At 42.0% G+C, this 144179-nt stretch overlaps 1 protein-coding gene and 2 pseudogenes across 1 annotated transcript; 2 read left to right on the top strand and 1 right to left on the bottom strand.

Annotated features, from left to right (window-relative positions):
- The window catches only part of LOC147001835 (zinc finger BED domain-containing protein 4-like), an 8814-nt pseudogene extending 6538 nt beyond the window's left edge, over nt 1-2276 (top strand).
- Nucleotides 2277-2377: 101 nt separating this feature from the next.
- LOC110287826 (angiogenin-4) lies at nt 2378-2812 on the bottom strand. Its single transcript, XM_021154346.2, has one exon. It carries the CDS (start codon nt 2810-2812, stop codon nt 2378-2380), a length of 435 nt encoding a protein of 144 aa, XP_021010005.1.
- Nucleotides 2813-32323: 29511 nt separating this feature from the next.
- On the top strand, nt 32324-105570 carry LOC115030327 (uncharacterized; annotated as a pseudogene).
- Nucleotides 105571-144179: the final 38609 nt, after the last annotated feature.

The following is a 144179-nucleotide window of genomic DNA, read 5'->3' as shown; positions in this document are numbered from 1 at the left end:
TATTGTATGAGGTGCAATGTGTGCTTTGAGATTTACTAAAGTTTCTTTAATGAATGTGGCTGCCTTTGTATTTGGAGCATAGATATTCAGGATTGATAGTTCCTCTTGGAGGATTTTACCTTTGATGAGTATGAAGTGTCCCTCCCTGTCTTTTTTAATGACTTTGGGTTGGAAGTCAATCTTATCAGATATTAGAATGGCTACTCCAGCTTGTTTCTTCATGCCATTTGCTTGGAAAATTGTTTTCCAGCCTTTCATTCTGAGATAGTGTCTATCCTTTTCTCTGAGATGAGTTTCCTGTAAGCAGCAAAATGTTGGGTCTTGTTTGTGTAGCCAGTTTGTTAGTCTATGTCTTTTTATCGGGGAGTTGAGTCCATTGATATTAAGAGATATTAAGGAAAAGTAATTGTTGTTTCCTGTTATTTTTGTTGTTAAAGTTGGCATTTTGTTCTTGTGGCTGTCTTCTTTTAGGTTTGTTGAGGGATTACCTTCTTGTTGTTTCTAGGGCGTGGTTCCTGTCCTTGTATTGTTTTTTTTCTGTTATTATCCTTTGAAGGGCTGGATTCGTGGAGAGATAATGTGTGAATTTGGTTTTGTTGTGGAATACTTTGGTTTCTCCATCTATGTTAATTGAGAGTTTGGCTGGGTATAGTAGCCTGGGCTGGAGTTTGTGTTCTTTTAGTGTCTGTATAACATCCGTCCAGGATCTTCTGGCTTTCATAGTCTCTGGTGAGAAATCTGGTGTAATTCTGATAGGCTTGCCTTTATATGTTACTTGGCCTTTTTCTCTTACTGCTTTTAGTATTCTATCTTTATTTAGAGCATTTGTTGTTCTGATTATTATGTGTCGGGAGGTATTTCTTTTCTGGTCCAGTCTATTTGGAGTTCTGTAGGCTTCTTGTATGTTCATGGGCATCTCTTTCTTTAGATTTGGGAAATTTTCTTTTATAATTTTGTTGAAGATATTTGCTGGTCCTTTGAGTTGAAAATCTTCATTCTCATCCACTCCTATTATCCGTAGGTTTTGTCTTCTCATTGTGTCCTGTATTTATTGGATGTTTTGAGTTAGGATCTTTTTGCGTTTTACATTTTCCTTGATTGTTGTGCCGATGTTCTCTATGGAATCTTCTGCACCTGAGATTCTCTCTTCCATCTCTTGTATTCTGTTGCTGATGCTCCTATCTATGGTTCCAGATTTCTTTCCTAGAGTTTCTATCTCCAGTGTTGCCCCATTTTGGGTTTTCTTTATTGTGTCTACTTCCCTTTTTAGGTCTAGTATGGTTTTGTTCATTTCCATCATCTGTTTGGATGTGTTTTCCTGTTTTTCTTTAAGGACTTCTACCTGTTTGTGTTATCCTGTTTTTCTTTAAGGACTTGTAACTCTTTAGCCATGTTCTCCTGTAATTCTTTAAGTGAGTTATTAAAGTCCTTCTTGATGTCCTCTACCATCATCATGAGATATGCTTTTAGATCCGTGTCTAGCTTTTCCGGTGTTTTGGGGTGCTCTGGACTGGGCGAAGTGGGGGTGCTGGGTTCTGATGATGGTGAGTGGTCTTGGTTTCTGTTAGTAAGATTATTACGTTTACCTTTCACCATCTGGTAATCTCTGGGGTTAGTTGTTGTCATTGTCACTGTTTAAAGATTGGAGCAGACTCTATGTTCCACTCACCCGAAGTCTCAAAAACCTGTGGCGGGTGTTGTGGGTAGCTGGCGGGTGTCAGCCGACCCTGCCCTCTAGCTATCCCGGTTCTGGTCAGGCCGGAAGAGGCCTGTGGCCCTACTCAGGCCGGTTTTCTGCTTCCCTAACTAATGCAGTCTCAGGTCCCGCGCGCAATTGGATTGGAGCAGAAGCTGTGTTCCACTCACCAGAAGTCTCAGAATCCTGTGGCGGGGGTCGTGGGTAGCTGGCGGGTGTCAGCCGACCCTGCGCTCTAGCTACCCCGGTGCTGGTCAGGCCGGAAGAGCTCCAAAGGGCTTCTTTAGTGACCTATTACTTAATAGACAACTTGGCTCTTTTGAAAATTCCCTGTACTGTCTGAAAATCAATTTAGCATCCACAGCACCATAAAAAGATGAAATCTACCTTCCACTGACTAGCAGGTAACGAAGAATATCTCTCTGTGTTCCAGCCCCTTTCCCCTGAGGTACAACAAGGAGAGAAAACCAGAAAAGCTAAAGTTACTGGGAACTAGTGATCTTCCAGACTGACTCTTAGTGGTTTTTGAGATATCTTTATTTCTGTGCATTATAAATCAGGAGAAGTATATTTCAGATAATTCATTTTCTGGTCCGTGACAGTGAAAGCTGAACCAGTGATCATGGCTGTGAGGGGAGATAAAAAGAAAAGAGACCTAGGTCTGTGCCAGGGGCCTGCTGTCTACGGACTGATAATAGACTCATCAAAGTGGACAGGCCAGCCATCTTCACAGGCTATAACAATATATCTGAAATCTTTAAAGGCTCGGTACCGGCATGGACGCTTGGGAGACCCTCCTGAGTGCCTGCAAGTGGTGATCTGGAAGGGAGAATTGCTTATTCTGAAGTTTTCTCCATAAGGGCTTCCATCCTCTCCACAGATGGCCTTGATGTTGTTCTTGGTGTCATGGATAAAGGTGTTGACTTCTTTGCAAGGCGAAATTAGCTTTCTTTCCTTCATCATACTTTCGCAGTACCTGTGATCCCGGCCCTTTGGCTTGGCATCATAGTGCTGTTTCAGGAATGTTTCGTACATTTCGTTCTGAGCCAGAGTTGGAGGAATCACAACCAGACCCAGCACGAAGACCAACAACAAAGGACGTGGGCTCATTGTCATCTCTTCCAACAGTGATTCCTGCCAAGGGCAAAAAAGCAGGAGTGGTCAGGCCATAGAATTACATTCTAACTGAGACTAAGTGGGTGGAGACTTTTCTTTTTGAAAAAACATGATAAAGCCGTGTCCTCAGCTACCTAATTTCATCTTGGCCTTGGCCTTCCTAACTGACTCAATGGCACAGTCATATTCCTCTATACCTTAGGTTCACTATCATCCATAGTATAACAGAACCTATTTATATTAGGGTAATATTTGTTATCAAGTTAAGTAATAGGTGATGCCAGTGATCTCCAGGTGGGGCAGTCTCTGAACTTTGTCTCTGTAACTCCTTCCATGGGTATTTTGTTCCTCCTTTTAAGAAGGATCTAAGTATCCACATTTTGATCTTTTTTCTTCTTGAGTTTCATGTGTTTTGCACATTTTATCTTGGGTATTTTGAGTTTCTGGGCTAATATCCAGTTATTACTGAGTGCAAATAATATGTGTTCTTTTGTGATTGGGTTGCCTCACTCTAGATGATATCCATCAGATCCATCCATTTGTCTAAGAATTTCATTCATTTATTGTTTTTAATAGCTAAGTAGTACTCCATTGTATAAATGTACGACATTTTCTGTATCCATTCCTCTGTTGTGAGACATCTGGGTTCTTTCCCGATTCTGACTTTATAAATAAGGCTGCTATGAACATAGTGGGGTATTACAAGTGTCCTTATTACAAGATGGAGCATCTTCTTGGTATATGCCCAGAAGTGGTATTGCTGGATCTTCTCTTATGGACTTTAAAAATGTTATTTCTTAGGAAATTTGGAGGTAGAAACACGAGGATCCCTACCAGGCAGCATTGTAATTGGTGAAGTTCAGGTCCCAGAAAACATGGTACATGGTACACGGGGTCTGAGAAACACATACACACAAACCTGCACCTCCACACAGAACCCCATCATATCAGATGACCATGAGTGCCCCCACATTTAGCAGGAAAAATCAACTTTTATGTTTTGATTTTTTTGTTTTGTTTTACTTTGAGATAGGGTCTTGCTGTGTAGCCCAGGCTGGGCCCAAACTCTTGATCTTCCTTAAGAACTACCACACCCAGTTTATGTGGTTCTAGGGAGGTGGAGCCAGAAGAATTGGAATTCAAGGTCATCTTGGGCTCTATAGCCAGTTCAAGGACAGCCTGGGATGCAGGAGACCTTGTCTGTAAATACATAAATGCAAGGAATGTTGCTTCTTTCAGCCAGCCTAAGGGAATGTTAGTTAAAGAGAAAATCAGCTCCAAGTAAGTTTTATTTTGTTTTTACCCTGCATTTTGTTTCTCAGCTGCATTAAGTTAACCATTAATTTTATTTTGTGTTTCCCTCATGCGTAGGTCTGAACACTTTTACTTTTACTGTGTGTGTGTGAGCATGTACACGTATGTGCATGTGCGGGTGTGCACGTGCATGTGTGTTTGGGTGTATGTGCATGTGTGAGTGTGTGTGTGCATGCTTGTATGTGATGTGTGTAGAAGGTTGAGGTCCTGGACCTCAGCCTATAATCTGGTCAGTAGTAAAGGATCAGGAGTATAGCTTGGAATCTAGGAGGTCAGGGATCTAAGGCTCTACTGAGCATGTGTAAGATGGGTGATGGAGTGGGAAGTGAACTGCCCTTCTAATTAGCATCTCACACTAGCCCACCGTTTCTGTTTCATGATAACCACAGACTCAGTATAAGGCTATAAAGAACACCAAATTCTTGGTCATTTTACAGCACTGAAATAACAAACTTCCATAAAGCATAGAAGATTATGATATGTAACAGAATCAAATGTGTGTGTGTTTTTTTTGTTTGTCTTTTCGTTTATTGAGAAGAGATGGTGCACATGTGCAGAAGGCACAGCCACCCCTAAAGAGTTACCAGGATTTACGTGTGGCGATTGCTTCACCAGAGCTGCAGGGAGCCATGACACCCACTTGCTGAGCTTCTTATGTTGTCTTGGGACACTCTTTCCTGGATGTAATTTCTCTTTTAAAATGAGGAAGATCTGGGTGTGATGCTGCTTGCATGCCTGCAATCTCAGAGCAGGCAAGGAGGACTGGGGCATGTTTTGGGACTAGCCTGGCTACCTCCAACCTAAACAAACAAAATAACAAGAGCTGGTAATACTCAAAAGGATCAGCAGGTGGCAGCAGTGGATAGGGATGTTGTCATTCAGTAGCAGAACTGTTGGCTCTTGTGAAGATGCCAACCTATACTTAAAACCCAGATTGTGGGGAATGGGAATTGGTAGGCTCACTCAGAGTTCCTAAACTTGCCAGGCTCTGGGTATTTAGGACACCAAAGCAAAAGCAATAATGTGGAGGATCCAAATGCTACGGATACCATAAATCAGTTACCAGCTATCGGGGTTCGTGACTGCTTTTTCCAAACATACCATGTGATCTTAGGGAAACAACCTTTTACCTATCCATACTTCCTGCAGCTCTATAATCTACAGCTGAGAGGGATCTGTATTCTTTACCTTGAATCATAGTGCTGGTTTCACAACAGACTCTCAATATCTTTCTGGTAGTTACCTTCCTTTTTCTCTTTAGACCTATGCGTTACCATCCATAAATGAGAGGGTTCCAACTTTGAAAATCTATGGTTCTTATTAAGCTAATGGATTCTTTACCCGTTTCATCTAGCAACACTTTGATTGCAGCGGCAAATTTATATAATCTCGGTTGATGGTAGAAGGTAGCAACTGATAGATATCAGTGATGGGGTGACTTTGGTCCAGTTTCACAGAAACACATCTTCCCTGAAGGATCTCTGCGTAAGCCAAGGCTCGGTACCATGAATACTACACAGGGGTTTTCATCCTAAAAGGGTACTTGCTATTTAGGCTTTGTAAACTCTCAGGCCTATGTGGGCAGAAAAGGAGTTACTTGTTTCTAATTTGCAGAAATTCCACATTAATTTTTATCAACTCACCCAATGCAGTCTCTCATTATGGTTTCTCTAAAACACCCAGGGAGTAACTTCCAGCAGAACACCTCAACCACCAGTGTCTCCTGTCCACCCCCTTGAAACTGTCTCACTGTGTGTTTAACTCTAACACTCCCCTCAAAGCCAGGCAAGGTATAATTGTGAGAAAACAGGCGAGAGTGTTATTGTTAGGGAGTGCAGGTGTAAATCTGCCATGGCCAGAGGTGCTGAACCTTAGTCACATACACAACAATGACTGTCTTTCGTATTTCTGCAGTGGATTAATTCCAACTCTTGTGCAGACTCAGTTTACCCATTCTTATCCCAGTAGCGCTCACAGGAATCAACCTCCTCTGTTTCTCTGGGTTGGCAGTGCTTTGTAGCCTAGACATGTAGCAAACTACCTGCAGCTGGGGTCCGATGTGATAAACACCCTTTTCCTAGGTACACTCTTGCTACTTTGTGTATTCTCTGTGTATCCTCTCAACAGTCTAGCATGATGGAATACCTGATGCCTGGTCTTCCTCCCCCTCTTTCCTCCTTTCTTCCCTCAACCTACCATCTTATGATCTTGGTTCATGTTTTACTTTGTTTTTAAAGAGCATCCATAATTTTTTTTCTCTTTTTCTTTTTTTCTTTTTTCTTTTTAAGGAAAGAAGTGAGGAGAAAGTACTGCTGAAAACAATTCCTGGCTTGGGGTTTTCTTTTTCTTTTTGGAGGCAGGGTTTCTCTGTGTAGCCCTGGATGTACTGGAACTCACTCTGTAGACCAGGCTTGCCTTGACCTCAGAGATCTGCCTGCCTCTACCACCCCAGTGCTGAGATTAAAGATGTGGACCACCATCACCAGACTTGGGGTTTTTCTTATTGTTCCTGCGAAGCCACATGCTTGTTATGGAAGGAAACACGGCAGCTCACATGCCCTTCTGCCAATGGCTTCCTAAGCCTCTGGGGGCTTTTAATCACAATTGAGGAAACCCTCCTATATCTCCATCTCCTTGCTCGAAATCCCATTAATTTCTTCCCAGATACAAACCACACCAAAGGAACCTGTTTTCATTTTAAATTTTGACTCTCGCTTGTTTTCTTTTTAATTCGAGAGTTTGGGTCCAGAAAGTGTAAAGGGGGGTTAATCCGTTTCACTAAAATAGATGAACTGCTAGAAAGAGCACAGAGGAAAAGAAGCAGAGAGTTGAGCACCCACAGGGAAGAATCTTACCAAAGCTGGCCAGCTTTCCTCCAACTGGGGATGAGTCTAGCCGGGTGCTCCGGGAGACAGGGTCCTGCAGTGTGAAGCTAGAGCTCCTCACAGGCTGGTAATATATAGTGCTCATGTGACAGGGTGGGGAAACCTATGTAAACATCTCTACTTTGGCAGACACTTGTAAACCAAGGACACTAATCACGGACAAACAATGAGTCTCTCACCTTCCCATGAGCATGCCTGGGTCATAGAAACCACATGGTGGACCACACTTTTTTTTTTCAGGGAAGAGAATGAGTACTTCCCGAGTTCCTCTTCCCTCCATCCATCTGCAGGAAAAAAATATGGCTACTCAAACTCCTGTTCTTTAAAGCACAGTTGTAAAACCAGCTGTCTACATCTAAGCATTATGGGGACCATGTACAGAAGGAATTATGCATGTCTGCTCTGCTTATGGGGAAACACCAACATCGAACAGTAGACAAGCTATGGGGTGAGACTTAGAATTCCCAGACACCACACAGCAGGGTAGTGAAGAAGTCTAAGAGAATTGTTCTGACATTTACATCTTCAGGGCTGGACAGATAGCTCAGTGGTTGCAAGCACTTACTCAGGCTCAGTTCTCAGACCAACATGGCAGTTCACAACCATCTGTAGTGATGCCGTGGTCTGGCCTCCCCAGGCATTGCATATGTGTGGTACACAGGCATACATGCAGATAAATACATGCATACATTTTTGAGATTGTTATACATTTATCTTATATCTAGGGCATGATTGCATTATTTTAGCTCTTTGTCAATTTCTAGATTTTCCTTCATCATTTTATAGATATTTGCATGTGATTTTGTGAGACCCGGACTTAGAGTGTTTCTCCCTGGGAGGTAAAGCCCGTGAATGTTCCCCCAAGCCTGTTCCCCCCCCAACCTCTCTCCCCCCCCCCATCTCTGGGGATACAGCCAGAAAGAAGCTCTTTGTTCTCTATAGCCAGCAAAAAGCCTTTTTTTGTTGTTGTTGTTGTTTCTGTGCCTTAGAACCAGAGATGTGATAATTGTAAAAAGACCTTACCAGGCACTTGCCTGGCTCCCTGTGCCACTTGCCTGGGTCCCTGTGCCAAGGACATGGAGATAAAAATTCACAAAGAAGAGCTATAACGCACTCCCCACTCCTCATGCCTTGTAATTTTACCAAGGGCACCTGGCAGAGAAGAGCTGTAGCCCAACTCCTCCCAACTCTCTTCCCAACTATTCCCAACTCCTCCCAATTCCTCAGCTAGCTGTTAAAACCCCCCTACTGTTACTGCTCAGGGTCGAACTCCCCTGCCCTGCACAGCTGAAGGAGTTTGCCCTCAGCTAGCTGATAATAAAGCCTCTTGCAGTTTGCATTAGGTGTGGTTTTCTCTCGAGTTATTGGACTGCTGGACACCTCATCCCGGGACTTGAGCAGATTTTAAAAAATTCCCCATTTCTGTTTCAATATGTTCCAAGTCGGGCAAATGCATTTAAAAAAGAGCCCTGATTTTTTGTCAGGGCTTACAATTTAAGCTGTACTAATTTCTAAAAGCAAAAGAGGAAGGAAAAAAAAAAGACCTACAGGTTGTCAGAGGAGTAAAGGTGGAGGCAGGGGCAAAGCATCTCTCACTCTGTGAGAACCATGCTGGGGATGTTTGAGGTGAGTCTGGGCACATGAACTAGAGCATCAGCTGACTTGCTGTAGCAGGAGGAGGAATACAGCACTCTAGTATCTTTGGACCCCCTCAGCAAGGCTGGTCCTCTGTGTGGCAGGAATAGGGAACCCTCAGAAAGTGCAAAAATGTAAGCTTTGGGGTACTGACTTGCAGGCATGCTCACACCTGGAGTTGGGAACACTTGGGGAAGACTACTCTGATATAAAGGATGCAATATATAGATGGGATAGATCTGGATTTACTTCTGTTTGGTGTAACTGAATAAATGGGCTGTCAACATTCCTTTGGGTTCGTTAACCTCAATGTCTCTCCATAGGGTGGATCCTTTCCAGAGAAGAATATTTACTTACTCATTTCTATATTCTCAGTGACTGACACATGAGTCCTCATCAACTGATCTAGAGCTTCTAACCACGAAAAACATTCTGGGCTTCTCTTTAAAGGTTCAGAGATGCAAGATTTGGTAGCAGTTATTAAATAAACTTGATTGCTAAGTTTATAGGAGATATGGGAGCTGGCTGATACTTCTTCTGGGGTATGATGAGGTTATCAGGGTGTTCCAATGCACCCAAAAGTGTTCTACTCTTGCCTGCAAAAAGTTCTGAAATCAGCTGATTTGCCTTCACCAATGAGCTTTTGTTCCTGACCACAGAGTAGACTCTAGGAGTGTAACATCTTTAAAAAACAAACCCTGAATTCCAGCACGTGGGAGGCAGAGGCAGGTGGATCTCTGTGAGTTTGAGGTCAGCCTGGTCTACAGAGCTAGTTATAGGACTGCCAGGGCTGTGGAGAGAAATCCTGTCTAAACAAACAAAATCAAACAAACAAGCAAAAGCTGCCCAGAATGTTCACAAGCTGATGGATACACTTCCTAAGAACTGGGCCTGACAGCTTGAGGAGGAAGAGTGGCTGGCATGAGGACTTGGAAAAGGCCCAAACCTCAACACTTTCCAGCTTTGTTGAGGCACAGCCCAGCTTGAAGGTCCCCTTTGTCCTTGTCTGCTCCCTCTCCCTCCTGCACTCAACCAAACTGTGAGCTGAAAGGAAATGAGGCTGGGGATGTGATAAGATGACTCAGCTGTTATAGCCTGGCTTGGGGTACTAGAGTCCCCTGAAAGGGAGACGTAGCCACATCCTGACCAGGCATCCATTAGACAAGTGCCAAATATTGTTTTGACAAATGCCAGCATTTAAACTGTTTCAGAAGTGTAGAGAAGGATAGCACTCAGGATCTTTAGGATGAGGCCACTCTACTGGTATCCAACCTGTCACCGAAATGCTCAGTGTGCAAGCACACAGATATGGAAGGACAGTGTTCCAGAGTCATCAACCTTTCATTGATAGGAGAGCAGGCAGGCCATTGTAAACCCAGATGGCCTCATCAATCCCCAGGGGGAATATCAGCCAACTCCCAACTCAGGGGTTTAGAACCTGTTCACATCCGTGACAAAAAATCAGGGCTCTTTTTAAAATGCATTTGCCCAACTTGGAACATATTGAAACAGAAATGGGGAATTATTAAAAATTTGTAATTTATTAAGGTGCCAGGAAAAACAGTGTGTGTGTGTGTGTGTGTGTGTGTGTGTGTGTGTGTTTTCCAGGGCTCAGATCTAGGACCTCACATATGATACATAGACTACCATTGAGCCACATTCCCCGGCCTGAATGTTGTATCTCTGTCAGAAATTTTAATTCATATAAAACAACTGCCAATTTAAAAAAAGTATTTATTAAAATGTTTAACCTCATGAAAGCCATCCTCCTTTCCTGGAATTTTGTCTGTCTCTTCTCCAAGCCAGTAATATCCATGAGACATGAGACATGAAATTCTTCTTCTAATAATACTATTGTTGGCACCTCCCCCCCCCCCTTTATACACAGTGTGTATGTTTGATTCTGGCCTTAGGGCTCATTATAGAGTAGAAGGCATGGGGACACTGTGAGATTCCTTTACACTGCTAACATACTACTCAGTAACAGAAGTAACAACTAGAAAAGCAAAGCTCACAGGAGGACCCTGCTGAGGAGTGGGGGCTCCCCTGGGTCAGGGAGAATGGGAACAAAGAACTGGTGACATCCTTACATTTCCAAACAGGATACAAATTAAACATTTACTTCCCAACATACTGGGCTCTGCTTGCAGGCACTCTGAGAGTAACTGCTTACAGATACTGCTCTATACTCAGATGTGCACACAATGGAAGATCTCAAAACTTGTTTTACCAGCCTGCATGGGTACACTTTTTAATCCATGCTTGAATGCCTCCAGTGGACAGCTCCATGGTGTTTTGTGGGGTGCAGAAAGAACAAGGGTGAGGGGGAAACTCACACCCCGACAGGCTAAGCCATTGTCGAACTGATGACTCCCCCAGGCCTGATCTCGGACGGTTGCTAGTTCACTTTTCCTAATCACCCAGGTTAAACTAAACTTCAACTCCACATTCTCTGAATCATGTGACTAAGGTCCCACCGCCCCATGAGATCAAACTGAGAAGATCTCTCAACCTCCACTGTAAGGAAGAGGGAAATGAAGAACAAAGAAAGGGACATTAATTGACCAAAAAGCAGTTGGTGTCCCTGTAAATGGAAGCTTTCCAATGCATGACACAACTTTAATATCCCATTGGAATGATTTCTAGAAAAATCAAAACTCATGTTTAAAGCAGGATTGAAAAATTACTTAACACTGATTATTTCCATAAATCTTCAAAACATGTGACCTCTCCCTTTTATCATCATATTGTTCCTTGAATGGAAACTGCTGCGACTAGCAATCTAACTGGCTCAGAGCTGGGTGGTGCTTGCTCTTTGAATAGCTGAGGCAGCTTTTTTGGAGTTGGTAAGGGGATGTTGAGACTGGTATGCTACCTGAGGTTTCTAACTATTACATGTATGGATGGGCTATGAGATTCCTGTCATCAGAGACTGAAGGACTGGCCCCCTGGGGATGTCCCAATATAGGACAGGATTTCTATCTATCCTCTGTCTGAAACAAAGATGTTCCATCATTGTGCTCACATGGCAACAATTTGGTTCCAATCACGCACATCAAGTATGGTGTGGCAGGGGAGGTAGAGTTCCACAGTATCCACCTGAAGTTACATACACGAGTCACTCTGCAGAATCCTGAGTGCAAAAAAGAGCTACAGGACCCTTCACAGACACAACCAACCCAGAGCCCTGTCTGCATGGGAGGTCTCTCTGCAGTTCCTTTGTACTTGCAGAAACCTGATCATAAGGTTCAAGATCAGGTTTGTTAAATAAATAGCCTTCCAAAGAGATATGTACAAGGTCATATAACATAAAGGAGAAAGCCTTAGAGCCCCTGTACCAAATATATCTTGAGCTTTTGTATAGAAATCAGTTAAATTAACTAGCATCCTGCTATAGATCAACTTTCCAATGCTTGATTAATACCTGAGACAAATAGATGGTTTGAAAGAAACAGAGATTCATTTGATTCTATTGTCAAGAATACCAACCTGTCAGTTGGCTTTCTTGGTTGGGGGTCTGTGGTATAAAAAGTCTATGATGGGTGGCATGTGCTAAAGCAATGCTGCTCAAGGTCATGGCAGAAGAAAGGAAGACAGGAAAGGCCACAGCATCCTCGCTTCTTCCTGCTGAGTCTTACTTCCTAAAACTGAGCTTCCACTCACAGCAGCACAGGCTGCTTACAGTAAACCTGGCTCATAAGCTGGATCTGGAAGTGCAAGTCTGGGACCCTATAACTTCAAGACTGAGGCAGAAGGACAGAAAAATTGAATCCAATCTGGGTTTCTCAGCAAGTTGAAACCAAACCCAGGCTCTAGAGTGACACCCTGACCCAACATTTCTTAGCACTCCCTCCCCCCCAAAATAGTCCCTATAAAATGGATTACTGTGACAATTTTATATATACTGAACACTGTCTTTTCCATATACAATTGGAGCACTTGGCAAGGGTGTGTCAAATACTACACTGGCACTGGGCATCTGTCTGTCAGCATAGTCATTGCAAGAGGATCCCAGGGTTGAAGAAATTCCAAGTATTGGACATAGTCTCTCACCAATGCAATTGTCACAAATACATCTATCATTTGGGACAGCAAAATAGCTTATAGGTCAAGTGCAGAAGTATTTCTTGAGACAATACCTTATGATATTCATCAAGTTTGGAAAGAAAAACCAAAGGATTTACTACAGGGATATAACCCTGGCTGTACTTCACAGCAGAATTGTGAGCAGGTCTGGAGATGCATCAGTGGATTGGAATGCAAGGGAGGTTTTGTTAACAAAAAATTTAGAGAGGCATTTAATCTGTTGAATCCAAAACTCTTCATCTATCTGATGCTGCAAATGTAGCTCTGTGACAGAGTGCACAAGGCTCCAGGTTCAAATCCCAGCACAAAGAAAAACAAATAAAAATGTTATTCCGACATCTTAGATATAGTGGTGTTCTCTTGAGGGTCCATGTGTAAAACTAGACTTTTAGTACTAGCTCTGGAACAAATTGAGCTAGATGCAAATGTACAAAGGAATCTTTTACAGGAATCAACCAGAAAATTACTATGCAGTATACCCTGAGTACAGATTTTTGTTATTGTTTCTAAATGCAATTTTTAAAGTTTGTCTTTTAATTTTCACATGTGTCTGCACTTACATGCATGTATAGGTCCTAAAAAACCCAAACACATGTCTGATTCCCATGGAGCTGGAGTTATCTGCAGTTGTGGCCCCTGGGTGTCAAACTGGGATCCTCTGGAAGGGAAGGAATCTGGAAGAGGGGAGGTTCTCTTAAGCACGGACATTTCACCGATCCCTAAGACTTATTTTCACCTATGTGTCTCTGTGTGTCTGTGCACATGTGTATGAACATGCTAACAAATGCTATTAGAAGATATCAGATGCCCTGGGATGTAGTTTCAGGCAGTGGTAAACCATCTATCATAGATACAGAAATGAAACATGGGTCCTCAGAAAGAGCATCAAGTGCTCTTAACCACTGAGCTATCTCTGCACACACCAACATCATAAATTTTTAAAAATGAAAGACAGAATATAAATGTCCCTTATGATTCTGGCTTTCTAAAGCTTTGTTTCTAAGTGTGTAGCCAGGCTAATAGAAAACTTGATTTGACCATTCAGATCAGTGCCAGCAGCAGATCACCTTAGGCGCAGAGTCAGCGGACAAGCCTAAGGTCCCTAGAGGACTCTTAATGTGATCTTAGAACCACTGAACAGACAGCTCCACGCTCCTCAAAGGAGACACCACTTCCAGGCACTGTTAACACACCCAGGATCTTTGATCACAGGATCCCAGGATAACAGGAGCTTGGTCACACCAGTATTTCAGGGTCTCAGAGGAACTTGGCTGCTAAGAACTCTGACACACCCAGAATCTCAGGTTCACCGGATTCCACAAGCAAAGGAACACAGAGAAAGCTGGACTCTGAGGAGACATGAATCAACTGGGATTATAGGAAGGATAGGTTCCAATCAGATAAATTGAGGACAGTAAATACTTGAGATAATCAGATGGCAGGAGGCAAGCATAAGAACAGAAGCAACAGAAACCAAGGTTACTTGGCATCATCAGAACCAAACTCTCCCACCATAGCAAGTCCTGGATACACCATCACACCAGAAAAGCAAGATATGGATGTAAAGTCACTTCTTAGGATGATGAAGGAGGACTTTAAGAATGAAATACAGGAAAACACTGGTAAACAGCTAAAAGCCTTACAGAGGAAACACAAAAGTGCCTTAGAGAGTTACAGGAAAACACTACCAAACAGGTGATGGAATTGAACAAAACCATCCAGGATCTAAAAATGGAAGTAGACACAATAAAGAAAACCCAAAGGGAGACAACTTTGGAGATAGAAACCCTAGGAAAGAAATCATGAACCATAGATATGAGCATTACCAACAGAATATAAGACATGGATAAGAGAAGCTCAGGTGCAGAAGATTCCATAGGGAACATGGACACAATAATCAAAGAAACTGGAAAATGCAAAAAGATCCTAACTCAAAACATCCAGGAAATCCAGGACACAATGAGAAGACCAAACCTAGGGATAATAGGAGTAGATTAGAATGAAGATTTTCAACTCAAAGGACCAGCAAACATCTTCAACAAAATTATAGAAGAAAAATTCCCAAATCTAAAGAAAGAAATGCCCATGAACATACAAGAAGCCTAGAGAACTCCAAATAGACTGGACCAGAAAAGAAATTCATCCCGACACATAATAATCAGAACAACAAACGCACTAAGTAAAGATAGAATATTAAAAGCAGTAAGGGAAAAAGGTCAAGTAACATATAAAGGCAGGCCTATCAGAATTACACCAGACTTTTCACCAGAGACTATGAAAGCCAGAAGAGCCTGGACAGATGTTATACAGACCCTAAGAGAACACAAATGCCAGCCCAGGTACTATACCCAGCCAAACTCTCAATTACCATAGATGGAGAAACCAAAGTATTCCACGACAAAACCAAATTCACACATTATCTTTCCACGAATCCAGCCCTTCAAAGGATAATAACAGAAAAAAACCAATACAAGGATGGCAACTACGCTCTAGGAAAAGCAAGAAATTAATCATTAAAAAAACCTAAAATAAGACAGCCACAAGAACAAAATGCCAAGTCTAACAAAAATAATAGGAAGCAACAATTACTTTTCCTTAATATCTCTTAATATCAATGGACTCAACTCCCCGATAAAAATACATAGACTAACAGACTGGCTACACAAACAGGACCCAAAATTTTGCTGTTTACAGGAAACCCATCTCAGGGAAAAAGAAAGACACTACCTCAGAGTGAAAGGCTGGAAAACAATTTTCCAAGCAAACGGTCTGAAGAAACAAGCTGGAGTAGTCTATCTAATATCGAATAAAATCCACTTCCAACCCAACATTATAAAAAAAGACAAGCGGAGGAACTTCATACTCAATAAACTGAAAATCTTCCAAGAGGAACTCTCAATTCTGAATATCTATGCTCCAAATGCAAGGGCAGCCACATTCATTTAAGAAACTTTAGTAAAGCTCAAAGCACACATTGTACCTCACACAATAATAGTGGGAGACTTCAACACCCCACTCTCATTACGGACAGATCCTGGAAACAGAAACTAAAGAGAGGTACGTAGACACTAAGAGAAATTATGAAACAAATGATTTAACAGATATCTTTAGAACATTTTATCGTAAACAAAAGGATATTCCTTCTTCTCAGCACCTCACGGGACCTTCTCCAAAATTGGCCATATAATTGGTCACAAAACAGGCCTCAACAGATAAAAAAATTGAAATTGTCCCATGCATCCTATCAGATCACCATGGGCAAAAGCTGATCTTCAATAACAACATTAATAATAGAAAGCCAACATTCACATGGAAACTGAACAACACTCTCCTCAATGATACCTTGGTCAAGGAAGAAATAAAGAAAGAAATTAAAGACTTTTTAGAGTTTAATGAAAACAAAGCGACATACCTAAACTTATGGGACATAATGAAAGCATTCTTAGAGGAAAACTCATAGCTCTGAGTGCCTCCAAAAAGAAACTAGAGAGTGCACACACTAGCAGCTTGAAAATACACCTAAAAGCTCTAGAACAAAAGGAAGCAAATTCACCCAAGAGGAGTAAACACAGGATAATCAAACTCAGGGACGAAATCAACCAAGTGGAAACAAGAATAACTATTCAAATAATCAACCAAAGGAGGAGCTGGTTCTTTGAGGAGATCAACAAGATAGATAAACCCTTAGACAGAGTATCTTCAGGGTACAGGGAAAGCATCCTAATTAACAAAATCAGAAATGAAAAGGGAGACATAACAACAGAGCCTGAAGAAATCCAAAACACCATCAGATCCTTCTATAAAAGGCTATACTCAACAAAACTGGAGAACCTGGATGAAATGGACAAACTTCTAGACAGATTCCAGGTACCAACATTAAATCGGGATCAGATTAATGACCTAAAAAGTCCCATATCCCCTAAAGAAATAGAAGCAGTCATTAATAGCCTCCCAACCGAAAAAACCCCAGGACCCGATGGGTTTAGTGCAGAGTTCTATCAGACCTTCAAAGAAGATCTAATTCCAGTTCTTCACAAACTATTCTACAAAATAGAAACAGAAGGTACCCTACCCAATCCATTCTATGAAGCCACAATTACTCTGATACCTAAACCACAGAAAGACCCAACAAAGATAGAGAACTTCAGACCAATTTCCCTTATGAATATCGCTGCAAAAATACTCAATAAAGTTCTTGCTAACTGAATCCAAGAACACATCAAAAACAATCATCCATCCTGACCAAGTTGGTTTCATTCCAGGATGCAGGGATGGTTTAATATATGGAAATCCATGAATGTAATCCACTATATAAACAATCTCAAAGACAAAAACCACATGATCATCTCGTTAGATGCTGAGAAAGCATTTGACAAAATCCAACACCCATTCATGATAAAACTTGTGGAAAGATCAGGAAATCAAGGCCCATACCTAAACATAATAATAGCAATCTACAGCAAACCAGTAGCCAACATCAAAGTAACTGGTGAGAAGCTAGAATCAATCCCACTAAAATCAGGGACTAGACAAGGCTGCCCACTTTTTCGCTATCTATTCAACATAATAATTGAAGTGCTAGCCAGAGCAATTCGAAAACAAAAGGAGGTCAAGTGCATACAAATTGAAAAGGAAGAAGTCAAAATCTCGCTATTTGCAGATGATATGATGTGTATATAAGTGACCCTAAAAATTCCACCAGAGAACTCTTAAACCTGATAAACAGCTTCAGTGACGTAGCTGGATATAAAATTAACACAAACAAGTCAATGGCCTTTCTCTACACAAAGGATAAACAGGCTGAGAAAGAAATTAGGGAAACAACACCCTTCACAATGGTCACAAATAATATAAAATACCTCCATGTGACTCTAACTAAGGAAGTGAAAGATCTGTATGACAAGAACTTCAAGTCTCTGAAGAAGGAAATTAAAGAAGATCTCAGAAGATGGAAAATCTCTCATGCTCATGGATTGCCAAGATCAATATAGTAAAAATCGCTATCTTGCCAAAAGCAAACTACAGATTCAATGCAATGCCCATCAAAATTCCAACTCAATTCTTCAACGAATTAGAAAGGGCAATTTGCAAATTCATCTGGAATAACAAAAAAATTAGGATAGGAAAAACTCTTCTCAATGATAAAAGAACTTCTGGTGGAATCACCATGCCTGACCTAAAGCTGTACTACAGAGCAATTATGATAAAAACTGTGTGGTAATAGTATAGCTACAGACAGGTAGACCAATTGAATAGATTTGAAGACCCAGAAATGAACCCATACACCTATGGTCACTTGATCTTTGACAAGGGCGCTAAAAGGATCCAGTGGACCACTTGAATGGGCCTTGGAGATTGACTATAAACTATATGAGTCACCAGCTGTTCCAAACAAGACCTAGATGTCTGGCTGAAAGAGTTTCCCCAAGGCTTGGACAGAAACTAGAGACTTGGGGTTGGCAAAACATTGATGCCCTATATTTGTGGAGCTCAAGCTGAGAACAGACTCAGTATGTGTTCTGCCAATATCTCATGTCCCAAGAGACACAGAAGAGGATCATTCCCCATATTCAGAAACTGTTCTGCCAATATCTCATGTCCCAAGAGACACAGAAGAGGATCATTCCCCATATTCAGAAACTGTTGGCCTTGGGAGTCCTTAGGCCCTGCCAGTCAGCATGGACCACTCCACCATTGCCTGTAAAGAAGCCAAAGTCCAATGGTTATCACCCCATCCAAGACCTACAGGGAATTAACTACAGGGTCATGGACATACACCCCATGGTGCCTAATGCTTATACCCTATTGAGCTCTTTACCTCCAGATCAAAAATGATATTCTGTTCTAGACCTAAAGGATGCTTTCTTCAGCTCACCCTTGGCTCCCAAAAGTTAGAAATATTTTGCCTTTAAATGACATGATCTTAAAAGAGACATTAATGGGCAACTCACCTAGACCCACCTGCCTCAAGGCTGCAAAACTTCACCCACTATTTTTGATAGAGCTTTACATGAGGACCTGGGTGAGTAGAGAGTCAATAACCCAGATATAAACCTTGTGCAGTACATAGATGACCTTTAATTACAGCAGAAACCAAAGAGGGATACAAAAAAGGGACCCATAATCTCCTCCAGGTTCTGGGGTATATGATATTTTGGGCATCTCCCAAAAAGACACATATCTCCAAGACTGGGGTCCCCAATCTCAGCTATATTCTTAAAGAGGGCCAGCAGTAACTTTGGCAAAAAAAAAAAAAAAAAAAAAAAGATTATTCTCAACATACCCATCCCTCAGAGCCCAAGACAGGTAAGAGAGTTATTGTGGCTTTCACAAACTGGATTCCAGCTGTTGCTGAAATAACCAAACCTTTATATGAGCAACCAGAAAAGCCAAAAAATTTGTTTAAACTCAAGATCATTAAAGTGCTTTTTAAGAAAATAAAGCAGGAAGGGGTCTGTAACCCTATAGGAAGAACAGCAATATGAACTAACCAGTACCCCCATGAGCTCCTGTCTCTAGTTTCATATGTAGCAGAAGATGGCCTAGTCATCCATCAGTGGGAGGAGAGGCCCTTGGTCTTGTGAAGATTCTATGCCCCAGTATAGGGGAATGTCAGGGCCAGGAAGCGGGAGTGGGTGGGTTGGGAGCAGGGAAGGGGGGGTATAGGGGAGTTTTGGGATAGCATTTGAAATGTAAATGAAGAAAATATCTAATAAAAACCCAAGGAGCTAAAGGGATCTGCAACCCTATTGTTGGAACAACATGATGTACTAACCAGAACCCCGGAGCTCTTGTCTCTAGCTGCATATGTATCGAAAGATGGCCTAGTCGGCCATCACTGGAAAGAGAGGCCCATTGGACTTGCGAACTTTATATGCCCCAATATAGGGGAATGCCAGGGCCAAAAGAATGGGAATGGGTGGGTAGGGAAGTGGGGGGCGCTATGGGGGACTTTTGGGATAGCATTGGAAATGTAACTGAGGAAAATATGTAATAAAAATATTAAAAATTAAAAAAATGTTTAAAGAAAAGAAAAGAAAAAAGATAAGAAATGAAAAGAAAAGAAAGCAGGCCCTGCTGTCAGCTCCTGCTTTGGGGCTACCAGACATCACTAAACCATTTTACTTATACTTTGACAAACAAAAAGAAATAGCCAAAGAGGTCGTAACTCAAACTTTAGGGCCGTAGAAATGGCCTGTGACGTATTTGTCAAAAAAAATTAGACCCAGTCACAACAAAATGGCTACCTTGCCTGCATATCATTGTGGTTACAATGGCTACAACATTACTGGTTAAGGATGCAGATAAATTGGCTTTGGAACAAAATGTGTTCATGACTAACCCCTGTGCAACCAAAGGGGTATTCAAACAGCAGCCTGACAGGTGGTTCAATCATGGTCACATGACCCATTATCAGACCTTACAGGTTAACCCTGGCCAAGTTACTTTCTAGCCAGCTGCTTCCTTAAATCCTATGACCCTTCTCCTTGACCCTGATCTAGACCATCCACTTCACAAATACAGCGAAATGCTGGCCCAAGTACACAGTACTCAATCTGACTTAAAGGTCTCCTCTCCGCCAGGAGCAGAGCAGACTTCACAGACAGAAGCAGTTTCATTGGGGGGGGGGGGGGCAGAGAAAAGCAGGAACAACAGTATCCCTGGAAACAGAGGCAATTTGGGCCCAATCTCTTCCCCACCCCCCCTGTCCCCCAAGTAACTCAGCTCGAAGGGCTAAACTGATAACACTATCCCAGGCCCTTATCATGGGGAATGTGCTGGCTGTCAACATCCATATGGACAGCTGATATACATTTACAACTGCTCACATACATTGAGCCATACACCAAGAAAGAGGGCTTCTACTGAAGAAGGAAAAACTATCAAAAACAAAGATGAAATCCTGCAATTACTCAAAGCCCTCTGGCTGCCAAAGAGAGTGGTGATCATACACTGTCCAGGCCACTAGAAAAAAAAATGAAAGTGGTCAGAGAAAACAACATAGTTTTGATTTGCATTTCCCTGATGATTAAGGATGTTGAACATTTTTCAGGTGCTTCTCTGCCATTTGGTATTCCTCAGGTGAGAATTCTTTGTTCAGTTCTGAGCCCCATTTTTTAATGGGGTTATTTGACTTTCTGGAGTCCACCTTCTTGAGTTCTTTATATATATTGGATATTAGTCCCTTATCTGATTTAGGATAGGTGAAGATCCTTTCCCAACCTGTTGGTGGTTTTTTTGTCTTATTGATGGTGTCTTTTGCCTTGCAGAAGCTTTGCAGTTTCATGAGGTCCCACTTGTCAATTCTCGATCTTACAGCACAAGCCATTGCTGTTCTATTCAAGAATTTTTCCCCTGTGCCCATATCTTCAAGGCTTTTCCCCACTTTCTCTTCTATAAGTTTCAGTGTCTCTGGTTTTATGTGAAGTTCCTTGATCCACTTAGACTTGACCTTAGTACAAGGAGATAGGAATGGATTGATTCGCATTCTTCTACATGTTAACAACCAGTTGTGCCAGCACCATTTGTTGAAAATGCTGTCTTTCTTCCACTGGATGTTTTTAGCTCCCTTGTCGAAGATCAAGTGACCGTAGGTGTGTGGGTTCATTTCTGGGTCTTCAATTCTATTCCATTGGTCTATTTGTCTGTCACTATACCAGTACCATGCAGTTTTTAATCACAATTGCTTTGTAGTAAAGCTGAGATTCCACCTCACACCAGTCAGAATGGCTAAGATCAAAAATTCAGGTGACAGCAGATGCTGGCGAGGATGTGGAGAAAGAGGAACACTCCTCCATTGTTGGTGGGATTGCAAGATTGTACAACCACTCTGGAAATCAGTCTGGTGGTTCCTCAGAAAACTGGACATAGTACTACCGGAGGATCCAGCAATACCTCTCCTGGGCATATATCCAGAAGATGTCCCAACCAGTAAGAAGGACACATGCTCCACTATGTTCATAGCAGCCCTATTTATAATAGCCAGAAGCTGGAAAGGACCCAGATGCCCCTCAACAGAGGAATGGATACAGAAATTATGGTACATTTACACAATGGAGTACTACTCAGCTATTAAAAAGAATGAATTTATGAAATTCGTAGCCAAATGGATGGACCTGGAGGGCATCATCTTGAGTGAGGTAACACAATCACAAAGGAACTCACACAATATGTATTCACTGATAAGTGGATATTAGCCCAAAACTTAGGATACCCAAGATATAAGATACAATTTGCTAAACACATGAAACTCAAGAATAATGAAGACAAAAGTGTGGACAATATGCCCCTTCTTAGAATTGGGAACAAAACACCCATGGAAGGAGTTACAGAGACAAAGTTTCGAGCTGTGATGAAAGGATGGACCATCTAGAGACTGCCATATCCAGGGATCCATCCCATAATCAGCTTCCAAATGCTGACACCATTGCATACACTAGCAAGATTTTGGTGAAAGGACCCAAATATAGCTGTCTCTTGTGAGACTATGCTGGGGCCTAGCAAACACAGGAGTGGATGCTCACAGTCAGCTATTGGATGTATCACAGGGCTCCCAATGGAGAAGCTAGAGTAAGTACCCAAGGAGCTAAAGGGATCTGCAACCCTATAGTTGGAACAACATGATGAACTAACTAGTACCCCGGAGCTCTTGTCTCTAGCTGCATATGTATCGAAAGATGGCCCAGTCGGCCATCACTGGAAAGAGAGGCCCATTGGACTTGCAAACTTTATATGCCCCAATATAGGGGAATGCCAGTGCCAAAAGAATGGGAATGGGTGGGTAGGGAAGTGGGGGGCGGTATGGGGGACTTTTGGGATAGCATTGGAAATGTAATTGAGGAAAATATGCAATAAAAAATATTAAAAATTAAAAAAAATACACGAAAGTTTAAAAGCAAAAAAAAAAAAAAAAAAAAGAAAACAACATAGTTGCCAAAGCTGCCAAAAAGGTGGCCCTAAAAGAAACAGCTGCCTCCAAGTTGTCTGTGACCCTACCAAAACCGCCCAACCCCAACCTGCCAGAATGCCCAGCCTATTCGGAAGAAGAGATCAAACGGGCCACGAAGCAGCCCATGAGCCTGTGTTCAGAAGACTGGTGACAGATGGCAAATGGTAAGCTAATATTACCCACCTCCCTAACAAGATCTACCCTCAGGAAATTCCATAGAGTCACTCACATGGGGTGAGACAGATGGCTGACACAGTGAGACAATCTAAAGTCACTTTCAGAGACATGCAAATACTATCAAGAACATAGTGTCAAGCTACAAAGCTTGCAAATTAAGCAATGCCCACAACACTGCCAAACATCCAGGCTCTCTGTTATGAGATAAGAGACTGGGGGCCTACTGGAAAGATGATTTTACAGAAATCAAACCAGAAAGTACAGCTACAAGTACTTAGTGGTGTTTGTGGACACTGTGACCAGATGGACAGAAACATTTACAATGAAGGCTAAAATCACAAAAGTAGTGGCTAACAAGTGGCTAATTGGTACCCTACCCAGATACAGATTCCCTCATATGACAGTGTCAGAAAATGGACCAACATTTGTGTCCAAGTAAGCCAGGACATAGCTAGATTTCTTGGGGCAGATTGAAAATTACATTGTACATACTGACCCCAAAGTTCAGGCCAGGTAAAACAGATAAATGAAATCTTAAAAGAGACCTTGTCCAAATTAGCCACAAAAACTGCTTGAGACTGGGTGGTGCTCCTTTCCTCTGCCTTATATTGGGTGAAAAACTCTCCTTGCCAGATGAGAATAAACCCCTTTAAAATGATAGATATTGTCCCCATTTCTATCATGCCTAACCTTCAGTCAACAGCTATTACAAAATTAGAATATGATAAATTAATTACTAAGGTCAAAACAACCCAATGGGCTCAAAAACTGGTTTGGCCTAAACTGCATACCCTCTATGAAACAGGCCCCGTTCCAGAACCACACAAGTTTCAGCATAAAGACTGGTTCCATGTAAAGAGGCTTCTCTATATGCAAGAGCCCTGATAGAGAACACCCTACATCCTCTTGTTGACCACAGCAACTGCTATTAAAGTAGAAGGAATTCCTGCCGAGGTACACTACACTCACATGAGACCAGGTAATGAGACCTCTCCCCAGAAAAAGATAACCAGACTTCACCATTGCCACTAAAATAGAAAGTTCAAAGGGAAACCAATCCTTTCAAGCTAAAATTAACTCAGTCTCAACCTTACTGTTTCTACTAACTGTATGTACTGCTGCCCCCAACCCATGCCTCCATTCAGAGACCAGAAACCCACACCAGCCTTTTGACCTGACCTAGACAATCAAAAATCCTGAGATTGGTTAGCATGCCCAACTGGCCAGTACAAAGAAGCCACAGGAGACTCCCTGGTTCCCAGACTTGACCTTTGATCTGGGCCAGCTGGCTGATAACTCATGACCTGACACTTGAGGGACCTTATGAAATACATACCCCAAGTTTATGTGGGAGACATTTTATATGTGTCCCAGGGCTGGGGGCATTGTCACATGTGGGGGGCAAAAACAATTCTATTGTGTCTCTTGGGACTGTAAAACAAAGTCACAGAAAACATGGGATAAAAGATATCAAATAAAGACCTTATCACAGTTGCCTTACAATGAGATGTTTCCACAGTTTTACTTAAGTTCACCAACAGGGGGAGACAAACAAAAGGATGGGAAGCTGAAAAGTCGTGGGTTATCCAGCTTTATGTTATCAGAGGGAGCAACCCTACACTCCTTTTTACAGTTAGACTCTTGGTAAAACCAACTGAAAATCCCCTGCCAATAACTTTAGGACCCAATCAGTTTCTGGCTAACCCAAAGTGCAGAAAAAAACCTGTGCTAACACCATTCCTCAGACTGTCGGATACTGTTCTCTCAGTCTTTCCCCCAACCCTCCACAGCTCCAGAATCTTTACTAAAATGCACAAAACTGGTAGATGCCCTCTGGTCAATGAAGTTCAAATTCTTTCCAATTCTAAACATTTCCCAGACAGAGGTAACCACCTCCTGTTGGTTATGTTTTTATAAAGGTATGAGATGAATATCCAGATATGATGAGTCTAAAAAGGACACTACATACAGGAGATCCCAGGAAGGCCTGGACTTAACTCCACAGTCAATATCATGACAGGGCACCTGCCTAGGGATGGTTCCCGTGTCACATCAATACCTCTACAATTGAACAATACCTAGTGTTTTTAGTGCAAATAGTTTACCCCCCTAAACAAACAAAGCACGGTGGTCTTGTTTGATGAAACTGACTCCATGCATACACAGAGATGGGCCCTTAATTCCTCTAGCACAAAAGAGTTCTATATTCTAGTCCAGTTAGCACCCCACATAACATATAATTCAGAAGAAGTAGTGCTAAAAAGCCTAATGAGACATATTAGAAGAGAACTCATGACACAAAAAAGAACCTATTTCCCTTCTCCCTGATTCTAGCTATAATTCTAGGAACAGGGCTACCGAGAGTGTGTACTGAGATAGCCGCACTGATGTTACAAGGAAAGAATTGGAACCGTTTGAAAGCAGTCAGAGACAAAAACATTCAACACCTAGAAAAATCCATCTCACACCTAGAGCACAATGTAGATTCTCTGGCTGAGGTGGTGCTACAGAACAGGTGAGGTTTAGACGTATTGTTCCTACAATGGGGAGGATTATGGACTACTTTATGTAAAGAATGCTGTTTCTATGTCAACCATTCTGGAGTTATTAGAGAGTCACTGGCTAAAGTTAGAAAAAACATAGATTCCAAAGAGAACGAGAGAACTCCAAAAGGTGGTGTCATTTGCTGTGTGATTCTTCCCTCTGGCTAACTACCCTCATCTCTGCAATCACAGGACCCTGGTTATTATTTTACTGTCACTCTCTTTTGGGCCATACATAATTAAAAATTTTTTTTATTAGGTATTTTCCTCATATACATTTCCAATGCTATCCCATACCCCCCCCCCCCACTCCCCTACCCGCCCTCTCCCACTTCTAGGTCCTGGTGTTCCCCTGTACTGAAGCATCTAAAGTTTGCAAGACCAATGGGCCTCTATTTCCAATGATGGCTGACTAGGCCATCTTCTGATACATATGCAGGTAGAGACACGAGCTCTGGGGGGTACTGGTTAGTTCATATTGTTGTTCCACCTATAGGGTTGCAGACTCCTTTAGCTCCTTAGGTACTTTCTCTAGCTCATCCATTGGGGGCCCTGTGATCCATCCAATAGGTGACTGTGAGCATCCACTTCTGTGTTTGCTAGGCCCCGGAGTAGTCTCACAAGAGACAGCTATATCTGGGTACTTTCAGCAAAATCTTGCTAATGCATGCAATGGTGTTGGCGTTTGGATGGGCCATACATAATTAATAAGCTCTTACAGTATATAAAGCAGAGATTCAGCACCATTCATCTGTTGGTGATGAGGTAACAATATCAACCAGAAAGCATAGACAATATAGGCCAAGATAGGCCTCTAAAGTCATTAGCAGAGGGGGCAGTGAAGAGGTGCAGGCCACATGTTTCTGTGCTTTCTCAACACTCACAGGGCTTCCCCTACCACCCTGCTCTTTCTCACCACTCTCGTGGAGCTTCCCCTCCCCTCCCTGGATTTCAGACATGGGCTGGACTGGGGCAAAAATATTACTGTCCCATTTTCATGGTACTACTTCCAATGGAAAGACTTCCTCACTGCCCCGAGCAGCAGAAGCAGGCTTGAGAATAGACAAACAGCAACATCCCTCAGACATCCCCCGACCCCGGGGTCAATGAGGCTGGCACATTCGCTGACAGATGGCTAGTACTTCCCAGTCCAGTTGAGGCCTGTCCTTTGAAGAAGCAAAGACCACAGAAAATTGCATCACATTTGAGCCATAAAGAGAGGGCAATTAAACATGCCCAGACATCTGTGACCAGTTTGTGAAAACACAGTTGTTCCTGGTAGAACCGTAAACATACTTCCCAGGAAAGCAAAGTACCCCCCGCCCCCTCCCCCAGTGGGGTGATTCTGCCCTGCTGCCTGGACAAACAATATCATTTTTGAAGGATAACTTCCCTTGTCACCTCCCCGTGTCATCTCAAAGATGGAGAATCCCTGTTTATGCCTATATAAAAATGCCAAGCCCATAGATATGGACTTGCACTCCTGTCTTGCTCAGTCGGAAGGTTAACAATGCAAGTCTGATGCAAATGAAAAGGCTCCTTTGTTTCACTACATTGAGTCAGCAGTTCTTAGAGTTCTTCTGGGAATCCTGTGACATGTGTATAACAAGTTACATGGGAGCAAAACACAGACTGGTAAGACACGGACTGTCCAGGCCTGGGACAGGAAGGGCAGGTGATGGGGCAGTGTACAGGGGAAGTTGCACCATGGACTTACAGTGACAGCAGAGGATTTTCAGGAAGGGAAAACCCAGATAGGGAAAACTGAGGTAGGATGGGAATAAGTCATTTCTATTCTGTCCTCACAGGAAACATGGGTTTCAAGCTGCTTGAATCCCAACTTTGTCTCCTGCAGCTAGGAGTTGTCCTATCGCTTGCCTCATGCCAGCCACCAACCCCTTCCTAGTTGTTTGAAATCCGGCATATCTATAATAGCACCTATACCTGATGTGATGGTGCAATGCGAGTCATTAACAGGTATACAGGAAACTGTAAGTACATGAATACTTTTCTTCATACAATTTTTCCTGATGTTGTTGGTGATGTGGCAAGCCAAGTGCCATCTGCAGAGATGGGATAAGTAGAAATTGTTATAATAGTTCATCATCACGTACCTGTAACTATCTCCACCCACACAACTCCAGCAGGAAATTATAAGAAATGTAGATACCAAACAATAGGAGCAAGAAGTTGCCTGCAACTCATACAGTCCCACGAATCCAGTGGTTCTGATTCACTTGCATGGGACACTTTAGTTCCAGCATCAGCAGTTTGTACCTTTGCTCATCTGCTACTGCCAAGATCATAGTAGTGAAGAACCAATTCCTCTGTCTGCACTGCATATCAGCACATGTTCTCATGAAACCTGTCTCTCAATCCATTTACTTCAACTGAACAGATATTTTCTAATCAATAAACACCTTTGCATACTCATCTAGATCTCTGGAATCTCACTGTCTGCCCTGGTGGGGAGATAGGAAGGTGATAAACACACACACACACACACACACACACACACACACACACACACACACATAGAATTGTGTGTGTATGTGCATGTATGTTGAAGCCAAATACCAATTGAGGCATCTACCTGCAAGCAAGTGAATCTGAGAAGATATGGGCATCTTTCCAGAATGTTCCCTCAGGACATCTTCCCTGAAGTTTCTCTGTGGGAAAGAAGTGGCTGGCAGAGGAGACCAGGGAATTGGGATCTCTCAGTGAGGCTATCCCTTGCCCTCTCCCTGCACAGTTGTCCTTAGAGGTCAATTGTGAGATCATTCAACACAAACCAGCAAGGACAGGTTCCAAGTTAGTGGAACTGGATTCCACATAGAAAAGAGATCAATAATGAGAAGTCCTGCCCTGACTGCTGTGGACAGAACTGTAGTCAGGAATCAGTTTCAGATGGGAGGGTGCCATCTCTTTAAGGACATGGGCAACTCCAGCATCACCAGATGTGGTCGTGAGTCTTCCTGCAGTGTCAGATGCAGAATGGAGCAGAGGGGTGACATCCTCAGGTCCACACCTCTGACTGTCAGTCTGGATCCCCAGTTTCCAATTTGCTGTTCCTTCCTGGGCTCCCACATGCAATACATGGCCTCTCCTGCCCACTGGGCAGTGGTGGTACTTCCTGCTCACAGTCAGGGCTGCACAGAAGCCACTCCTCTAGAACAGCAAGTGGATTTCTTGTCGAATCTTCCACTCTGGGTTGGTGTGGAATCTTGCTGAGTCTGGCATGGCCTTGGTGTGGACAGAATGAAAGGGTTCCTTTCCCTGATACAGGACCAGCAGATGTGGACTGCCATGGCATAAGGCTTGTTTGTATAATAATGTACATATTTTCATGTTCCTTCAAGCAATGTCCTCCCTGTTGACCTTAATGCCTACATTAGGATCCGAGGTAGCATGAGTCCAGGCGTCAAAGGTTTGGCCAATGTCTTAGCAGAATGGTCCAGTCCTGGGACCTTCAGTACATCCTTACAGTCTGTGGAAAAGAATTTTAAAAGATGAGTATGAAAATGTATAATTTCTCAACTATGTGAAAATTAAGGATGCAATATGTATTATATGAGGGGCTTCATGAATGTGAAGGAATAAAGGCAGGTACACTATCTATAAGCCAGCTTGTCAGAAAGACACAAAGGCAGGCACATTCCTGAGTTGAAGGTCAGCCTGGCACATAGTAAGACTAAGCACAGTTGGGGTAAAAATGATGATTTTAGGACTAGAAATTTCAGGTCCCGCCCAGCTAGTTTACCATCTCTGCTCGAGAGAGGCAGGAAGATCTCTGAGTTCTTTTGCAATTGTAAAAGGAACTATGTTCTTGCTGTTTCCTAAAAATTAAGGGCTTATGGGATGCTGACTCAAAGTGTAATCAAAAGGTAACCTCAAGAGCTATCTAGAGATTTCCAGAGAAATCAGATGTGCCACAGGTGTTGGGGGTGGGATCAGAACAGAGGGAAAGCAGGCTGGAAAACTGTCTCCAGCAGAACACAGGCCACCAGCACAGACCAAGGATTTGACTTCAAGTGGTTTGTTTTTGGTGCTCTCAGAAACCCCTTCTCTCAGAAAATACTCACTGACCTGAGGCTAGTCCTTGGCAGAATATGCACTTTTCTTAGGAACTTCAGGGCTACACAGAGAAAACCTGTCTCAAAAACAAAACAAAACAAAACAAAACAAAACAAAACAAAACAAAACAAAACAACAACAACAAAAAACCCCCAAAACAAAACAAAACAAAAAAACAAAAACAAAAACAAAACAAAACAAAAAAAGAATTACAAAAAACCACAACCAAACACGTGATCAAATTGATCAAAATCATCCAAGATCTAAACATGGAAGTAGAAACAATGAAGACAATGCTGGAGATAGAAACCCTAGGAAAGAATTCAAGAACCATAGATGTGAACATCAACAACAAAATACAAGAGTTGGAAGAGAAAATCTCAGGTGCAGAAGATTCCATGGGGAACATGGACACAACAGAAAAGAAAACGCAAAATGCAAAAAGGTCCTAACTCAAAACATCCAGGAAATCCAGGAACAATGAGAAGACCAAACCTACGGATAACAGGAGTAGATACAAATGAAGATTTTCAACTTAAAGGGCCAGCAAATATCTTCAACACAATTATAGAAGGAAACTGCCCATACCTAAAGAAAGAGATGCCTGTGAACATACAAGATGCCTAAAAAAATCCAAATAGAATGGATCAGAAAATAAATTCCTCCCGACTCTTAATAAACAGAACAACAAATGCACTAAATAAAGATAGAATATTAAAAGCAGTAAGGGAAAAATGTCAAGTAACATATAAAGGCAGGTCTATTAGAATTACTCCAGACTTCTAACCAGAGACTATGAAAGCCAGAAAATCGTGGACAGTTGTTATACAGACACTAAGAGAACACAAATACCAGCCCAGGCTACTATACTCAGCAAAACTCTCAATTACCATCGATGACAAAACCAAAGTATTCCATAAAAAAACCAAATCCAAACAATATCTTTCCACGAATCTAGCCCTTCAAAGGGTAATAAAGGGAAAACACCAACACAAAGATGGAAACTACACCCTAGAAAAAGCAAGAAAGTAATCCTTCAAGGAACATAAAAGAAGACAGCCACAAGAACAGTATCCCAACTTTAAAAACAAAAATAACAGGAAGCAACAATTACTTTTCTTTGATTTCTCTTAATATCTATGGGCTCAATTCCCCAGTAAAAAGACATAGACTAATAGACTGGATACACAAACAGTACGAAACATTTTGCTGCATACAGGAAACCCACCTCAGGGACAAAGACAGACACTACCTCAGAGTAAAAGGCTAGAAAACAATTTTCCAAACAAATGGTCAGAAGAAACAAGCTGGAGTAGCCATTCTAATATCAAATACTATTGACTTCCAAACAAAGTTATCAAAAAAGACAAGGAAGGGCACTTAATACTCATCAAACATAAAATCTAGTAAGATGAACTCTCAATTCTGAATATCTATGCTTCAAATGCAAGGGCAGCCACATTCATTAAAGGAACTTTAGTAAAGCTCAAAGCACACATTTTACCTCAAACAACAATAGTGGGATACTTCAACACCCCACTCTCACCAATGGACAGACCCTGGAAACAGAAACAAAGCAGAGACACATGGACACTAACAGAAGTTATGAAACAAATAGATTTAACAGATATCTACAGAACATTTTATCCTAAAGCAAAAGGATATACCTTCCTCTCAGCACCTTGTAACTCTTCCAAAATTGAGCATATAATTGATCACAAACCAGGCCTAACAGACACAAAAATATCGAAATTATCCCATGCATCCTATCTCATCACCATGGACTAAGGCTGATCTTCAATAACAACATAAATAATAGAAAGCCAACATTAACATGGACACTGAAGAACACTCTACTCAATGATACCTTCATCAGGAAGAAATAAAAAAGAAATTAAAAACTTTTTAGAGTTTAATGAAAATGAAGCCACAACATAACCAAACTTCTGAGACACGGTGAAAGCATTTCTAAGAGGAAAACTCATAGCTCTGAGTGCTTCCAAAAAGAAACTAGAGAGAGCACACACAAGCAGCTTGACAACACACCTAAAAGCTCTAGAACGAAAGGAAGCAAATTCACCCAAGAGGAGTAGAAGGCAGGAAATAATGAAACTCAGGGGAGAAATCAACCAAGTGGAAACAAGAAGAACTATTCAAAGAATCAAGCAAACGAGGAGCTGGTTCTTTGAGAAAATCAACCAAATGGATAATTTTAGCCAGACTCACTAGAGGGCACAGGGACAACATCCTATTTAACAAAACCACATTTTCTCCCATGAGTGGAGTGTGTCATCTCTTGAATTCATTATAAGAAGTCTTGACAGTTGACTTGACAGATAAGTGCTGTGTGTTCTATGGTCATCCTCTTTTGTACTTTCCCTTGAGGTGCTTGGAGTCTGATTGGGTCTGTCAACAGCTGGAAGGGCCTGGTCACAATGGCTGCTATTCTGTGTGAGAATGCAATGTCTACAGGCCATTACTGCTTTACTCTAGTTTTGTTCATTGTACTCTGAGACTATGGAGCCTACCTGGATTTATTTGGCATTTTACGTTTGATTGTTTGTGAAGGAGCTCTTGAAGGTCAGCTATCTCCATTTCATCCCCTGGCTCTGCTGTCCTCTGCCCAAGATAATAAGTTTAATCAGTACCAATAGGACCCAGTTGGAAGAAGCAAGGATGTGGCATACACTTGGCTTTTGTAGTCCAGATACAGCCTTTTTGCACATGATACTTGATTGCTTAGTTCAGATGAATATTTGCCCTTTGGGCCATGCTCTACCACAGGATGAACATTGAATTCACCATCATTAAATCACAACATGAGAAGACAATGTTGGATATGGAAAAAATGACGCAGTCAATACGTGATACCATTGAGAAGTACAAGGGATTCATAGAAGATAATGATTCCTACAGGTAAGTCCCAGACACAGCTGAGACCCAGCACTAGGCAGGGGATGCTTGTGGCCTTCTAGGACTTTGAACAAAAGAAAGAGCTCTAGTTCTATACTATCTGTTTCTTAATAGGAGCCCTCCCTTGAGACAAGGGTCTTGGATTTGTACCTCTTGGACTCATTTTTCCTAAGTGTGAAGATTGTCCAAGACAGTCAGCCTTTATTCTTCCAAATTGAGGATCCTCTGTATAGAACCAATTTCCACCATGCTGGGAATCTCAAGCAACCCTGACCACCTAGGTTTATGACAGCAGATTAAAAGATCTGAGATACATGACAAAACTGGAAAGGTTTTATACCTTTTCGATCTCCTCTCCTCCCTCAGAGGGGATTTGTCCTCTCCCTACTGATGGTTTTCTGGTAGTACAGACATATAAGCACCCACGGGGAACATTTCCTCTTCTGTGATGTACATGGGATACTCTTGGTGTCAGGGTTTTCAGAAGTCCTTTGGTTCTTGTGGCATGTGGCTGGTCTCTGGATTTCACCTGCCTCTATTTTTTACTGATGGGTATATTGTGGACTCTAGTCTGGGGCTATCTGCGGATCAGGGCCCTTGCAAGGATCATAGTACTTGGAGGAGTGGCAGTCAAATGGAAGCTTGCTGGTAATCACCTTTTTTTGTTTGTTTGTTTGTTTGTTTTTGTGTGGCTCAGATTCAGGCACACCTACCTCCTGAAAGAATGCAATCAGTTGAAGGAAAAAGTGAGGATGTTGCTGAATGCGAACAGAAAGCTGCTGGTAGAGCAGGCTGACCAGGAAGCATCCTATGGTGAAGAAAAGAGGTTCTGTGATGAGACCAGCAAGAACATACATCCCAAGGGCTAAGCAGTAGCAGGTAACATGATGTGTATCAGAGGGAGTTTGCCCTCATGGCTAACCATAAACATAGACAATCCAATGTAACAGTCCACCAACTTATCCAGGCACTCACCTATGTCTCCTCCAAGTGTTTATGTGATCATCTAAAAGGCTTTCTGTGGAGGTAGCTGTTTTTAAGAAACTGCATGTTTAGCAAGCAAATAGTTGTGCTCTGCTAGAATCTGCAGTTTACTAAGGGAGATTAGTTGATTACACATCACAGCTCTATATGACATTAAGTTTGAAGGGTGCTGGGCTGGAGCCTTACTTTAGAATAGTAGAGAGCTTTGAAGGAAGAAGTAAAGGCCTGAAGCTCATTTGCTCTATGGGGATCAGGTGGGACTCCAGGTAGGAAGTAGATTGCAGAGATGATAGCTTAGTGGAACTGACAAATAAGTGGATTTCATTGTTGCCTTTTGGAAGTTTTTGTCCCCCACCCCAACCGTTTCCCCTGTAGATCTTGATTCACACTGAGTGAGCCTGAGTAGCAGCTTGTCAGTCCTATTTTCTTTGAGTGCTGTTGGAGTTTTCATTCCTGGGACTTGTGGTCTGGAGCTGGCTGGATGAGCAGGGATGTAGGAAAGGCTTCTCACAATCTCAGGTTTGGTGTGAGAGTTTTGAGGCTTCTCGAAAAAATGTCTCCCTATGTACCCCTCATTCTGACCAAGAAGAAAGTTCTCTAGAGCTTTCAATTTCTCTAGTAAGACTACCAGAGTTGTGTTTCTCAGTTGAAATATCTGCTCTGCATAGTCTAAATTATTTTTTCCTCTAGCATGTCAGATTCTTCATTGTTTTTTGCTCCCTTACGATTGTGTGTGTGTGTGTGTGTGTGTGTGTGTGTGTATGTGTGTGTTTATGGACGCTTATGCCAATCTGTACCTTTGTGGGTATTTTGTAAGGCCAGTTAAGGACATCTAATTTTGTCTAGTCCTTCTCTAACTTAGTTCTTTGGGTGTAGGTCTCACAATAAACCTGATATTTCCTGTTCTTCTATGTCCAGTAGACTTTCATCTCCTGTCCACTACCAGGTGGAGATCTGTCTCTTATTTATATCAACAAATCGTTAAGTAATACTACTATTTTTAAAATTAGTTAGAGTTATTTCCTGGGGGATTCTGGCTTGTCTTATTGGCTTAACCATGGGCATATGTAGAAGCCTACAGTACATCATTCTGCTGACGGTGTTTTGCTAACTATATTTTGGGCATGTCTTTGTTTCAGGATAGATTCTCACTCAGAGTTGTGCAGAGTGCTGCATTTCAGAAATGTCACAGCAGGTCATTTAACTAGATTTCTTCTGACTGAATTTGAGGATGATTTAATATCACATAATAAGTAATGTGTTGAAAAGTTCCTGAGTAATGACCAAAAGTCACAGTCTTCCTCGGATGCTTAAAAGGACTCAGTGTAGGTTTAGTGAGAGGACATTGATGAGTCAAAATGTGGCTTACTGGAGGCTATAGGTAAAAATCTCTTTCTTGGTAATTTAGTGCTGTGTTGTCCTGGATATCTGTGTAGTGGGTGTAATGTCCTTGTAGCACAAGCAAGTATTTGCATAGAAAAACTTCCTGAAGAAGAGATAACTAAAGCCCCCTTGAGTCTAAGAGCGTTGTACACATCATAGGTCCCACTACATGCTCATACAACAGAGAATGTGCTAGATAAGAGCAAGAATTTCATTGATGTATGTGTTTTTGTGTTAGTCTTTGTGTGGTATGTGGTATGTGGTGTGTGTGTTGGTGTGTGTGTGTGTATACCAGCTGTGACTCAGTGTGTTTATGCTAAGTTGTGTGTTTGTGTAATGCAAAATGCCTTTGCAAGTGTTTGTGGTATGGATGCTTGAATATACAACTGTGTTTGTGTGTGTATATGTGTTTGTGTGTGTGTGTTTGTGTAGACATGCAACCGTGTCTGTGTCTAGAGGCCAAGCATGATGAGTAAAGCCCCAGAGATTTCAGATTGCACCCATGAAAAGTCAAATACAGCAGAACAATTAATATGCAACTCTACCTAGCTCCCGAGAAAGAAAAGGACACAAAATCGCATGTAAAGTCAGACTTTCAACTGGCTAGGAGCCATATTACTGATCCTCATTGAAATCCTTTGGAGAAAATCAACGGAATATGGTACATAGTGTTGAGGAGGAGGTTGGTGTATAAAATCCATGTTATGTCCCTTTTTTGTTGTGGAAAAATTATGAAGGCCCACTTGAATATCAGGTGGCTCACTGTGTCTTGTCAGCATTCCAGATTGTTTTCCTCATTGCCTGCTACCATTGCCTTTCCAGGTACCTCTACTCAGTAAAACTTTGCCTTATCAGGCCTGGATTCTAATCATTGAGAGACTGAGTTGCATGTAGCTGTACCTGCATCCAGAAGAATTTCCATAGCTGTGGTGCAAAACAGGGCTGTTTCAGGAGCCCCTTGAGGGTCATGATAATCTAAAGTACTCACACTATGTTATCTGTGTAGCATTCTGCAATTGCTGTTATTCAAAAATCTTTTTCTCAGAGTTAAAATCAGCCTAAATGGGGGTTGGGAGAAATGAGGACCATCAGACAGTTCTGGTAGTATAAAATCAGGTAGATGTTTGAGAAGCAAGATTCAGAAAGTAGAAAAGAAGTCCCCTTTTACCCAGTGATTCCAGAACAAGGAGTAGATATCCACAGAGTCTCTAGGGCACATGAGGTCTGTAGTGGTCCTCAGAGTAGTCCAGAAGAAGATGATATCCTGATGTCCATCAGCTAAAGAGTGAAAATATACCATGTGATGCAGCGCTTTCATGAAATATTGCTCAGTGATAGATAATCCATGCAAGTATTTGACCTTCAACTAGTTAGCCTCATCTTACTCAAAATATCCCTGACATAGTCACATTATTGGGTGAAAATTGTTCCATTGGATCTCATTTATAATGACTTCCTATTTTTCTGGGATCGTACCTTTGGACACCAAGTCAGTCAGGGAATGACAAAGGGAGCCTCTAATGGAAGGAACTGTTTACTTTGGGACAAGACTGAAACAGTGAAGGTGAGGCTAGTTCACCACCACCATGTGATCCTTTGCTGGCAGAGATGCCTATTCTACACAGCTTTTGGAACTTGCTAAGACAGATTGGATACTATGCCAAGATCCCTGATTCTGAGTCTGGTTCATGAGGGGAAAGCATATCACTGACTGAGCTGTGTATATGCTTTGCCCATTACGTACCTATCACATTCAAGATTTGATTTTTATGACTCCAAAATATCCTGGGAGATTTTTATAATAGCATTAACTGGGAAACTAAACAGGTTACTGAGGTATACTGTGCTTGTGTTGTGTGAACACAAATAATTTGCATATTTGACAGAGTGCCCCACAAGAGTCTCAGATGTACAGGTGTGTTGTTATGTTCCTCCATGACTATCACTTTTAAAATTCAGTTCCTAGCCTTGGGAATATTTTCAGTTAGCACATTCTTTCTGATTTTAGGACACATGCAGTGCCTGTTGATTTCATGTGATATGTTTTCACTGGTTATTTCCAGATATAGGAGTTGAAGAGTGGATCCCTGTCAGGGTCATTCACTACAGAAATCATCATAACCTTCAATTTAATTCTAGGCAGGTTCCCCATAAGCCATCCACATGGTTTTTTAGCCTGTTCACATCTCTCTTGAACTCAGATTCAGGCATTGCTACAATATTATTATTCAATATCTTATGCCTGGACTATTGAAGTAATATAGTGCTTTTCTTTTAAACTCCAGTACAGTGTGTAGTTCACAGTTAAGTTTCTAGCAGCTTTTAAAAGCTGAGAAATAATTCCAAGCCCAGGTGCTCTATGACACTTGGGGTGTCCCGAACTATTGTTCTCGCCGGCAAGAACACACTCAGACAACCGGATTCTTCTGCAGCAAGCTTTATTGCTTCTTAAGGAGCGAAGAACCAGACCCCGGAAAATGCTGCTGCTTATATAGCCCTCAGTGTGGTGTTTTAGCACCTGATGTGGCATGTCAGCTCCTGATTTGTTGCTCGCCCATCACCTCATTACTACGCCCCGAGATGGGCAGTGACTAGGGATGAGTTCACTCTTGCACTTGCACACAAGGCTTGTTTACTAGTTAGGCACAGCGGAAGCCAGCACCATCTTATAATGGCGATTGCTCACGGCATGGCTTTTCACATCTCCCCCTTTTTGTTTTATTAAAATGAGGCTGGACTAGGTCTGTGTAATTATGTCCATCTGCTGTGGCTCCTGTCTTAGGTCGTTCCTCTAATGTCACAGCCTTTCCTGTCATAGGGTAACCCTATTGCCACCAGGCCCCGTGTCTTAGGTTGATCTGTGCATGAGGAAAGTTGCCCGTCCCTGGATACCGCAGTGCTATGTGACAGTAACTACTAAATGTCCTAGGGTGAACTCTACAAAAGAGGCCAGCCGAAAAATGACAAATGCCTACTAATTCTTGAGCATAGATAGCCAAATTTCAGGGGAGGCCCCTTGCTCTATGGCATCAAGTGCTTGAGCTATCACGACCTTGTCATATGTTTGTTGGGCTCTGAGCTTGCAAACCAACCAGAATATGAAGACAAGTCCACAGCTGATGGCAGTACCAAATAAACCTACCCCCACCCATTCCTTAAAATAAGAAAATGCAGATGAAATCCAGAAGGAGAGGCCCTCTGTAAATGACAGGTCCACTCGCGTTGAGTTGATCTTTAAAACTGCCACCGTCAGGGCCTTAAGAGTCTCATCATACCCCTCGGACCAATTTCTTGCAAGATACAAGGAGAGCTGTCTAGACAGATTAGCTGCATGAGTAAAATTTTCATATTGGACACTGGTAATACTCAGAGTGCCCAATTTTCTTTCACAACCCAACTGGGCCAACTGGTATAGGACGCCTATCTGTTCCTCAACCAGATCAAGGCGCTGATTCAAAATTATCAGCCCTCCCTTCAACTGGGCACTAGCAGAAGTTTGGACATTGATGGCATCAGTCAGATTGACTGAAAGCTGATTAAATTTTGTGCCTGCTTGGACCGTCCTAGTCATAGCATACCCTGCAGCTGTAGCAGCAGCTGCACTGGCTGAAATTGCTATGATCACGGCAGCAGTAATGCCAAAATCTCTTTTTTGTCGAAACAGGGATAAGGTGGAGGGTGTTTCCACCGGAACAGGGATCCAACGTGGGATCCGGGCCAGCATGGCGCGGGTGTCCTTTGTTACATCCCAACATTGAGAAATCCAACAGGAATTATTTACACAGCTTTCAAATGAATCATTAGACAAAATAAACAAAAAGGGAGGATAGACACATACTGGAGTGGATATATAGCTGGTTGGATTAATCTGTGTCTTATTTAAACCAGAGATTTCTTCAATATGAATTATATATTTTTTTGTTGGTCCATATGCCCCAATCAGAGTATAATTGGAGAGACCAGTGTAAATGGCCTTTCCTACAGGCCTTTTCCTTTTAAGAAAACAAGGGGATTAAGATCTGTACAGCTTCCATTAATCCCACAAAGTAGCCATTTGTGGTAAGGGTTCATTCTTCGGTCCTGCAAGAAGAGGCCCGTTCTCATTACAAACTTTTCTTCAGGCCCAAACAACATATTGGGGGAGAAGGTAAAATACTCCACTGGAGCATAAACGCGTCCGCCATTGGCGCCTTCAAAGACTGGAAACGCTTGCTGCACTTTTCTCTGTTCCTCTTTTGGAATGAATGAGTCTGAATGATACCTCTGCACATAGGGCGGAGGTGAATGATACCTCTGCACATAGGGCAGAGGTGCACTAGGACCCAGAGGTCGAGGGCCCGGAGACCACGCAGGGAACTGACAGTTGTCTCTAGCTGCTTCTGTCTTATTCTGTGACTGATTAGCTCGTCCTTCATCTGTCTGGTATCTTTCTCCCTCATAGCGAGCCGCTTCTTCCTCTAAGTCTGTTTCCTCAGAGGAGCTCAGTTCCTTATCTGATTCTGAGCTACTAACAGCTAGTGCCTTGAACTCGTCTAATGGCGGATAGAGGCTCCTTCCCTTATGTGCCTCCCCAGCTCGATCTCTCTTCTTCTCTCCCTTTCCATCCCTTTTTCTAAGCTCTCCCAGGGCATTTTTTCCCTTATTTCTCTTTTCCTTGGGCTCAAGGCCCATGGAAAGGCCTTTATTCTTTGGTGCACCTTGTTTCGTTTCAACTCTTACTCTCTCTCCCTGCTCTGTCTCTGATAGACTGTCTTGAACCTCCTCCAGGATCTTCTGCCCTGCCTCAACCATTTGCTGACAATCCTCGTCTGTTAAGCACGATCTTACCAGATTCCACAATGGCATGGTCCCTGCTTTAAGTTTGCCATTCTGCTTTTCCCTAACTAGATCTCCTTTCAGTTTCTCCCAAGAGGTGATAGTTAATGACCCTGAGCATGCATACTACAGCGCTTCACAATCTATCTCTTTAACAAAGCCCTCTATAGTCTTAGTGGTGATTTTTAGGCCACACTGCCTCAAGACCGACTGTAAGGCGGTCACTACGGAGTGGGAAGTTCCCATACTGCTCGCTGCCCTGTTATCTAACAGTGCCTGATCGCGACTGAGAACCAGTCAGCAGTTCCAGTGGTGGAAGCAGTACATGATCAAAAGAAAAAGAACGAGCCCTGTGAAAACATACAAAAAGGCCTCTAACACTGGAGAAATTTCAAGACTGAACATACCTGACAGAGCCTTACGTGTCCTGCAGTTCTGAAGCGGCCCCGCAAACGGGGGATCTCCCTTGCACCAGTGATGGTATGCAGTTCCCGGGTTTCTCGGTGCCACTTGTCCTGAGCTATCATTCTCGCCGGCAAGAACACACTCGGACAACTGGATTCTTCTGCAGCAAGCTTTATTGCTTCTTAAGGAGCGAAGACCCAGACCCCGGAAAATGCTGCTGCTTATATAGCCCTCAGCGTGGCATTTCAGCACCTGATGTGGCATATCAGCTCCTGATTTGTTGCTTGTCCATCACCTCATTACTATGCTCCGAGATGGGCAGTGACTAGGTGTGAGTTCACTCTTGCACTTGCGCACAAGGCTTGTTTACTAGTTAGGTACAGCAGAAGCCAGCACCATCTTATAATGGCGATTGCTCACTGCACGGCTCTCCACATTGGGGATGCAGGGAATGACCTCAGCCGATGATAGGCCATAATAGATTATCCACCTGAATAGATCTAGTGTGGGACGGAAAACTGAATTGACAAATACAAATCAGGCCGTTCTTCATTCCTTCCCTAGGTGTGAAATACTCCAGCAGAAACTGGAACGGAGAGACCAGGACAAGACCTCCTTTGAAGATAACTTCTATAGGGGGATATCTGCGTGTGCGAAGCAAATATTTCATCTCATCCCCAGTAATCATGGCTATCATCTGCTGCATTTTCTTACTTTACTTTTGTTTCCTTGCAATGAATAGCTCTTAATTTCATCTGGGCTCTGGCTCAGCAAGAGTGAGAATTTAGAGGGATGCACATCAAGAGCTGCTGGGGAAACAGGAAGATTCTGAGAGTGTAAATTTTTCTTGTCCTGATAGGTCATCAAGGAAAATTACAAAATCAGTCTACAAAATTGCAAAGATTTTGAGCCAAAGCCTGTAACATATTTTCTGCTTAGTCTTGGGTGTCCATATTCTTCAAAACCCATACTCCAAAAAAGGAGACCTACTTAAATTTCTCTTGTAAAGATTGTTACCAGAAGTAACTTATTTTCTACTGTGTGCCAAGGACAGTCATGGGCTGTAAGTCTCTGCTGCAAAATGACAGCCAAAGAAGACTCTTTAGCACAATTCTAGTCTTTAGATTTTGGGTTAAGCTTTGGTTACTTTTGTTATTTGTTTTTGTTTTTTGTTTTTGTTTTTGTTTTTAAGCCTCAACTCTTACATTCTTTTTTTTTTTAAATTAGGTATTTTCCTCAATTACATTTCCAATGCTATCCAAAAAGTCCCCAATACACTACCCCCCCCCCCCAGTCCCCCATCCACCCACCCCCACCCCTTGGCCCTGGCATTCCCCTGTACTGGGGCATATAAAGTTGGCAAGTCCAATGGGCCTCTCTTTCCAGTGATGGCCGACTAGGCCATCTTTTGATACAAATGCAGCTAGAGTCAAGAGCTCTGGGGTATTGGTTAGTTCATAATAATGTTCCACCTATGGGGTTGCAGTTCCCTTTAGCTCCTTGGGTACTTTCTCTAGCTCCTCCATTGGGGGCCCTGTGATCCATCCAATAGATGACTGTGAGCATCCACTTCTGTGTTTGCTAGGCCCCGGCATTGTCTCACAAGAGACAGCTATATCTGGGTCCTTTCAGCAAAATCTTGCTAGTGTATGCAATGGTGTCAGCGTTTGGAAGCTGATTATGGGGTGGATCCCTGGATATGGCAGTTTTTAGATGGTCCATCCTTTCTTCACAGCTCCAAACTTTATCTCTGTAACTCTTTCCATGGGTGTTTTGTTCCCAATTCCAAGAAGGGGCACAGTGTCCACACTTTGGTCTTCGTTCTTCTTGAGTTTCATGTGTTTAACAAATTGTATCTTATATCTTGGGTATCCTAAGTTTTTGGGCTAATACCCACTTATCAGTGAGTACATATTGTGTGAGTTCCTTTGTGGATATGTTACCTCACTCAGGATGATGCCCTCCAGATCCATCCATTTGCCTAGGAATTTCATAAATTCATTCCTTTTAATAGCTGAGTAGTACTCCATTGTGTAAATGTACCACATTTTCTGTATCCATTCCTCTGTTGAGGGGCATCTGGGTTCTTTCCAGCTTCTGGCTATTATAAATAAGGCTGCTATGAAGTTATTTGGTTTTTTGATTCATTAGAAGTTTTATGTTCCTTTTTTTCACTGTTGTTTTGTTTTGTAATTGATTTAATATTTTGATAAGGCTATACACTGTACATATTGACTGCCAACTTTTAGTTACTATTCAGTAAATTTCTTTCATAGCCAAAGCAGATTAGAAAATGATTTGAAGTTTCTCTTTTGATCAGAGAAGCAAGTTTTGGGAGCCGCAACACCAGGTAACAGGGACAAATCATAGTGGAGAGCTCATTACTGACACTACCCACAGGAAAGTGTGCAATGCAGAGAATACTGGCATAAGACAATGAAGGTGGTGCTAAGTTAAAATCTTGCAATTGCAGTGGCTCTGAAAATGAGATAGAGCCTTCCCAGATGGTGGCTGAATTGACTCCTCCATTTCTTTACAAAAGGAAACAAGGCATTCAATTGAGTAGCTGGTGTGTACTGGAGATTCATCCTCTGCTTTGCAGGGTAGGGCTCTCATGGGAAATCCTCTACTAAAGCACTGAATGGGTCAGAGGTGCTTAACCCTTAACTCAGTACTTCTGCTAACTTTCTGATTCTGTACATTGCACAAAATAACTCTCTGTAAGAGTCCCAGTGTTTTGACTTAGTTTGACTGGCATACAGTATGACATATTCTATACTTTAATATTCAGGACTACTCTCAAATGTTGTGTGAAACTAATTTTAGAACACCAATAACTTTTATATTTCTCGGGTCCCAATGTTGTCTCTATTTCATTTTCTAATAATTTCTTCAAACTTTCTTTAAAAGTCATGCATTAATCTGGCATTACATTACACAGTTATTACATTGTTTCCAAGATGAGAACACACAGCATACACATGGGTAGTTTTGAAGTGTGCTGTACTGAGCCCTTATATCTCAATTTTTCATGGTTTAAGAATGATTACATCAAGAAACATCGAATTTCACAGACTACACCAGAGCAGAAGAAGAAAGAAATAGGAAATTCAGATAAAATAGAATAATTACATACATCAAGGGCAGCTGAAAAGCAGTCATACACAATGAATTCTATACAGTGATTGTACAGGGCTAAGGTTAAGATAACAGGGAATTACGTTTTAGTATGAAGAGCTTCCACAGGCTATTGAGATGCTTCTATCACAGCCTACAGCAGGCAATACCTTATTTCAAATGGCAGGAACCCAGGAGGAATGTGTCTCCTGCTTCTCAAGACCACAGACACCATCGTTTTTTACAAGTAGCTGCTGCAGGCTCCTGAGAGGTTTCCATTTTGACCTGTTGTGGGTAGTCCCTCTAATTGCATGCTCTCTCCATCACCCTTTAAATGTAAAAATGCAGAGACCCACAGCCAAACATTAGGCTGTGGTCAGAGAGTCTTGTGGAAATGTTGGTGGAAGGGTTGTGGGACCCAGAAGGGTTAGGAAGCCACAAGAGGACCTACAGAGTCAACTAATATGAACACTTGGGGGTTCACAGAGACTGAACCATGAGCCAACACCATGTAGGGGCTTGAACTAGGACCTTTACATATATGAAACAGATGTGCAGCTTGGTCTTCATGTGGGCAACTAACAATTGGAGTGAGTGCTGTCTCCGATTTAGACTCTGTTACCTGCCTTTAGATCTCTTTTCCCTAGCTGGGCTGCCTTGTCTGGGCTCAGTGAGAGAGGATGCACTTATTCCTAATGCAACTTGATGTGACAGGGTGGGTTGGTACCAGGGGAAAAATGAGGGTCCCTTTTTCTGGGGAGAAGGGGATAGGGAATTAGGAGGGGAAGGAGTAGGGCATTGAGTCTGATTGGGAGGAGAGGGAGGGACTGTGATCAGATGGAAATAAATAAATACGTCAATAAAAAAATGTACACCCTTTGGCTTTTGGAGACTTTCTGTTCAAGTATGTCTTTGACCATTTTCTCCATGGTCTTTCCACTCCCCTCCAGGCAATGCTCTTCTCCTTCCCTATCACTTTCTTTTTTGAGACAAAGTTTCAGTAGAACCAATTTAAGCTCCTCCTGACTTGCTTCCAAACAAATGACTCAGACTATTGTTATATCATTTGGCTTTGACAATTACTGTGAGCCGGGCGGTGGTGGTGAACACTTTTACTCCCAGGACTTGGGCGGCAGAGGCAGGAGGATTTCTGAGTTTGAGGCCAACTTGATCTACAACGTGAGTTCCAGGACAGCCAGGGACATACAGACAAACCCTGTCTTAAAAAACAAAACCAGAGACAATTACTGTGGGTGGGGTGACCGCTAATCTGCCTTTCTGACAGCTCAGCTGGCTACCTCCCCAGTGGTGCACCCCAATTACTTCCTGTTTCTCCTCCATATCCTCTCATGGTACCTCTTCTTACTGGTGCCTTTTCTCTTTTTTCTAGTTTCTCCTCTTATCTTTCACTTCTCCACTGGCAACCAGATAACTAAAAAGTCACCTATATCTAATGCCTCCAATAAATATTAGTAGCCAATTTTATTTAACCAATGGTTTTAAATTAAGCAACAATATTTGCACAAAAAATTTCTGATTTTCTCCTAGGCCCAGACCTTCCTAGGAAAAGGATTTAGCATTGCAATACATAGCAACAGATGGAAACTCAATGAAGTTCTTAGAGTAATGAAGGTGACTTAAAATTCCTTAGTTAGTCAAGGATGCTCCTGAACTCCTGATTCTGACCTCCTCTCCCAAGTGCTGGAATTTTAAGCAAAGTTGTGAGATCTCAGTAACTTCAATTTCAAGGGATATGAGGCTTTATTCTGTGTCTCCTAACACCACGTACCCACATCATGCACGGAAATACATGGTGCCAAAAAAGCCGTCCAAATGTGAGCTATGCATCTTACTGTATATGAACGGTGGGATTATTTCCTTATAATAACTACATTTAATACACTCTGTTAGGCTAGTCAGAATCCCCAAAGCAGATTATTCATTAGTCCCCTGGATGCACTTTCCTTGAGCTGAATGAAGGCCTGGGTTCCACAATTTATCTGTGAATATTTGCATTATCCCCTCCTACAAGTACAAAGTTCCCTTAACAGGTAAACATAAAACCTCTCAAACTCAGGAACTTATTTGACTTGATCCTGAATAAAAAAACAAAACAAAACAAAACAAAACAAAACAAAACAAAACAAAACAAAACCATAATCTCCACCAACTATTTAGACTGCATTGGTTTCATAGCATTCTATCTGCCTGTGCCTCTCCTGGTATTAAAGGCAAGTGCCACCATACTAGGCTAGATTATTGTGTCTTGCAAGATTGAACTAGATCGCCTTTCAGTCCACTCCAGCACCGAGATTCATTGCACGTGGAGTCTCCAGAAACCCGCAAGGTCCCCCAGAGGACCCTCCACGGGATCTTAAGACCTCTGGTGAATGAAACACAGCAACTGCTCCAATCTAATCGCGCAGGACCTGAGACTGCATTAATTAGGGAAGCAGAAAACCCGGCCTGATCAGGGTCACAAGTCCCATCCGGTCCATACCGGCACCGGGGTTCCTTACACGTGGAGTCTCTGGACACCCCCAAGGTCCTCACAAGACCCTCCACAGGATCTTAACCTCTGGTGAGTGGAACACAACTTCGGCCAGGAGGCAGGTTCGAACACCAGATATCTGGGCACCTTCTCTGCAAGAGGAGAGCTTGCCTGCAGAGAGTACTCTGACCACTGAAACTAAGGAGAGAGCTAGTCTCCCATGTCTGCTGATAGAGGCTAAGTTAATCACCTGAGGAACAAGCTCTAACCAGAGACAACTATAACAACTAGCTCCAGAGATTACCAGATGGCAAAAGGCAAAGGTAAAACTCCTACTGACAGAAATCAGGACCACTCACCATCTTCAGAACGCAGCACTCCCACCCCACCTGGTCCTGGGCACCCCAACACACCAGAAAAGCTAGACCCGGATTTAGAAGCATATCTCATGATGACGGTAGAGGACATCAAGAAGGACTTTAATAACTCACTTAAAGAAATACAGGAGAACACAGCTAAACAGGTAGAAGACATTAAAGAGGAAACACAAAAATCCCTTAAAGAATTGCAGGAAAACACGACCAAACAGGTGATGGAACTGAATAAAATCATCCAAGACCTAAAAAGGGAAGTAGACACAATAAAGAAAACCTAAAATAAGGCAACACTGGAGATTGAACACCTAGGAAAGAAATCTGGAACCATAGATGCGAGCATCAGCAACAGAATACAAGAGATGGAAGAGAGAATCTGAGGTGCAGAAGTTTCCATAGAGAACATCTGCACATCAATCAAAGAAAATACAAAACTCAAAAAGATCCTAACTGAAAACATCCAGGAAATCCAGGACACAATGAGAAGACCAAACCTACAGATAATAGGAGTTGATGAGAATGAAGATTTTCTTTTTTTTTTTTAATATTTTTATTACATATTTTCCTCAATTACATTTCCAATGCTATCCCAAAAGTCCCCCATAGCGCCCCCCACTTCCCTACCCACCCATTCCCATTCTTTTGGCCCTGGCATTCCCCTATATTGGGGCATATAAAGTTTGCAAGTCCAATGGGCCTCTCTTTCCATTGATGGCCGACTAGGCCATCTTTCGATACATATGCAGCTAGAGACAAGAGCTCCGGGGTTCTGGTTAGTACATCATGTTGTTCCAACAATAGGGTTGCAGATCCCTTTAGCTCCTTGGGTACTTTCTCTAGCTTCTCCATTGGGAGCCCTGTGATACATCCAATAGCTGACTGTGAACATCCACTCCTGTGTTTGCTAGGCCCCGGAATCGTCTCACAAGAGACAGCTATATTTGGGTCCTTTCAGCAAAATCTTGCTAGTGTATGCAATGGTGTCAGCGTTTAGAAGCTGATTATGGGATGGATCCCTGGATACGGCAGTCTCTAAATGGTCCATCCTTTCATCACAGGTACGAACTTTGGCTCTGTAACTCCTTCCCTGGGTGTTTTGTTCCCAATTCTAAGAAGGTGCACAGTGTCCACACTTTGGTCTTCATTCTTGAGTTTCATGAGTTTAGCAAATTGTATCTTATATCTTGGGTATCCTAAGTTTTGGGCTAATATCCACTTATCAGTGAATACATATTGTGTGAGTTCTTTTGTGATTGTGTTACTTCACTCAAGATGATGCCCTCCAGGTCCATCCATTTGGCTAGGAATTTCATAAATTCATTCTTTTTAATAGCTGAGTAGTACTCCATTGTGTAAATGTACCATAATTTCTGTATCCATTCCTCTGTTGAGGGACATCTGGGTTCTTTCCAGCTTCTGGCTATTATAAATAGGGCTGCTATGAACATAGTGGAGCATGTGTCCTTTTTACCGGTTGGGACATCTTCTGGATATATGCCCAGGAGAGGTATTGCTGGATCCTCTGGTAGTACTATGTCCAATTTTCTGAGGAACTGCCAGACTGATTTCCAGAGTGGTTGTACAAGCTTGCAATCCCACCAACAATGGAGGAGTGTTCCTCTTTCTCCACATTCTCGCCAGCATCTGCTGTCACCTGAATTTTTGATCTTAGCCATTCTGACTGGTGTGAGGTGGAATCTCAGGGTTGTTTTGATTTGCATTTCCCTGATGATTAAGGATGTTGAACATTTTTTCAGGTGCTTCTCTGCCATTCGGTATTCCTCAGGTGAGAATTCTTTGTTCAGTTCTGAGCCCCATTTTTTAATGGGGTTAATTGACTTTCTGGAGTCCACCTTCTTGAGTTCTTTATATATTTTGGTATTAGTCCCTTATCTGATTTAGGATAGGTGAAGATCCTTTCCCAATCTGTTGGTGGATTTTTTGTCTTATTGATGGTGTCTTTAGCCTTGCAGAAGCTTTGTAGTTTCATGAGGTCCCACTTGTCAATTCTCGATCTTACAGCACAAGCCATTACTGTTCTATTCAGGAATTTTTCCCCTGTGCCCATATCTTCAAGGCTTTTCCCCACTTTCTCCTCTATAAGTTTCAGTGTCTCTGGTTTTATGTGAAGTTCCTTGATCCACTTAGACTTGACCTTAGTACAAGGAGATAGGAATGGATCGATTCGCATTCTTCTACATGTTAACAACCAGTTGTGCCAGCACCATTTGTTGAAAATGCTGTCTTTCTTCCACTGGATGTTTTTAGCTCCCTTGTCGAAGATCAAGTGACCATAGGTGTGTGGGTTCATTTCTGGGTCTTCAATTCTATTCCATTGGTCTATTTGTCTGTCACTATACCAGTACCATGCAGTTTTTATCACAATTGCTCTGTAGTAGAGCTTTAGGTCCGGCATGGTGATTCCACCAGAGGTTCTTTTATCCTTGAGAAGAGTTTTTGCTATCCTAGGTTTTTTGTTATTCCAGATGAATTTGCAGATTGCACTTTCTAATTCGTTGAAGAATTGATTTGGAATTTTGATGGGGATTGCATTGAATCTGTAGATTGCTTTTGGCAAGATAGCCATTTTTACTATGTTGATCCTGCCAATCCATGAGCATGGGAGATCTTTCCATCTTCTGAGATCTTCTAGAATTTCTTTCTTCAGAGACTTGAAGTTTTTATTATACAGATCTTTCACTTCCTTAGTTAGAGTCACGCCAAGATATTTTATATTATTTGTGACTATTGAGAAGGGTGTTGTTTCCCTAATTTCTTTCTCAGCCTGTTTATTCTTTGTGTAGAGAAAGGCCATTGATTTGTTTGAGTTAATTTTATATCCAGCTACTTCACCGAAGCTGTTTATCAGGCTTAGGAGTTCTCTGGTGGAATTTTTAGGGTCACTTATATATACTATCATATCATCTGCAAAGAGTGATATTTTGACTTCATCTTTTCCAATTTGTATCCCTTTGATCTCCTTTTGTTGTCGAATTGCTCTGGCTAGGACTTCAAGTACAATGTTGAATAGGTATGGAGAAAGTGGACAGCCTTGTCTAGTCCCTGATTTTAGGGGGATTGCTTCAAGCTTCTCACCATTTACTTTGATGTTGGCTACTGGTTTGCTGTAGATTTATTTTATCATGTTTAGGTATGGGCCTTGAATTCCTGATCTTTCCAAGACTTTTATCATGAATGGGTGTTGGATCTTGTCAAATGCTTTTTCCGCATCTAACGAGATGACCATGTGGTTTTTGTCTTTGAGTTTGTTTATATACTGGATTACGTTGATGGATTTCCGTATATTGAACCATCCCTGCATCCCTGGGATGAAACCTACTTGGTCAGGATGGATGATTGTTTTGATGTGTTCTTGGATTCGGTTAGCAAGAACTTTAATGAGGATTTTTGCATCAATATTCATAAGGGATATTGGTCTGAAGTTTTCTATCTTTGTTGCATCTTTTTGTGGTTTAGGTATCAGAGTAATTGTGGCTTCATAGAATGAGTTGGGTAGAGTACCTTCTGTTTCTATTTTGTGGAATAGTTTGTGAAGAACTGGGATTAGATCTTCTTTGAAGGTCTGATAGAACTCTGCACTAAACCCATCTGGTCCTGGGCTTTTTTTAGTTGGGAGACTATTAATGACTGCTTCTATTTCTTTGGGGGATATAGGGCTGTTTAGATCATTAACCTGATCTTGATTCAACTTTGGTACCTGGTATCTGTCTAGGAACTTCTCCATTTCATCCAGGTTCTCCAGTTTTGTTGAGTATAGCCTTTGGTAGAAGGATCTGATGGTGTTTTGGATGTCTTCAGGATCTGTTGTTATGTCACCATGCAGTTTTTTTCACAATTGCTCTGTAGTAGAGCTTTAGGTCAGGCATGGTGATTCCACCAGAGGTACTTTTATCCTTGAGAAGAGTTTTTGCTATCCTAGGTTTTTTGTTATTCCAGATGAATTTGCAGATTGCACTTTCTAATTCGTTGAAGAATTGAGTTGGAATTTTGATGGGGATTGCATTGAACCTGTAGATTGTGTTTGGCAAGATAGCTATTTTTACATTGTTGATCCTGCCAATCTATGAGCATGGGAGATCTTTCCATCTTCTGAGATCTTTAATTTCTTTCTTTAGAGACTTGAAGTTTTTATCATACAGATCCCCAATTACTTCTTGTTTCTCTTCCATATCCTCTCATGGTACCTCTCCTCCATGTAGCCTTTTCTCTTTTTTTCTAGTTTCTCCTCTTATCTTTCACTTCTCCACCACAACCACATAACTAGAAACTCAAATATGTCCAATCCCTCCATTAAATACCAGTAGCCAATTTTATTTAACCAATGGTTTTAAATTAAGCAACAATATTTGCACAAAAAAGCTTTTGATTTTCTCCTAGGCCCAGACCTTCCTAGGAAAAGGATTTAGCATTACAATAAGTAGCAACATATGGAAACTCAATGAAGTTCTTAGAGTAATGAAGGTGACTTATAATTCCTTATGTAGTCAAGGATGCTCCTGAACTCCTGATTCTGACCTCCTCTCCCAAGTGCTGGGATTTCAAGCAAAAGTGTGAGATGTCAGTAACTCTACTTTCAAGGGATATGAAGCCTTCTTCTGTGTCTCCTGACATCATGGACCCACATCATGCATGGAAATACATGGTGCCAAAAAAACCCATTCAAATGTGGGCTCTGCATCTTACTGTACATGAACTAGTGGGACTATTTTCTTATAATAACTACGTTTAATATTCTTCTGTTAGGCTAGTCAGAATCCCCAAAGCAGATTATTCATTAGTCCCCTGGATGCACTTTCCTTGGAGCTGAATGAAGGCCTGGGCTCCACAATTTATCTGTGAATATTTGTATTACCCCCTCCTACAAGTACAAAGTCCCCTTAACAGGTAAACCTAAAACCTCCCAAGCTCAGGAACTTATTTGACTTGATACTGAATAAAAAAACAAACAAAAAACAAACAAACAAAAACCATAATCTCCACCAACTGTTTAGACTGCATTGATTTCATAGCATTCTGTCTGCCTGTGCCTCTTCTGGTATTAATGGCAAGTGCCACCATACTAGGCTAGATTATTGTGTCTTTCAAGATTGAACTAGATCACCTGGGCCACTGTAAAGTGATCTTATGGTACACATAACAGGATGTAGGACCATATCCCTGTCATGTGAGTGTCCAGAGAACAAGGTGGTACATGATTAATCTATGTGGGCTGAAAAGAGAAGGAGAATGTTTGTCAGAGCAATGAACTACAGCAAGGCTGTTTCTTCTTGACCTTGAGCCAACTCCACTGTGTATATTCAGAAGAGAAAGCAATTGTCTCAGCAGCAAATTCACAAGACAGTGACTTTGATCACTCTCCTTATGCTGCCTAGACCACAGATCCAAAGACCTTCTAATAGTGGGAATACCTTCTAGCCTGGAAAACTCTCAGATACTCTGTACTAGGCCTCTCCCTGCACCTCACATTCCACTGTCTACTCCCAGGTCAATTTAATCGTTTCAAAGCCTACTGTTGTCAGCCTGGGCATGTGCTTCCATCTTTGGGTCCTTTGTACTTTGCAACTGGTGTCTGCTTAAACCTAGGAGTGCTAGCACTGTAAATCGTTTCACTCTGTGTCACTGATAACTGCTACTTTGTCAGAGGAAGATATTAGCATATGGCAGTACAGGCAACCAGGAGCATCTGTGCATCATCCAGGCCAGCATCCTCACTAAAGCTGACTCTGACATCTAATGAGGATTCAACAGGCCACAGGGATTACTGCCAATTTCATCACAGATTTTTGTCTCTTTGAGGTAAGCAGAGGTAGACAATAAAGCAAAACCATAGCAACAAAGAAACAGCAATGAAACAACAGCATCAGCTACAGTTGGCCATGCATATATGGAAAACCATTTAGAGCAGTTTGGAACACACGATGTTCACACCTCAGTTACAAGTTCCCTGTATCCATAATCCCTAACCAATGTTTCAGGTGTTGATCTGATGCTGGCCTCCTTGGTTTCTCTAGCTTCTGGGCAACAAAAGTGAAAATAAAAAAGTACTGAATCTCTCAAGTGGAGCACAGAGTCATATAATTACATGTGTGTATCAGATGGAGAGTTCTCAGTGTAAGTGAGCAGTGGGAAACTTGAGCTGCTCTGGGTAACACCAGGCTCCCCGACCTACATGAAAGTCAGAGGACAACTGATGGAGTTTTTTCTCTCCTATGATGTGGGTCACAGGGAAGGAACTCAGGTCTCTATGCTTTTTCTCATTACCTTTATCCACTGAGCCATCTCATCTGCCAGTCACCACAGACAGAATTTAATAATCTATGTATCTGTATTTATATTCTGGGTTATACCCAAACTATGAAAACTTTCACCAGAGAATATATCTACTCAATTAAGGGCAATAAATGGAGTCTGGGAGGGATCTATGAGGTGGGTGGCAGACTTTAAAACTTCCATTGAGCCTCACAGTTTTTTGTCTCCAACAAGTCTGGATGAGATGGGATAAATTTTCCTTCTCTTTGACCTCCCCGTGCTATGATTGAACCTAATAAATGTCCATGCTCCCTGAGTTACATTCCAGGCCTGTAACTTCATTCATCTGCTACAACAGCTACAAGGCAAGTGGCAATTTGAGACACCATAGTCAGTTTGGGTGCTACAAGATTGGTCCTTGAGAGTGGCTGACAGAATGCTTTCAAGACTAGGAATATCTATCTGAAAGAGAAAAGGAAGTGTCTCACTTCACACTGCATACTCAGGACAGTCTAGTCATTTAAAGACTGATGTCAAGCTGTTATATACCTGCACAAATAGCATTAGTAGATATCAGGTTAAGCTACCAAACAGGTTGCATTTACCAAAACAGCCAAGCACTACACTGAAGACCTACAATTAAATAAGGCTCAGGATCCACCAGAGAATTGAAAGATGGACAAGAAGAGCTGTATCACGTGATAATGATCTGTGTCCTGTGTGTTTACAGGTTTCCCTTTCTGTGTCAGAGTTAGCTTAGAAAGAGAAGGTGTCCAAAGGCAGAGAGCAACTTAACACATCCCCCAATCCTTCTCAGGCTTCTGCTTAAAAGCCCTGGTTTGACAGCACCAGTTTGGGGATCCAGGGGATTAATTCCTTCACACATTAAGTCTCTGACTCACAGTTAGTCTCAGAAATGAGATCTTTTCCAGGAGACCTTCACAAGCATGAAGCATCCACTGGAAGAAGTAATTCCTCAATAAACTCTGAGATCTAGTGTGGTTAAGATCAATATCAGCCATCACTCTCCCTTCCTAGCCTTGCACAGACATGCTCTCCACCATAGGCATGTGACCTCTATTTCAGGCTCCATCCATGCAGGATAGTTTGAAGTTTCATCCCAACACTGGTTAGCTGGCCTTAAATTTTTATTTCTTCGTCCAATTCTACTCACTGAGGAACTTCTCAATTCTGCATTTCATCAAGTAGGCATTTCATGCCTAGTCTGCAGTGTTATCCTACAAGAGAGGTGACAGATCTGCTCTAACCTTGACAATTCTATGGCATTATATTGAACTCACAAGAGCTCTGGATGGGTGCCAGGTAACCTAGGAAAATTAGCATTCCATCTTCAAGCACTTGAACCTATAGATCTCCATAAACTTCTATCTTTGATTTTGGATGATCTTATTTAATTAAAAACCACACAATCTGGGAGAACATAGAAGAAATGTAGAGTAGGGGCAGGAAAGAAGGCTCTTCCATTAAGAACATTTGTTTATCCACCAGAGGATCCAGTGGGCAGCTAACAATCCTATTACTGAGTCTCTGGGTTGAATACCATGACCTCTTCTGGCCTCTGGAGGAATTGCATGCATTTGGTGTAAAGATGTGGTCCTGGGGGGATTTCTAGAGTCCCCTCTGGGCACCTCTAGAGTCCTGCCCTGCAGGCCTGGCTTGCTTGCTTTTTGCTGGTTTTGTGGTACCAGGTGCAGGTTGCAGCAGGCAAAACATACATATAAATAAAAAAAAATGAAAACGCTCCAAATTCAAACAAATAAACAAAACCCAAAAAGGCTCCAAATGTGTAGTCACACTAATATTACCTAAAAAGAAAGCCATGTCTCAACATGTCTGGGAAATCTCAACATGGGTAGAGGGAGGTAGTTTTCTGGAAAGTCAGTATTTCTGCTTTACAGTTATCACCAATGCTGTATATCAAGGAAATGAGAGGCAGATAGCTCTGGGTTTCCTGATTTCTTATGAACCCCGAATGAATATACATTTCATAACAAGCTTTAGAGCAATACAGTTGTGACTCTCATAATTTGGTCAGCATGCTTATTACAGGAACATGTGAATGCCATATACCGTGTTTTAGGGGTACCTAAATATATGACCTAAAGGATACAGTATAGATCCATTTTCTATCATGAAATGCTTATACACAGAGTTGGCCATGACATCCATGCCACCCAAAATGTACCCTTGTGAAGGACTGGCTGTCTGGGAATTCTCGATTTAGACCATGATGCCTGGAGGTTACAGAAAACCATCTCTGCCTGTGAATTCTGGACCTCCAGTAGTGTGACACCACACCTGGCTAAAAACGCTGGGCTTGAGAGTGTAGGCTTTGAACTTGTTTTCTTTTTTTTTTGTTTTGTTATTTAATTCATAAAAGTGCAGACATTTCACTCAGTATGGGTTTAAAAAGAATCTCTCTCTACTTAGCTGTATCAGTATATGCAGTGTATATGGCTTCAGCAAAATATCAAAATAGTGACCAGAAAAAAGAAAGAGAAAATAAAAATCAATTCTGCACACTAATGTAACCAAAAACGCTAATCCCCTAAGCAATCAAAACCAGAACCAACAGGGGCAGTTTCGTAGCACTGAATTACAACATGTGGTCAACTGTGAAGACAAGGTAGAAAGGCAGTTTCAGATGTAATAGCCCATCAAGACAATCGTTGCCATGTTTCTTTGGGGGCTTTGTAGTTCACACTTTGTAAGACCAAGGTTGACACATGTTACAGGATTTTGCTCAAAGTCTTTTAACTTTACTTAACTCACCTCCATTAAATATTCTTGGTGTTGGATGAGGACAAGTATTAATTTACAGTCTTAGACATTTCCTCCTGAATGCTGAGCAGCTCTGGATGTGCTTCTTCCTTCTCTGAAGCTCTGCCTGGTGCAACCTCAGCAAGAGGGGAAGCCCATACACCTCTGTGTGGAAATAAACTGCCCCTGCCGACCTGGAACATCATCTGACCTCTGTTCATGTCTTTCAACTCCTAAGAAGATGAATGTCTTCTTGATGTACAACAATAATTTTGTAGCATAAATATAATATAACATAAACAATATAGTATGGAATACAAATTCTAGCAACCTAAGTGTTCTCAATGCTTTGTCCTGGAAGCACATAGTTCCCCTCCCCCTTTTCCTGACATGTACTACACACAGCAGCACAGACATGAGTATGGTATTGCTCCCTTCTCTCTGAAATGGCTGTTGAGCCTAATGAACTTAAAGCTTTGTTCATCCCCAAGTCTACACATTTTACATTAGCTGCAAACAGTGAAGTTTCTTAGGTTCTCAGCTTGGAGCATGAGAAAAGCTCTTATTGTCCATAAACAGTTATTTCTTATAGTGACCTTGTCTGACCCTACAACTTGGAGAAATGAATGACTGCACTTATACACTACAACCAGTAGAATTCTCTGAAAAGCTCTTTTGCAACATGATTTACAGTTACACCTTTACAGATAATCTGTCTGACTCTAAAAGGTATTCTATTGGTGCCACTCTGAGGATGAAATTTCCAGGGATTGGACATGCCTCACCTGCCTCTTGCTCCAGGCCTGCTTCCCTCAGCCCCTAGCTCTCTGGCCTCACAAAAATCAATAGTCTATAATTCATTAAGGGTGTCTTGGAGTCTCCTTACAAACACAGCCAAAGGATGTCTCCCATGCCTTATATTGGGACTTTATATTTGATAGCCTATGGCTCTTGGGGAAGACTTTTTATCCCAGTAGCATAACTCTCTCTCTCTCTCTCTCTCTCTCTCTCTCTCCTTGTGACTGTGTGTGAGTGTGTATGTGTGTTATATAATTTTTATATATGTAAATTAATGTGACCCCTTAAGTCTATTTCAAACAATTTAGAGTTAGTTATTCCTACAAATTCCCTCTCCTTCTGTATTGTCCCCTTCATCCTTCTCAAATTAATCCTCTCCCTGTTTTATCCATTTTCCTTTTCATATCACCTTATCACCTGTATCTTGCTAGCCTATTCTACTCCCATGGTCTCCATTTATTTTTTTTTCCCTATGGTTACTGCAGATTAATACCAATTGAATAGTAGTGAGCTTTTTTGCAGTATTCTACTCTCCAGAACACAGCCAAAGATAGAGAAACATGAGAATTAAATGATATTACACATCAAATGGACAGATATGTGCAGAATATTCTACCCAAGAACCAAAGAATAAACATTCTACTCAACAATCCAGGGACTCGTCTCTAAAATAGACAAGTTTGTGGGCTACAAAACAAATTTGAGCAAAACCGAAATAAGTCCATATACCCTATTGCAACACAGTAAAATAACATTTAAAACCAACAGCAAACAAATCTCTAATAGGTACAAAACTCATTGTGATCCAACAACTCAGTGCTGGATAATGATATATCAAAGAAGAAATCAAAAAAGAAAAAAAAAAGTAGAAAATTTCCAGGAAAGAACAACATAACAGGAAAATGTAGCCTTGGGTGTGGGAGGTTGAAACTGGTCTTATATTTTTAAAATTTTAGTACATTTTTGTCTTTGCAAAAGCATGGCATCATATGGGCAGGCATGGTGCAGGGAGTTCTGTATCTAGAACTCCAGGAAGCAAGAATACCTGTCCTGAGCTGGTGAAATTTTAAAGCTGTTTTTAATAACAGGAATTACAGAGGGCTACATACAGAACATAGTGTTTGTGTTTCTGACAATCATGAGCCTAAGGGGCTGTCTGAGGCAGCCCTGTTCTTACGTTTCACCATACTTATGGCCCTTTGGCTTGGGACAGTCTCAACCCCAAGCAACTCAATCTTTCAAATCATAACACCCTGAACAAACTCCAAGGAAGGGAGACTGAGTGAAGCTTAGGCAAAGTTGGAAAGAAAATGCTAGCAGGCAAAGAGGAAAACAAACTAGGATGCCGAGAAGATTCAAGAATCCCCCTGGTCTTCCAGTGTGCAGTTACTATTCACCAAGTGCAGAGAAGGAACACAAAGGCTTACCCAGTCTATTTGACTCTCAGCCAAATGGGTTTAACACAGCAGGCTCATTGCTAATTCAAGGTTCCACCTTCCTTTCTTTTCTTACAAATGATTTCAATACAGATAAGCATCTTTCCCTCTACAAACCCTTCAAAATCTGACTTTACACCATGTTTGTCTCCATTTGTTCTAGTGATCTAGGTGGAGAGGCATGATGAAGAGCTGTTTCCCCAACGCAAAATGAACTGACAGAGTACTTTTCTCTTTTAAGTTGTCCTCTATTATATTGTTTAAGATATTTGCTGACCAAGTGACTATGTGAATATATAAAAAAAATACATGCATATTTGTACAGAGACACATGAATACTTGCCTTCACATATACATGCACACACACATAAAAGAAAAGAATATATGAATGAACAGTACTATATACTAGCACCTAAAACAAGCGCCTACCATTACACAAATATGAAACATAAACATGCTCACAAACACCTGGGCAAAAACACATACACACACAAACATACACAGACACACACACACACACACACACACACACACGCACACGCACACGCACACACACACACCCCAATGAAAACACTGCTATATTACAGCACATTTCCTGACAACTGAGGAAGTATTGGGACCTGAGCTGTGTAATAGATTCTTAAATTAACCCAACTTGTGCTGCCTGGGCCTGTACTGATTTCCTTGTCAGGAACTTTTTCCATGCAGATATTTGCTGCTTCTACAAGTATGATATAAAACAGACAATTGGGTACTCTGTACACACAAGTGGGTCCACAGAAGATTCAAGGTTCTAAAAAAGGGTTCCAAGAATAACCTCCAGCAAGCTCCAAGTGAAAATATATTCTGCTCTCTAAACCTAACTTGGCTACTTCTCATAAGACTCTGGTAGCACCAATAAAAATAGTTAGCCATAGATATTATCCAGTAGCTGCAATACAACACATTACAGTTCATGTGATATAATGCCAAGGCCAGGAACCAGGAGTGGGTAGGTTGGTAAGAAGGGGAGTGGAAAGGGAATTGGGGGACGGTTTTTTTTTCATGATGGGAAACCAGGAAACAGGATAATGTGAGTAAAGAAAATACCCAATTTAAAAACACAGTTGTGTGTGTGCGCACGCACACACACACACACACACACACACACACACACACACAAGTCAGTAATGTTAGCCAAAAAGAGCTTAGTGATTTAACATGCCTTGATTTTTCTGAAATGCAGCACTCTGCAAAACAATGAGGGGGAATCTGTACAGAAGCTAAGTCATGTCTATGATACACTCAGCAAAATAAAGTCAGCAAAGGGATGCAGTATAGGATTCCATGAATCCACATGGTGAAGCCAGTAAGACACTCATTAGATTCCAGGGGTTTATCTTAGTGAAATGAGGCAAAGGAGTCTAAGTTTTATTTTTAAAATGCTTACATGTTTAACTTTTTATTACTAAAGACTTTAATTAGAAAACAATAAAACTGGAGACTGTCCTTCTGTCCTAGGAGTGTTGGGCCCGAGGAGCTCGGCTCTGAGATAGCTGCCATAGAGAAGATCAGAGGACCTGGTTCCTAGATAATTCCGGAAGTGACATCCTGAGTCACCTCTCCATACAATAGAGCTGGAAGGGGTTGCTGTCAGGTGTCCAGGAACTCCTCTGCCTAGAAAGGAAAGCTAGCAGTGACCAACGGGGAGGGGGACAAGAGCGTGTGTCTGGATTGGAAGTGGCCACGAAGGTCACATCTGGCCTGGTCTCCTGACCTCCTGACCCCAGGCTCTGAGTATCTCCTGTGATCCCTGCCAGCATCCACGAGGCAGGCAAGAAAAAGAGTGCTTTGTGAAGGCCCTGCAGCAGAAGACAGACACAGAAGTGGAGCTTCACGAAGAAGCTTGATCCCAGGGCCACTGGAGTCTGAGGACCAGTGGATGGAGAGCCATGATAATCCAGGTAAGTTGGCTTCTGTGGTCCCTCAACCAACACCAATGCTCTTGCACCACGTCAGGGAACCATCTTTTCAGACTCCGGGGTGCCTGGACTCCTGCCACTTGAACTCCAAGAGACCCACACTCCCATCTTAGAATGATAGGCTGGTGTTTTAGGTTCCTAAGTGTTCTTTCAATTGGAACATCGAGATCCTTGGAGCCCCGTTTTGTTCATGTCTTCAGCTAGCTATAAGGGTGTTCCTATACCCCCCTCCTCACTCCTGCCTCAGTGCCCTAGCATTGACCAACCCTGGATCATCATGCCTGTACAGGACCAAGGGCATTCCCTTCCATTGATGTTAGATAAGGTATTTCTCTGCTTCGTATCCAGCTGGAACTATGGATACCCCGACATGTACTATATGCTTGGTGTTTAGTGCATGTGAGGTTTGAGGGGCTTGGTTTGGTTGATTTTGTCATTTTCCTTATGCGGTTGCAAGCCCCTTCTGTTCCTTCAGTCCTTGTCCTAACTTCACAATCGGGGTTCCCTTGCTCGGTCTCATGTTTGGCTGCATGCATAGAATTTCAAGAGACACCAAATACCAAAAGTTGCAGTTATGAAGTAGCATTGCAATAATTACATGATATGGGGGCAGGAGTATCACCAATACATAAGAGTACATAAAATATTTGCAGCATTAGGAAGGTTGAGAACCATTGCAGTATACTGATATACTGAATCCTCTCCTGATTACACATAATCCTAACTTGATACAAATGTTATCTATCATTGTTACACTGTGTTTAGGGAAAAGCAACAAAATTGTTCCTCCACCTGTGGGAAAAAAAGGAGGGAGATAAGAGAGAGAGACAGAGAGAGAGAGAGAGACAGAGAGAAATATACCAGGCTGCTGACAGCATCAGATTTCTTTTTTTTTTGATTTTTAATATTTTTATTACATATTTTCCTCAATTACATTTCCAATGCTATCCCAAAAGTCCCCCATAGCGCCCCCCACTTCCCTACCCACCCATTCCCATTCTTTTGGCCCTGGCATTCCCCTATATTGGGGCATATAAAGTTTGCAAGTCCAATGGGCCTCTCTTTCCAATGATGGCCGACTAGGCCATCTTTCGATACATATGCAGCTAGAGACAAGAGCTCCGGGGTTCTGGTTAGTACATCATGTTGTTCCAACTATAGGGTTGCAGATCCCTTTAGCTCCTTGGGTACTTTCTCTAGCTTCTCCATTGGGAGCCCTGTGATACATCCAATAGCTGACTGTGAACATCCACTCCTGTGTTTGCTAGGCCCCGGAATCGTCTCACAAGAGACAGCTATATTTGGGTCCTTTCAGCAAAATCTTGCTAGTGTATGCAATGGTATCAGCGTTTAGAAGCTGATTATGGGACGGATCCCTGGATACAGCAGTCTCTAAATGGTCCATCCTTTCATCACAGCTACGAACTTTGTCTCTGTAACTCCTTCCCTGGGTGTTTTGTTCCCAATTCTAAGAAGGGGCACAGTGTCCACACTTTGGTCTTCATTCTTCTTGAGTTTCATGCGTTTATCAAATTGTATCTTATATCCTGGGTATCCTAAGTTTTGGGCTAATATCCACTTATCAATGAATACATATTGTATGAGTTCTTTTGTGATTGTGTTACTTCACTCAAGATGATGCCCTCCAGGTCCATCCATTTGGCTAGGAATTTCATAAATTCATTCTTTTTAATAGCTGAGTAGTACTCCATTGTGTAAATGTACCATAATTTCTGTATCCATTCCTCTGTTGAGGGACATCTGGGTTCTTTCCAGCTTCTGGCTATTATAAATAGGGCTGCTATGAACATAGTGGAGCATGTGTCCTTTTTACCGGTTGGGACATCTTCTGGATATATGCCCAGGAGAGGTATTGCTGGATCCTCTGGTAGTACTATGTCCAATTTTCTGAGGAACCGCCAGACTGATTTCCAGAGTGGTTGTACAAGCTTGCAATCCCACCAACAATGGAGGAGTGTTCCTCTTTCTCCACATCCTCGCCAGCATCTGCTGTCACCTGAATTTTTGATCTTAGCCATTCTGACTGGTGTGAGGTGGAATCTCAGGGTTGTTTTGATTTGCATTTCCCTGATGATTAAGGATGTTGAACATTTTTTCAGGTGCTTCTCTGCCATTCGGTATTCCTCAGGTGAGAATTCTTTGTTCAGTTCTGAGCCCCATTTTTTAATGGGGTTATTTGACTTTCTGGAGTCCACCTTCTTGAGTTCTTTATATATATTGGATATTAGTCCCTTATCTGATTTAGGATAGGTGAAGATCCTTTCCCAATCTGTTGGTGGATTTTTTGTCTTATTGATGGTGTCTTTAGCCTTGCAGAAGCTTTGTAGTTTCATGAGGTCCCACTTGTCAATTCTCGATCTTACAGCACAAGCCATTACTGTTCTATTCAGGAATTTTTCCCCTGTGCCCATATCTTCAAGGCTTTTCCCCACTTTCTCCTCTATAAGTTTCAGTGTCTCTGGTTTTATGTGAAGTTCCTTGATCCACTTAGACTTGACCTTAGTACAAGGAGATAGGAATGGATCGATTCGCATTCTTCTACATGTTAACAACCAGTTGTGCAAGCACCATTTGTTGAAAATGCTGTCTTTCTTCCACTGGATGTTTTTAGCTCCCTTGTCGAAGATCAAGTGACCATAGGTGTGTGGGTTCATTTCTGGGTCTTCAATTCTATTCCATTGGTCTATTTGTCTGTCACTATACCAGTACCATGCAGTTTTTATCACAATTGCTCTGTAGTAGAGCTTTAGGTCCGGCATGGTGATTCCACCAGAGGTTCTTTTATCCTTGAGAAGAGTTTTTGCTATCCTAGGTTTTTTGTTATTCCAGATGAATTTGCAGATTGCACTTTCTAATTCGTTGAAGAATTGATTTGGAATTTTGATGGGGATTGCATTGAATCTGTAGATTGCTTTTGGCAAGATAGCCATTTTTACAATGTTGATCCTGCCAATCCATGAGCATGCGAGATCTTTCCATCTTCTGAGATCTTCTATAATTTCTTTCTTCAGAGACTTGAAGTTTTTATTATACAGATCTTTCACTTCCTTAGTTAGAGTCACGCCAAGATATTTTATATTATTTGTGACTATTGAGAAGGGTGTTGTTTCCCTAATTTCTTTCTCAGCCTGTTTATTCTTTGTGTAGAGAAAGGCCATTGATTTGTTTGAGTTAATTTTATATCCAGCTACTTCACCGAAGCTGTTTATCAGGCTTAGGAGTTCTCTGGTGGAATTTTTAGGGTCACTTATATATACTATCATATCATCTGCAAAAAGTGATATTTTGACTTCATCTTTTCCAATTTGTATCCCTTTGATCTCCTTTTGTTGTCGAATTGCTCTGGCTAGGACTTCAAGTACAATGTTGAATAGGTATGGAGAAAGTGGACAGCCTTGTCTAGTCCCTGATTTTAGAGGGATTGCTTCAAGCTTCTCACCATTTACTTTGATGTTGGCCACTGGTTTGCTGTAGATTGCTTTTATCATGTTTAGGTATGGGCCTTGAATTCCTGATCTTTCCAAGACTTTTATCATGAATGGGTGTTGGATCTTGTCAAATGCTTTTTCCGCATCTAACGAGATGACCATGTGGTTTTTGTCTTTGAGTTTGTTTATATACTGGATTACGTTGATGGATTTCCGTATATTGAACCATCCCTGCATCCCTGGGATGAAACCTACTTGGTCAGGATGAATGATTGTTTTGATGTGTTCTTGGATTCGGTTAGCAAGAACTTTATTGAGGATTTTTGCATCAATATTCATAAGGGATATTGGTCTGAAGTTTTTGATCTTTGTTGGGTCTTTTTGTGGTTTAGGTATCAGAGTAATTGTGGCTTCATAGAATGAGTTGGGTAGAGTACCTTCTGTTTCTATTTTGTGGAATAGTTTGTGAAGAACTGGGGTTAGATCTTCTTTGAAGGTCTGATAGAACTCTGCACTAAACCCATCTGTCCTGGGCTTTTTTTAGTTGGGAGACTATTAATGACTGCTTCTATTTCTTTGGGGGATATAGGGCTGTTTAGATCATTAACCTGATCTTGATTCAACTTTGGTACCTGGTATCTGTCTAGGAACTTCTCCATTTCATCCAGGTTCTCCAGTTTTGTTGAGTATAGCCTTTGGTAGAAGGATCTGATGGTGTTTTGGATGTCTTCAGGATCTGTTGTTATGTCTCCTTTTTCATTTCTTATTTTGTTAATTAGGATGCTTTCCCTGTGCCCTCTAGTGAGTCTGGCTAAGGGTTTATCTATCTTGTTGATTTTCTCAAAGAACCAGCTCCTTGATTGGTTGATTCTTTGAATAGTTTTTCTTGTTTCCACTTGGTTGATTTCACCCCTGAGTTTGATTATTTCCTGCCGTCTACTCCTCTTGGGTGAATTTGCATCCTTTTGTTCTAGTGCTTTTAGGTGTGTTGTCAAGCTGCTAATGTGTGCTCTCTCTAGTTTCCTTTTGGAGGCACTCAGAGCTATGAGTTTTCCTCTTAGAAATGCTTTCATTGCTTCCCATAAGTTTGGGTATGTTGTGGCTTCATTTTCATTGAACTCTAAAAAGTCCTTAATTTCTTTCTTTATTCCTTCCTTGACCAAGGTATCATTGAGAAGAGTGTTGTTCAGTTTCCATGTGAAGGTTGGCTTTCTATTATTTATTTTGTTATTGAAGATCAGCCTTAGTCCATGGTGATCTGATAGGATGCATGGGACAATTTCAATATTTTTATATCTGTTGAGGCCTGCTTTGTGACCAATTATGTGGTCAATTTTGGAGAAGGTACCATGAGGTGCTGAGAAGAAGGTATATCCTTTTGTTTTAGGATAGAATGTTCTGTAGATATCTGCCAGATCCATTTGATTCATAATTTCTCTTAGTTTCACTGTGTCCCTGTTTAGTTTCTGTTTCCATGATCTGTCCATTGGTGAAAGTGGTATGTTGAAGTCTCCCACTATTATTGTATGAGGTGCAATGTGTGCTTTGAGATTTACTAAAGTTTCTTTTTTTTTTTTTTTTTTTTTTTAAACTGAAAGGACTCCGTTTATTGCTGATGTAAAAGATCTCCCAAATGAAACAAACATTATTGAAAGCTTTAAGGTACAAAGTACACTAAATACCCAAGGTATGTCCACCATCTTGACATCTCTACAATGAAAGAAAAAAAGTAGTGTCTGGAAATGAAATATTTAACTTATTCTCCTGTTTATTTATCCTATTTCTAGAAACCCATTGATCTGCTGAATGCCAGTAAATTGAATTAAAAACTTGGTCCATATCATAGACCAGACCACATGTTTCCTTTGCACTTAAGATAGATATGTAACTAATACACAGTCCTTGTGATTTATAAGAGATTGTAGTAGTTCACTTTACTAGAGGACAGAGTCACCAATCCTTTTTTTTTTTTTATATATTTTTATTACATATTTTCCTCAATTACATTTCCAATACTATCCCAAAAGTCCCCCATAGCGCCCCCCACTTCCCTACCCACCCATTCCCATTCTTTTGGCCCTGGCATTCCCCTATATTGGGGCATATAAAGTTTGCAAGTCAAATGGGCCTCTCTTTCCATTGATGGCCGACTAGGCCATCTTTCCATACATATGCAGCTAGAGACAAGAGCTCCAGGGTTCTGGTTAGTACATCATGTTGTTCCAACAATAGGGTTGCAGATCCCTTTAGCTCCTTGGGTACTTTCTCTAGCTTCTCCATTGGGAGCCCTGTGATACATCCAATAGCTGACTGTGAACATCCACTCCTGTGTTTGCTAGGCCCCGGCATCGTCTCACAAGAGACAGCTATATTTGGGTCCTTTCAGCAAAATCTTGCTAGTGTATGCAATGGTGTCAGCGTTTAGAAGCTGATTATGGGACGGATCCCTGGATACAGCAGTCTCTAAATGGTCCATCCTTTCATCACAGCTACGAACTTTGTCTCTGTAACTCCTTCCCTGGGTGTTTTGTTCCCAATTCTAAGAAGGTGCACAGTGTCCACACTTTGGTCTTCATTCTTCTTGAGTTTCATGCGTTTATCAAATTGTATCTTATATCTTGGGTATCCTAAGTTTTGGGCTAATATCCACTTATCAATGAATACATATTGTGTGAGTTCTTTTGTGATTGTGTTACTTCACTCAAGATGATGCCCTCCAGGTCCATCCATTTGGCTAGGAATTTCATAAATTCATTCTTTTTAATAGCTGAGTAGTACTCCATTGTGTAAATGTACCATAATTTCTGTATCCATTCCTCTGTTGAGGGACATCTGGGTTCTTTCCAGCTTCTGGCTATTATAAATAGGGCTGCTATGAACATAGTGGAGCATGTGTCCTTTTTACCGGTTGGGACATCTTCTGGATATATGCCCAGGAGAGGTATTGCTGGATCCTCTGGTAGTACTATGTCCAATTTTCTGAGGAACCGCCAGACTGATTTCCAGAGTGGTTGTACAAGCTTGCAATCCCACCAACAATGAAGGAGTGTTCCTCTTTCTCCACATCCTCGCCAGCATCTGCTGTCACCTGAATTTTTGATCTTAGCCATTCTGACTGGTGTGAGGTGGAATCTCAGGGTTGTTTTGATTTGCATTTCCCTGATGATTAAGGATGTTGAACATTTTTTCAGGTGCTTCTCTGCCATTCGGTATTCCTCAGGTGAGAATTCTTTGTTCAGTTCTGAGCCCCATTTTTTAATGGGGTTATTTGACTTTCTGGAGTCCACCTTCTTGAGTTCTTTATATATATTGGATATTAGTCCCTTATCTGATTTAGGATAGGTGAAGATCCTTTCCCAATCTGTTGGTGGATTTTTTGTCTTATTGATGGTGTCTTTAGCCTTGCAGAAGCTTTGTAGTTTCATGAGGTCCCACTTGTCAATTCTCGATCTTACAGCACAAGCCATCACTGTTCTATTCAGGAATTTTTCCCCTGTGCCCATATCTTCAAGGCTTTTCCCCACTTTCTCCTCTATAAGTTTCAGTGTCTCTGGTTTTATGTGAAGTTCCTTGATCCACTTAGACTTGACCTTAGTACAAGGAGATAGGAATGGATCGATTCGCATTCTTCTACATGTTAACAACCAGTTGTGCAAGCACCATTTGTTGAAAATGCTGTCTTTCTTCCACTGGATGTTTTTAGCTCCCTTGTCGAAGATCAAGTGACCATAGGTGTGTGGGTTCATTTCTGGGTCTTCAATTCTATTCCATTGGTCTATTTGTCTGTCACTATACCAGTACCATGCAGTTTTTATCACAATTGCTCTGTAGTAGAGCTTTAGGTCCGGCATGGTGATTCCACCAGAGGTTCTTTTATCCTTGAGAAGAGTTTTTGCTATCCTAGGTTTTTTGTTATTCCAGATGAATTTGCAGATTGCACTTTCTAATTCGTTGAAGAATTGATTTGGAATTTTGATGGGGATTGCATTGAATCTGTAGATTGCTTTTGGCAAGATAGCCATTTTTACAATGTTGATCCTGCCAATCCATGAGCATGGGAGATCTTTCCATCTTCTGAGATCTTCTAGAATTTCTTTCTTCAGAGACTTGAAGTTTTTATTATACAGATCTTTCACTTCCTTAGTTAGAGTCACGCCAAGATATTTTATATTATTTGTGACTATTGAGAAGGGTGTTGTTTCCCTAATTTCTTTCTCAGCCTGTTTATTCTTTGTGTAGAGAAAGGCCATTGATTTGTTTGAGTTAATTTTATATCCAGCTACTTCACCGAAGCTGTTTATCAGGCTTAGGAGTTCTCTGGTGGAATTTTTAGGGTCACTTATATATACTATCATATCATCTGCAAAAAGTGATATTTTGACTTCATCTTTTCCAATTTGTATCCCTTTGATCTCCTTTTGTTGTCGAATTGCTCTGGCTAGGACTTCAAGTACAGTGTTGAATAGGTATGGAGAAAGTGGACAGCCTTGTCTAGTCCCTGATTTTAGAGGGATTGCTTCAAGCTTCTCACCATTTACTTTGATGTTGGCTACTGGTTTGCTGTAGATTGCTTTTATCATGTTTAGGTATGGGCCTTGAATTCCTGATCTTTCCAAGACTTTTATCATGAATGGGTGTTGGATCTTGTCAAATGCTTTTTCCGCATCTAAGGAGATGACCATGTGGTTTTTGTCTTTGAGTTTGTTTATATACTGGATTACGTTGATGGATTTCCATATATTGAACCATCCCTGCATCCCTGGGATGAAACCTACTTGGTCAGGATGGATGATTGTTTTGATGTGTTCTTGGATTCGGTTAGCAAGAACTTTATTGAGGATTTTTGCATCAATATTCATAAGGGATATTGGTCTGAAGTTTTCTATCTTTGTTGGGTCTTTTTGTGGTTTAGGTATCAGAGTAATTGTGGCTTCATAGAATGAGTTGGGTAGAGTACCTTCTGTTTCTATTTTGTGGAATAGTTTGTGAAGAACTGGGATTAGATCTTCTTTGAAGGTCTGATAGAACTCTGCACTAAACCCATCTGGTCCTGGGCTTTTTTTAGTTGGGAGACTATTAATGACTGCTTCTATTTCTTTGGGGGATATAGGGCTGTTTAGATCATTAACCTGATCTTGATTCAACTTTGGTACCTGGTATCTGTCTAGGAACTTCTCCATTTCATCCAGGTTCTCCAGTTTTGTTGAGTATAGCCTTTGGTAGAAGGATCTGATGGTGTTTTGGATGTCTTCAGGAACTGTTGTTATGTCTCCTTTTTCATTTCTTATTTTGTTAATTAGGATGCTTTCCCTGTGCCCTCTAGTGAGTCTGGCTAAGGGTTTATCTATCTTGTTGATTTTCTCAAAGAACCAGCTCCTTGATTGGTTGATTCTTTGAATAGTTTTTCTTGTTTCCACTTGGTTGATTTCACCCCTGAGTTTGATTATTTCCTGCCGTCTACTCCTCTTGGGTGAATTTGCTTCCTTTTGTTCTAGTGCTTTTAGGTGTGTTGTCAAGCTGCTAATGTGTGCTCTCTCTAGTTTCCTTTTGGAGGCACTCATAGCTATGAGTTTTCCTCTTAGAAATGCTTTCATTGCGTCCCATAAGTTTGGGTATGTTGTGGCTTCATTTTCATTGAACTCTAAAAAGTCCTTAATTTCTTTCTTTATTCCTTCCTTGACCAAGGTATCATTGAGAAGAGTGTTGTTCAGTTTCCACGTGAAGGTTGGCTTTCTATTATTTATTTTGTTATTGAAGATCAGCCTTAGTCCATGGTGATCTGATAGGATGCATGGGACAATTTCAATATTTTTATATCTGTTGAGGCCTGCTTTGTGACCAATTATGTGGTCAATTTTGGAGAAGGTACCATGAGGTGCTGAGAAGAAGGTATATCCTTTTGTTTTAGGATAGAATGTTCTGTAGATATCTGCCAGATCCATTTGATTCATAATTTCTCTTAGTTTCACTGTGTCCCTGTTTAGTTTCTGTTTCCATGATCTGTCCATTGGTGAAAGTGGTGTGTTGAAGTCTCCCACTATTATTGTATGAGGTGCAATGTGTGCTTTGAGATTTACTAAAGTTTCTTTAATGAATGTGGCTGCCTTTGTATTTGGAGCATAGATATTCAGGATTGATAGTTCCTCTTGGAGGATTTTACCTTTGATGAGTATGAAGTGTCCCTCCCTGTCTTTTTATAATGACTTTGGGTTGGAAGTCAATCTTATCAGATATTAGAATGGCTACTCCAGCTTGTTTCTTAATGCCATTTGCTTGGAAAATTGTTTTCCAGCCTTTCATTCTGAGGTAGTGTCTATCCTTTTCTCTGAGATGAGTTTACTGTAAGCAGCAAAATGTTGGGTCTTGTTTGTGTAGCCAGTTTGTTAGTCTATGTCTTTTTATCGGGGAGTTGAGTCCATTGATATTAAGAGATATTAAGGAAAAGTAATTGTTGTTTCCTGTTATTTTTGTTGTTAAAGTTGGCATTCTGTTCTTGTGGCTGTCTTCTTTTAGGTTTGTTGAGGGATTACCTTCTTGTTGTTTCTAGGGCGTGGTTCCTGTCCTTGTATTGGTTTTTTTCTGTTATTATCCTTTGAAGGGCTGGATTCGTGGAGAGATAATGTGTGAATTTGGTTTTGTCGTGGAATACTTTGGTTTCTCCATCTATGTTAATTGAGAGTTTGGCTGGGTATAGTAGCCTGGGCTGGAATTTGTGTTCTTTTAGTGTCTGTATAACATCCGTCCAGGATCTTCTGGCTTTCATAGTCTCTGGTGAAAAATCTGGTGTAATTCTGATAGGCTTGCCTTTATATGTTACTTGGCCTTTTTCTCTTACTGCTTTTAGTATTCTATCTTTATTTAGAGCATTTGTTGCTCTGATTATTATGTGTCGGGAGGTATTTCTTTTCTGGTCCAGTCTATTTGGAGTTCTGTAGGCTTCTTGTATGTTCATGGGCATCTCTTTCTTTAGATTTGGGAAGTTTTCTTCTATAATTTTGTTGAAGATGTTTGCTGGTCCTTTGAGTTGAAAATCTTCATTCTCATCCACTCCTATTATCCGTAGGTTTGGTCTTCTCATTGCGTCCTGTATTTCTTGGATGTTTTGAGTTAGGATCTTTTTGCATTTTACATTTTCCTTGATTGTTGTGCCGATGTTCTCTATGGAATCTTCTGCACCTGAGATTCTCTCTTCCATCTCTTGTATTCTGTTGCTGATGCTGGTATCTATGGTTCCAGATTTCTTTCCTAGGGTTTCTATCTCCAGTGTTGCCTCATTTTGGGTTTTCTTTATTGTGTCTACTTCCCTTTTTAGGTCTAGTATGGTTTTGTTCATTTCCATCATCTGTTTGGATGTGTTTTCCTGTTTTTCTGTAAGGACTTCTACCTGTTTGATTATGTTATCGTGTTTTTCTTTAAGGATTTGTAACTGTTTAGCAGTGTTCTCCTGCAATTCTTTAAGGGATTTTTGTGCTTTCTCTTTATTGTCTTCTGCCTGTTTAGCAGTGTTCTCCTGCATTTCTTTAAGTGTGTTATTAAAGTCCTTCTTGAAGTTCTCTATCATCATCAGGAGATATGCTTTTAAATCCGTGTCTAGCTTTTCCGGTGTGTTGGGGTGCCCTGGACTGGGCGAAGTGGGGGTGCTGGGTTCTGATGATGGTGAGTGGTCTTGGTTTCTGTTAGTAAGATTATTACGTTTACCTTTCGCCATCTGGTAATCTCTGGGGTTAGTTGTTATCGTTGTCACTGTTTAAAGATTGGAGCAGAAGCTGTGTTCCACTCACCAGCAGTCTCTAAATCCTGCGGCGGGGGTCGAGGGTAGCTGACGGTACCCCGGTGCTGGTCCAGCCGGAAGAGGCCTGTGGTCCTACACAGGCCGTTTTTCTGCTTCCCTAACTAATGCAGTCTGTGGTCCCGCGTGCAATTGGATTGGAGCAGAAGCTGTGTTCCACTCTCCAGAAGTCTTAAGATCCTGTGGTGGGTGTTGTGGGTAGCTGGTGAGTGTCAGCCGACCCTGCGCCCCAGCTGCCCTGGTGCTTTTCTGACCGGAAGAGGGTTGTGGCCCTATGTAGGCCGGATTTCTCTCTCCCCAACCAGAGCAGTCTCAGGTCCCGCGTGATTGGACTGGAGCAGAAGCTGTGTTCCACTCACCAGCAGTCCCAAAATCCTGCTGCGGGGGTCGTGGGTAGCTGGCGGGTGTCAGGCAACCCTGTGCTCCCGCTACCCTGGCGCTGATCCGGCCGGATGAGGCCTGTGGCCCTACTCAGGCCGGTTTCTGCTTCCCTAACTAATGCAGTCTCAGGTCCCGCGCAATTGGATTGGAGCAGAAGCTGTGTTCCACTCACCAGCAGTCCCAAAATCCTGCGGCAGGGGTCGTGGGTAGCTGGCGGGTGTCAGGCAACCCTGCGCTCCCGCTACTCCGGCGCTGATCCGGCCGGATGAGGCCTGTGGCCCTACTCAGGCCGGTTTCTGCTTCCCTAACTAATGCAGTCTCAGGTCCCGCGCAATTGGATTGGAGCAGAAGCTGTGTTCCACTCACCAGCAGTCCCAAAATCCTGCGGCGGGGGTCGTGGGTAGCTGGCAGGTGTCAGGCAACCCTGCGCTCCTGCTTCCCAGGCGCTGATCCGGCCGGATGAGGCCTGTGGCCCTACTCAGGCCGGTTTCTGCTTCCCTAACTAATGCAGTCTCAGGTCCCGCGCAATTGGATTGGAGCAGAAGCTGTGTTCCACTCACCAGCAGTCCCAAAATCCTGCGGCGGGGGTCGTGGGTAGCTGGCGGGTGTCAGGCAACCCTGCGCTCCCGCTACCCCGGCGCTGATCCGCCGGGTGAGGCCTGTGGCCCGACTCAGGCCGGTTTCTGCTTCCCTAACTAATGCAGTCTTAGGTCCCGCGCAATTGGATTGGAGCAGAAGCTGTGTTCCACTCACCAGCAGTCCCAAAATCCTGCGGCGGGGGTCGTGGGTAGCTGGCAGGTGTCAGGCAACCCTGGGCTCCTGCTACCCTGGCGCTGATCCGGCCGGATGAGGCCTGTGGCCCTACTCAGGCCGGTTTCCGCTTCCCTAACTAATGCAGTCTCAGGTCCCGCGCAATTGGATTGGAGCAGAAGCTGTTTTCTACTCACCAGCAGTCCCAAAATCCTGCAGCGGGGGTCGTGGGTAGCTGGCGGGTGTCAGGCAACCCTGCGCTGCCGCTACCCCGGCGCTGATCGGCCGGATGAGGCCTGTGGCCCTACTCAGCGAGTCACCAATCCTGATGGGCACTTTAGCCTCACGGTGGTCTAATGTCTTCCGTTTCTCAACCTTACTAAAGTTTCTTTAATGAATGTGGCTGCCTTTGTATTTGGAGCATAGATATTCAGGATTGATAGTTCCTCTTGGAGGAATTTACCTTTGATGAGTATGAAGTGTCCCTCCCTGTCTTTTTTAATGACTTTGGGTTGGAAGTCAATCTTATCAGATATTAGAATGGCTACTCCAGCTTGTTTCTTCATGCCATTTGCTTGGAAAATTGTTTTCCAGCCTTTCATTCTGAGATAGTGTCTATCCTTTTCTCTGAGATGAGTTTCCTGTAAGCAGCAAAATGTTGGGTCTTGTTTGTGTAGCCAGTTTGTTATTCTATGTCTTTTTATCGGGGAGTTGAGTCCATTGATATTAAGAGATATTAAGGAAAAGTAATTGTTGTTTCCTGTTATTTTTGTTGTTAAAGTTGGCATTTTGTTCTTGTGGCTGTCTTCTTTTAGGTTTGTTGAAGGATTACCTTCTTGTTGTTTCTAGGGCGTGGTTCCTGTCCTTGTATTGGTTTTTTTCTGTTATTATCCTTTGAAGGGCTGGATTCGTGGAGAGATAATGTGTGAATTTGGTTTTGTCGTGGAATACTTTGGTTTCTCCATCTATGTTAATTGAGAGTTTGGCTGGGTATAGTAGCCTGGGCTGGAATTTGTGTTCTTTTAGTGTCTGTATAACATCCGTCCAGGATCTTCTGGCTTTCATAGTCTCTGGTGAAAAATCTGGTGTAATTCTGATAGGCTTGCCTTTATATGTTACTTGGCCTTTTTCTCTTACTGCTTTTAGTATTCTATCTTTATTTAGAGCATTTGTTGTTCTGATTATAATGTGTCGGGAGGTATTTCTTTTCTGGTCCAGTCTATTTGGAGTTCTGTAGGCTTCTTGTATGTTCATGGGCATCTCTTTCTTTAGTTTTGGGAACTTTTCTTCTATAATTTTGTTGAAGATGTTTGCTGGTCCTTTGAGTTGAAAATCTTCATTCTCATCCACTCCTATTATCCGTAGGTTTGGTCTTCTCATTGCATCCTGTATTTCTTGGATGTTTTGAGTTAGGATCTTTTTGCATTTTATATTTTCCTTGATTGTTGTGCCGATGTTCTCTATGGAATCTTCTGCACCTGAGATTCTCTCTTCCATCTCTTGTATTCTGTTGCTGATGCTGGTATCTATGGTTCCAGATTTCTTTCCTAGGTTTTCTATCTCCAGTGTTGCCTCATTTTGGGTTTTCTTTATTGTGTCTACTTCCCTTTTTAGGTCTAGTATGGTTTTGTTCATTTCCATCATCTGTTTGGATGTGTTTTCCTGTTTTTCTGTAAGGACTTCTACCCGTTTGATTATGTTATCCTGTTTTTCTTTAAGGATTTGTAACTCTTTAGCATTGTTTTTCTGCAATTCTTTAAGGGATTTTTGTGCTTCCTCTTTATTGTCTTCTGCCTGTTTAGCAGTGTTCTCCTGTATTTCTTTAAGTGTGTTATTAAAGTCCTTCTTGAAGTCCTCTATCATCATCAGGAGATATGCTTTTAAATCCGTGTCTAGCTTTTCCGGTGTGTTGGGGTGCCCTGGACTGGGCGAAGTGGGGGTGCTGGGTTCTGATGATGGTGAGTGGTCTTGGTTTCTGTTAGTAAGATTATTACGTTTACCTTTTGCCATCTGGTAATCTCTGGGGTTAGTTGTTATCGTTGTCACTGTTTAAAGATTGGAGCAGAAGCTGTGTTCCACTCACCAGCAGTCTCTAAATCCTGCAGCGTGGGTCGTGGGTAGCTGACGGTACCCCGGTGCTGGTCCAGCCGGAAGAGGCCTGTGGTCCTACTCAGGCCGGTTTTCTGCTTCCCTAACTAATGCAGTCTCTGGTCCCGCGTGCTATTGGATTGGAGCAGAAGCTGTGTTCCACTCTCCAGAAGTCTTAAGATCCTGTGGCGGGTGTTGTGGGTAGCTGGTGAGTGTCAGCCGACCCTGCGCCCCAGCTGCCCCGGTGCTTTTCTGACTGGAAGAGGGTTGTGGCCCTATGTAGGCTGGATTTCTCTCTCCCCAACCAGAGCAGTCTCAGGTCCCGCGTGATTGGACTGGAGCAGAAGCTGTGTTCCACTCACCAGCAGTCCCAAAATCCTGCGGCGTGGGGTCGTGGGTAGCTGGCGGGTGTCAGGCAACCCTGCGCTCCCGCTACCCCGGCGCTGATCTGGCCGGATGAGGCCTGTGGCCCTACTCGGGCTGGTTTCTGCTTCCCTAACTAATGCAGTCTCAGGTCCCGCGCAATTGGATTGGAGCAGAAGCTGTGTTCCACTCACCAGCAGTCCCAAAATCCTGCGGCGGGGGTCGTGGGTAGCTGGCGGGTGTCAGGCAACCCTGCGCTCCCGCTACCCCAGCGCTGATCCGGCCGGATGAGGCCTGTGGCCCTACTCAGGCCGGTTTCTGCTTCCCTAACTAATGCAGTCTCAGGTCCTGTGCAATTGGATTGGAGCAGAAGCTGTGCTCCACTCACCAGGAGTCTTAAGATCCTGTGGTGGGTGTTGTGGGTAGCTGGCGAGTGTCAGCTGACCCTGCGCCCCAGCTGCCCCGGTGCTTTTCTGACCGGAAGAGGGTTGTGGCCCTATGTAGGCCGGATTTCTCTCTCCCCAGCCAGAGCAGTCTCAGGTCCCGCATGATTGGACTGGAGCAGAAGCTGTGTTCCACTCACCAGCAGTCCCAAAATCCTGTGGCGGGGGGTCGTGGGTAGCTGGCGGGTGTCAGGCAACCCTGTGCTCCCGCTACCCTGGTGCTGATCCGGCCGGATGAGGCCTGTGGCCCTACTCAGTCCGGTTTCTGCTTCCCTAACTAATGCAGTCTCAGGTCCCGCGCAATTGGATTGGAGCAGAAGCTGTGTTCCACTCACCAGCAGTCCCAAAATCCTGTGGCGGGGGTCGTGGGTAGCTGGCGGGTGTCAGGCAACCCTGCGCTCCCAGCATCAGATTTCTTGACATCAGCAATAGTGACTGGGTTTGGTGTCTCCAGATGGAATGGATCCCAAGTTGGGGCAGTCTCTGGATGGCCTTTCCTTCAAGCTCTGCTCCTGTTTTTATCGCTGAATTTCCTTTGAGAGAAGGAATTCTGGATTAATACTTTTGAGATGGTTGGGTGGCTACATCCTTCAAAGGTTGCCATGCTTATCTAATAAATATGGTCTGTATAGTTCATACTTCCCCTTTATTTGGTATTTAGGCTAATGTCCTCCCTAGTGAGTTCTGGGAATCACTTGGGTCCCTGGCATCTGAGACTTTATAGTGGCTACACACAGTTCCCCCTCCCCAATGGCTACAGACCTCCTTTCAAATGACTTTCCCTCTGTAGTTCTTCCCCATCTCCTCCCGTATCTGAACCAGAACCCCCTTTACCTCCTACTCTTCTCTCCCTTCCAGATCCTTCTCTCCTCCTACTTCCAAACATTCTTTTCTTCCCCCTTCTGAGTAGAACTGTAGCATTCACACTTTGGTGTGATCTTCCTTCTTCTTCGGTTTCCCATGGTCTGTTATTTTTATCATGGGCATGCCATGCATTTTTGATCAATTTCCACTTATCAATAACTACATACCATGTGTATCCTTTTGTGACTAGGATCCCACACTCAGGATGATATTTCAACTTCCAAACATTGGCCTTTGAATTTCATGAAGTAATGTTTTTAAAGCTGAGTAGTCCTTCTGTACAATGTACCATATTTTCTGTATCCATTCCTCTGTTGAGGGACATCTGGGTTGTTTTCAGCATCTGGTCATTATAAATAAGGCTGCTATGAACATAGAGGTGCATGTGTCCTTTTAATATATTGGAGAATCTTTTGAATATATGTACCATGGTGGTATAGCTGCATTTGAGGTAGAACTATTTCCAACTTTCTCAGGAATTGCCAGATTGATCTCCAAAGTGGTTTTTCCAACCTGCAGTCCCAGCAGGAATGGAGGAATGTTCTTCTTTCCTCTTGCCAGAATCACTTGTCAGCTGAGTTTTGTTCTTGGCCCATCTGAGTGATGTGAAGTGGAAACTTAGGTTCATTTTGATTTGCATTTCCCTGATGACTAAAGATGTTGAACATTTCTTTAAGTACATCTCAGCCATTCAAGATTCCTCAGTTGAGAATTTTCTGTTTAGCTCTGTACCCCATTCTTTAATAGTGTTATTAGGATCTCTGTAGTGTAACTTCTTGAGTTCTTTGTATATTTTGGATATTAGCCCTCTATCAGACGTAGGGTTGGTACAGATGTTTTCCCAATCGGTGTGTGTAATTTTGTCCTTTTGACAGCATTCTTTGACTTACAAAGCTTTTCAATTTTATGGGGTCCCATGTTTTTTATCTTATAGCATGAGCCATTGGTGTCCTGTACAAGAACATTTCCCCTTTGCCAATATGTTCGAGGTTCCCTACTGCTCTCTCTTGTATTAGATTCAGGGTATCTTGTTTTATGTGGAGGTCCTTGAGCGACTTGGACTTGAGCTTTTTACAAGGAGATAAGAATAGGTCAATTTCCATTCTTCTATATGCAGACTGAACAAGCACCAATTGTTGAAAATGCTGTCTTTTATCCACTGGATGGTTTTGGCTCCTTTGACAAAGATCAAGTGACCATATGAGTGTAGGTTCATTTCTAGGTCTTCAATTCTATTCCATCAGTCTACTTGTCTCTCTATACCAGTACCATGACATTTTTATCACTATTTCCCTGTGGTATATTTTGAGATCAGGGATGGTGATTTCCCCAGTCATTCTTTTATTGTTAAGAATAGTTTTTGCTATACTGGGGTTTATGTTATTCCAGATAAATTTGAGAATTGCTTTTTCTATCTCTGTGAAGAAATGAGTTGGAATTGTGATGGGGATTGCATTGAATCCGTAGATTGCTTTTGGCCAGATGGACCTTTCTTACTATATTAATCCTGCTCATCAATGACCATGGGAGAGCTTTTCATCTTCTATGGTCTTCTTTGATTTCTTTGTTCAGAGACTTAATATTCTTGTCATTCAGATCTTTCCCTTGATTTGTTAGAGTCATACCAGGATATTGTTTGTGACTATTGTGAAGTATGTAGTTTTTAAAAATTTCTTCCTCAGCCTAATTATCCTTTGAGTAGAGGAAATTTCCTGGATTGTTTGAGTTAATTTTATATCCATTGACTTTGCTAAAGTGGTTTATCAGCTCTAGGAGTTCTCTCCTGGATTTTTTGGGGCTCACTTATGTGTAATATCCCATACTCCTCAAATTGTAATGTCTTGATTTCCTCCCTCCCAATTTGTATCACTTTGATCTGCTTTTTGTGACTGATTGCTCTGGCTAAAAAGTCAAGGACTATGTTGAATACATAGGGGAAGAGGGGGAAGTCTTTCCTTGTCTCTGATTTTAATGGGATTGCTTGAAATTTTTCTCCATATATTTTGATGTTGGCAACTGGATTGCTCTATATTGCTCTTGTTATATTCAGATATAGACCGTGACTTTCTGATTCCTACAGTGCATTTATCTTGAAGTTGTATTGTATTTTGTCAAACACTTTTTCACCATCTGATGAGATTCCAATATATTTTGCTATTATATATAGTGGATTACATTGATGGATGTCCATATATTGAATCATTCCTGCATCCGTGGGATGATACAGCATCTAATGAGATGATCAAGTAATAATTTTTTAAATTTATTACATAGTATATTACTTTGATGAATTCCAAAACATTGAATCATTCTTACATCCTATGCATGATGTCTATTGGATCATGGTGATTGATCATTTGCATATGTTATTAGAAACAGTTTCCAAGAAGTTATTGAGTACCCTGTCTGACATCCAGACAGTGCTGGGTTGCAGGTAGTTCACAGCAGGTTTGAGCCTGCTGGCCTGCATAGAGGCCAGGGCCAGGGGTTCTCAGAACCTTGGACATACAGGCACTGCTAGAAGTCACAGAGGAGCTGAGCATGGAAGAGGCCAGCAGGTTGAGAACTAGCCCTGAAATCTGGGAATGGAGAATTCTGGATTAGCTCAGAGGTGACTAGCCCAGGTGTATTGAGGGGCCTTCTGTTGGAGACTGAGATGGCAAGGCTCTGTAGGCAAAGGCTTTTTCTCCATGTAACTCATAGTTGGATTGCTGAGAGAGACAGTCCTTGGTTCTAAACTGTTTATTGATTGTTTTTCATGGAAATGAAAGCATAACATGTCTTGAGGTTAGACTAGAAGTTAAGTACCTTCTGAGGAAGGAATGTCCAGGAAGGGAAGCTTATTGACTGAACCCTACCATCTTCTAGGTATCTCATTAGTAGGGAGAACACTATTCTGTTCTAAATGACCACAGGCCATGTTCCTATGGAGAGATTTTGGTCCCATGAAAGAGGCCTGGTAGGAAGCAGGTGACACTTTTGCCATCTACTGTGGGTCTGGGACTTCCAAGCCACTCAACTATATCAAATTCTGAACATGGTAGTGTACTGTCTCAGGTCTTAGTCTGAGTTTTATTGATATGAGGAGACACCAGGACATATGTTTAGTAGGAGGGTCGCAAAGCTCACCCTCCACACTGACACGCTGTTTCTAACAAGGCCACAACTCCTAAAAGTACCACTCCAATGATCAAGCATATTCAAGCCACCACACTCCTCTGCAATCTCCCAAGATATTTACCTCACTCTATCTTACTGTTTTCATTTTTCTCTTTCACAAATTTTGTGTTCTATTATTTTCTTTAAATATCCTCCTATAACCCAACACTATGCATTACCTTCTATGGATACTGCAGTTTAAATACACATCTCTAGACATTCAAAGTTACCATCCTCATAAGACATATCATATGGTATTTGTCTTTTTGGGTCTGGGTTATATCACTCAGAAAGATTATTCATGTCTCCATCCATTAACCTGTAAATGTCATTTATATTGTCACAGTTCATTACCATTGTGTATATGAACCATATATTCATTATCCTTTCATCAGTTATATTACATCTGGGTTGTTTTGATGTCCAGCCTATTGTGAATAAAGCAGCAAGGAACATGAGCACCTCCAGGTGTCTGTCTTAGGATAATGCCTTTGGCTATATGCCCTGGAATAGTGTCTGAGTCTGTGTTCTCTTGCTAGAAAGAGACACCAGGACCATGATAGGTCCCTTTAACAAGAGCATTTAAATGGGGGCCTGCTTACCATTTCAGAACTTTAGTACATTTTTGTCTTGACAGAATCATGCAGAGGCAGACATGGTGTTGGAGAAGTAGCTGAGAGTTCTATATCTGGATCTGAAGGAAGCAGGGATACTGGCCCTGAGCTGGGCTTTTGAAACTTCAAAGCCTACCCCCACAACAAGGCCACAGCTCCCAATACCATCAAATAGTTCTATACCCTGTTGACCAAGTATTCAAATCTATGAGCCTATGAGGGTTCTTCTCATTCAAACCACCACAAATAGTACAGCTGGTTCATATAGAAGATCTATCTCTAGCAATGTTTTCCAGAACATTTCTCCTGTTTTCATAATGACTGTACATGTGAATATATATTCTCTTATCCCACACTCATGCCAACAGTTGTGGTCATTTAGTCTACTGGTAATAGCCATTCTGACTGCAGTAAGATACAAGGTTAAAACTATTTTAATATGCATTTTTCTGATAATGAAATATATTAAACATTTAAATACATATCTATGATCCATTTCTTTCTCTTCTTTTGAAGATTCTGTTCAGTTCGACAGAACTTTAGAAGGGAGTGTGTTTGAGACTGGGACTCTCTACTTATCCCTGCTGTCCCAGAATCTAGTACATAGACCAGGCTGTCCGGAGGCTCATGCAGTTCTTCTTGCCTCTGCCTTATGACTGCTGGGATTACAGGTGTGCACTACCTTGTACAGCCATAGAACATTTTGAAAAGTTTAAATTTAAGATGTTTTAATGTTTAACAGGCAGGTTTCCTGGTGTTTAGTTTTTAACACCATCCGATTGTCTAGAAATGAACTCTCTGTCATATGTACACTTAGTAAAGATCCTCTCCCATCTTGTAGCTGACCTTTCCATTGATTAAGAGTTTCTTTTTCTTTCTTATTCACTGTTTTATTGCTAGCACACACCTTGACCAGGATAATGTATAAAGAAAATATTCAGTTGGGCCTGGCCAACAATAAGAAAGGGTGATCCAGGATTGTCTAGGTGGGGAATATGGCAGCAGGCAGGCAGGTTTGCGTACAGGCATCATGGAACTAGAGGAGTAGATGAACTTGCATCTGGTACATATAGAGGAGGCAGAGGAAAGAGTTAGATACAGACAGACAGAGGCAGAGACAGAGACAGATAGAGTGTAGACTGAGATATAGAGAAAAAGAGAGAAACATAGTGAGATCAACAGAGACAGAGAGATAGTGAGAAAGACAGGGAGAAAGACAGAGGCAGGGACTGGCATGAGCTTTTGAAACCTCAATGCCAACCTCCAGTGTCACAACTCCTCCAGCAAGGCTATATCTACTAGTCCTTCCTAAAACAGTTCTATGAAGTAGGTATCAGACCTTAAAGTATGAAATGACTTTTGAAGGTCATTTTTATCCAAATCACTTTATAATTCAGAAGATTTTAATTACTCAATATGAACATTTTTATTTCCTGGGATGTATTAGAGAAATACTGCTGTGTTTCTTATTTGATTGTCCGATGTGGTCATGCACAGGAGAGTACATTACAACTGTAGCTAAATTTATGACTATAGAGATAGAGCATGGATCATTTTTTCATCCTGACATTGGGATCCACATAGTTTGATACATTATCCACATCAAAAGGTCAATTTTCTGTGGAGTTCTGGCTGGCTGGGCACAATTTATGAAGCCTAAACAACATGATACTGAAAGAGCCCAATTCCTGCCTGAAACTTCTAGTGTTACAGGACTATGTATGAACCACACATAAATGCAGAATGCCCTTATGATAGAAATGATTAGAGATGATGTTTTCTCCATAACAATACATTAATTTTATTCAATAACATCTTAAAGTGGGGGAGTCAGTTTATACAGTATATAGACTTAGCAAAAAAGCAAATTAATTACAGGAACAAAAATATAATGAATATATAATGAAACTTCAAATGAAAACACAGGAAAACCAAAGACCCAAAGAAATCAAAACTCTAACCAAAAATGAAACCCAATAATTAAGCTAAGCATCATTCTCTTGCTGCAGATATTCAGCACAGACCCACAGCCTGTTGCTGGCCTTGGTGAAATAGTGCAAAGGCAGTCACTGATGGTAATAATCTGTTCAAGATGAATATAGGCATGCCTCTTTGGGGTGGGTGTTCTGCTCATGGACTAGTCCTTCCAAGGCTAACATGAGAGATGTTATAGATGATACCTCAAAGTTTTTCAAATTCACATGACTGATCACCATGAAATAATTCCTGATGACCCAACAGGACCTGCCACAATTGACATTGTCAGAGTTCTGCTGGATGCCCAGCAGATCTTGATGTAATTCAGCACTCCTCTGAAGCCTTCCAAACAGGCAGTCTTGCTGGACGAGAGGCTAGACAAAATAAAGGCCTCATTACCCATAGCTAACCAAAAAAGAAGAAAATGCAGCCCAAGGTTGCCATGGTTACAAGGATTAGATGCAAGGATTAGATGTGGTTAATTTGCTTTGCACACCCAGTGCTCCTGATGAACAGTTGTATAGGAGCAAGATCTTGACCTAGTCTCTGATCTGTTTGAGCTTCTGCAGAATATTTCAGACCTATGGAACGAAGAAAAAAAATCCTGGTGAGATCTTGCCATGTCAGCGTTCCAACAAACACCAGCTTTACTCAGCTGGTCAATCCAGTATGACCTTTCATCTGAGATCTTTCCTGTATCCCCATAGGAGAAGGGGCAGAGAGCACCTTGGCCTGGATGTTTTTCTCAAATATAAAAAATTGCTTGACACTGAACTGTGAACTACACACTGTGCTGGAGTTAAAGTAAAACACCACATTTCTCCAATAGTCTAAATGTTTATATTGAAAAATAAATGTGTATCAGTGTCTGAATCTAACATTGAAAGGAGGCCTTCTAAGGAGCCTAGCAAACAGTGAAGTGAAGGCTCTTATTATTTCTGTAGTGCAGAATCCTTCCTTGGCTCTCCTTGTGAACCCCTATATTTGGGAATCCCCAGAGAAACCATCTCACAGGAAATCCATGCACATTGAAAGCATACTGTAATCAGCAAGAGTGTGCTTCATGCAAATCTTTCCAAAGGTAAGCACTGAACTCTAAAGGGATATACATGAAGGAAAAAAAAAAAAGCAAAAACCAATAGCCCCGCTGTGCTTATGGCTCCTTAGGTACAACCATCCTGTGCTAGTACCTCGTCTCAGAGACAGCGAAAGGACGCTGCATCTTTTCAGCCAGACCATGACAAACCTGCACCCACATAAACACAGAGAGACAAAGATAGATAGATAGATAGATAGATAGATAGATAGATAGATAGATAGACAGAGAGAGAGACAGAGAGAAAGAGAAACAGAGAGACTGAGACAGAGACAGACAGAGAAGACATACCCACACACATACACAGACGTAGGCAGAGATACAGAGAGACGAGAGAGAGAGAGAGAGAGAGAGAGAGAGAGAGAGAGAGAGAGAGAGACAGAGAGAGAGATCCAGACACAAACATTCCTACATTTCTATAGTTTTAGTTTCTATAGTTCTAGTGAACTAGGTGGACAGGCATGATGATGGGCTGCTGTATTTGATGTTTTTCCAAGGCAATATGAACTGACTGAGTACTTTTCTCATTAAATATTTTGCCTATTAACAATTAAGATGTTTTCTGAACAAGTGAATATATGAATATATATAGATACAATTAAATACATATATGTACAGAGACACAGAAGTGCATCCCTACACACATACACACACACACACACACACGTGCACACACACACATACAAAAAGAATACATGCATACACAGTTGTTTTAAAAAAGAACTTACAAGCACCTAACATTACACAAATTCATAACACACATGGTCAAACAACCCTGGGCAAAAGCACAAACACACACACACACACACACACACACACACACACACACACTCACCCCAATGAAAACACTGCTATATTACAGCACATTTCCTGTTACTTGAGGAATTAATGATACCTAAGATGTGTTAAAGTCTCTTAGATTAACCCAGCCAGTGTGCCCTGGCCTGTATTTATTTCTTCTTCAGGAACTTTTTCCATTCAGATACTGGCCGATCCTACAAGTATGGTATAAGTTCTGCACAGACAAGCTGGTGCACACAAGATTCAAGGTCCTAAATTACAGAGTTCCAAGAACATCTTACAGCAAGCTCAAAGTTGAAATATATTCTGCTCTCTAAACCTACCTTGGCTACTTCTCAGAAGATCCTGGTAGCATCAATAAAAAGTTAGCTGCAGTTATTATCCAGGATCTTTTCATAACATTGCTGTTCATGTGATATAAAATTCATGTCTAATGTCAGTCAAAAGGAGGCTCGTGAATTGACATGCAAGGATATTATGAAATGCAGCAGTCTGAAAAACTATGAGGGGGAATCTGTACTGAAGCAAAGCCATGCCATGATTTACTAAGCAAAACAATGTCAGGTGAGGGATGCAGTGTAGGGTTCCCTGAATCCTCTTGGTGAAGATAGTAAGACACATCATGCAATTCTAGGGGGCTAATTTAGTTCAAGATAGGCAAAGATCTCTAATTGCTATGTTTAAAATACATATTTTGTATAACTTTCTGTTTCTTACTAAAGACTTTTATTATAAAGCAATGAAATTGGAGCCTGCCCTTCTGTCCTAGGAGAGGACTGGCCCAAGCCCCTCTGGGTGAATTGCCATAGAGCAGAACAGAGGACCTGGTTCCTAGATAATTTAGGAAGTGGCATCCCGAGGCACCTCTCCATATCATAGAGACTCGAGGGGTTGCTGTCAGGGTTCCAGGATCTCCTCTGCCTAGAGTGGCAAGCTAGAGGTGGCTGACTGGGATGGGGAGGAGAGGGCATGGCAGAAATCCAATTTCTTCAAAAGAGGGTAACTACACAGAAAGTCTTGGAAATGATCACAGAAGTGTAAAACTGGATGAGACATAGGGGAGAGCCTGGATAAGGTGCAGGATGGTTACATAGGCTTTGATTGTGTTTATGATTACACATTAGGGCATTCTGCCCATGATACTTCATTCATCCTACCTGCTGCTGTTTAGTATAGTGGTCTTTGATCTTCTGGCTGCCTTCTTTACATAGTATTTTTGTTGCTATGTTGCATTGTTCCAATGCAATCTGATCGCTTAGCAGCTGTCTGTTCTCACTCCTCAACATCCTGACTTTGTGCTGGATGAGCTTAGATTCAATCAGGAGGTGGCAGTTCCTGAAGCTGAACCACAAACAAAACATGGTGATTCCAGGCAGCATCCATCAGTCTTCCTCCCATTCCTCCAAGCACCATTCCTTCATCATGGGCCCTGATCCCCAGACAGCCCCAGACAAGTATCCAGATTGGCCATAGAGGGAGATCAAATCCAGAGGACTGCCACTTTCCAGAAGACCCAAGATACTTTTGAAAACCCTGACACCCTCAGGGACTCATGTATCTTTCAGAAAAGAACATGGTGTCTATATGTGCTTATGAGTCTGTGGTATTAAAAAACCACCTGTAGGTATAGGGCAAAATTCTCTAGGAGTGAAGAGACCTAAGCATCACACTATCTTTCTATGTTTCTCCTGGAAACCCCATCTATGAATCTACTTTCAGAGATCAAAAGGTCCAAGGTTGATTGATATCTCCATCATCTTAGAAACCTTTTCGATCTTGAGGATACTGAGTTGGAAAGGACAGTGACTTGAGGGGCTCCCAGACTCTTCACACTTGGTCAAAATGACTCTAAGATGTTAAAATCTTAGTGCCTTGTTTGAAGGAGTCAGGCATCCTGTTTAGCGACTAAGAGTATAGAACCTGAGCCCCATGTTAGTTCAAAGACAAGGATTGTCAGACATATCCTGGGCCTATTTCTTGGGTCATGACCCTGTTAGTCACTCACCAGTAGAACTGATTTTCTTTAGTCAACTCCTTGCACTTGGATAAGGCCTCACTGATGTCCCTGGGCATTCTCTTCAGGTCAGTCATCACCTGGTCATGTTGCATCTCAAGCATATATGTCTCAAAGTTGATCCTGTGGGAGGGCATGGCCCAAGGAACAAATTGTCCCGTGAACTAAGGATACAAGGATCATTTCAATTCAAGCTGAATCATGCACTACCCCACCCCATATATGCCACTGGACCTAGCTCCTTGTTACCTTTTCCACTTGGTGCTTATTAAAATTATTGCTCTTCATCTTGGGCCAGTAAGCCCAGGGAAGAAAAGGCAGGGTGCTGATCTGCTTCAGCTCCCTGAAGGGGTTTGAAAGAATAGACTAGCTCTCCCAGAACTTTCTAGGAATCTGTGTTACAGCCCTGGGTCCACGTTAAATCTGTATGATTCTCCTCCTGGTTTTAGACAAGGAGTTGCCAATCCTTGGTTCTATTGCTACAAAAATTCCCAAAGGACATGTTCATATCTACTGGGAAAAGCCTTTATAACAAATCAGGAGATTCCAATGTGCATTCACGGTGAGCACAGAGGTCAAGTCCTCTGCTACTCAAAATGAACCTCCCTGGCTTCCTCACTGCTATTGCCTGGAAATGGAGTCTTGCAAAACCTAAGGATATATCACATGACACAGACTCTCTAGATCTTAAGCTGCACACACAGGAACACACACACACAAGAACACACACATCCACAAACTTTCACACAAGCTCACATGCACACAGTATCTCTCTCAGTCTCTGTCTCTCTGTCAGTCTCTGTCTCTGTCTCTATCTCTTTTACACACACACACACTCACACACAGACAGACACAAGACACAAGAAACACACATACACAAGACACACACACACACACTTACAATCAGAATGCCAAATAAATAAAATGATTTGGCTATATCTGAGAGTATAATGAACAAAATTTGTGAAAAGCAGTGATGAACTGCAGCCAATCCAGTCATACTGAGAGGCAGTATGTGGGACAGGCCACTCCAGCTGTTGACAGGACCAATTGGAACCAAATTATAGCCTGGTCAATTATGGAAAGGATTGGCTGTAAATAAACATTACCTAGCAACTCCCACAAACCAACACCTGTGTAAGTTTCTTAAATGCCAGGATGAGAGCTCACACATTACTACCTTCATCCCCAGGTTGTGATTCATGCCACAGCCTCTGAATTACTTTTGGAGGAATGAAAAGTGCCTGTGACCCCATCTCACTCCTATCTGAACTTGAAGTTCTGTGTCGACAGTCCAATCAGCAAAATTGATTTGGATATGCAGACAGCCTGGAGTTGTAGCCACCTGTGGTATGAGGGAATCTGGGCTTAACAGGGATGGCCTAAGATAGTCAGCAGAGAACTGGGCATAAAGACTACCTGTCATTTAAATCCTTGTTAGTGTAATTGGCCAGGATTCCCTGAAGTTCTTCTCTGGCATTTTGTATGTTCTGGAGCTCTCTTTTGAGCTTCTCCAACCTCTGGCGTCTCTTCTCCTGCTCATTGATGTTGGGAGGTTGTGGTGATGGCTCCCCAACAGACCCTGTAGGTAGAAAAACACTAGTAACCTTGTAGAGATAATAGGGCAGGGAAAGAGAAACCATGCTTTGTGCTACACAGAAGTCCGAGGAAGAGGAAAACCTAGAGACACTGAGAATCCCTGATAGTGCATCATAGGTATCTAAAGCTGGGCTCCTCAGCTAGGTCCCTGTTCACAACCACCATCATTAAACATATGCCTGACTTCCTATTGTAATCACCCTCGCCCTGAAATGCATAAGCTGCACCAGGCAATAATAAATGGAGGACATTGTCAGCTCATATCTGACAAAAAAAGTCTGTACCTCTTAGCACACTAGCCAACACTTTTCTAGTCTTCTTCAAATGCATGATGAGAGCTCGTACACTACTACAGGAACCCCAGACTGTGAATCAGTCCACATCATGTGTGTTCAATACCAAAGTGTCTGAGACCTTAGCCCTCTCTTTTCTTGGCATCACATGTTCATGTATCCTAGAGGAAACTATATTAAGATGAAGTGCATGAACACTCTATCCTGAGAACAACACTTTTCTATTCTCACAGAGCTTGCTCTGCCTAATTTTCCATTCAGGGGGAAATTAAGATCTCTCAGCAAAGCAACTGCAGGCTTTTCAATACCAGGCTGTCTGTAAAATTAATCATCAGACACTCTTGACTCTGGTTCTACCATTGAGGAATCTGAAGTATCCAGATCATAATCCCTATTCCTGGAAGGACCAGCTGAAGCCCACATCCTCTCAGCAGCTCCCCAAACCTTGCCCAGGACTCACTGTGCCATCTCCATGACCAGTTGTTTCTTGCCCTTTCCCACCATGACGGGCGGCCAGACTCTTTCTGCCTTGGTCTGGTGTCTGTGTGTATTCTATTCTCTCTCCCAAATACCCTGAGGAGCATGGACAACATGCCTCCTTGGGAACCCATGAGGATCTGAAGGAATACCCCACAAGCCGCTCTGGTTACCACAACAGTGGTGACATCACAGAAGATTCTAGAGTTCTCTTGGATACAAGAGATTGTCTGGGAAGTGACTACTGATGATGTCACTGGGAAATTCCATGGCCTACTGGCTTACCAGCTTGCCCCATCTTGACCAGTTTCTGAGGTGCCCTTTCTTTGAGTTTCTCTTTCGCCCCTGGGGATACCTCTTGGCAACTTCTCCTTCCAAAGCTAGAGATTTCTCTCTGCTTCACTACAAGTCCAGTGCTTTGAATGGGGAGAGTTTGTTAGTGCCATGGCATGGGTTGCTCATCTTTGTTAGGATCCTTTTATGAGGGAGATTCTTCTCCAATATAAATCTACTTCTGTGGTCCATTCGTGGAACAAACAATCGATTTACCCAGGTGTCTCTGTTTCCCAGAGGCCATAAACCTACTCCTGCACCTTTACTTTTACACAAGTTGGATTATATGTTTTAGAGTGCAACTGCCTTGAGAGGAGACACTGTTTCAATATATTGAGTTATGTGATTTCACACAATCTCTGATTTACAACCCCAGTTCTTTACAATGAAAACTCCCTTGTACTTGGCAATAGAAGAAGTTAGGTACAGGGGCAACATCACATTGTAAAGTTTATGTCCCTTCTTCAAAAGCTAAAATCTTACATTCTCTCTATCTCCAAAACAACCAGACAAAATAGGCATCTGTGAACAAAGGCCAAGAGGGACATTGAATTGCTGCTTCCTGGTCCCATTAGCTCTCACTTCTCCAGTATCTACCCTTTTAAGTTCCCAGTTCCAGGCCTGAGTCTGTTGGGGTTGGAATATGATACTGTATTCATGATATACCTAAGACTCAGTTGGATGGATAGGGGATGAAAGGCCTCCGGTCCAGTGAAACCTCCATTTTAATGGATTCATAATTTCAGAAGGGGCTCTCTTTGGCATTGACATCAGTGCCTTCTGCCTTCTTGACCTGGGTGTGCTGACTGCATGGTAAAATGCCACCTAACCTCATAGGTGTAAGAATGTAGAAATCATGAAAAGTGTTTTCACATTGATTGTGTTGTCTTTGGCTACCATCTTCAGTTATGGAATATCACTACAACAAGGCCCAAAGGTGTCTGGGGAGATGGTGGGGTAGTCAGAAGTGTACTCTCTCTCTCTGGTAGTCGTATGAAGAGCCTTTATGGAGAACTGGAGAATATGGCTAATGAAAAAGAAATAGTTATATTTTGGCTAGCTGATGATATCTGAGCCTAGAAAGCTATGGGGCAGGCATTCCAATAAAATAGTATAGGGATGAATTCCTCCCTGTATTGGGTACAATAGGCCCAAAGTAAGAAGGAGGCTCAGCCACCTTTCCCTGAACTCTTCTGAGAGTTTTGTAGTGTTTCCGTTAAGGAACTCTTCTTTACTTTCATGAGTCCAGAACTCTGAGGTCTGCATGCACGATGAAGGTTCCCATCTATTCCTAAATCATTCACTGTTTATTGACAGCTTTTGGCTATGAATGCTCTGCTATAGTTTGACACAATTCAAAGGGTGTGGTATAATTGTTGGTCAAGTACCTTGAAGAGCTTTTCAGCTACTCTTTTAGTAGTTTCTGACTACTGGATAAATGCATAGAAGGTTTCAGAAAAAAAAAAGCATGGACTCTTACTCTCCCCCATCAGGACACACATCAGTGAAGTAAGTTTCCCACAATTGACCATTGTTTAGCCCCTCATATGTTCCCACTTCCAGCAGAAGTATCTGTCTTTACATGTATTTTACTATTAAGCTGACATATTGCTTGGAGGAATTGAGCCATGCTGTTAAGTCCAGTTATACCATACCTTGTTATGAGCAACTTAGAAAGTAGTGTGTATGCCATTCAGTTAGTCTGGTGAAGGTTTGTTTCCAGAAACTTGCCAGTATTTCCTGGCAGAGTCTTCCTTCCCTCTGGTCTCAACCACCAAACTTTGGTTTCAGCTATGCTTTAGATATTTTTACATCCTTTATTTCCCCTTCTTAATACTATGGATTCTCAGGTGGCAGTGGGTCACATATGTCACCTGAATGTCAGTAGATTCCACTGTTTTTTGTTTGTTTGTTTTTTGATTGGTTTGTTTCAAGACAAGATTTCTCTGTATTGCCTGGCTGTTCTGGAACTCACTCTGTAGACCAGTCTGGCCTCGAACTTAGAAATCTGCCTGCATCTGTCCCCAATTGCAGGGATTAAAGGCATGTGCCACCATGCACAGCTTACACTGATCTCAAACAATTTTTGGCATGCCAACTCAGTGCCCTGATTACTTGTAACCTCAAGGGGGTCATTAAGTTGATGTGCTTTGCCTTGAAACCAAGAGTATCATGGAGGAATTCAAAGAGTTTCCAGGAGAGCCAAGAATTCCTCTTTGTTTTTAATGTTCTTTCTGCTGGCAGTGATGAGCCCTCCTTCTCCATAGAACATAATATTCACATATTTATTAAGTAAAGCATATTGACATTCCTGGTAAGTGATAACAGGTGTTTTCTTTCACCATAGACTTGGTCTATATATCTTGGGGCCAAATAATTTCAGCTGCAATATCTCCTGAAGTCCCTGTGTACCTGGTTCCATGTTTAATTGAGGTGTTCCCATCTATGTAGAACATTCCCTCCGAATCTTTCATGGGATGCAGTGGTGTCCAATATGTCGAGACAGATCTGTTTCTTCATGTTTGTTTCCTCATACAATTATTGATGAGCTTCTGTGGGTCTTCATCTGTCAAGATGTTAGCAGACGTGATGACAGTGGGTTTTTCAAACTAGACTCCAGGATAGTCAAAGAGTAGGACTTTGACCCTTGCTTTGAACAGCCAGAATTTTGGTGTTGCTTTGAGAAGAACCTCAACTGCATGGGGTGATGTAAATATAAGATGCTGACCCAGAGAGAACTTCTCTGTTTCTTTCACTAGATAGTGGGAGCCACCTAAGCTCTAAGACAAGAGGACCAGCCTGGGGATAATGGATTCAATATATTGACAGGTCTATTAGAAACTTCTCACAGAACTAGTATAATACTTCAGGCTCACCCAAGGAGCTCTTGAGGGTCATTGCTCTTCATTTGGTTCCCAGACTCTGCTGTTCTCTGGGCAAGATAATAAGTTTACTCAGTACTAATAGGACCCTCTTTGAAGGAACAAGGATGTGACATCCAATTAGTTTGGGTAGTCCAAATACAGCCTTTTTGCACATGATACTTGATTGCTTAGTTCAGAGGATATTTGCTCTTTGGGCCATGCTCTACCGCAGGATGAACATTGAATTCACCATCATTAAATCACAAACATGAGAAGACAATATTGGATATGGAAAAAATGACCCAGTCATTAAGTGATATGATAGAGAAGTTCAAGCAACTCAAAGAAGATAACTATTCCTACAGGTGAGTCCCTGACACAGGTAAGGAGCAGCACTAGGCAGGCAATGCTTGTGGCCTTCTACGACTTTGAACTAGTTCTATACTACCTGTTTCTTTTTTTTTTAAAATTATTTATAATATGTGTAAGTACACTGTAGCTGTCTTCAGACACTCCAGAAGAGGAGGTCAGATCACATTACGGATGGTTGTGAGCCACCATGTGGTTGCTGGGAATTGAACTCAGGACCTCCGGGAGAGCAGTCAGTGCTCTTAACCTCTGAGCCATCTCTCCAGCCCCACTATCTGTTCCTTAATAGGAGCCCTCCCTTGAGGCATGGGTCTTGGATTTGTACCTCTTGGACTCAGTTTTCTTAAGTGTGAAGAGTGTCCATGACACTCCAAACTTTATTCTTCCAAATTCAGGATCCTCTGCATAGAAACCATTTCCACCATGCTGGGAATATCAAGCAACCCTGAAACTTTAGGATTCTGACAGCAGATTCAAAGTTCTGGGATCCATGACAAAAATGGAAAGAGCTTATACCTGTTGGGTCTTCTCTTCTCCCTCAGAGTGTTTTTGCCCTTTCCCTGCTGATTGTTTTCTGGTACCCAGACATATAAGCAACCATGAGGAACATTTCCTCTTCAGTGATGTACATGGAACACTATTGGTGTTATGGTTTTCTGAAGTCCTTTGAGTCTTGTGGCATGTGGCTGATCTCTGGATTTGACCTACCTCAATTTGGTACTGATAGGTATAGTGTGGACTCTAGTCTGAGGCTGTCCGGGGAACAGGACTCTTGTAGGGATCCTAGTTCTTAAAAGAGTGGCAGAGAAATGTAAGGTTCCTGGAATTGACCATTTTTTGTTTCTTTGTTTGTGGATCAGCTTCAGGCACTGTTACCTCCTGAGTGACTGCAATTAATTGAAGGAAAAAGTAAGGATGTTGCTGAATGAGAACAGGAAGCTGCTGGTGGGGCAGGCTGAACAGGAAGCATCCTATGGTGAAGAAAAAGGTTCTGTGATGAGGCCAGCAAGAACATCTTTGTCACCAGTCCCAAGCAGCAGCAGGTAGGGTGATGTGTATCCGAGGCAGATTGCCCTCATGGCTTACCATAAACATAGACAGTCCAATGTAACAGTCCTCCAACATACCAGGCCCTTGCCTATGTCTCCTCCAACTGTTTATTGATGGGATCATCTACAAGGCTTTTTGTGGAGGTAGCCTTTCTCAAGAAACTGTATGTTTGACAAGCATATTTTTCTCTTCTGCTATAATCTGCAGTTCACTAGCGGAGATAAGTTGATTACACATCACGAGTCTATATGACATTGAGTTTGAAGGGTGCTGTATTGTAGCCCTTCTTTAGAATAGTAGAGTGCTTTGAAGGAAGATGTAAAGTCCTTCAAAAGTTTTGTGGGGAGCATGTGAGATTTCAGGTAGGAAGTAGTTTGCAGGGATGAGAGCTTAGTGGGATTGAGAAATAAGTGGATTTCATTGTTGCCTTTTGGAAGTTTTTGCCTCCCACCCCAACCCTTTCCCCTGTAGATCTTGTTTCACACTGAGTGAGCCTGAGTAGCAGCATGTCAGTCCTACTTTCTTTGAGTGCTGTTGGAGTTGGACTTCCTGGGCCTTGTGGTCTGGAGCTAGCTGGATGAGCACGGATGTAGGAAAGGCTTCTCACAATCTCAGTTGGTGTGAGAGTTTTGAGGCTTCATGAAAAAAATTCTCTCTGTATACTCCTCATTCTGACCAGGAAGAATGTTGTCTAGATCTTTCTATTTCCCTAGTAAGAATACCAGAGTTGTGTTTCTCAGTTGAAATATCTGCTCTGCATAGTCTAAATTTTTTGTTCCACTAGTATGACAGATTCTTCATTGTTTTTTGCTCCCTTATGATTTTAGGTGTGTGTGTGTGTGTGTGTTTATGGATGCTTATTGCCAATCTATACCTTTGTGGGTATTTTGTAAGGCCAGTTAAGGACATCTGATTTTGTGTAGTTATTCTTTAACTTAGTTCTTTGGGCCTACGTCTCTCAATAAACCTGATACTTCCTGTTGTTTGATGTCCAGTAGAGTTTTCATCTCCTGTCCTGTACCAGGTAGAGATCTGTCTCTTATTTATATCAACAAATCATTAAACAATAACACTATTTTTAAAATTAGCATTATATTTCTTAATTTTTCCTGCTTAGACTAATTGCCTGGGAGATTCTGGCTTTTCTTTTTGGCTTAACCATGGGCGTACATAGAAGCCTAACAGTGCTCACTTTGCTGACATTGTTTTTGTAACTATATTTTGGGCATGGCTTTGTTTCAGGATACATTCTCCATCAGAGTTGTGCATAGTGCTGCATTTCAGAAATGTCACAGCAGGTCATTTAACTAGATTTCTCCTGACTGATTTTGAGTATGATTTAATATCACATAATATGTAATGTGTTGAAAAGTTCCTGAGTAATGACCAAAAGTCACAGTCTTCCTCATATGCTCAAAAGGACTCAGTGTAGGTTTAGTGAGAGGGCCTTGATGAGTCAAAATGTGGCTTACTGGAGGCTATACACAGAAATCTCTTTCTTGTCAATTTAGTGCTGTGTTGTCCAGGATGTCTGTGTAGAGCTTGTAATTTCCCTTTAGGACAGCAAGTATTTGCATAGAAAAAGTTCCTGAAGAGGAGATAAGTAAAGGTCAGGGCTGCATAGCCCCCTTGAGTCTAAGAGCCTTGTACACATCATATGTCCAACTACGTGGTCATGCAGCAGAAAATATGCTAGATAAGAGCAAGAATTTCATTGATGTATGTGTGTTTGTGTCAGTCTTTGTGTGGTATGTGGTGAGTGTGTTGGTGTGTCTGTGTGTGTGTGTGTGTTTGTGTACCAGCTGTGACTCAGTGTGTTTATTCTAACTTGTGTGTTTGTGTAAGGCAAAAATGCCTTTGCAAGTGTTTGTGGTATGGATGCTTGAATATACAACTGTGTTTGTGTGTGTATATATGTTTGTGTGTGTGTTCGTGTAGACATGTAACCATGTCTGTCTCTAGAGGCCAAGCATGATGAGTAAAGCCCCTGAGATTACAGACTGCACCCATGAAAAATCAAATACAGCAGTCCAATTAGTGTGCAACTTTACCTAGTTTCCAAGAAAAAAAAAAAAGGACACAAAATCTCATGTAAAGTCAGACTCTCAACTGGCTAGGGGCAATACTACTGATCCTCATTGAAATCCTTTGGAGAAAATCAATGGAACATGGTACATATTGTTGAGGAGGAAGTTGGTATATAAAATCCATGTGTTATGTCCCTTTTCTGCTCTGGAAGAATTAAGAAGGCCCACTGGAATATTAGGTGGCTCACTGTGTATTCTCAGCATTCCAGATTCTTCTCCTTATTGCCTGCTACCATTGCCTTTCCACCTACCTCTACTCAGTAAAACGTTGCCTTATCATATGTCTTGGATTCTAATAATTGAGAGATTGAGTTGCATGTAGCTGTACATGATGCATCCAGCAAATTCCCATAGCTGTGGTGCAAAACAGGGCTGTTTCAGGAGCCCCTTGAGGGTCATGATAATCTAAAGAACTCACACTATGTTATCTGTGTAGCATTCTGCAATTGCTGTTATTCAAAATCATTTTCTCAGTGTTAAAATCAGCCTCAATGGGGGTTGGGAGAAATGAGGACCTTCAGACAGGTCTGGTAGTATAAAATCAGGTAGGTGTTTGATAAGCGAGGTTCAGAAAGTAAAAAAGAAGTCCCCTTTGACCCACTGATTCCAGAACAAGGAGTAGATATCCACAGAGTCTGTAGGACACATGAGGTCTGTAATTGTCCTCAGAGTAGTCCAGAAGAAGATGATATCCTGATGTCCATCAGCTAAAGAGTTAAACTGTACTATGTGATGCAGCCCTTTCATGAACTACTGCTCAGTGTTAGATAATCCATGCAAGTATTTGACCTTCAACTAGTTAGTCTCATTTAACTCAAAATATCCTTGACACAGTCACATTATTGGGAGAAAATTGTTCCATTGGATCCTATTTATAGTGACTTCCTATTTTTCTGGGATCATACCTTTGGACACTTAGTCAGTTAGGCAATGACAAAGGGAGCCTCTAATGGAAGAAACTGTTTACTTTGGGACAAGACTGAAACAGTGAAGGAGAGGCTAGTCCACCACCACCATGTGATCCTTTGCTGGCAGAGAAGCCTACTCTACACATCTTTTGGAACTTGCTAAGACAGATTGGATAATATGCCAAGAACCCTGATTCTGAGTCTGTGTTTATGAGGGGAAAGCATATCACTGACTGAGCTGTCTATATGCTTTGCTCATTACATACCTATCCCATTCAATATTTGTTTTTATGACTCCAAAATATCCTGGGAGATTTTTATAATATAATTAGCTAGGAAACTAAACTAAACAGGTTACTGAGGTATACTGTGCTTGGGTTGTGTGAATACAAATAATTTGCATATTTGACAGAGTACTCTACAACAGTCTCAGATGTACAGGTGTGTTGTTATGTTCCTTCATGACCATCACTTTTAAAAATTCAGTTCCTAACCTGGGGAATAATTTCAGTTTGCACATTCTTTCTGATTTTAGGACACATGCAGTGCCTGTGGATTTCATGTTATAGGTATTCTCTGGTTATTTCCAGATAAAGTGTTGATTAGTGGTACCCTGTCAGGGTCCTGCACTAGAGAAATAATCATAACCTTCACTTCAATTTTAGGCAGGTTCCCCATAAGGCATCCACATGATTTTCTAGGTTGTTCACATCTCTCTTGAACTCAGATTCAGGCATTGATACATTGTTATTATTCAATATATTATACCTGGACTATTGGAGTAATATAGTGTTTTTCTTTTAAACTCCAGTACAATGTGTAGTTCACAGCTCATTTTCTAGCTGTTTCTAAAATCTGAGAAATAATTCCAAGCCCAGGTGCTCTATGACACTTGGGGATGCAGGGAATGACCTCAGCCAATGATAGGTCATAATAGATTATCCAGCTGAATAGATCTAGTGTGGGACGGAGAGCTGAATTAACAAATCCTAATCAGGCTGTTGTTCCTTCCTTCCCTAGGTGTGAAATACTCCAGCAGAAACTGGAACATTGAACAGACCAGGACAAGGTCTCCTTTAAAGATAACTTCTATAGAGGTATATCTGCATGTGCAAAGCAAATATTTCACCTCATCCCCAGTAATCATGGCTATCATCTGCGGCATTTTCTTCCTTTACTTTTGTTTCCTTAGAATGAATAGCCCTTAATTTCATCTGGGCTCTGGCTCAGCAAGAGTGAGCATGTAGAGGGATTCAGACATGTGCTAAGACACATCAAGAACTGCTAGGAAGGCAGGATGATTCTGAGGGTGTAAATTTTTCTTGTCCTGATAGGTCATCAAGGAAAATTACAAAATCATTCTACCAAAATCGCAAAGAGTTTGAGCCAAAGTCTGTAATATGTTTTCTGCTTAGTCTTGGGTGTCCTTATTCTTGAAACCCATACTACAAAAAAGGAAACCTACTTAAATTTCTCTTGTAAAGATTGTTACCAGAAGTAACTTATTTTCTACTGTGTTTCCAAGGACAGCCATGGGCTGTAAGTCTGTGCTGCAAAATAACAGCCAAAGAGGGCTCTTTATCACAATTCTTTTTTTTAGATTTTGGTTTGAGCTTTGATTACTTTTGTTCTTTGGTTTTCTTTTGTTTCATTTAAAGTTTTTGTTTGTTTGTTTCTTTGCTGTTGTTTTATTTTGTAATTGATTTACTATTTTGATAAGGCTATACACTGTACATATTGACTGCCCACTTTTAGTTACTATTGAGTAAATTGGATGTATTCTTATGAATAAAACAGTGATCTCTAACTCTTCACTCTTCAGAAATTTCTTTATTCAGGTGTGGTATCACCCTACTGAAATCTCACACCTATCAGACACAGGTGGATCTAAGTAAGGGGCTTGGGTTCCATAATTACTTCCCAGCCAGACGGAGATACAAAAGTAATTGTACATTCATTGTGTCTAGTGTGTCCAACTCTGTGGATTCCAACTTCAAGATGAAAAAATTATCCATGCTGTATACTTGCATTTCAAATATTTAGCTTCTGCTAAAATACTGTGGATGGTAGTGTTGAACAAATTAATGGGAAATATATCAGTATTTCTGAAATGTCTTTCAGGAAATAATAACATATTCTAAGGGAATATAAAAGCTGTCAGAAAACACAGAAATGCATTCTTCTGCTTTCCTTCAAATGTTCTATCAGTGGTAACTACTACTAGAGATATTCAATTTTAGGAACTTTTGAGATAGGGATTTATTATTTTTTGGTTATTTTGTTATTTTTCTTTATTATGAGAGTGAATTTTGTGCTTGACAATACACTTGGTTCCATTTTATGGTTTTAACACTAGCACAGTGTGTAGTTCAGTATTCAGTATCCAGATGTTTTTTAAAAGCTGAGACAAAATCCAGGCCCATATGCTCTATGAGTTTCCTCCCTTGCGGCATTTTTTCCTTCAGTGGCGATTCTGTTTGTTATTTAGATTTATTTTATATTTATGCATGATTTGCCTTCTGTAGGTCTGTGCAACACTTGCATGCCATTCCCCAAAGGCCAGAAGAAGTTACTGGGGTCACCTGCAACTAAAATAACAGAGAACTGTTAGATGCCATGTGGGTCTTTTGAGAAACATATTCTCAAATGAAGAGCTATCTCTCCATCCCCTAATATGGACCTTTGTCTTTCCTTGTGTGCTATATTAGTGGAATGGATCATACCTATAGAAAGTGTTTCTTGAGATATGTTTACTTTGTTGTAAAAAAGTAGAAGCACCCATTTCCTTTCAGAGCAAAAGCAGTTTAGAATGTGATTTGAAGTTTCTGGTTGGATCAGAGAATAGGTTTTGTGAGCAGCAACACCAGGTAACAGGGACAAATCATAGTGCAGAGCTCATCATTGACACTACCACAGATAAGTGGACAATACAGAGAATACTGGCATAAGACAATGGATCTGGTGCTAAGTTAAAGTCCTGCGATTGAAAAGTCTCTGAAAATGAGATAGAGCCTTCCCAGATGGTGGCTAAATGGCATCCTCCATTTCTTTACAAAAGGAAACATGGTATTCATTTGAGTAGCTGGTATGTACTGGAGATCCAACCCCTGCTTTGCAGGGTAGGGCTCTGATGGGAAAACCTCTACCAAAGCACTGAATGGGTCAGAGGTGCTTAACCATTAACTCAGTACTTCTGCTAGCTTTCTGATTCTGTACATTGCACACAATAACTCTTGTAAGAGTCCCAGTGTTTTGACTTAGTTTGACTGGCATACAGTATGACATATTCTATACTTTAATATTGAGGACTACTCTCAAATGTTGTGTGAAACTAATTTAATAACGTCAATAACTTTTACATTTCTCGGGTCCCAATGTTGTCTGTATTTCATTTTCTAATAATTCCTTCAAACTGTCTTTGAAAGTTATGCATTAATCTGGAAATACCATTACACAGTTATTATTACATTGTTTCCAAGATGAGAACACACAGCATATACCTGGAACACTTTAAACTGTGCTGTACTGAGCCCTTATATCTCAGTTTTTCATAGTTTAAGAATCATTATATCAAGAAACATCGAGTTTCACAGACTACACCAGAGCAGAAGAAGAAAGAAATAGGGAATTAAGATATAATAGAATAATTATACACATCAAGGCCAGCTGAAAAGCAGTCATGCACAATGAATTCTATACAGTGATTGTACAGGACTAAGGTTAAGATAAAGGGGAATTACGTTTTAGTATGAAGAGCTTCCACAGGCTATTGAGATGTTTCTCTCACAGCCTACATCAGGCAGTCCCTTATTTCAACTGGCAGGTACCCAGGAGGAATGTGTCTCCTGCTTCTCAAGACCACAGACACCACCCTTTTTTACAAGTAGCTGCTGCAGGCTGCTGAGAGGTTTCCATTTTGACCTCTTGGGGGTAGTCCCTCTAATTGCATGCTCTCTCCATCACCCTTTAAATGTAAAAATGCAGAGGCCCACTGCCAAACATTAGGCTGTGGTCAGAGTGTCTTGTAGAAGTGTTGGTGGAAGGGTTGTAGTAGCCAGAAGTGTTAGGAAGCCACAAGAGGACCTACAGAGTCAACTAATATGAATCCTTGGGGGTTCACAGAGACTGAACCATGAGCCAACACCATGTAGGGGTTTGAACTAGGACCCTTACATAAATGAAACCGATATGCAGCTTGGTCTTCATGTGGCCTACTAATAACTGGAGTGGGTGCTGCCTCGGATTTAGACTCTGTTACCTGCCTTTAGATTTCTTTTCCCTAGCTGGGCTGCCTTGTCTGGGCTCAGTGAGAGAGGATGCACTTATTTCTGATGCAACTTGATGTGCCAGGATGGGTTGGTACTGGGAGAAAAAAGTGGGTCCCTTTCTCTGGGGAGAAGGGAATAAGGAATTGGTGGGGGGGGAAAGGGGTGGGGCATTGAGTCTGACTGGGAAGAGAGGGAGGGGCTGTGATCAGATGGAAATAAATAATTCAATGAAAAAATGCACTTCCTGTGGCTCTTGAAGACTTTTTATTCAAGTATGTCTTTGACCATTTTCTCCATGGTCTTCTCTCCTCTCCCCTCCAGCCAATGCTCTTCTCTTTCCCCATCACCTTCTGTTTTGAGAAAAAGTTGTAGTAGAACCAATTTAAGCTCAATCTGACTTGCTTCCAAACAAAACTCAGACTATTGTTATATCATTTGGCTTTGATAATTACTGTGAGGTGGTGGTGTACACTTTTACTCCCAGCAATTGCGAGGCAGAGGCAGGAGGATTTCTGAGTTTGAGGCCAGCTTGATCTACAAAGTGAGTTCCAGGACAGCCAGGGATATACAGGAAACCCTGTCTTAAAAAAGCAAAAATAGAGACAATTACTGTGGGTCAGGTGACCCCTAATCTGCTTTTCTAACCTCTCACCTGGCTACCTTTCCAGTGGTGCACCCCAAATTCCTGATGTTTCTCCTCAATATGTGCTCATGGTACAGCTCCTCCATGGTGCCTTCTCTCTTTTTTCTAGTTTCTCCTCTTATCTTTCACTTCTCCACCCACAACCACATAACTAGAAACTCAAATATGTCTAATCCCTCCAGTAAATACCAGTAGCCAATTTTATTTAACCAATGATTTTAAATTAAGCAACAATATTTGCACAACAAAAGCTTTTGATATGAGAATTCTCTCCTAGTTTCAGACCTTCCTAGGAACAGAATTTAGCATTACAATACATAGCAACAGATGGAAACTAAATGAAGTTCTTAGAGTAATGAAGGTGACTTAAAATTCCTTATGTAGTCAAGGATGCTCCTGAACTCCTGATTCTGACCTCCTCTCCCAAGTGCTGGGATTTCAAGCAATGTTGTGAGATGTCAGTTTCAAGGAATATGAGGCCTTCTTCTGTGTTTCCTGACACTATGAACCCACATCATGCATGGAAATACGTGGTGCCAAAAAACCCGTCCAAATGTGGCCTATGCATCTTACTGTATATGAACAGGTGGGACTATTTCCTTATAATAACTACGTTTAGCATTCTTCTGTTAGGCTAGTCAGAATCCCCAAAGCATATTATTCATTAGTCCCCTGGATGCACTTGCCTTGGAGCTGAATGAAGACCTGCGTTCCACAATTTATCTGTGAATATTTGCATTATCCCTTCCTACAAGTACAAAGTCCCCTTAACAGGTAAACCTAAAACCTCCCAACCTCTGGAATTTATTTGACTTGATCCTGAATAAAAAAAATAATCTCCACCAACTGTTTAGACTGCATTGATTTCATAGCATTCTGTCTGCCTGTGCCTCTCCTGGCATTAAAGGCAAGTGCAACCATACCAGACTAGATCATTGTGTCTTGCAAGATTGAACTAGATCATCTGGGCCATTGTAAAGTGATCTTCTGGTAGACATAACAGGAAAGTAGGACCACATCCCTGTCATGTGAGTGTCCAGGGAACAAGGTGGTACATGATTAATCTATGTGGGCTGAAAAGAGTAGGAGAATGTTCTTCAGAGGAATGAACTACAGCAATGACTGTTTCTTCTTGACCTTGAACCAACTCCACTGTATATATTCAGAATAGAAAGCAATTGTCTCAGCAGCAAATTCACAAGACAGTGACTTTCATCACTATTCTTATGCTGCCTAGACCATGGATCTAAAGACCTTGTAGTAGTGGGAATACCTTCTACCAGGAAAACTGTCAGACACTCTGTACTAGGCCTCTGCCTGCCCCTCACATTCCACTGTCTACTCCCAGGTTAATTTAATCGTTTCAAAGCCTACTGTTGTCAGCCTGGGCATGTGCTTCCATCTTTGGGTCCTTTGTACTTTGCAACTGGTGTCTGCTTAAACCTAGGAGTGCTAGCACTGTAAATCCTTTCACTCTGTGTCACTGATAACTGCTATTTTGTCAGAGGAAGATATTAGCATATGGCAGTACAGGCGACCCGGAGCAGCTGTGCATCATCCAGGCAAATCATCCTTATTAAAGCTGATTCTGATGTCTAGTGAGGCTTCAACAGGCCACAGGAATTAGTGCAAATTTCATCACAGTTGTTTGTGTCTTTGAGGTAATCAAAGGTAGACAATAAAACAAAACAATAGCAACAAAGAAACAGCAATGAAACAACAGCATCAACTACAGTTGGCCATGAATGTATACAAAACCATTTAGAGCAGTTTGGAACTCATGATGTTCGAACCTCAGTTACAAGTTCCCTATATTCACACCTCAGTTACAAGTTCCCTATATCCATAATCCCTAACCAGTGTTTCAGGTGTTGGTCTGATGCTGGCCTCCTTGGTTTCTCTAGCTTCTGGGCAACAAAAGTAAAAATAAAAAAGTACTGAATCTCTCAAATGGAACACAGAGTCATATAATTACATGTGTGTATCAGATGGAGAGTTCTCAGTGTAAGTGAGCAGTTGGAAACTTGAGCTGCTAAGACCTGGCACCCCCACCTACATGAAAGTCAGAGGACAATGTATGGAGTTTTTTCTCTCCTATGATGTGGGTCACAGGAAAGGAACTCAGGTCTCTATGCTTGGTCTCATTACCTTTATCCACTGAGCCATCTCATCAGCCAGTCACCAGAGATACAGAATTTAATGATCTATGTATTCGTATTTATATTCTGGGTTATACCCCAACTATGAAAACTTTCCCTAGAGAATATATATACCCAATTAAGGGCAAAAAATGAAGTCTGGGAGGGATCTATGAAAAGGGTGGCAGACTTTAAAAGCCTCCATAGAGCCTCACAGTTGTTTTTTTTTTGTTTTTTTTTTTTGTTTTGTTTTTGTCTCCAACAATTCTGTATAGATGGGGTAATTTTTCCTTCTCTTTGACCTTCCAGTGCTATGATTGAACCTAATAAAAGTCCATGCTCCCTGAGTTACATTCCAGGCCTGTAACTTCATTCATCTGCTACAACAGCTACAAGGCAAGTAGCAATTTGAAACTCCATAGTCAGTTTGGCTGCTACAAGACTGGTCCTTGAGAATGGCTGACAGAATGCTTTCAAGACTAGGAATATCTATCTGAAAGAGAACAGGAAGTGTCTCAGTGCACTCTGCATAATCGGGACAGTTTAGTCCTTTAAAACACTGATGTCAAGCTGTTATCTCCCTGCACAAATAGCATTACTAGATATCAGGTTAAGCTACCCGACAGGTAGCATTTACCAAAACAGCCAAGCAGTACCCTGAAGACCTACAAGTAAATAAGAGTCAGCATCCACCAGAGAATTGAAAGATGGACAAGAAGACCCATATCACTTAATGATGATTGGTTTCCTGTGTGTTTACAGGTGTCCCTTTCTGTGTCACAGTCAGCTTAGAAAGAGAAGGTGTCCAAAAACAGTGAACAACTTAACACATCCCTCAATCCTTCTCAGGCTTCTGTTTAAAAGCCCTGGTTTGACAGCACCAGTTTGGGGATCCAGGGGATTAATTCCTTCACACATTAAGTCTCTGACTCACATTTAGTCTCAGAAATGAGATCTGTTCCAGGAGACCTTCACAAGCATGAAGCATCCACTGGAAGACGTACTTCCTCAATAAACACTGAGATCTAGTGTGGTTAAGATCAATATCAACCATCGCTCTCCCTTCCTAGCCTTGCACAGATATGCTCTCCACCATAGGCATGTGACTTCTATTTCAGGCTCCATCCATGCAGGAGAGTTTGAAGTTTCATCTCAACAGTGGTGAGCTGGCCTTAAATGGTTATTCCTTCCTCTACTTCTACCCACTGCATTTCATCAATTAGGCATTTCATGCCTAGTCTGCCTGGTTATATTACATGAGAGGTAACAGATCTGCTCCAACTTTGTCAATTCTATGACCTTATCTTGAACCCACAAGAGCTCTGGATGGGTGCCAGGTATCCTAGGAAATTAGCATTCCATCTTCAAGCACCTGAACCTATAGGTCTCCATAAACTTCTATCTTTGATTTTGGATGATCTTATTCAATTAAAAACCACACAATCTGGAAGGACAAAGAAGAAACGTAGTGTAGGGATAGGAAAGAAGTCTCTTCTATTAAGAATATTTGTCTATCCACCAGAGGACCCAGAGGGCAGCTAACAATCCTATTAATGCATTTCTGGGTTGAACACCATGCCCTCTTCTGGCTTCTGGAGGAATTGCATGCATTTGGTGCACAGATGTGGTTGTGGTGGGATTTCTAGAGCCCCCGCTGGGTGCCAGTGGGGGCCTGCTCCATGTGCCTGGCTAGCTTGCTTTTTGACGGTTTGCTGGTACCAGGTGCGGGTTGCAGCAGGCAAAACATACATATAATTAAAAAAAATTGCAATGCTCCAAATTCAAACAAATAAACGAAACCCAAAAAGGCTCCAAATGTGTAGTCACACGTATATTACCTAAAAGGAAAGCCATGTCTCAACATGTCTGGGAAACCTCATCATGGGTAGTTGGGAAGTCTCTTTCTGGAAAGTCGGTATTTCTGCTTTACAGTTATCACCAGTGCTGTATTTCCAGGAGATGAGAGGCAGATAGCTCTGCGTTTCCTGATTTCTTATGAACTCCAAATGAATATTCATTTCCTAAGAAGCTTTAGAGCAATACAGTTGTGACTCTTGGAAGTCTCTACACAAGGGCCGCCCCTTCTCACACCAGGGAGACCTATGTTTACTGCCCCCAACCCCCACCATCTTAAGGGCGGTTGCTTTTGCTGCAAGGGTTGAAAACTTAAGGGCCAGTCCCAGTTAGCTAGAAAAGTCCTGAAGTTACTTTTTCAGGACAGGATGAGCGAAAGTGTGATGGACCTGCCTTTCCTACACCCTTGGGATCTTAGTGTTTGTGTGCGGTTGGGGGTGGGTGGCACGACACTTCTCCCCTTCCAGGGCCCTTCACTCTCCCTCCTCTAGTCGCCCCAGCCCTCCCCAACAGATGGTCTGTCCTCCCTGAGAATCCACCAGTTAGGTCCTCTGAGTTGGAGGAGAATTTCGTTTCCCACTAAGCTTGCCATACCCCAAAGACCACTTGTGAAAGCTAGTCCCTTTCAAATGTCTTCCGATAGAAAAACTGAACGTAGAAAGAAAGGAAACAATCTCCAAGCAGATGTCTGACCACTGGCATACTGGCAGCATGGGGTTACAGGGTCTTAGGAGCCCCAACCCCGTTCTGTGGCCCCACACCTGTGAACCCTGGTGCTTTCACTCCAGCTTCCGAATTACCCCAGGTCGCCCCGTACCCCGCACGATTAGGACCCCGTAGTCAGGGAGGGCAGCTGAGAACAACGATATAGGTATAAATATTGAGCCAGGACATTGAAGCGCCCGGCTCCTCCCTTCCCCCGCGCCCCAGGCACACTCTGAGCTGCTCTGCACGCCCCGTAGCCTCCCGCTGCTTCCCGCGCAGCGCTCCTACCCGAGGTCCCCCAACGACCTTTTCCTAGCTAAGACTGCAGGGCCCTGCTGGGGAAGAAAAGTAACTTGGTTTTTCTCTGAGAAACCCGGCCGGATTAGGAAGCCAGGGCGAGTAGAGGGGAGGAAGGGGGGGGGGGAGCTGGTGGAACCCGGTGGAAGTCTCCCGGGCAGTCTGATCACACTTTCTCCTTGTCCTCCTGTCTCCTCCTCCTAGGTGCAGAGATTGTGGGCGGACTCTGTAATCACTGAGGAGGGGGAAGAGGAGGGATCGGAGCTCTCCTGCAGTGATGGCGCGGCGCAGCGCGGCGTGGCGACTTGGCTAGGCGGAGTTTAACAGCTGCTGTGCTTGAAGTCTGTCCTTCTAGCCTTGCGGGTGCGAGTACGAATCAGTGCCTCCCGGAGGCCTGTAAGGCAGCGAGTGCGCACCTTGGTTCCACTGTGTCACGCCGGCAGGCGGCAGCCTGCAGCCAACATGGAGAAGCCTGAGTCGCTCTGATCAGCAGTTTGAGTGCATGACGGAGATCAGCTAAGGCGCCTAAGTGAAGGTGTTCAAGGCCCGCGACTTGAAGAAAGGCTGCTGCTTCTTCAATCTGAAGCTCCTGTGAGTGCAGACCAGTGAGGAGGGCATGCCGCTCTCCACCATCCGCGAGGTGGCGGTGCTGAGGCACCTGGAGAATTCCAGCAACCCTAATGTGGTCAGGTGAGCTGGGAGCCCTGGCCATGGGGTCCAGGAAGGTGCTGGGCAAGGGGCAGCTGGTGGCCCAACTAAAGTTAAGAGTTGAGTTTCCCAGATAAAACCGGTGACCCTGCTAGACAGCACAGAAAAAGAGACCTGCAGTGGCTTCCAGGCAGCCAAGTTATTCTGAAGAGCTTTTGCTCTGCCTGCCCCAAGGGGTCCAGGGGCATTGGGTGTCTTTTAGGGACAAAACCAGACAACCTCAGAAATGTCCCTCCAGCCCTTACTTAACTTTTCCCGTCCGTGAGGGGATTTTTGAGAGACAGAGTGAGGTAGTTATCCAGCTTGCAGATAATTAGAAGGAAACTTCAAGGGTAGAGCATAATGTAAATAAAGTTTAAGAAAATGCAGAAATGTGCAAGAATGTGTTTGCCAATCACACCCACAGTGGTGCCTTTTTTATATAGTTGTAAATTGGCTTCTGATGGTCTTAGAAGTTCAGAAGTTTAGAGTCTGACACCTGGTGTTAAACATTGTTTGAAAAATGTCTCTCAAGGCTGGGTACTGGGAACATTGAACCAGGAGGATCCAGAGTTCAAGACCCTCCTGAGCTACAAAAGACCCTGTCTGAGAAAAGAAAGGGAGGGGGAGTAGGTAGTAGGGTGGAGGGCGATTGCTTCTCAAAAGGTTTTCTGATTGTATCATTTAGTATCTGTGGACTGGTATGATCTGACTTAGAATGCCTCTCTCATTGGTTAGATGTGAGTCTGTGCTTTAGATTCTAAAGCCTCCGTTTTCCCTGGAAGAGTTGTGCAGGTGGGTGCGGGAGGCATTCCTTTTTTTTTTTTTCTGATTTCATAGCCATTTATTTTTTTTTAAATTTTTGATATTTTTATTACATATTTTCCTCAATTACATTTCCAATGCTATCCCAAAAGTCCCCCATAGCGCCCCCCACTTCCCTACCCACCCATTCCCATTCTTTTGGCCCTGGCATTCCCCTATATTGGGGCATATAAAGTTTGCAAGTCCAATGGGCCTCTCTTTCCATTGATGGCCGACTAGGCCATCTTTCCATACATATGCCGCTAGAGACAAGAGCTCCGGGGTTCTGGTTAGTATATCATGTTGTTCCAACATAGGGTTGCAGATCCCTTTAGCTCCTTGGTTACTTTCTCTAGCTTCTCCATTGGGAGCCCTGTGATACATCCAATAGCTGACTGTGAACATCCACTCCTGTGTTTGCTAGGCCCCGGCATCATCTCACAAGAGACAGCTATATTTGGGTCCTTTCAGCAAAATCTTGCTAGTGTATGCAATGGTGTCAGCGTTTAGAAGCTGATTATGGGATGGATCCCTGGATACAGCAGTCTCTAAATGGTCCATCCTTTCATCACAGCTACGAACTTTGTCTCTGTAACTCCTTCCCTGGGTGTTTTGTTCCCAATTCTAAGAAGGTGCACAGTGTCCACACTTTGGTCTTCATTCTTCTTGAGTTTCATGCGTTTATCAAATTGTATCTTATATCTTGGGTATCCTAAGTTTTGGGCTAATATCCACTTATCAGTGAATACATATTGTGTGAGTTCTTTTGTGATTGTGTTACTTCACTCAAGATGATGCCCTCCAGGTCCATCCATTTGGCTAGGAATTTCATAAATTCATTCTTTTTAATAGCTGAGTAGTACTCCATTGTGTAAATGTACCATAATTTCTGTATCCATTCCTCTGTTGAGGGACATCTGGGTTCTTTCCAGCTTCTGGCTATTATAAATAGGGCTGCTATGAACATAGTGGAGCATGTGTCCTTTTTACCGGTTGGGACATCTTCTGGATATATGCCCAGGAGAAGTATTGCTGGATCCTCCGGTAGTACTATGTCCAATTTTCTGAGGAACCGCCAGACTGATTTCCAGAGTGGTTGTACAAGCTTGCAATCCCACCAACAATGGAGGAGTGTTCCTCTTTCTCCACATCCTCGCCAGCATCTGCTGTCACCTGAATTTTTGATCTTAGCCATTCTGACTGGTGTGAGGTGGAATCTCAGGGTTGTTTTGATTTGCATTTCCCTGATGATTAAGGATGTTGAACATTTTTTCAGGTGTTTCTCTGCCATTCGGTATTCCTCAGGTGAGAATTCTTTGTTCAGTTCTGAGCCCCATTTTTTAATGGGGTTATTTGACTTTCTGGAGTCCACCTTCTTGAGTTCTTTATATATATTGGATATTAGTCCATTATCTGATTTAGGATAGGTGAAGATCCTTTCCCAATCTGTTGGTGGATTTTTTGTCTTATTGATGGTGTCTTTAGCCTTGCAGAAGCTTTGTAGTTTCATGAGGTCCCACTTGTCAATTCCCGATCTTACAGCACAAGCCATTACTGTTCTATTCAGGAATTTTTCCCCTGTGCCCATATCTTCAAGGCTTTTCCCCACTTTCTCCTCTATAAGTTTCAGTGTCTCTGGTTTTATGTGAAGTTCCTTGATCCACTTAGACTTGACCTTAGTACAAGGAGATAGGAATGGATCGATTCGCATTCTTCTACATGTTAACAACCAGTTGTGCCAGCACCATTTGTTGAAAATGCTGTCTTTCTTCCACTGGATGTTTTTAGCTCCCTTGTCGAAGATCAAGTGACCATAGGTGTGTGGGTTCATTTCTGGGTCTTCAATTCTATTCCATTGGTCTATTTGTCTGTCACTATACCAGTACCATGCAGTTTTTATCACAATTGCTCTGTAGTAGAGCTTTAGGTCCGGCATGGTGATTCCACCAGAGGTTCTTTTATCCTTGAGAAGAGTTTTTGCTATCCTAGGTTTTTTGTTATTCCAGATGAATTTGCAGATTGCACTTTCTAATTCGTTGAAGAATTGATTTGGAATTTTGATGGGGATTGCATTGAATCTGTAGATTGCTTTTGGCAAGATAGCCATTTTTACAATGTTGATCCTGCCAATCCATGAGCATGCGAGATCTTTCCATCTTCTGAGATCTTCTATAATTTCTTTCTTCAGAGACTTGAAGTTTTTATTATACAGATCTTTCACTTCCTTAGTTAGAGTCACGCCAAGATATTTTATATTATTTGTGACTATTGAGAAGGGTGTTGTTTCCCTAATTTCTTTCTCAGCCTGTTTATTCTTTGTGTAGAGAAAGGCCATTGATTTGTTTGAGTTAATTTTATATCCAGCTACTTCACCGAAGCTGTTTATCAGGCTTAGGAGTTCTCTGGTGGAATTTTTAGGGTCACTTATATATACTATCATATCATCTGCAAAAAGTGATATTTTGACTTCATCTTTTCCAATTTGTATCCCTTTGATCTCCTTTTGTTGTCGAATTGCTCTGGCTAGGACTTCAAGTACAATGTTGAATAGGTATGGAGAAAGTGGACAGCCTTGTCTAGTCCCTGATTTTAGAGGGATTGCTTCAAGCTTCTCACCATTTACTTTGATGTTGGCTACTGGTTTGCTGTAGATTGCTTTTATCATGTTTAGGTATGGGCCTTGAATTCCTGATCTTTCCAAGACTTTTATCATGAATGGGTGTTGGATCTTGTCAAATGCTTTTTCCGCATCTAATGAGATGACCATGTGGTTTTTGTCTTTGAGTTTGTTTATATACTGGATTACGTTGATGGATTTCCGTATATTGAACCATCCCTGCATCCCTGGGATGAAACCTACTTGGTCAGGATGGATGATTGTTTTGATGTGTTCTTGGATTCGGTTAGCAAGAACTTTATTGAGGATTTTTGCATCAATATTCATAAGAGATATTGGTCTGAAGTTTTCTATCTTTGTTGGGTCTTTTTGTGGTTTAGGTATCAGAGTAATTGTGGCTTCATAGAATGAGTTGGGTAGAGTACCTTCTGTTTCTATTTTGTGGAATAGTTTGTGAAGAACTGGGATTAGATCTTCTTTGAAGGTCTGATAGAACTCTGCACTAAACCCATCTGGTCCTGGGCTTTTTTTAGTTGGGAGACTATTAATGACTGCTTCTATTTCTTTGGGGGATATAGGGCTGTTTAGATCATTAACCTGATCTTGATTCAACTTTGGTACCTGGTATCTGTCTAGGAACTTCTCCATTTCATCCAGGTTCTCCAGTTTTGTTGAGTATAGCCTTTGGTAGAAGGATCTGATGGTGTTTTGGATGTCTTCAGGATCTGTTGTTATGTCTCCTTTTTCATTTCTGATTTTGTTAATTAGGATGCTTTCCCTGTGCCCTCTAGTGAGTCTGTCTAAGGGTTTATCTATCTTGTTGATTTTCTCAAAGAACCAGCTCCTTGATTGGTTGATTCTTTGAATAGTTTTTCTTGTTTCCACTTGATTGATTTCACCCCTGAGTTTGATTATTTCCTGCCGTCTACTCCTCTTGGGTGAATTTGCTTCCTTTTGTTCTAGTGCTTTTAGGTGTGTTGTCAAGCTGCTAATGTGTGCTCTCTCTAGTTTCCTTTTGGAGGCACTCAGAGCTATGAGTTTTCCTCTTAGAAATGCTTTCATTGCGTCCCATAAGTTTGGGTATGTTGTGGCTTCATTTTCATTGAACTCTAAAAAGTCCTTAATTTCTTTCTTTATTCCTTCCTTGACCAAGGTATCATTGAGAAGAGTGTTGTTCAGTTTCCACGTGAAGGTTGGCTTTCTATTATTTATTTTGTTATTGAAGATCAGCCTTAGTCCTTGGTGATCTGATAGGATGCATGGGACAATTTCAATATTTTTGTATCTGTTGAGGCCTGTTTTGTGACCAATTATGTGGTCAATTTTGGAGAAGGTACCATGAGGTGCTGAGAAGAAGGTATATCCTTTTGTTTTAGGATAGAATGTTCTGTAGATATCTGCCAGATCCATTTGATTCATAATTTCTGTTAGTTTCACTGTGTCCCTGTTTAGTTTCTGTTTCCATGATCTGTCCATTGGTGAAAGTGGTGTGTTGAAGTCTCCCACTATTATTGTATGAGGTGCAATGTGTGCTTTGAGATTTACTAAAGTTTCTTTAATGAATGTGGCTGCCTTTGTATTTGGAGCATAGATATTCAGGATTGATAGTTCCTCTTGGAGGATTTTACCTTTGATGAGTATGAAGTGTCCCTCCCTGTCTTTTTTAATGACTTTGGGTTGGAAGTCAATCTTATCAGATATTAGAATGGCTACTCCAGCTTGTTTCTTCATGCCATTTGCTTGGAAAATTGTTTTCCAACCTTTCATTCTGAGGTAGTGTCTATCCTTTTCTCTGAGATGAGTTTCCTGTAAGCAGCAAAATGTTGGGTCTTGTTTGTGTAGCCAGTTTGTTAGTCTATGTCTTTTTATCGGGGAGTTGAGTCCATTGATATTAAGAGATATTAAGGAAAAGTAATTGTTGTTTCCTGTTATTATTGTTGTTAAAGTTGGCATTTTGTTCTTGTGGCTGTCTTCTTTTAGGTTTGTTGAGGGATTACCTTCTTGTTGTTTCTAGGGCGTGGTTCCTGTCCTTGTATTGGTTTTTTTCTGTTATTATCCTTTGAAGGGCTGGATTCGTGGAGAGATAATGTGTGAATTTGGTTTTGTTGTGGAATACTTTGGTTTCTCCATCTATGTTAATTGAGAGTTTGGCTGGGTATAGTAGCCTGGGCTGGAATTTGTGTTCTTTTAGTGTCTGTATAACATCCGTCCAGGATCTTCTGGCTTTCATAGTCTCTGGTGAAAAATCTGGTGTAATTCTGATAGGCTTGCCTTTATATGTTACTTGGCCTTTTTCTCTTACTGCTTTTAGTATTCTATCTTTATTTAGAGCATTTGTTGTTCTGATTATAATGTGTCGGGAGGTATTTCTTTTCTGGTCCAGTCTATTTGGAGTTCTGTAGGCTTCTTGTATGTTCATGGGCATCTCTTTCTTTAGATTTGGGAAGTTTTCTTCTATAATTTTGTTGAAGATGTTTGCTGGTCCTTTGAGTTGAAAATCTTCATTCTCATCCACTCCTATTATCCGTAGGTTTGGTCTTCTCATTGCGTCCTGTATTTCTTGGATGTTTTGAGTTAGGATCTTTTTGCATTTTACATTTTCCTTGATTGTTGTGCCGATGTTCTGTATGGAATCTTCTGCACCTGAGATTCTCTCTTCCATCTCTTGTATTCTGTTGCTGATGCTCGTATCTATGGTTCCAGATTTCTTTCCTAGGGTTTCTATCTCCAGTGTTGCCTCCTTTTGGGTTTTCTTTATTGTGTCTACTTCCCTTTTTAGGTCTAGTATGGTTTTGTTCATTTCCATCATCTGTTTGGATGTGTTTTCCTGTTTTTCTGTAAGGACTTCTACCTGTTTGATTATGTTATCCTGTTTTTCTTTAAGGATTTGTAACTCTTTAGCAGTGTTCTCCTGCAATTCTTTAAGGGATTTTTGTGCTTCCTCTTTATTTTCTTCTGCCTGTTTAGCAGTGTTCTCCTGCATTTCTTTAAGTGTGTTATTAAAGTCCTTGAAGTCCTCTATCATCATCAGGAGATATGCTTTTAAATCCGTGTCTAGCTTTTCCAGTGTGTTGGGGTGCCCTGGACTGGGCGAAGTGGGGGTGCTGGGTTCTGATGATGGTGAGTGGTCTTGGTTTCTGTTAGTAAGATTATTACGTTTACCTTTCGCCATCTGGTAATCTCTGGGGTTAGTTGTTATCGTTGTCACTGTTTAAAGATTGGAGCAGAAGCTGTGTTCCACTCACCAGCAGTCCCAAAATCCTGCGGCGGGGGTCTTGGGTAGCTGGCGGGTGTCAGGCAACCCTGCTCTCCCGCTACCCTGGCGCTGATCCGGCCGGATGAGGCCTGTGGCCCTACTCAGGCCGGTTTCTGCTTCCCTAACTAATGCAGTCTCAGGTCCCGCGCAATTGGATTGGAGCAGAAGCTGTGCTCCACTCACCAGAAGTCTTAAGCTCCTGTGGCGGGTGTTGTGGGTAGCTGGCGAGTGTCAGCCGACCCTGCGCCCCAGCTGCCCCGGTGCTTTTCTGACTGGAAGAGGGTTTTGGCCCTATGTAGGCCGGATTTCTCTCTCCCCAACCAGAGCAGTCTCAGGTCCCGCGTGATTGGACTGGAGCAGAAGCTGTGTTCCACTCACCAGCAGTCCCAAAATCCTGCGGCGGGGGTCGTGGGTAGCTGGCGGGTGTCAGGCAACCCTGCTCTCCCGCTACCCCGGCGCTGATCCGGCCGGATGAGGCCTGTGGCCCTACTCAGGCCGGTTTCTGCTTCCCTAACTAATGCAGTCTCAGGTCCCGAGCACTTGGATTGGAGCAGAAGCTGTGCTCCACTCACCAGAAGTCTTAAGATCCTGTGGCGGGTGTTGTGGGTAGCTGGCGAGTGTCAGCCGACCCTGCGCCCCAGCTGCCCCGGTGCTTTTCTGACCGGAAGAGGGTTGTCCCGATCTGTTTCTTAATGTTTGTTTCCTCATACAATTATTGATGAGCTTCTGTGGGTCTTCATCTGTCAAGATGTTATCAGAGTGATGACAGTGGGTTTTTCAAACTAGACTCCTGGATAGACAAACAGTCGGACTTTGACCCTTGCTTTGAACAGCCAGAATTTTGGTGTTGCTTTGAGAAGAACCTCAACTGCATGGGGTGATGTAAATATAAGATGCTGACCCAGAGAGAACTTCTCTGTTTCTTTCACTAGATAGTGGGAGCCACCAAGCTCTAAGACAAGAGGACCAGCCTGAGGATAAAGGATTCAATATCTTGACAGGTCTATTAGAAACTTCTCACAGAACTAGTATAGTACTTCAGGCTCACCCAAGGAGCTCTTGAGGGTCATTGCTCTTCATTTGGTTTCCAGGCTCTGTTGTCCTCTGGGCAAGATAATAAGTTTACTCAGTACTAATAGGACCGTCTTTGAAGGAACAAGGATGTGGCATCCAATCGGCTTGGGTAGTCCAGATACAGCCTTTTTGCACATGATACTTGATTGCTTAGTTCAGAGGATATTTGCTCTTTGGGCCATGCTGTACCGCAGGATGAACATGGAATTCACCATCATTAAATCACAACATGAGAACACAATGTTGGATATGGAAAAAATGACCCAGTCAATAAGTGATATGATAGAGAAGTTCAAGGAACTCATAGAAGATAACTATTCCTACAGGTGAGTCCCTGACACAGGTAAGGAGCAGCACTAGGCAGGGAATGCTTGTGGCCTTCTAGGACTTTGAACAAAAATAAGGGCTCTAGTTCTATACTACTGTTTCTTTTTTTAAAAAATTATTTATTATATGTGTAAGTACACTGTAGCTGTCTTCAGACACTCCAGAAGAGGAGGTTAGATCACATTATGTAAGGTTGTGAGCCATCATGTGGTGGGTGGGAATTGAACTCAGGACCTCGGAGAGAGCAGTCAGTGCTCTTAACCTCTGAGCCATCTCCCCAGCCCCACTATCTGTTCCTTAATAGGAGCCCTCCCTTGAGGCAAGGGTCTTGGATTTGTACCTCTTGGACTCAGTTTTCTTAAGTGTGAAGAGTATCCAAGACACTCCAAACTTTATTCTTCCAAATTCAGGATCTTCTGCATAGAAACCATTTCTACCATTCTGGGAATATCAAGCAACCCTGAAACTTTAGGATTCTGACAGCAGATTCAAAGTTCTGGGATCCATGACAAAAATGGAAAGAATTTATACCTTTTGGGTCTTCTCTTCTCCCTCAGAGTGTTTTTTCCCTTTCCCTGCTGATTGATTTCTGGTACACAGACATATAAGCAACCATGAAGAATATTTCCTCTTCAGTGATGTATATGGAACACTATTGGTGTTATGGTTTTCTGAAGTCCTTTGAGTCTTGTGGCATGTGGCTGATCTCTGGATTTGACCTGCCTCTATTTGGTACTGATGGGTATAGTGTGGACTCTAGTCTGAGGCTGTCCAGGGATCAGGACTCTTGTAGGGATTCTAGTTCTTAAAAGAATGGTAGAGAAAAGTAAGCTTGTTGGAAATGACCATTTTTTGTTTCTTTGTTTGTGGATCAGATTCAAGCACTGTTACCTCCTGAGTGACTGCAATTAATTGAAGGAAAAAGTAAGGATGTAGCTGAATGAGAACAGGAAGCTGCTGGTGGGGCAGGCTGAACAGGAAGCATCCTATGTGAAGAAAAAGGTTCTGTGATGAGGCCAGCAAGAACATCTTTGTCACAAGTGCCAAGCAGCAGCAGGTAGAATGATGTGAATCAGAGGCAGCTTGCCCTCATGGCTCACCATAAACATAGACAGTCCAATGTAACAGTCCACCAAATTACCAGGCACTTGCCTATGTCTCCTCCAACTGTTTATTTATGGGATCATCTACAAGGCTTTTTGTGGAGGTAGCCTTTTTCAAGAAACTGTATGTTTGACAGGCAAATTTTTCTGTTCTGCTAGAATCTGCAGTTCACTAGGGGAGATAAGTTGATTACACATCACGAGTCTATATGACATTGAGTTTGAAGGGTGCTGTGTTGGAGCCCTTCTTTAGAATAGTAGAGTGCTTTGCAGGAAGATGTAAAGGCCTTCAAAAGTTTGTGGGGAACATGTGAGATTTCAGGTAGGAAGTAGTTTGCAGGGATGAGAGCTTAGTGGGATTGAGAAATAAGTGGATTTCATTGTTGCCTTTTGGAAGTTTTTGCCCCCCACCCCAACCCTTTCCCCTGTAGATCTTGATTCACACTGAGTGAGCCTGAGTAGCAGCTTGTCAGTCCTATTTTCTTTGAGTGCTGTTGGAGTTGGAGTTCCTGGGCCTTGTGGTCTGGAGCTGACGGGATGAGCACGGATGTAGGAAAGTCTTCTCACAATCTCAGTTTTAGTGTGAGAGTTTTGAGGCTTCATGAAAAAATTTCTCTCTATATACTCCTCCTTCTGACCAAGAAGAATGTTGTCTAGATCTTTCTATTTCCCTAGTAAGAATACCAGAGTTGTGTTTCTCAGTTGAAACATCTGCCCTGCATAGTCTAAATTTTTTGTTTCACTAGCCTGACAGATTCTTCATTGTTTTTTGCTCCCTTATGATTTTATGGGTGTGTGTGTGTTTATGGATGCTTATGCCAATCTGTACCTTTGTGGGTATTTTGTAAGGTCAGTTAAGGACATCAGATTTCGCATAGTCATTCTTAACTTATTTCTTTGTGCCTAGGTCTCTCAGTAAACCTGATACTTCCTGTGTTCGATGTCCTGTAGAGTTTTCATCTCCTGTCCACTACCAGGTAGAGATCTGTCTCTTATTTATATCAACAAATCATTAAACAATAATACTATTTTTAAAATTAGTATCACATTTCTTAATTTTTCCTGCTTAGAGTTATTGCCTGGGAGATTCTGGCTTGTCTTATTGGCTTAACCATGGGCATACATAGAAGCCTACAGTGTTCACTCTGCTGACATTGTTTTGCTAATTATATTTTGGGCATGGCTTTGTTTCAGGATACATTCTCACTCAGAGTTGTGCAGAGTGCTGCATTTCAGAAATGTCACAGCAGGTCATTTAACTAGATTTCTCCTGACTGACTTTGAGGATGATTTAATATCATATAATAAGCAATTTGTTGAAAAGTTCCTGAGTAATGACCAAAAGTCACAGTCTTCCTCGGATGCTAAAAAGGACTAAGTCTTTGTTTAGTGAGAGGGCCTTGATGAGTCAAAATGGGGCTTACTGGAGGCTATACATAGAAATCTCTTTCTTGGCAATTGAGTGACGTGTTGTCCAGGATATCTGTGTAGAGCTTGTAATTTCCCTTTAGGAACAGCAAGTATTTGCATAGAAAAAGTTCCTGAAGAGGAGATAAGTACAGGTCAGGGCTGAAAAGACCCCTTGAGTCTAAGAGCCTTGTACACATCATAAGTCCAACTACGTGCTCATGCAACAGAAAATATGCTAGATAAGAGCAAGAACTTCATTAATGTATGTGTGTTTGTGTCAGTCTTTGTGTGGTATGTGGTGTGTGTGTTGGTGTGTCTGTGTGTGTGTGTGTGTGTTTGTGTACCAGCTGTGACTCAGTGTGTTTATTCTAACTTGTGTGTTTGTGTAAGGCAAAATGCCTTTGCAAGTGTTTGTGGTATGGATGCTTGAATATACAACTGTGTTTGTGTGTGTATATATGTTTGTGTGTGTGTTCGTGTAGACATGTAACCATGTCTGTCTCTAGAGGCCAAGCATGATGAGTAAAGCCCCTGAGATTACAGACTGCACCCATGAAAAATCAAATACAGCAGTCCAATTAGTGTGCAACTCTACCTAGCTTCCAAGAAAAAAAAAAGGACACAAAATCTCATGTAAAGTCAGACTCTCAACTGGCTAGGGGCAATACTACTGATCCTCCTTGAAATCCTTTGGAGAAAATCAATGGAATATGGTACATAGTGTTGAGGAGGAAGTTGGTGTATAAAATCCATGTGTTTTGTCCCTTTTCTGCTTTGGAAGAATTAAGAAGGCCCACTGGAATATCAGATGGCTCACTGTGTATTGTCAGCATTCCAGATTCTTGTCCTTATTGCCTGCTACCATTGCCTTTCCGGCTACCTCTACTCAGTAAAACGTTGCCTTATCATATGACTTGGATTCTAATCATTGAGAGATTGAGTTGCATGTAGCTGTACATGCATCCAGCAGAATTCCCAAAGCTGTTGTGCAAAACAGGGATGTTTCAGGAGCCCCTTGAGGGTCATGATAATCTAAAGAACTCACACTATGTTATCTGTGTAGCATTCTGCAATTGCTGTTTTTCAAACTCATTTTCTCAGTGTTAAAATCAGCCTCAATGGGGGTTGGGAGAAATGAGGACCTTCAGACAGGTCTGGTAGTATAAAATCAGGTAAGTGTTTGAGAAGCGAGGTTCAGAAAGTAGAAAAGAAGTCCCCTTTTACCCACTGATTCCAGAACAAGGAGTACATATCCACAGAGTCTCTACGGCACATGAGGTCTGTAATGGTCCTCAGAGTAGTCCAGAAGAAGATGATATCCTGATGTCCATCAGCTAAAGAGTGAAACTGTACTATATGATGCAGCCCTTTCATGAACTACTGCTCAGTGTTAGATAAACCATGCAAGTATTTGACCTTCAACTAGTTAGCCTCATTTTGCTCAAAGGGAGAAAATTGTTCCATTGGATCCTATTTATAGTGACTTCCTATTTTTCTGGGATCATACCTTTGGACACCAAGTCAGTCAGGCAATGACAAAGGGAGCCTCTAATGGAAGAAACTGTTTACTTTGGGACAAGACTGAAACAGTGAAGGAGAGGCTTTTCCACCACCACCACGTGATCCTTTGCTGGCAGAGAAGCCTACTCTACACAGCTTTTGGAACTTGCTAAGACAGATTGGATAATATGCCAAGAACCCTGATTCTGAGTCTGTGTTTATGAGGAAAAAGCTTATCATTGACTGAGCTGTCTATATGCTTTGCTCATTACGTACCTATCCCATTCAATATTTGTTTTTTATGTCTCCAAAATATCCTGGGAGATTTTTATAATAGCATTAGCTAGGAAACTAAACTAAACAGGTTACTGAGGTATACTGTGCTTGGGTTGTGTGAATACAAATAAATTGCATATTTGACAGAGTGCTCTACAACAGTCTTAGATGTACAGGTGTGTTGTTATGTTCCTTCATGACCATCACTTATAAAATTCAGTTCCTAGCCTGGGGAATATTTTCAGTTAGCACATTCTTTCTGATTTTAGGACACATGCAGTGCCTGTGGATTTCATGTTATAGGTTTTCTCTGGTTATTTCCAGATATAAGGGTTGATGAGTGGTACCCTGTCAGGATCCTGCACTAGAGAAATAATCATAACCTTCACTTCAATTCTAGGCAGGTTCCCCATAAGGCATCCACATGGTTTTCTAGGTTGTTCACATCTCTCTTGAACTCAGATTCAGAGATTGCTACATTGTTATTATTCAATATATTATACATGGACTATTGGAGAAATATAGTGTTTTTCTTTTAAACTCCAGTACAATGTGTAGTTCACAGCTCAGTTTCTAGCAGTTTTTAAAAGCTGAGAAATAATTCCAAGCCCAGGTGCTGTATGACACTTGGGGGTGCAGGGAATGACCTCAGCCAATGATAGGTCATAATAGATTATCCAGCTGAATAAATCAAGTGTGGGACGGAGAGCGCAATGAACAAATCCTAATCAGGTTGTTCTTCCTTCCTTCCCTAGGTGTGAAATACTCCAGCAGAAACTGGAACATGAAACAGACCAGGGCAAGGTCTCCTTTGAAGAGAACTTCTATAGGGCGAGATCTGCGTGTTCGAAGCAAACATTTCATCTCATCCCCAGTAATCATGGCTATCATCTGTTGCATTTTCTTCCTTTAATTTTGTTTCCTTGCAATGAATAGCCCTTAATTTCACCTGGGCTCTGGCTCAGCAAGAGTGAGCATGTAGAGGGATTCAGACATGTGCTGAGACACATCAAGAGCTGCTTGGAAAGCAGGAAGATTCTAAGAGTATAAATTTTTCTTGTCCTGATAGGTCATCAAGTCAGATTACAAAATCATTGTACAAAATCGCAAAGACTTTGAGCCAATGTCTGTAACATGTTTTCTGCTTAGTCTTGGGTGTCCATATTCTTCAAACCCACACTCCCAAAAAGGAAACCTACTAAATTTCTCTTGTAAAGATTGTTAACAGAAGTAAATTATTTTCTACTGTTTTGCCAAGGACAGCCATGGGCTGTAAGTCTGTGCTGCAAAATAACAGCCAAAGAAGGCTCTTTAGCACAATTCTTGTTTTTAGATTTTGGTTTGAGCTTTGATTACTTTTTTTTTTTCTTTTTTTTAATTTTTAATATTTTTATTACATATTTTACTCAATTACATTTCCAATGCTATCCCCAAAGTCTCCCATAGCGCCCCCCAATTCCCTACCCTCCCATTCCCATTCTTTTGGCCCTGGCATTCCCCTATATTGGGGTATATAAAGTTTGCAAGTCCAATGGGCCTCTCTTTCCATTGATGGCTGACTAGGCCATCTTTCGATACATATGCAGCTAGAGACAAGAGCTCCGGGGTTCTGGTTAGTACATCATGTTGTTCCAACAATAGGGATGCAGATCCCTTTAGCTCCTTGGGTACTTTCTCTAGCTTCTCCATTGGGAGCCCTGTGATACATCCAATAGCTGACTGTGAACATCCACTCCTGTGTTTGCTAGGCCCCGGCATCGTCTCACAAGAGACAGCTATATTTGGGTCCTTTCAGCAAAATCTTGCTAGTGTATGCAATGGTGTCAGCGTTTAGAAGCTGCTTATGGGATGGATCCATGGATACGGCAGTCTCTAAATGGTCCATCCTTTCATCACAGCTACGAACTTTGTCTCTGTAACTCCTTCCCTGGGTGTTTTGTTCCCAATTCTAAGAAGGGGCACAGTGTCCACACTTTGGTCTTCATTCTTCTTGAGTTTCATGCGTTTAGCAAATTGTATCTTATATCTTGGGTATCGTAAGTTTTGGGCTAATATCCACTTATCAGTGAATACATATTGTGTGAGTTCTTTTGTGATTGTGTTACTTCACTCAAGATGATGCCCTCCAGGTCCATCCATTTGGCTAGGAATTTCACAAATTCATTCTTTTTAATAGCTGAGTAGTACTCCATTGTGTAAATGTACCATAATTTCTGTATCCATTCCTCTGTTGAGGGACATCTGGGTTCTTTCCAGCTTCTGGCTATTATAAATAGGGCTGCTATGAACATAGTGGAGCATGTGTCCTTTTTACCGGTTGGGACATCTTCTGGTTATATGCCCAGGGGAGGTATTGCTGGATCCTCCGGTAGTACTATGTCCAATTTTCTGAGGAACCGCCGGACTGATTTCCAGAGTGGTTGTACAAGCTTGCAATCCCACCAACAATGGAGGAGTGTTCCTCTTTCTCCACATCCTCGCCAGCATCTGCTGTCACCTGAATTTTTGATCTTAGCCATTGTGACTGGTGTGAGGTGGAATCTCAGGGTTGTTTTGATTTGCATTTCCCTGATGATTAAGGATGTTGAACATTTTTTCAGGTGCTTCTCTGCCATTCGGTATTCCTCAGGTGAGAATTCTTTGTTCAGTTCTGAGCCCCATTTTTTTTCACTGTTTTTTTTTATTACATATTTTCCTCAATTACATTTCCAATGCTATCCCAAAAGTCCCCAATACCGCCCCCCACTTCCCTACCCTCCCATTCCCATTCTTTTGGCCCTGGCATTCCCCTATATTGGGGCATATAAAGTTTGCAAGTCCAATGGGCCTCTCTTTCCAGTGATGGCCGACTAGGCCATCTTTCGATACATATGCAGCTTGAGACAAGAGCTCCGAGGTACTGGTTAGTTCATCATGTTGTTCCAACTATAGGGTTGCAGATCCCTTTAGCTCCTTGGGTACTTTCTCTAGCTTCTCCATTGGGAGCCCTGTGATACATCCAATAGCTGACTGTGAACATCCACTCCTGTGTTTGCTAGGCCCCTGCATAGTCTCACAAGAGACAGCTATCTTTGGGTCCTTTCAGCAAAATCTTGCTAGTGTATGCAATGGTGTCAGCATTTAGAAGCTGATTATGGGATGGATCCCTGGATACGGCAGTCTCTAGATGGTCCATCCTTTCATCACAGCTACGAACTTTGTCTCTGTAACTCCTTCCCTGGGTGTTTTGTTCCCAATTCCAAGAAGGGGCACAGTGTCCACATTTTGGTCTTCATTCTTCTTGAGTTTCATGCGTTTAGCAAATTGTATCTTATATCTTGGGTATCCTAAGTTTTGGGCTTTTTTAATGGGGTTATTTGACTTTCTGGAGTCCACCTTCTTGAGTTCCTTATATATATTGGATATTAGACCCTTATCTGATTTAGGATAGGTAAAGATCCTTTCCCAATCTGTTGGTGGTTTTTTTGTCTTATTGATGGTGTCCTTTGCCTTGCAGAAGCTTTGCAGTTTCATGAGGTCCCACTTGTCAATTCTCGATCTTACAGCACAAGCCATTGCTGTTCTATTCAAGAATTTTTCCCCTGTGCCCATATCTTCAAGGCTTTTCCCCACTTTCTCCTCTATAAGTTTCAGTGTCTCTGGTTTTATGTGTAGTTCCTTGATCCACTTAGACTTGACCTTAGTACAAGGAGATAGGAATGGATCGATTCACATTCTTCTACATGTTAACAACCAGTTGTGCCAGCACCATTTGTTGAAAATGCTGTCTTTCTTCCACTGGATGTTTTTAGCTCCCTTGTCGAAGATCAAGTGACCGTAGGTGTGTGGGTTCATTTCTGGGTCTTCAATTCTATTCCATTGGTCTATTTGTCTGTCACTATACCAGTACCATGCAGTTTTTATCACAATTGCTCTGTAGTAAAGCTTTAGGTCTGGCATGGTGATTCCACCAGAGGTTCTTTTATCCTTGAGAAGAGTTTTTGCTATCCTAGGTTTTTTGTTATTCCAGATGAATTTGCAGATTGCACTTTCTAATTCGTTGAAGAATTGATTTGGAATTTTGATGGGGATTGCATTGAATCTGTAGATTGCTTTTGGCAAGATAGCCATTTTTACAATGTTGATCCTGCCAATCCATGAGCATGGGAGATCTTTCCATCTTCTGAGATCTTCTAGAATTTCTTTCTTCAGAGACTTGAAGTTTTTCTTATACAGATCTTTCACTTCCTTAGTTAGAGTCACGCCAAGATATTTTATATTATTTGTGACTATTGAGAAGGGTGTTGTTTCCCTAATTTCTTTCTCAGCCTGTTTATTCTTTGTGTAGAGAAAGGCCATTGATTTGTTTGAGTTAATTTTATATCCCGCTACTTCACCGAAGCTGTTTATCAGGCTTAGGAGTTCTCTGGTGGAATTTTTAGGGTCACTTATATATACTATCATATCATCTGCAAAAAGTGATATTTTGACTTCATCTTTTCCAATTTGTATCCCTTTGATCTCCTTTTGTTGTCGAATTGCTCTGGCTAGGACTTCAAGTACAATGTTGAATAGGTATGGAGAAAGTGGACAGCCTTGTCTAGTCCCTGATTTTAGAGGGATTGCTTCAAGCTTCTCACCATTTACTTTGATGTTGGCTACTGGTTTGCTGTAGATTGCTTTTATCATGTTTAGGTATGGGCCTTGAATTCCTGATCTTTCCAAGACTTTTATCATGAATGGGTGTTGGATCTTGTCAAATGCTTTTTCCGCATCTAATGAGATGACCATGTGGTTTTTGTCTTTGAGTTTGTTTATATACTGGATTACGTTGATGGATTTCCGTATATTGAACCATCCCTGCATCCCTGGGATGAAACCTACTTGGTCAGGATGGATGATTGTTTTGATGTGTTCTTGGATTCGGTTAGCAAGAACTTTATTGAGGATTTTTGCATCAATATTCATAAGGGATATTGGTCTGAAGTTTTCTATCTTTGTTGGGTCTTTTTGTGGTTTAGGTATCAGAGTAATTGTGGCTTCATAGAATGAGTTGGGTAGAGTACCTTCTGTTTCTATTTTGTGGAATAGTTTGTGAAGAACTGGGATTAGATCTTCTTTGAAGGTCTGATAGAACTCTGCACTAAACCCATCTGGTCCCGGGCTTTTTTTGGTTGGGAGACTATCAATGACTGCCTCTATTTCTTTGGGGGATATAGGGTTGTTTAGATCATTAACCTGATCTTGGTTCAACTTTTGGTACCTGGTATCTGTCCAGGAACTTCTCCATTTCATCCAGGTTCTCCAGTTTTGTTGAGTATAGCCTTTGGTAGAAGGATCTGATGGTGTTTTGGATGTCTTCAGGATCTGTTGTTATGTCTCCTTTTTCATTTCTGATTTTGTTAATTAGAATACTTTCCCTGTGCCCTCTAGTTAGTCTGGCTAAGGGTTTATCTATCTTGTTGATTTTCTCAAAGAACCAGCTCCTTGATTGGTTGATTCTTTGAATAGTTCTTCTTGTTTCCACTTGATTGATTTCGCCCCTGAGTTTGATTATTTCCTGCCGTCTACTCCTCTTGGGTGAATTTGCTTCCTTTTGTTCTAGTGCTTTTAGGTGTGTTGTCAAGCTGCTAATGTGTGCTCTTTCTAGTTTCTTTTTGGAGGCACTCAGAGGTATGAGTTTTCCTCTTAGAAATGCTTTCATTGCGTCCCATAAGTTTGGGTATGTTGTGGCTTCATTTTCATTGAACTCTAAAAAGTCCTTAATTTCTTTCTTTATTCCTTCCTTGACCAAGGTATCATTGAGAAGAGTGTTGTTCAGTTTCCACGTGAATGTTGGCTTTCTATTATTTATTTTGTTATTGATGATCAGCCTTAGTCCATGGTGATCTGATAGGATGCATGGGACAATTTCAATGTTTTTGTATCTGTTGAGTCCTGTTTTGTGCCCAATTACGTGGTCAATTTTGGAGAAGGTACCATGAGGTGCTGAGAAGAAGGTGTATCCTTTTGTTTTAGGTGAGCCCCATTTTTTAATGGGGTTATTTGACTTTCTGTAGTCCACCTTCTTGAGTTCTTTATATATATTGGATATTAGTCCCTTATCTGATTTAGGATAGGTGAAGATCCTTTCCCAATCTGTTGGTGGTTTTTTTTGTCTTATTGATGGTGTCTTTAGCCTTGCAGAAGCTTTGCAGTTTCATGAGGTCCAACTTGTCAATTCTCGATCTTACAGCACAAGCCATTACTGTTCTATTCAGGAATTTTCCCCCTGTGCCCATATCTTCAAGGCTTTTCCCCAATTTCTCCTCTATAAGTTTCAGTGTCTCTGGTTTTATGTGTAGTTCCTTGATCCACTTAGACTTGACCTTAGTACAAGGAGATAGGAATGGATCGATTCACATTCTTCTACATGTTAACAACCAGTTGTGCCAGCACCATTTGTTGAAAATGCTGTCTTTCTTCCACTGGATGTTTTTAGCTCCCTTGTCGAAGATCAAGTGACCGTAGGTGTGTGGGTTCATTTCTGGGTCTTTATTCTATTCCATTGGTGTGGGGCGCCACCCCACAACGTCGCCATTATAAGATGGCGCCGACATCGCCTGCCTCTGGAGATGAACAAGTGATCCGCGCATGTGCTGGCATTAACCGTTCATGGTGCCAGGTGCCCGCCTGACAACGTCACCTCGGGTGACAAGAATTTGGCCTATAGGGAATCGCCAAGTCCGAGGCGAGAGAAATCTCCTATTTAAGGGAGGCGGTTTTCGGGGTTGGGGTCTCTGCCTTGAGAAGCTGATTCTCTCCCTCTCAAGACGCATTAAAGCTTGCCACAGAAGGATCCTGTTTGTGTGCCGCGTTGTTTCTTGCTGGCGGGAAAATTAGCGCGGGACATTTGGTGCCGAAAAACCCGGGAATTGTGACCAGACCATCGTCAGCACCTTCGGAGACCCCTCGGCGACGGGGAGGGTTCAGAACTGTGGCTAGACTACGCATCGGAAAGGTATGCCTGAACATGAACTCTTTTCTTTAACTCTTTCCCAGGCATTGGGTTTGTCCGGATTGTGGTTTGGATTTCCAGAGGCCATTATCATCGTTATTTTAGCTCTTCTACTCTTCCTCCTGGCCAGTTATATCTGTGAACATAGGCGGTGGTGTTAACAAGTTTCCAACAGCATATCAGTCCGTTGTAGATAAGCGGCGTTGCACTCCGTCGAGGCGCCAAATTAGTCTCTTGTAAATAAAAGAGCAGAAAGGCGAGCCGGTTTCTCGCTGTTGCCGTAAGTCGGACGTAGGTAAGCCGTGGGCCGCGCCAAGACATCTTTTTGATTCTAAAAGTGACTTAAGGCGGACGTAGATAAGCTGCGGTTACTTTTGACCCGTTATGGGGTCGTCACAGTCAATCCAAACATCACTTGAAAATCTCCTTAAGAAAAGAGACCTAAAGCTAGGGGACAAGGTTCTTAAGCACTTTGTTGAGGAGGTAGATAGAGTTGCCCCTTGGTATGCCGTTTCTGGCTCCTTGACCTTGGCCTCATGGAAAAATTGGGGAAGGATCTTGATTTGTGCCCCGACTTACGTATGGGCACCAAAGCAGTTTGGAAGATGATCAAAAACTGCCTTGAGGATGAAACATGTGAGGAAGTCAGAAAAAAGGGACAAATAGCGTTGGAGACCGTTCAGGATGGCATGTCAGAATCTGAGCGTAGTGAGAGGATGGGTGCACGTGCACAAACTAGGAAGAGGATCCCAAAGAATAAAAGTGAAAAAGGACCTCCCAGGAAGCCTAAGAGGGCGGGAGAGAGGGGAACAAGCAGTATACCTGCCTCCACACATGAGGAATCGGACTCCGAGGGAGTACCGATTTTTCAACCTATATCTAAGCCTGGGTTGTACCCAACCCAAGAGCTTGAAGCACTCAATATTCAAAGCTCTGAAGAGTCATCCGGAGCAGAGAGTGGGAGACTAGATACAGAGGAAGAGGAAGAACTTGATGAGGAAGCAACCAGATATGAGAGAGAGAGGTATTATCCTGATGAGAGGCCGTTAAATAAACGGACCTCTAAACCTGCCATTTCAACAAAACCTAATGCTTTACCCAGGAATCCCGTACAGACAGTTCCCTCTGCCCCACCACCTTATGAGATACGCCCTAAAGCTTTCTCATTGTTACCTGAAAAGGTGCATCGCAAGCTCAGGCTCGCTTACCCTGTCTATGAGCAAGATGGTGGGAGAGTATATGCTCCTGTTGATTATAACCAAATAAAGGAGCTTGCAGAATCAGTTAGAAAGTTTGGAGCAAATGCCAGTTTTACTCTAATGCAGTTAGATCGACTGGCATTAACCGCCCTGACGCCCAGTGACTGGCAAACAGTGGCGAAAGCTGTGCTACCAAGCATGGGACAATACATGGAATGGAAGGCCCTATGGCATGAGGCGGCACAGGCCCAGGCTAGGACTAATGCCGCAGCCCTGACCCCAGAGCAAAGAGACTGGACCTTTGAACTCCTTACAGGACAGGGTCCTTATGCAGCAGATCAGGTCAATTATCATTGGGGAGCTTATGCCCAAATATCCAGTACTGCTATACGAGCATGGAAATCACTCAACCGTAAAGGAGAAACTAGTAATCAGCTCACCAAGATTATACAGGGACCTCAGGAACCATTCTCAGACTATGTGGCCAGGATGATGGAGGTAGCAGGAAAGATTTTCGGGGATCCTGATTGTGCCGGACCCTTTATAGAGCAATTAATCTTTGAACAAGCCACTCAGGAGTGCAGAAGTGCAATAGCGCCGAGGAAAAACAAGGGATTGTCAGAATGGCTTAGAATATGTAGAGAGATTGGTGGACCGTTGAGTAACTCTGGGCTCGCCGCAGCCATTTTACAGGCACAAAGGCGACCTCCCCCTACGGGGGGCAGCAGTCGCACCTGCTTCAACTGTGGGAAATCAGGGCATCTCGCAAAAGATTGCCGGGCACCTAAGCAAAACCAGAGAACTCTTACCCTATGTTCCCGATGTGGAAAGGGTTACCATCCAGTCAGTCAATGCAGATCAACTAGAGACATTAAAGGCAACCTCCTCCCGCCTGCTATCCCTGTTAGACAGGAGCCAAAAAACGGGCCTGCGGGCCCCCGGCCCCGGGGCCCTCAAAAATACGGGACCCAATTCGCTGGGACCAGTCCCCTGAGCGAGGAGGCAGATCAAGCCAAGGCACAAGAATGGACTTGTGCGCCACCACCTCAATCTTATTAACACCTCAGATGGGGGTTCAACCTGTCCCTGCCATGCCCTTAGGGCCTCCCATACCGGACAACGCGGTGGGACTTATCATTGGCCGTGGTGCCCTTACCGCATGCGGACTAATAGTCCATCCAGGCATAACAGATAATCAACACATCCCAAATATGCAGATTCTATGCTCCAGCCCTCATGGTGTATTTTCTATTAAAAAAGGGGACAGGATTGCTCAGCTCCTCCTCCTCCCGCTGCTGGGAGAATTACCCAATCAAGATAAAAAACTTATGGGATCTTCAGAAATGGATTCGGCCTATTTGACATTGTCACTTGATTCGCGCCCGAAATTAATCCTTAACATAAATGGTAAAAATTTTGAGGGCATTCTTGACACCGGAGCTGATAAGAGTATTATTTCCACACATTGGTGGCCTAAAACTTGGCCAGTGACAAAATCTTCTCATTCTTTACAAGGCCTGGGGTATCAATCCAGTCCAGACATTAGTACCAACCGGCTGGTCTGGACGTCACCAGAGGGTTTAAAAGGATGCTTTTCCCCCTACATTCTACCCCTACCTGTAAATCTCTGGGGGAGAGATGTCATGACAGATTTAGGACTGACTCTGACCAATGATTATTCATTACGTCTTAGAGAAATGATGGAGAAAATGGGTTATCAAGAAGGCCAGGGTTTGGGACGCCATGAACAAGGCGAACCGTGCCCAATCTCACACAAGGCCAATAAGGACAGAGCAGGCCTGGGTTTTTCCTAGGCGCCACTGAGGCAGTACGACCTATACCATGGAAAACGGAGGATCCTGTGTGGGTTCCTCAGTGGCCGCTAACCTCCGAGAAATTGAGCGTTGTAACACAAATTATTGCAGAACAACTAAAACTCGGCCATATTGAACCCTCTACTTCCCCCTGGAACACCCCCATATTTGTAATAAAGAAAAAGTCTGGCAAATGGCGTCTGTTACATGATTTAAGAGCTATAAATGGACAGATGTCCCTGTTAGGGCCTGTACAGAGAGGATTACCTATGCTGTCCGCCCTTCCTAAGGGCTGGAACATCCTCATTATAGACATCAGAGATTGCTTTTTTTCCATACCGTTACACCCTGCGGATAGACCTCGCTTTGCCTTTAGTGTCCCCTCTATCAATCATACAGAGCCAGATAAGAGGTATCAATGGAGAGTCTTGCCCCAAGGGATGGCCAATAGCCCTACTATCTGCCAACTGTATGTAGACCAAGCACTCGCCCCGATAAAGAGACAATTTCCACAAATAGTGTCTATCCATTACATGGATGACGTCCTGCTTTGCCATAAGAATCCATCTGTACTGCAACAGGTTTTTCCTGTGTTACAGGAAACATTAGAGCAATGGGGGCTACATATAGCCACTGAAAAGGTGCAATTGGCAGACTCTGGACAGTTTCTAGGTTCTTTTATACAGCCCAACATTATTAAGCCACAAAAAATAGAAATCAGGATGGATAATTTACATAATTTAAATGACTTTCAAAAATTGTTGGGAGATATCAATTGGCTTAGACCTTTTTTAAAAATCCCTTCAACAGAATTGAAACCCCTGTTTGATATCTTGGAAGGGGATTCTCATATCACCTCTCCTAGAAAATTGAGTCCTTTGGCAGTGGAGGCACTTAATAAAGTAGAAAAAGCAATAAGTCAAGCGCAGCTTGTTAGAATAGATTATTCCAAGCCGGTTTTGTTATGTATCTTGGACACTCGAGGCTTACCAACTGCTGTCATTTGGCAAGAGGGGCCCCTATGCTGGGTTCATCCACAAGCCTCCCCTGCAAAGATTATCGATTGGTATCCGGCCGCAGTAGCACAATTAGCATTAAAGGGATTAAAAATGACAATCAAATACTTCGGCCTTGAACCTAATATCATTGTCATTCCCTATACCCCTAATCAAATACAGGTGTTAGCTGCTGCTTCTAATGATTGGTCCATTCTATGTGTCACATTTAGTGGAAAATTTGATAATCATTATCCAAAGCACCCATTGTTACACTTTGCCCTGACCCATCCATTAGTTTTTCCCAAAGTAACAAGTCATTCCCCACTTAAAAATGGTCTTGTAATTTATACAGATGGCTCCAAAACCGGGCAAGGGGCCTATGTAGTTAATAACATTACCCATATCAGACAATATTCGGAGGTTTCCCCTCAAATTGTTGAGTGTTTGATAGTATTAGAAGTTTTACAGCAATTTGATTGCCCGCTCAATATTATTTCTGATTCCTTGTATGTGGTTAATGCAGTTCGCCTGCTAGAAACTGCGGGCCTAATAAAACCTTCTAGTAGGGTAGCACAAACCTTTGAACAGATTAGAAACCTTCTATTACAAAGAAAACATCCCTTTTATATCGTACATATGAGAGCCCATTCTGGACTCCCTGGCCCCATGACAGAGGGTAATGAGCTGGCAGATCAGGCTACGCGACTTGTGGCCACAGCACTATCCTCACCACTAGAGGCCGCCAAAAATTTTCATAGTAAGTTTCATGTTACCTCTGAAACACTTCGCCGGCGCTTCTCTTTAACAAGGAAAGAAGCCCGCGAGATAGTCACACAGTGCCAAAACTGTTGTCAGTTTCTGCCCACACCTCATTATGGTGTCAATCCGAGGGGACTCTCCCCCCTACAAGTTTGGCAGATGGATGTCACTCATATTGCATCTTTTGGTAAGACGCAATACGTTCATGTGTCTATTGACACTTGTTCTGGTGTGTTATTTGCAACTCCACTTTCAGGAGAAAGGACATCTCATGTAATTCAACATTGCCTCGAGGCCTGGAGTGCCTGGGGTAGACCAAAATGTCTTAAGACAGACAATGGACCTGCTTATACCTCAAATAAATTCAAACAATTCTGTGCACAAATGCAGGTGACCCATATCACTGGACTTCCTTATAACCCTCAAGGACAAGGCATCATTGAAAGAGCTCATCGAACGCTCAAATCCTATTTATTTAAACAGAAAGGGGGAGCGATAACAGAGTTGCCCCCTGGCCCAAGAGTGGCACTATCCATGGCACTCTTTACTCTAAATTTCTTAAACCTGGACGATGCAGGAAGGAGCGCTGCAGAGCGCCACTGCTCGGAACCAAAGAGACCAAAAGAATTGGTAAAATGGAAGGATGTGTTAACAAATCAATGGAAAGGCCCGGATCCTATCCTAATAAGATCCAGGGGAGCTGTTTGTGTCTTTCCACAGAGTGAACAAAATCCTTTTTGGATCCCGGAGCGGCTAACACGAAGTATAAACCAAGAAGATGATCATTCTCCTGATCTTTCTGTGGATAACCCTAGCGCCAACGATAAGGACACATGAGTTTCGATGGGGAATCATGTCAACCTTCCCACTTCCAATGCTGGTGATGTATAACGCCCAAGTTTTCCCTCGCTTGTTTACTACTGATAAAGAATTAGGCCTTCCGTTTTTGCCCTGGGATTCTCAAATAGAACGAGTAGTGGATAATAGAACTCACTACCTTCTGGGTAGCCTATGCTTTAGCATCAATGGGACGGTGCCCAGTTATATTGGGTTACATACTCAATCTATGTCAAATATTATTAATGGATGGACAAATGCTACACATTGGGGCGGGAATTTTACAAAATTATTTGGAACCTGGCCCCGGGCTAATTATTCTGAAGGTCTCAGACAACCAAAGTTGGCCCCGTTCTGCCATGCAAAGGAGGACTCGCATTCCCCTTTGCCTTGGTCAGGATGCCAATCTCGTATGGTGGGATCTTGTGTGGCATTAATGGTAGTTGCACAGACTTGTCTCTTGTATCCATGCTTCTGGGAGGGAAGGTAGAGAAGGGAAGTCTGAGCTTCCCCTTAAATAAATCCAATAAGCATGGCATTCAGAGCACAATAATCCGCAAACCTATTATATCCTATTCCCCCGCACCAATATGCGTATGGCCCCCTTTTCTTTAGATTGTTAGTAATGCTTCCTTGCCAAGTAATTCCGATAAGCTTGATTGTATGATGCAACCATGTTATTATGTTCTGTGCTGGAATGCTTCTGAGTTCCCCTTGGCCCTGGTAGCACGCCTGCCCCGATTTGTGCCTGTTCCTGTGGAGGCCCCAAGTTCAATGGCATTATTCAGAGAAAGGAGAGATTTTGGAATTTCTGCCGTAATTGTGGGCATCATCGCAGCCACCGCTGTAACAGCATCGGTTACTGCTTCGGCCCTGACCCTTTCGGGCACGGTGCAGTCGGCTGCCACCATAAATAAATTGTCCTCTACGGTGACCACGGCCATGGAGGCTGGACATCTAGCTTATACCCAGATTCAAGGCAGGTTATTGCTAGTGAATCAACGCATAGATTTAGTCCAAGAGCAATTAGATGTTTTGTGGCAAGTTGCCCAATTAGGGTGCGAAAGAAGATTGCCAGGTCTTTGTGTGACCTCTGTACAGTATGACAATTTCACACGGGCTGCTAATCTTTCTAAAGCTTTATCCCAGCATTTGTTACAGAATTGGACAGTTGAATTTGACCAGACCCTGCGGGAACTCCGAACAGCGATATTACAAATCAACTCCACCCGCCTAGACCTGTCCCTCACCAAAGGCCTCGCCTCCTGGATTTCTTCAGCATTTTCTTATTTTAAAGAGTGGGTGGGGGTGGGAATGTTTGGAGCATTTTTCTGCCTCGGACTGGGCTTTATGCTTTGGCTAATTTGCAAAATTTATAGTAAAAACAAGAGAGAAAAAATTATGATAACTCAGGCACTCATGGCCTTAGAGCATGGAAGGTCAGCGGAAGTCTGGCTTGCGGCACTAAAACGGCAGTAGATGTTAGCAGCCGGTCGCCGGCCAGGCAGCTCTTGCACCCTCAGCATCTCTATGCGTCGCACGAGGATGAGTGCCCGGTTTGAGCAGCCCATGAGGGTTGTTGAGCTAAGCATCGCACAGAGAGATACCCCCGCTCTCTCTGGGAAGCATGCCGTCTTGAAAAGGGTTGCCTGTCCTAGTGTCCCTTCCTCAAGAAAAACGACAGAGAGATCGGTCAGGAGTATGTCGGGTCCCACCTAGAGCCTAGACAAGACCCCTGCACATATCTTTTGTTTTTAAATTATCTTTGGGGATTCGGCCTCTACTTCCGCCCTCCTTGAATGGGTGGCTGGCTTGCCTTTGTATAGAAAAGGGGGAGATGTGGGGCGCCACCCCACATCGTCGCCATTATAAGATGGCGCCAACATCGCCTGCCTCTGGAGATGAACAAGTGATCCGCGCATGTGCTGGCATTAACCGTTCATGGTGCCAGGTGCCCGCCTGACAACGTCACTCAGGTGACAAGAATTTGGCCTATAGGGAATCGCCACGTCCAAGGCGAGAGAAATCTCCTATTTAAGGGAGGCGGTTTTCAGGCTTGGGGTCTCCGCCTTGAGAAGCTGATGTTCTCCCTCTCAAGACGCATTAAAGCTTGCCACAGAAGGATCCTGTTTGTGTGCCGCGTTGTTTCTTGCTGGCGGGAAAATTAGCGCGGGACACATTGGTCTATTTGTCTGTCACTATACCAGTACCATGCAGTTTTTATCACAATTGCTCTGTAGTAAAGCTTTAGGTCCGGCATGGTGATTCCACCAGAGGTTCTTTTATCCTTGAGAAGAGTTTTTGCTATCCTAGGTTTTTTGTTATTCCAGATGAATTTGCAGATTGCACTTTCTAATTCGTTGAAGAATTGATTTGGAATTTTGATGGGGATTGCATTGAATCTGTAGATTGCTTTTGGCAAGATAGCCATTTTTACAATGTTGATCCTGCCAATCCATGAGCATGGGAGATCTTTCCATCTTCTGAGATCTTCTAGAATTTCTTTCTTCAGAGACTTGAAGTTTTTCTTATACAGATCTTTCACTTCCTTAGTTAGAGTCACGCCAAGATATTTTATATTATTTGTGACTATTGAGAAGGGTGTTGTTTCCCTAATTTCTTTCTCAGCCTGTTTATTCTTTGTGTAGAGAAAGGCCATTGATTTGTTTGAGTTAATTTTATATCCCGCTACTTCACCGAAGCTGTTTATCAGGCTTAGGAGTTCTCTGGTGGAATTTTTAGGGTCACTTATATATACTATCATATCATCTGCAAAAAGTGATATTTTGACTTCATCTTTTCCAATTTGTATCCCTTTGATCTCCTTTTGTTGTCGAATTGCTCTGGCTAGGACTTCAAGTACAATGTTGAATAGGTATGGAGAAAGTGGACAGCCTTGTCTAGTCCCTGATTTTAGAGGGATTGCTTCAAGCTTCTCACCATTTACTTTGATGTTGGCTACTGGTTTGCTGTAGATTGCTTTTATCATGTTTAGGTATGGGCCTTGAATTCCTGATCTTTCCAAGACTTTTATCATGAATGGGTGTTGGATCTTGTCAAATGCTTTTTCCGCATCTAATGAGATGACCATGTGGTTTTTGTCTTTGAGTTTGTTTATATACTGGATTACGTTGATGGATTTCCGTATATTGAACCATCCCTGCATCCCTGGGATGAAACCTACTTGGTCAGGATGGATGATTGTTTTGATGTGTTCTTGGATTCGGTTAGCAAGAACTTTATTGAGGATTTTTGCATCAATATTCATAAGAGATATTGGTCTGAAGTTTTCTATCTTTGTTGGGTCTTTTTGTGGTTTAGGTATCAGAGTAATTGTGGCTTCATAGAATGAGTTGCGTAGAGTACCTTCTGTTTCTATTTTGTGGAATAGTTTGTGAAGAACTGGGATTAGATCTTCTTTGAAGGTCTGATAGAACTCTGCACTAAACCCATCTGGTCCTGGGCTTTTTTTAGTTGGGAGACTATTAATGACTGCTTCTATTTCTTTGGGGGATATAGGGCTGTTTAGATCATTAACCTGATCTTGATTCAACTTTGGTATCTGGTATCTGTCTAGGAACTTCTCCATTTCATCCAGGTTCTCCAGTTTTGTTGAGTATAGCCTTTGGTAGAAGGATCTGATGGTGTTTTGGATGTCTTCAGGATCTGTTGTTATGTCTCCTTTTTCATTTCTGATTTTGTTAATTAGGATGCTTTCCCTGTGCCCTCTAGTGAGTCTGGCTAAGGGTTTATCTATCTTGTTGATTTTCTCAAAGAACCAGCTCCTTGATTGGTTGATTCTTTGAATAGTTTTTCTTGTTTCCACTTGGTTGATTTCGCCCCTGAGTTTGATTATTTCCTGCCGTCTACTCCTCTTGGGTGAATTTGCTTCCTTTTGTTCTAGTGCTTTTAGGTATGTTGTCAAGCTGCTAATGTGTGCTCTCTCTAGTTTCCTTTTGGAGGCACTCAGAGCTATGAGTTTTCCTCTTAGAAATGCTTTCATTGCGTCCCATAAGTTGGGGTATGTTGTGGCTTCATTTTCATTGAACTCTAAAAAGTCCTTAATTTCTTTCTTTATTCCTTCCTTGACCAAGGTATCATTGAGAAGAGTGTTGTTCAGTTTCCACGTGAAGGTTAGATTTCTATTATTTATTTTGTTAATGAAGATCAGCCTTAGTCCATGGTGATCTGATAGGATGCATGGGACAATTTCAATATTTTTGTATCTGTTGAGGCCTGTTTTGTGACCAATTATGTGGTCAATTTTGGAGAAGGTACCATGAGGTGCTGAGAAGAAGGTATATCCTTTTGTTTTAGGATAGAATGTTCTGTAGATATCTGCCAGATCCATTTGATTCATAACTTCTGTTAGTTTCACTGTGTCCCTGTTTAGTTTCTGTTTCCACGATCTGTCCATTGGTGAAAGTGGTGTGTTGACGTCTCCCACTATTATTGTATGAGGTGCAATGTGTGCTTTGAGATTTACTAAAGTTTCTTTAATGAATGTGGCTTCCTTTGTATTTGGAGCATAGATATTCAGGATTGATAGTTCCTCTTGGAGGATTTTACCTTTGATGAGTATGAAGTGTCCCTCCCTGTCTTTTTTAATGACTTTGGGTTGGAAGTCAATCTTATCAGATATTAGAATGGCTACTCCAGCTTGTTTCTTCCTACCATTTGCTTGGAAAATTGTTTTCCAGCCTTTCATTCTGAGGTAGTGTCTATCTTTTTCTCTGAGATGAGTTTCCTGTAAGCAGCAAAATGTTGGGTCTTGTTTGTGTAGCCAGTTTGTTAGTCTATGTCTTTTTATCAGGGAGTTTGATTACTTTTGTTATTTTGTTTTCTTTTCTTTCATTTGAAGTTTTTTTGTGTGTGTGTGTGTTTGTTTCTTTGCTGTTGTTTTATTTTGTGATTGGTTTAATATTTTGATAAGGCTATACACTGTACATATTGACTGCCCACTTTTAGTTACTATTGAGTAAATTGGATGTATTCTTATTAATAAAACAGTGATCTCTAGCTCTTCACTCATAAGAAACTTCTTTATTCAGCTGTGGTATCACCCTACTGAAATACCACACCTAACAGACACATTTGGATCTAAGTAAGGGGCTTGGGTTCCATAATGGCTTCCCAGGCAGACTGAGCTACAAAAGTAATAGATTTTATATTCAGTGTGTCTAGTGTGTCCTACTCTGTGAATTCCAACTTCAAGATGGAAAAATTATCCATGCTCTATCCTTGCATGTCAAATATTTAGCTGCTGCTAAAATACTGTGAATGATAGTGTTGAACAAACTAATGGGAAATATATCAGTATTTCTGAAATGTCTTTCAGGAAATAAAAACATATTCTAAGGGAATATAAAAGCTCTCAGAAAACACAGACATGTATGCTTCTGCTTTCCTTCAAATGTTCTATCAGTGGTAACTACTACTAGAGATACTCAATTTTAGGATCTTTTGAGATAGGGAATTTTTTTGGTGATTTTGTTGTTTTTCTTGATTATGAGAGTGAATTTTGTGCTTGACAATACATTTGGTTCCTTTTGGGGATTTTTAACACAAGCACAGTGTGTAGTTCAGTATTCAGTATCCAGATGTTTTTTTAAAAGCTGAGACCAAATCCAGGCCCATATGCTCTATGAGTTTTCTCCCTTGGGTTTTTTTTCCCCCCATTGGTGATTTTTTTTTTTGGATTTATTTTATATCCATGCATGATTTGCCTTCTGTAGGTCTGTGCAACACTTGCATGCCATTTCCCAAAGGCCAGAAGAAGTTATTGGGTTTCACCTGGAACTAAAATGACAGAGGACTGTTAGATGCCATGTGGGTCTTTTGAGAAACATATTCTTAAATGAAGAGCTATCTCTCCATCCCCTGATATGCACTTTTGTCCTTCCTTGTGTGCTATATTAGTGGAATGGATCATATATATAGAAAGTGTTTCTTGAGGTATGTTTACTTTGTTGTAAAAAAGTAGAAGCACCCATTTCCTTTCAGAGCCAAAGCAGTTTAGAATGTGATTTGAAGTTTCTCTTTGGATCAGAAAATAGGTTTTGTGAGCAGCAACACCAGGTAACAGGGGCAAATCATAGTGCAGAGTTCATCACTGACACTACCACAGGTAAGTGGACAATGCAGAGAATACTGACATAAGACAATGGATCTGGTGCTAAGTTAAAATCCTGCAATTGAAAAGGCTCTGAAAATGAGATAGAGCCTTCCCAGATGGTGGCTGAATGGACTCTTCCATTTCTTTACAAAAGGAAACATGGTATCCATTAGAGTAGCTTGTGTGTAATGGAGATCCAACCTCTGCTTTGCAGGGTAGGGCTCTGATGGGAAAACCTCTACCAAAGCACTGAATGGGTCAGAGGTGCTTAACCCTTAACTCAGTACTTCTGCTAGCTTTCTGATTCTGTACACCGCACACAATAACCCATGTAAGAGTCCCAGAGTTTTGACTTAGTTTGACTGACATACATTATGACATATTCTATACTTTACTATTCAGGACTACTCTCAAATGTAGTGTGAAACTAATTTCATAACGTCAATAACTTTTACATTTCTTGGGTTCCAATGTTGTCTCTATTTCATTTTCTAATAATTTCTTCAAACTGTCTTTGAAAGTTATGCATTAATCTTGAACTACCATTACACAGTTATTATTACATTGTTTCCAAGATGAGAACACACAGCATACACCTGGAACATTTTAAACTGTGCTGTACTGAGCCCTTATATCTCAGTTTTTCATAGTTTAAGAATCATTACATCAAGAAACATTGAGTTTCACAGACTACACCAGAGCAGAAGAAGAAAGAAATAGGAAATTCAGATATAATAGAATAATTATACATATCAAGGCCAGCTGAAAAGCAGTCATGCACAATGAATTCTATACAGTGATTGTACAGGGCTAAGGTTAAGATAAAGGGGAATTACGTTTTACTATGAAGAGCTTCCACAGGCTATTGAGATGTTTCTATCACAGCCTACAACAGGCAGGCCCTTATTTCAAATGGCAGGTACCCAGGAGGAATGTGTGTCCTGCTTCTCAGGACCACAGGCACCATCCCTTTTTACAAGTAGCTGCTGCAGGCTGCTGAGAGGTTTCCATTTTGACCTGTTGTGTGCAGTCCTTCTAATTGCATGTTCTCTCCATCACCCTTTAAATGTAAAATGCAGAGGCCCACTGCCAAACATTAGGCTGTGGTCAGAGAGTCTTGTGGAAGTGTTGGTGGAAGGGTTGTAATAGCCAGAAGGTTTAGGAAGCCACAAGAGGACCTACAGAGTCAACTAATATGAACCCTTGGGGGTTCACAGAGACTGAACCATGAGCCAACACCATGTAGGGGTTTGAACTAGGACCCTTACATATATGAAACAGATATGCAGCTTCGTCTTCATGTAGGCGACTAACAACTGGAGTGGGTGCTGCCTCGGATTTAGACTCTGTTACCTGCCTTTAGATCTCTTTTCCCTAGCTGGGCTGCCCTGTCTGGCCTCAGTGAGAGAGGATGCACTTATTCCTGATGCAGCTTGATGTGCCAGAGTGAGTTGGTATTGGGGAAAAAAAGCAGGTCCCTTTCTCTGGGGAGAAGGGAATAGGGAATTGGGAGGGCATTGAATCTGACTGGGAAGAGAGGTAGGGGCTGTGATCAGATGGAAATTAATAATTCAATGACAAAATGCACATCCTTTGACTCTTGAAGACTTTCTATTCAAGTATGTCTTTGAACATTTTCTCCATGGTCTTTTCTCCTCTCCCCTCCAGCCAATGCTCTTCTCTTTCCCCATCACCTTCTGTTTTTTTTTTTTTTTTTTTTTTTGTGGTTTTTCGAGACAGGGTTTCTCTGTGTAGCCCTGGCTGTCCTGGAACTCACTTTGTAGACCAGGCTGGCCTCGAACTCAGAAATCCGCCTGCCTCTGCCTCCCAAGTGCTGGGATTAAAGGCGTGCGCCACCACGCCCGGCTCACCTTCTGTTTTGAGACAAAGTTTTAGTAGAACCAATTTAAGCTCAATCTGACTTGCTTCCAAACAAATGACTCAGACTATTGTTATATCATTTAGCTTTGATAATTACTGTGAGGTGGTGGTGTACACTTTTATTCCCAGCACTTGCGAGACAGAAGCAGGAGGATTTCTGAGTTTGAGGCCAGCTTGATCTACAAAGTGAGTTCCAGGACAGCCAGGGATATACAGGGAACCCTGTCTTAAAAAAACAATAGAGACAATTACTGTGGGTCAGGTGACCCCTAATCTGCTTTTCTAACATCTCACCTGGCTACCTTTCCAGTGGTGCACCCCAAAAACTTGCTGTTTCTCCTCCATATGTGCTCCTCCATGGTGCCTTCTCTCATTTTTCTAGTTTCTCCTCTTATCTTTCACTTCTCCACCCACAACCACATAACTAGAAACTCAAGTATGTCTAATCCCTCCAGTAAATACCAGTAGCCAATTTTATTTAACCAATGATTTTAAATTAAGCAACAATATTTGCACAACAAAATCTTTTGTTAGGAGAATTCTCTCCTAGTTCCAGACCTTCCTAGGAACAGAATTTAGCATTACAATACATAGCAACAGATGGAAACTCAATGGAGTTCTTAGAGTAATAAAGGTGACTTAAAATTTCTTATGTAGTCAAGGGTGCTCCTGAACACCTGATTCTGACCTCCTTCCTCTCCCAAGTGCTGGGATTTCAAGCAATGTTGTGAGATGTTAGAAACTTCAGTTTCAAGGGATATGAGGCCTTCTTCTGTGTTTCCTGACACCATGAACCCACATCATGCATGGAAATACATGGTGCCAAAAAACTTGTCCAAATGTGGGCTCTGCAACTTACTGTATGTGAACTGGTGGGACTGTTTCCTTATAATAACTACGTTTAGTTCTCTTCTGTTAACCTAGTCAGAATCCCCAAAGCAGATTATTCATTAGTCCCTGGATGCACTTGCCTTGGAGCTGAAAGAAGGCCTGGGTTCCACAATTTATCTGTCAATATTTGCATTCTCCCTTCCTACAAGTACAACGTCCCCTTAAAACGTAAACCTAAAACCTCCCTACCTCAGGAACTTATTTGACTTGATCCTGAATAAAAAAACTCACAATCTCCACCAACTGTTTAGACTGCATTGATTTCATAGCATTCTGTCTGCCTGTGACTCTCCTGGCATTAAAGGCAAGTGCCATCATACTAGGCTAGATCATTGTGTCTTGCAAGATTGAACTAGATCATCTGGGCCATTGTAAAGTGAACTTCTGGAACACATAACAAGAAAGTGGTACCATATCCCTGTCATGTCAGTGTCCAGGGAACAAGGTGGTATTGATTAATCTATGTGGGCTGAAAAGAGAAGGAGAATGTTCTTCAGAGGAATGACCTACAGCAATGGCTGTTTCTTCTTGACCTTGAGCCAACTCCACTGTGTATATTCAGAACAGAAAGCAATTGTCTCAGCAGCAAAATCACAAGACAGTGACTTTCATTACTCTCCTTATGCTGCCTAGACAACAGATCCAAAGACCTTGTAGTAGTGGGAACACCTTCAACCTGGAAAACTGTCAGACACTCAGTACTAGGCCTCTGCCTGCACCTCACATTGCACTGTCTACTCCCAGGTCAATTTAATCGTTTCAAAGGCTACTGTTGTCAGCCTGGGCATATGCTTCCATCTTACGGTCCTTTGTACTTTGCAACTGGTGTCTGCTTAAACCTAAGAGTGCTAACACCGTAAATCGTTTCACTCTGTGTCACTGATAACTGCTATTTTGTCAGAGGAAGATATTAGCATATGGCAGTACAGGCGACCCGGACCAGTTGTGCATCATCCAGGCAATTCATCCTCACTAAAGCTGACTCTGACATCTAGTGAGGCTTCAACAGGCCACAAGGATTAGTGCAAATTTCATCATAGGTTTTTTTTTTTTTTTCTTTTTTGTCTCTTTGAGGTAATCAGAGTTAGACAATAAAACAAAACTATAGCAACAAAGAAATAGCAATGAAATAACAGCATCTACTACAGTTGGCCATGCATGTATAGAAAACCATTTAGAGAAGTTTGAAACACATGATATTCACACCTCAGTTACAAGTTCCCTATATCCATAATCCCTAACAGTGTTTCAGGTGTTGGTCTGATGCTGGCCTCCTTGGTTTCTCTAACTTCTGGGCAACAAAAGTGAAAATAAAAAAGTACTGAATCTCTCAAATGGAGCACAGAGTCATACAATTACATGAGTGTATCAGATGGAGAGTTCTCAGTGTAAGTGAGCAGGGGGAAACTTGAGCTGCTAAGACCTGGCACCCCCACCTACATGAAAGTCAGAGGACAATTTATGGAGGTTTTTCTCTCCTATGATGTGGGTTACAGGGAAAGAACTCAGGTCTCTATGCTTGGTCCCATTACCTTTATCCACTGATCCATCTAGTCAGCCAGTTCCCATAGACACAGAATTTAATAATCTATGTATTCATATTTATAGTCTGGGTTATACCCCACTATGAAAACTTTCCCTAGGGCAATAAATGGAGTCTGGGAGGGATCTATGAAGATGGTGGCAGACTTTAAAAGCTTCCATGGAGCCTCACAGTTTTTTGTTTTTGTTTGTTTGTTTGTTTTTGTTTTTTTTGTCTCCAACAAGTCTGTATGAGATGGGGCAATTTTTCCTTCTCTTTGACCTCCCTGTGCTATGATTGAACCTAATAAATGTCCATGCTCCCTGAGTTTCATTCCAGGCCTGTAACTTCATTCATCTGCTACAACAGCTACAAGGAAAGTGGCAATTTGATACTCCATAGTCAGTTTGGCTGCTACAAGACTGGTCCTTGAGAATGGCTGACAGAATAATTTCAAGCCTACAAATATCTATCTGAAAGAGAACAGGAAGTGTCTCAGTCCACTCTGCAAACTCGGGAGAGTTTAGTCGTTTAAAGACTGATGTCAAGCTGTTATCTACCTTCACAAATAGCATTACTAGATATCAGGTTAAGCTACCCAACAGGTAGCATTTACCAAAACAGCCAAGCACTACACTGAAGACCTACAAGTAAATAAGTCTCAGGATCCACCAGAGAATTGAAAGATGGACAAGAAGACCCATATCACTTGATGATGATTGGTTTCCTGTGTGTTTACAGGTGTCCCTTTCTGTGTCAGAGTTAGCTTAGAAAGAGAAGATGTCCAAAGATAGTGAGCAACTTAACACTTCCCTCAATCCTCAGGCTTCTGCTTAAAAGCCCTGGTTTGACAGCACCAGTTTGGGGATCCAGGGGATTAATTCCTTCACACATTAAGTGTGTGATTCACAGTTAGTCTCAGAAATGAGATCTGTTCCAGGAGACCTTCACAAGCATGAAGCATCCACTGGAAGACGTACTACCTCAATAAACTCTGAGATCTAGTGTGGTTAAGATCAGTATCAACCATTGCTCTCCCTTCATAGCCTTGCACAGACATGCTCTCCACCATAGGTATGTGACATCTATTTCAGGCTCCATCCATGCAGGAGAGTTTGAAGTTTCATCCCAACACTGGTTAGCTGGCCTTAAATGGTTATTCCTTCCTCCACTTCTACCTACTGAGGAACTTCTCAATTCTGCATTTCATCAAGTAGGCATTTCATGCCTAGTCTGCAGTGTTATCCTACATGAGAGGTGACAGATTTGCTCCAACCTTGACAGTTCTATGGCATTATCTTGAACCCACAAGAGCTCTAGATGGGTGCCAGGTAACTTAGGAAAATTAGCATTCCATCTTCAAGCACCTGAACCTATAGGTCTCCATAAACTTCTATCTTTGATTATGGATGATCTTGTTTAATTAAAATGCACACAATCTGGAAGGACATAGAAGAAATGTAGAGTAGGGACAGGAAAGAAGGCTCTTCCATTAAGAACATTTGTTTATCCACCAGAGGATCCAGAGGGCAGTTAACAATTTTATTAATGAGTCTCTGGGTTGAATATCATGCCCTCTTCTAACCCCTGGAGGAATTGCATGCATTTGGTGCACAGATGTGGTCCTGGGCGCATTTCTAGAGTCCCCTCTGGCCACCCCTAGGGTCCTGCCCTGCAATCCTGGCTTGCTTGCTTTTTGCTGGTTTTGCTGGTACCAGGTGCGGGTTGCAGCAGGAAAAACATACATAAAAAAAAATAACAAAGCTCCAAATTCTAACAAATAAACAAAAACCAAAATAGCTCCAAATGTGTAGTCACACTAATATTACCTAAAAAGAAAGCCATGTCTCAACATGTCTGGGAAATCTCAACATGGGTAGAGGGAGGTACTTTTCTGGAAAGTCAGTATTTCTGCTTTACAGTTATCACCAATGCTGTGTATCAAGGAAATGAGAGGCAGATAGCTCTGGGTTTCCTGATTGTTTATGAACCCCGAAAGAATATTCATTTCATAACAAGCTTTAGAGCAATACAGTTGTGACTCTCATAATTTGGTCAGCATGCTTATTACAGGAACATGTGAATGCCATATACCGTATTTTAGGGGTACCTAAATATATGACCTAAAGATACAGTATAGATCCATTTTTTATCATGAAGTGCTTATACACTGAGTAGACCATGACATCCACGCCCCCCCCAAAATATACCTTTGTGAAGCACTGGCTGTCTGGGAATTCTTCATTTAGACCATGATGCCTGGAGGTTACAGAGAACCATCTCTGCCTGCATATTCGTGAGCTCCAGAAGTGTGACACCATACCTGGCTAAAAACGTTGGGCTTGAGAGTGTAGGCTTTGAACTTGTTTTCTTTTTGTTTGTTTGTTTTTTAATTCATAAAAGTGCAGACTTTTCACTCAGTATGGGTTTAAAAAGAATCTCTCGCTACTCAGCTGGATCAGTATATGCAGTGTATATGGCTTCACCAAAATGTTAAAATAGTGACCAGAAAAGAGAAAGAGAAAATAAAAATCAAATCTGCACACTAATTTAACCAAAAACGCTAAACCCCTAAGCAAACAAAACCCAAACCAACAGGGGCAGTTCAGTGGCACTGAATTACAACATGTGGTCAACTGTGAAGACAAGGTAGAAAGGCAGTTTCAGATGTAATAGCCTATCAAGGCAAGCGTTACCATGTTTCTTTGGGGGCTTTGTAGTTTAAGACTTTGTAAGACCAAGGATGACACATGTTACAGGATTTTGCTCAAAGTCTTTTAACTTTACTTAACAACCCTCCATTAAATATTCTTGGTGTTGGGTGAGGACAAGTTTTCATTTTACAGTCTTAGACATTTTCTCCTGAATGCTGAGCAGCTCTGGATGTGCTTCTGCCTTCTCTGAAGCCCTGCCTGGTGCAACCTCAGCAAGAGGGGAAGCCCATACACTTCTGTGTGGAAATATACTGCCCCTGCCGACCTGGAACATCATCTAACCTCTGTTCATGTCTTTCAACTCCCAAGAAGATGAATGTCTTCTTGATGTACAACAATAATTTTGTAGCATGAATATAATATAATATACCATAAACAAAATAGCATAAAATACAAATTCTAGCATCTTAAGTGTTCTTGATACTTAGTCTTGGAAGCACATAGTCCCCTCCTCCTTTTTCTGACATGTACTACACATAGCAGCACAGACCTGAGTATGGTATTGCTCCAATCTCTCTGAAATGGCTGTTGAGCCTAATGAAC

This window comes from Mus caroli, unplaced genomic scaffold (genome assembly GCF_978045245.1).
Source record: "Mus caroli unplaced genomic scaffold, Mus_caroli_1 scaffold_12, whole genome shotgun sequence".
NCBI lineage: Eukaryota > Metazoa > Chordata > Mammalia > Rodentia > Muridae > Mus > Mus caroli.
Note: the sequence above shows the minus strand (reverse complement) of the source record. Positions and strands in the feature narration are given on the sequence as shown.

What these genes read in the sequence shown, in the direction of transcription:
- LOC110287826 (XM_021154346.2), bottom strand. Translation starts at nt 2,812, where the DNA reads ATGACAATGAGCCCACGTCCTTTGTTGTTGGTCTTCGTGCTGGGTCTG.